We start from the raw sequence: 144179 nt of genomic DNA, 5'->3' as shown, positions 1-144179 counted from the left end.
TCTTATGTCAGGAATTCTCTGATTGGTGGAGATTTCTTTGCAGACTCATGGGTAATGTAGTTTTTCACCTGGAATTGATAATGCAGGCTGATGGCTTCAACAAAAGCAAATACCATGTAGACATCATCTATCATAATCATGTAGTGCATTATACAAACTTACAAACTATACAAACATTATACAAACATTACACAAACATACACAAGTGTTTATTCTACCTCTATGAAGAAAGGATAATTTATGAAGAAAGGAAAATATATGGATAATATATTTGTTGTCACTGAATATCATACAGTGTGGTCGGTTTACAATGTATTTGTTTGACTCACTGCAGACATGCTGTGATGTTTTTCAGATGGGGCACAAGAGTGGAAAATGCCATAATTTGTGGTCATGATGAGTTTTTAAAACATCACCCTTGGCTGGAGTGGCCATGTGGTTCTTATATACAGTTAGGAGAGAACATCACAACCCGTCCCATATGGAAGTCTCTGCTGAAGTTTTGTTGACTAATCAAATGGCTCTCATTTAAACTGATATCAATTTCTATATGTAGAAATGAACTTTTACATGTGAGAACAGTGACTTATTGAATTACAACAATACAGATATATTTTAGTTCACACACTTGATTGTATTACTGGGCATTTTCAATTGTGTAGGCTAAAAGCGCCTGGAAATGGTTCTTGTGTTTGTTAGTGCTAAAGCATTTTCATATGTCATATGGAGCTGGCTGTGTATGTTTGCATGTAACGTGCTGTCACTTACATTGCTGCTGCAACCTTTCATGCCTGTGCGCTTTGACCACAAGAACATCTGCATCCTTTCTGAAACTCGCGTCAGAGACAGAGTGGGAGAAACCCGCAGCGTTAAACAGACACACATGACAGGTCTATGTCAAATGCATGTTAGAAAACTTATCTACATATGGGCAGCTTGCTTATGCCACATATGCTTAATCCACACTAATTTAATTGAAAAAAAGTAGCTTTATGTGCATATATGTAATTGTGTTGAGCATGTAAGCTCTTTAAAATCACACTCACACAGACAAGGTCATGTGTTGACTAAAGCAGTTTATTGATGAGGGTGTCATTACACTGATGAGTCCATCAAAACGACTAACATGCACTGCTCAGATCTATTATGTACACAAAAGTGCTTTCGTCTCTATTTGTGCTCAGTACCTATGAGGTATAGAGATACTACAGCACACTATGGAAACAGACATGCACATGAATTTCGCAATGCTAATTATCCAAATCTCTGCTAACATGTAGAAGACTCCCGTCTTTTGAAAGGTTTTGTGCACAGTTGAAGTTATTTTTCCTTTTTTATTGCAGTGCAGTGAAGAGAATGACTGAGGAAAACAATCGCAATCTATTATGCTTAAACCTATAGAGAGTTGTGCAGAAGTATCATTCTCTAAGCGTAGGTTAAAGCAACAGTTCAGAAATGAATCCTGTCATTGTACCCTCATGTCATTCCAAACCCATACTTTGTTCTTTTTTTCCATGAAACACATAAGGAGAAGTTCTGAAGAATGTTCACACAGCTCTAGTCCACACAATGAAAGTAAATGGGGACTAGAAAAAACAACAGAGTAGCGTATATAGCTTGTGCTCTAAATTCAGAGTCTTCTAAAGTCATGTGATAGCTTTGATTTAGAAACAGAAATTTTAACACTATCTCACGACCAATTCGTATGTATTTTATGAGGTGGCTAATTCGTACGACCTCACTTGTACAAATTCAAATGATTTGTCTAAACCCAAGTGACGGGTAGGTTTAGGGGCGGGGTTAGGGGTAGGCCATTTCTATGAATTCATACGAATTCGGCAACTCGTAAAATACGTGCGATTTAGCAAAAAACATACGAAATTAGCTACCTCGTAAAATATGTACGAATTGGCATGAGATCGGGTTGGAAATTTTTGTGAAATTCAAACCATTATTTACTGAAAATCTTGCTTGACAGCCATGGTCACCCTTCGCTTCCACTGTATGGAAAAGAGCAGCTTGGACAAAAACTTATTTTGTGTTCCACAGAGGGAAAGACATACATGTTTAAGTCTGAGGGTTTTTGGCGGTGAACTATCCCTTTAAGAGCATGATAATAGCACATATACAAACATGACAACATCACTTCTGCATGTGTTAAATTAACTCTTTTCGTGTAAACTTGAACACCACACATTGTCATACTTTATGTTTCTGTGTGACAGCGAACGCAATGTTTGCTAATCAGATGCTGTGGTCATTCATGTAAAGGCAACAAAATCTTTTGATTCAGTGTAATCATGTACAGCATTAGACCTGGATAATGTAATACCAGATAACAGTTGAAAGATCCAAACCACAAGCATTCAAAAAACATATACTATGGATTAAATATCACTTAAGTTGTAGGTTTTATGACCATTCAGTCATCTTCTGATTGCATAAGGAATAAATCATTTAAAAAATAGAGGAAAATTACAACCTAGTATTATTTCCGTTGGAAACAATCAGACAAGTGGACCTCTAACTATGAAAATTGTAAAACAATGTCCTTGAGGCAATATGGTCATAGTTTGGCAACCTTTTGATTCTGAAGAGTGCTTTAGCTGATGACTCTTGATGTTTTCATATCATTGTCACATTCCAAGATGATCATAGGGGATCCGACATAAGATTTCTCACCTACAGTCTGTAATAGCTGAAACGGCACCATGCTGAGATTATAAATTAGCTCTGTGCCTAAAAACAGTGTTGCATTGGGAATTATCTGGTTTTGTTGCGTTTGTTGCAGTACAAACCACTCTGCAGGTCTGTGGAGTCTTCTGTGATAGATCAGCTTAGTGCCATGAAAATTCTTCAGTCCTGAAAGGGAAGACTGGCTCATGTTTTGTAATAAGACTCCATTGGTGGCAATCACTGATTTTGGCAGCAAGTTTCCGCCAAACATGGAAATGAGGAAGCGCATGCTCCGCATATGACAGGTTTAGCAAAGCTGAGTCTGGCCTGTGTGAAATTAGCATTGCCCTTGGTTTTCTATCGCACAGAATGCTGTTCATTAATCCCCAGCCCAGAAGTAGGAGGTGCCGACCAGATGGGTATTTTTACACTGCTTCAGTTATATACAGCTTTCTGCATTTATCACTTTGACACTAATTTGCCTGAGCCCATCTGTGATGTGTCGTTCCCATTTTCTGGTGCTCGTAGTAAAATATCAAATAAATAAATGACACTGTCTATAAAATAAAAATAAAACAATTACAAAATGATAAAATATACTGGCAAATATAAACGTAAAGCGCCCATTTTTAAGACACATTTAAATAATGTTTTATTTACAGCTGAAAAATGCACCCAGAAGGATTGTGACATTTTAAAATATTTAATATTTAAAAAGGTACAACTTTGCAGATTGACCTTTGATGCTACATACAGTTCTTTTGCAAATCATCAAAAATGACATACAATGGCCAGACGGAGTGCATCTTAGTAATGGCTGAATCAAAGCAGATCCACAGTGGGTTGATGTTTTTTTTAGTCCTGAGTCCGTTTAATTGACTGCTGGTGTTTGGTACGGTATTGGTTCAGTGTGTCACCTGATATTATTCAAAAATGTATGGAGACAGATTTGATTTACATACGTCTTAATGCAAAGACTCGTTCCTGTGTGTTAACTTCTGGTGTGGCAAGTAATTTCACAATTTCAGTAGTGCAGAATCTGCTAAAATAGTGAACATATCACTTTCCTGAAATCATTTCCCTGATGATTGTTGAAGGCCTAAGCCTTGTTTTTGTTTTTTTACCTATTCACAAATCCTTATTTATGACGCATGCAAACTTGATTTTGGTTTTTCGTAATACAAATGACCTTTTTGTATTACAAAAGTAATGCCATCCATTGCTTCACTTATAAAGAAACGGAAGTTTCCAGTAGCTTGCGTTATTTCTACAGTTTCTACAATTTTGAGCATTTAAAATGCCAACGCTTCAGTTTTAAAGCACTAAGTCTTTCTGCGCTATACATATATGTTGACGCAATGATTTTATACATTGAAAATCCTCATATGTTTGTGTTTTATGAATGAAGGCCTCGTATCACAAACCATGTCCATCCTTCCTATCGGTCCTCTTGTGTTTAACGCCATTTCCCTTTTCAGTTGAAATACATACACCTGAATTACATGTTTGACCACCGAATGTGGCATCATTCTAAAAACCACTTGATAAAACTAAGATTTTTGCAAACTATCATGGTCTAGAAAAAATACTGGTTGTACCGAACTAGTTCAGTCAACTCTTTCCTACAATAAGGAAACACAGCAAGATGGAGACCGTTTATGCCTCTGTGGTCACAAAAGTAGTCATTATGCAGTCCAAACAGTGAGGTTAAACCAAGAGCAAACAGACATCAGGTCCTTTTCCTTTTGTGTTCCTTCGCTTTGCACAGCATGCTGCTGCATCTTCACAGGACGTCGGGAATCGACGAGGATTAACAGTTTATGTAAGATACAAACTGCAGGGTTTGTTGTCCCTTCTCTGACAACTGTTGGTGGGAGGTAAATAATGCTGGTCTCCCGGGCACCAACTGAGCTGAAATTAATAAGAGCATGTGGGTGGAAAAAACAAAAAGAGGACGGATCCTGTTTTGAGAAATCGGGGCATTCTGTCACTTCGGTTGGCTTCAGATGGTTTCTCCGGGAGAGAAAGAGACGCTCACACGCACACACAGATCATCACAGATGAATTACCTACGGGAGGCACTAGGACCTAGACAAACGATCCCTGAGAGAGTCAATGGGGGCCAGCTGGCAGACACAGATTTCTAGCCCTGATCGGGGCAGCTGCAGCCAGACTGCAGACATGACATGCATTTCAGTGAACCGGTGCAAGAGCCCCCCCTCGTACGCCTCCCCACTCCGGCAGACGCTCGGTAAGCACAGAGTCCGACCCCTGCATAAAAGCTGCTGCCTGCATGGACAGATGCACAGTTCCCTGAAAGAATCAGTCCCAACCCCCAAACCCTAACCTTAACCCCCTTTTGTCCACAGTCCAAACAGTTCAGGCACACATTGACACACACACACACACCTGCACGCAGGGCCGATGCAGAGCTGCCTTTAAATCACATGTGTGTCTTAACGTCTGCGGCAATGGCAAGGTGATGAAAGTGCTATTACCTAATTAACGAATAGGATATGAATTATGTGTCTGCAGTGATTTCCTCCGCAAGGTTACTGATGCTTTACTGTAAGTGCTGAAGGTTTTAATAAATGGTTTCAGTCATATTTTCCTTTTCATCATTTCTTCCCCAGTCTTTCAGAATATTAATGTACCAATACTATCAGCGGACCTCTATATTTGTACATAATGAAACTTCTGGTGAAAATCGGATTTGGATGAATAATGTGTAAGAGTTTACATTATAATGACAGTGCTGGATATAAAAGGGCTTGTTCAGTCAAAAATGAAATTTGTCACCATTTATTTACCATTTTGTCTTCTGTGGACCACAATAGAAGATATCTTGAAGAATGTCACAGTGTTTTTTCTTCACACAGTGAAATCCAATGGTGTCCAATGTTGTTTTGGTCCCCATTGACTATGGATGTATGGACAAAAACAACTGACACATTGTTCAAAATATCTTCTTTTGTGTTTCATGAACAAAGGAAGTCGTATAGGTGAGTAAATGATGACAAAATGTCACTTTAAATCAATACAAGTTTTTGTATTGACTGCTGCTCATCATGTACTTAGAGAGAGTAGCTTTCAGTTTAAAACATTTATTGAAACAGCTGGTAAAACTTAGTCCTCTATCTCTAAGAATTACACCCAGCTTCCTCTGAAGTGTTGAAAAAAGATCTGAATGTCTAACAGCTCTGCAAAGCCCCGTGTGTCTGTTAGCTAAACCAACAAGATGTGACATGCTTGGAAAGTAAAGCAATAGCACTTACGGGATTCATTGAGAAAAATAAACACATGGAAAAAGGAATTGTCCAAGTACAACATGGACAAAATATTTTTAAATTGGCAGCTATGCAGGCCGGTCCACATTACAAAGGACTCAACTTCAGTAGGTGAACACTAGGTCTGAGATACTGGGCACGAGCAAGTCCCCAGAAATCATTTCGTTCACCTCTGGAGTGCAGTAATCTGGGAAGTCAAAATGGGATCCTGAGTTAGCATGAAATGCTTCAAAGTCCTTGTCCAGAGCAGAGCAGTCCATAGGCATACTGTTGGAAATGATATGCAAGAGTTCCTCGTCCAGTTCCTCATCTGAACACACCGACGACACCAAAGAGGAGGAGCTGGTAGAGGTCGGCGTGGACGATCTTCCAGACGTCGACCCTTGTGGCTCGCTCATCGTGGACTCTGGGGGAGCCTGGCATTCGCTGTCCGAGGAGAGACTCTGGATGCTGCTGGTTTGAGAGATGGGCACTTTCACTCTGAGCTCAGGAACTGGTTGCTGGTCCTCAGATTGAATGGTGGCCTGCTGGTGTAGGACAAAGTGACTTGACGGGTTGTGATCGTCTTGCAGAGTCACTGGACTTTCTAAGTTTACATCCATTGTGTCGTCATCGCTCATGCTCTCGCTGTAGCTCTTGTATTTATTGCCACTGAAGTTCATTTTATGCTTGGTAGAAGCAGGTTTGATCTTTAGCCCTTTGCAGGAGAGCCCACTAGATCTTCCTGAATGGGGCTTGCTGGATTTCATTGGCAACTTCTCGCCAAGTTTCACAGGGGTAGAACACTTGCTCTTCTTCCTGGGCCGGTACTTGTAGTCAGGATAGTCAGCCATGTGCTTTAGACGCAATCTTTCAGCCTCTTTGATGAAGGGTATCTTCTCATAATCGGGCAGTAGTTTCCATCGTTTTCCGAGGCGCTTTGAAATCTCTGCATTGTGCATGTCAGGCCACTGCTCCATAATCTTCCGTCTCTCAATCTGGGACCAGACCATAAAAGCGTTCATTGGTCTTTTGATGTGCCCAGTTGGAGTTTTACACCAGTTGGGATCTTTGTTTGGAGGTCCATGTCCAAACACCTCAACATCGTCTTCCGCCGCCAGTCCCACAAACACCTCTCTGGTAGAATTGCTGTCCATGACTGACAAGTATTTGTGGGTTCTTTGCTGAACCATGATGCAGCGCTGAGATCTATTCAGTAGGTTCCCTAGAGTCATCCATGACAAGACACTCTAAGATGCAGCAACTTATCAAATCCTGCTCTTATCCTGAAATGAATACAGACATGTCTTCAGTGACCTCTTATAAACTTCATTTCTTAAACACAAACTTTCATTTTTCATTTTTCCAAGACAACTGTTTTAAAAATGTAATGTTTTTATAGTATGTGTTGATAATGACATAAATCTTTAAATGTCATTTGAATCAGTTAGATATGAGACTCTATATATAGCAAATGTGTATTTATTTATATATATATATACACACACACATACATATTTCATTTACTTTAATTTGTTATATATTTTAATATGAAATATGAAATTTTTATATATAAACAAACAAACAAACAATAATTTTAAAAATATGATTAAGTATGTTATGAAATGTAGTACTTACTATAAAAAATGAAGACAGCTTCTGCTTACTATGCACAATCACTTGCTCTCCTCACATAAGCATCTCCTCTGCTGTAGCAGTTGTGGTGGAAGTAAAAAAAAAAAAGCTCTCCAGCGTCTGCCTGCTGTTTTATCACTCTGTCCTGCATGCGGACCCTCTCTCTCAGACGCTCTCTATCCTCTCAGTCACTCTCCCTACCCTCGTCTGCCGTTTCTCCTCCTTGCTCCCTCTTTGTAGGAACGCCCCCCCTCGTCTGCTGTTTTATAAACCCACACTGTAAACAGCTCAACCTTACCAGACACAGTCTCCTCCCCTTCCACCCACCGCTCTCTGTCGTGGTGTGTGTGTTTGTGTGCATGTGGGTGTGTGAGTGTCAAGGATGGGGGGGTGAAAGTTTCCATGCAGTGAGGCACAGCTACAGTGCAGCGGATGGAAAGAGAGAGATGCTAACTGAAGAGGTGTTACATGCTACAAGCAAAAACTTAAATTAGGACAAGACCTTCAAGGCAGTCTGGCACATGTAGAGTCATGTATTCATGATGTATTTCTCGATTTTCATAAATGGAAGTAGCACACTTGCAGGCATGCCTTCAGTGTTTGCATTTTTGTGTGTAATTTTAGGTAGCTGACACAATCCATGCACTTTTGAAAAAATCAACACCAAGATTTTAGGTAAAAATGTATGTGAATATGTAAGTGAAAGTGTGTATTTTAAATTCTGTACGCAAAATAGAAATATATCTAAAAATAAAATATGTAAAAACAAATAAAATTGTTATTCTTCTATTACACAAAAGCAACAAGTACAACAAAAATATAAAAATAAAAACTATTTTAGCATCGGCTTAGCCTTCCCCTGCCTGCTACTGCTTCTGTTTGCTTTTAGAAGGAAAATCTGCCCATAATTGATGGTCTAGGATCAGTTTTCTCCATAATTATAGCATTAGGCAAACGATCAAGTGTGTATCTGTGTTTGCACTCTGGAAAGGTTTCTATTTACAACACATTTTTGCAGCGTTGAGCAGTGTAACCAATCCCAAACATAACTGTTGATTTCTTGGCTAATCAGAGGTGTTTAAGTTAGAATCCGCTCACCTCTCAAAACGCCTTTCAGTGCCCCCTCACAAATCCTCTGATTATAACAAAGTGTAGGCATAATGAAAGATTCATTGTGCAGTCAGCTTCATTGATTATAACGGAACTTTGTGAGATAGCAGTTAACTGAAATGAGTGACAGTTTTTTTGTGATTATAAAGGGAGCGCTCTTTGCACGGTTTGTGCCATGCCAAATCAGGCATGTAGTAGCCTGTTCTTGCTTTTCTGTTAATTTTAACAGTGGTTTGTGATTATCAGGAGCATTTATGCTGGGATATGTAGGTGTATGTGTTCTAAGCGGCCTAACTTGAAACTATTTTGTGGAAATTTCATGGACATGAAAAAAATTATACATTTACATACGGATGGGAATGTGACAAAACACGGGAGAAGGTAACAAATATTTTTTAGACCTGTACCTCACATCTTCACCTTCATACCCATCATGCGCGGCTCTGAATAAGATTTATTTGATATACTCTAGCAGCCGATATTTTATATTTAGTGTTATGCTTATCGTTAAATATAGTCTTTAGAAAAATAAATGTCAATTTTTCATAGTGTACATTATACTTTAGTACTGGCTTAATTCACTTGTAGCATTGAAAACAATAAATTTGTATTTTTTTAATGTTTTAATTTTAATTTTTTAAAATTAAGTAGTACCAAATTTTAATATTAAAGGTGCCATCGAACGTTTTTTTACAAGATGTAATATAAGTCTAAGGTGTCCCCTGAATGTGTCTGTGAAGTTTCAGCTCAAAATACCCCATAGATTTTTTTAAATAAATTTTTTTAACTGCCTATTTTGGGGCATAATTAGAAATGCGCCAATTTCAGGGCTGCTGCCCCTTTAAACCGCGCGCTACCCACCCCTTCCCGAGCTCTCGACTCTTATCACTTCATAAACAAAGTTTACACAGCTAATATAACCCTCAAAATGGATCTTTACAAAGTGTTCGTCATACTGCATACATGCGTCGGATTATTTGAGTATTGTATTTATTTGGATATTTACATTTGATTCTGAATGAGTTTAAGGCTGTGCTCCATAGCTAACGGCTAATGCTACACTGTTGGAGAGATTTATAAAGAATGAAGTTGTGTTTATGAATTATACAGACTGCAAGTGTTTAAAAATGAAAATAGCAACAGCTCTCTTGTCTCCGTGAATACAGTAAGAAATGATGGTAACTTTAACCACATTTAACAGTACATTAGCAACATGCTAACGAAACATTTAGAAAGACAATTTACAAATATCACTAAAAATATCATGTAATCATGGATCATGTCAGTTATTATTGCTCCATCTGCCATTTTTCGCTGTTGTTCTTGCTTGCTTACCTAGTCTGATGATTCAGCTGTGCACATCCAGACGTTCTGCCCTTGTCTAATGCTTGAACATGGGCTGGCATATGCAAATATTGGGGGCGTACACCCCGACTGTTGAGAATCGCCTGTTCTTCAGAGGTCTTTTAAAAAAATGAGATTTATATAAGAAGGAGGAAACAATGGAGTTTGAGACTCACTGTATGTCATTTCCATGTACTGAATGCTTATTATTCAACTATGCCAAGGTAAATTAAATTTTTGATTCTAGGGCACCTTTAACTATTTATTAGTTATCGACCATAACATAAAAAATGATTATCAGCTGAACAATATCACCCAGAATTGTAATGTTTGCGCATATCTAGTCGAAACTATTCATTTTACAATAGAATATAGCATGCCACACCGCAGAACGTCAACTTATACAACTAATAAAGTATTGTATATTATATGAAGATAAACATGTATCATTCCTAAAATGTCATGGATTAGATGCTCGTGATGGATTGATGGCTGAATGGATATGGACAAAGAGATAAATTAGCTGCAATCTATATTTTTCTTAATCTTGAACACTGACGCAGTGGGCACTGTCTTTCTAGTGGCTTCACACATCAATTTCTTCTGTAAAGTAATATGTTAATGAAGGAGTGTGGGGAATACAGAACAACTAATAAGCCTGCCTTGAGAATCTGAACATTAAATGAGAAGATCTGAAAGCATATGTGACTGTCCTGGTATGACATCATTACATCTTTCCACAAAATTGACGATTAGAATGAGCTATCATCATCTGAATAGATAGAGCCACTAATGCTTCAGTGAAATATGTCAGCCGATCCATATGGTCAGCGTCACTGCATCAATAAGCTGTTGCATCGATACACGCTGAAATGGCCCAAAACAGTTAATTAAAGCAGACTGTCACTAAAGTGCCAATAATGGTAATATACATTTAGTAATCAATGAAGGGCGGTCGTCAGAACCCGAGGGCTGAAGTGCAAGCTTGCATTTCTCTGGGTATTTCCATATAATGGGCAACTGTCCAAAATCTTGTCTGCCAAATTATATATTCCCATATAGTCATGCATCAGTCGACTCATGTAATTCTGATATAGGTGTGCAGGCCAGGTTTTTTTTTTGTTCTCATCCTATTCTCTGAATCAGCAAAAAAAATAAAATAAAAATGCAATCACAGATATGTTTGCACGGTCTATTGTGTCAAGTTCATAGTGAACATCAGTCCATTGAGACCTCTTAACAGTGTCAATATGTCCTCCAGCACTTTACGTAATGATCTGGGCCACGTCACTATGTGTCAGACATATTCGTTTGACAAATAAAACTGATATTAGCCCGACACTAGAGAGCGATGGGGGGAGGGGGGTGTTAAAAGAAAAAAGACAACAACACTATCACCCACCGACCTAGTTCAGGCCCTGGCCAAATCCCTGGCCAGACCTAGACACATCATCTAATTACGGAACGGGCAGAAAAGGGAGGATTGGACCCCCTGAGCAGGATGGGTGTCTGTCTGGCTGATAAGGACAGGGCCGCCTCCTCTTCCGTACCCGTCCCGAGCGAGCGAGCGAGTGTTAGAGCGGGACACAGATAGATCATCTTTCAGGGATTAGTGGGCAGAGGGAGGAGGGCACCGCCTGATCTCACTGCTGCTCCAGTTTCTGAATAAGAGGGGAGCAGTGATGCCACTGCAGTGCTGAATGAACATGGAGGACGCAAGTTGGACCACCTCATTACAATCTTTTGCATTCTTTGTTTTTAAAGCAGGTAATTTTGCCTAATGTGTGGTAGGTGGCATGTAAAATGGTTGGGCAGAAACAATAACATGCTTTTCACACGTATGAATGTTTACTGAAGAACTTTACAGTTTTGTACTACTCTACACCTCTGGATGTTGCATCATGGTATCATTAGTTTGATTAGGATATTCTTTATTTTTCTAGAATCGTCAAACAATATGTAATGTAAAAAGTAATATTCGAATATATGGGGTCAGAGTATCAAACCTGCATTTGATTGAGTATAAATGGTAATATTGTGAAATATTATTATAATTTTTAATAACTGCTTTCTGTTTTTATGTATTTGTGACATCTTCAGAAATCAAGAATTTTGTTGCGCTGCTTAATATTTTTATATATAAAGATTTTTTTTTTCAGAATTCTTCTAAAAGAACAGCATTTATTTATCTATCTATTTTGTAACAATATAAGTCATTTAATCAGTCATTTCTCACTTTTGATCAATATGATGAATCCAAGCTGAATAAAAGTAATCATTTTGGTTACATTTTAAAGTTTCCTTGTTACATTGTAATTATACAATTAAGTACTGAGTAATATTAATTAACAGCATGTACTTACTATAGGGTTAAGGTGTGGTTTAAGTTAGTTGCATGTAATAATGCATAAAATTTACTGTTATTACTATAGTAAGTACATGTAACAAGCACACTATAAAGTGTTACCATAATTTCTTTTAAATGTATAATTATTTTTATATATTAATGTAATTATATATACATTTAGCTAAAATATGCACTATATTCATCACCTATTTATTATTTTTCACTAAACCTGTTTTTATTATTTAATGTTTTAATAAATCTATCATGAAAACTAATTGTTATTTGATTGTTTATATTTCACCAATAAATTGAAGTAGAAACATAATTATATCATTAAAAAGTTGATGTAAAAACTGCCTTGTGCAATTAATGTGCAATTTAAGTGTTTATATTGTATATATGTATTCCTTGTTTTGGGACTGGTTAAAAGCTGTCTCCAGCTGTGCTTTTCTTGTGTATTTCTTGCTCTTGTTGTATGTGGACATCTGCAGTGGACATGCTGTGGTGCGCATATGAAATGCAACGGCTTGACATGAATTGATATGAAAGGCTTTTTTAGAATGTTGAATCTATAGTTGAACACTACTGACACACAAGCATCCTCCTTCACGGTCAGTGGTGGTCCTGCAGAGGAGTGTGAGTGTGTGTTTGTTTTTGTCTGTGTTTGTTTTGGGACTTGAGAGATTACGAATTACATCCTTGCTTGCACTGGCAGAAAGAAGTCTGAGATTTTAGCCTGTCTAACCCCCCTCCTCCTTTTCCTGTGCTGGTAACCTTTGGCCTTTTTCAGACAGAAGCAAGAGAAATGAACGTGAACTCCTAATCTCCCAGACTACAACCCCTGACCTGTTTGAGACTGCTCCCCTGCCCCCCTCGGCCATTCGTTTCTGAGAATAGAAAGTCAGTCTGAACTCGAACAGAGATGACAGATTAGTGAGGAGTGTATAAATCTAATCTCCCCAGAGGAGAAAAGATGAATATTCCTGATTGCCCCAAAACCCAAATCAAATCAAACTGTTATATCATGCAACCAAACTCATACATCAGTTCCTCATCTAGTTTTGGCTGGTTTACTGTATAGAGTCTCTTTAAACGGTTATAATCTGTGATGCATTCAGACAAGTCTTCTTTCTAAGCTGCTTTGATAACTCTATTTACAAAATGGCTGTTGTTGATGCGGTTCCATTATGGTGCAGTTATGTAGTGTTAACATCACCAGATGGTGAATATAAACAGTAATCGACAGCTTGTAGCTTTGGAAACTCAGTAAGACATGTTCCATCTACACAACAGACATATGTTGTCGTTAAGTTATCAGTGATGGACATGTTCAGTGCAATTTTGCTTTGTATATTATAAAATTCAGTCCACCCTCTGAAAGTGGAGGGTCAACAGTGAGATCCTCGCTCTATTACTGCTCCCCCTGTTCTGTCCAATCACAGGCCAGGATTCTGAGGGTCAAGCATCTCCTGAGGGGTCAGTGACTAAGTGGGGCGATAGAATGAGATAAATAAAGGGGACCCGGACTGTGTGCATTGGCAGTGACAGGCCAGGGCCTTAAAAGGTTGCATCTGAGCACTTTAGAGAATCACATCTCCCCCATGAACTCTCAACCATCGTAGCCCACCCTCGCTGTTTCCTTATTCATGAGAGAGAGAGTGTCTCTTAGTATTGTACTACTGTTTTTAAGAACTAAGAAACACGCAAACATCCACATTAGTGCACTTTTTGGTTGTCTGATAAGCATGAATATCATTATTAGGTCCATATTTACTTGTTGTTGTTGTTTAAATTTATTATGCTCCAGCTTTTGTTTGAGACGTTGATCTGATGTTAATAGATCTAAGAGTTTAATTTATTATTTATTTAATTTATTATTAATTTATTATAAGTTATTGTAGTCAATTAACCAGCAATAGTCAATTAAAGAGATTTTAATGAATGCAGACATAAAATATGCATGCTTTGCAAACGAATCAAATGTTACTTTTATTAATAATAATTGCCAAATGTACTGTGCATCTACCACTGTATACCAGTATATGTTGCAGCTTGCTTCAAAACACCACCAAGTATGCAAATCTTGCCTTTAGTACTGAATAGAGTACTTAACATTTTCCAAAACACTTCGTTGTTGTGTTTTTAACACTGAAACTGATTAGTGTTAGTTTCGGTTTTTGTTTTTTGTTTGTTTTTTCTTTTTTTGTTTGTTTTGTTTTTATGTACTGCTCTGTTTTGTTTTTCTCTTCTGTTTTGTTTTGTTTTGTTTTGCTTTTCTGTGCTGTTCTTTGGTTTTTTGTTTTGTTTTGTTTTGTTGCTTCACTTTGAAATAATGATGAAAGGCAAAAGTCAGACAAAGCAAGACAATGGTAAGATATTATTTTTTAACATAGTGGAGAAAAAGTAATGGTTTATGCTTTGCTAGGGGGGGAGGGGGGGGGGTGTCCTGTGGGTAATAACTGAACATTTAAGCCCCCAATCCCCCCACTGCTACATGCATATCTCCACCTATTAAACCTTGGTCAGTTTTGACAGTTCGTAAATATGAGAAACCAAGAAGAAATGGAGGTCGATGGCGGGTGAAAGGAATATGAATATGTAGAGTTTACATAGTGTCCCTTAACAAATCACAAGCCTGGCTTTGACATTGTCAGATGAGGGCAAACCATAGAAACAGGGCTTTGGAGTGAAGGGCAGGACAGGGTACATGCTGTTCTGCTATGATCCAAACTCCCCAACTCTATCATTATGAGCATAACACTCCTGACATTTATGTTATCCTCCTCTGTCTGGGTCTCCACATGTTCTGGAACCTCTCTGCTTCAGAGACAATCTTTTGTGTATACGTTTTTATCCCCATTTTCTTCTTTTTTTATATTTTCAAGACAAATACAATTTTCTCAGGGAGTAAACATAATGGAAACAAGTTAATCAAAACAGCTGACAGGATTTGAAGATTATTATAGACTGATGTAACTCACCGGTTCACTTGACTAGCACAGAGAAAAATGTTTCTCATGGCCAATAAGATTTTCTTTTGAGCACAACTCCATGACATCTGTCTGTTCATAGCCAATGAAAATAATCTGTGTAATATCAGCAGGAAATTTGTTTTTCCTTAGGAACAATCTGTTCCAGATGAACAACATGCTGCAGGATACTTTATATTGAATTAGATTGTGTCAAAGACTAAAATCTTTCATTGTTTCTGGGGCAGCATCCTAAAGCGTCTCCCCTCTCTTAATGGGGTCTTCATCATTATTTCAATCACCGTTGTATTAAACTGCACTTCCCAAGGATATAAGCAGAGAGCAAATGAGGCTACGTCTGTCTCCAAGCCTTATTAATAAATCTGCCTGGTCCCTGGCAGACACTCATGACGAAGGATAAAAGAGTCTCTTACGACTCAAAAGACACTTATGTTCTAGAAGATGTTGGAGTATCACTGTAATAAGTCTGAAGAGGATTACATATGTAGTTTTGTGAATTCTTTATGCTTTAGTTATTCATTGTTACACAAAGAGCATATCCACTACATCCTAGGTCTTCAACTCTGCTTCTGGGGACCCACTGTCCTGCACTGTTTAGTTCAAACCCTACAATCTAAAAAAGGCTGGGTTAAAAACAACCCAAGTTGGGTTGAAAATGGACAAACCCAGCAATTGGGTTGTTTTAACCCAGTGGTTGGGTTAAATGTTTGCCCAACGTGCTGGGTAGTTTTATTTAACTCAACTGTTGTATAAAAATGACTGTATTGCTTGCTTAAAATGAACCCAAAATATGCTGGAAATTAACATTTATTAATATGTTTAATAAATTAGCATTTATTGATAAGATAATGAATAATAAACAATAAACATTTATTCAATTGCTTATTAATAAATGTACACCTTTTGATTATTATTGTTGCCTCTAGTAATTATGTGTCTGATTTTTAATTTCTCACCTATTTTGGATTCATTTTAAGCCAGCCATATAGTCATTTTTAATCAGTAGTTGGGTTAAATAAAACTACCCAGCTGGTTGGGCAAACATTTAACCCAACCACTGGGTTAAAACAACCCAATTGCTGGGTTTGTCCATTTTCAACCCAACTTGGGTTGTTTTTAACCAAACATTTTTTAGAGTGTAATCACTAATACTAGGCTCCACTGTGATGTTTTGTTTTAACAGTTGAGTTTTATAAGGCTAAAAAAAGCTGGCCAAATGTGTTTGTCATTTGTGGTGCTAGCACTACTTTATCTTACGGTCAGTTTAGTTAAACGCAACATTTTATCTCTGTTATTCTGAATAGTAAAGCCCTAATGTTGGTCTAATTTTTTTTTTTTTTTTTACAATTTCTACAAGCTGTAACAGAAAGTTTGCCGTTGTAGCCAGGAGTGGATACAAACATTGTGTGTACGGGCAGGAGTGGTCAGAAATTCAGTGGGAGCGGGATCAAGACTACTTCGCAGGACAGTGGGTCCCCAGGTGCAGGGTTGAAGACGTAGGCACTACATGACCTGCACAGTTTTACTAGTACTTTATATTACCATTATTTTTCGTGCATATAAACAACATACGTATGCAGCTCAAGCATGCCTGAAATTATTAAACTTTATGCTTTGCTCTCAGGTGCAAAAACAACACAGACAGCATGTGCCATTATATAGGGTTATCAGTGGACAGAGATTTTTCCCCTCTCTTTAGCTATAGGTTTGTTTCAGTGTCAAACTTTCTGTCGGTTTCAGTCAACACTGGAGGTGACAGTCTTGTACCAATTACTCCCTTCTTGCAAGGCAGCCTAAACCAATAGCATTATGATATTTTGATCATGGAAGTGGGGTGAAGTCTCTGCCCTGTGGGACCCTCTGCACCTGTACTTCTTCATGCTCTTGATCTTTCTCCAAACTGAGCTACGCCACGGTTCCCAGCCTGCCCACAGCAGAGCCTCAGCCTGCACCCTTTCTGCTGATGTGTGACATCTGGTTCTTTACGGGAATATTACGGGAAAACTTCCGTGCCACAGCCTCCGGCACTGTGTGTTAATGCTGAGCATTGAATTATGGGATAGCATTTGGAAAGCTGATGGTAGAAAGCTGTTTTTTCTCTTGTCCTTCAGTTTGCATTCTGCAGAACATTTTCTGTTTTCTGAAAAATTTTAAATATATCGTAGACTTAGCTTTAAGGCTCCCATAGTAAATACATTGCACATTTTGTTTTGTTTTTGGTCATCAACAGCATGCCTCAAATGCTGTCAGTAGAGCGTGAATTGCATTTAACCCTCAACATTTCTTTAAAATTCAAAGGATGAGATTAGTTTATTTATGGGGTTATACAGTACATTAAATCCATAAAAAGAAAATGCACTATATATTTAGAAAATTGTAATCTAAATGAAACATGCATAGTTCCAGTAACCTCTACCAAAACTCATGTGTCTCATTTATTCTGGATAGGTGCCTTTCATTTTACAGTTCCTCTGGGTTGATCTGTATCTCAGCACATTAAAATCCAGCACCAGCCTCTAGCCTTGACAGCCCTGACAGCAAAATCACAGTCTCCCCCATCAGACACCATTACATGGGAAATGGCAGTCGCAGGGGGAAAAGAGAGGCAATTTACAGCCGTTTAAATGCAAGACACAGTCCTGGCTCTGGGATTTTCTTACTCTGACTTCTCAAAGAGGAGCTATAGATCTGGAGCAGACAGACAGCACGCTCAGACTGGGCTATAAGTAAGTAGAAAGGGGTAATGATGATAACCTCTGACTGAGAGTGATGAGGAGCACGAGCAATCACCTTATTTGAACCTGTAGGGACAGGCAGAGAGTACCGGGACTGGCGAGATAGTAGGCTGTGAATCACATGGATAACTTTGATGAAAGTGGTTCAATATGTGTTGTCTAACTATATGTCACAATACAAGTTACTGTGTTTAAGTGAGTTTTTGAATCATTCATCCGTTCATTTAGCTTTTGAATGTTAATCATTGAGTTGTTTACTTAACTGATTTACTCATTAGGTTTGATTAGGGAGTCAGTGAATCAACTAGTTAGTTCAAAAACACAGATTCATTGATTTAGTGTGAGCCATTGAATCATTCATTCAACCGATTCACTCATTCAGTTTTATATGTGAGCTACTGAATAATTTACTCCACTCATTCAACTTTGATTGAGTCACTGAATCATCTGATTTGTTCAAAAACAACAGATTCATTCAGGAACAGCACTTTTGCTTGTGTGCAGATCTGTTTGGTTACTGACATTCTTCCAAATATCTTCCTTTGTGTTCAGCAGAACAAAGAAATGTGTACAGGTTTGGAACTACTTGAGGGTGAGTAAATGACAGAATTTTCATTTTTGGGTGAACTATCCCTTTAAGAGGACCTCATGTGTGTTCAGAATCTGCAGAAATGTAGGGAGCTTTCTGTAAATGCTGATTCTCTGTGGCCAAGTGTATCACAACCTTGATCTCACTAGAACTAAGAGTAATTGTTTGACACGAGGAATCTCACATGTGCCATCAAGGTAATGTACTGGTTAATTTTAGAATTCCATAAAACTGCCTGTAAAGGTTTCATAAACCTGGACTCCCACATTGAAAGCACCGGGCCAGCTTTGTATTTCACTATATTAACATCGCCATTAAGATCCACAGCCCAAAACAGCTGATGTAAGATAAGGAGAAACATCTTCTCATTTGATATCTGCCAGCCTTCTCTTATTTAATCTGCTCAATTTAATGCTAGGTGCACAGAAATTATTAGATGGGTTGTCTGTTGAACAGTGATTTATTAGGCCCTCAGACATGGAAAACCCAATTAATGTACATACAATATAAGTGCCAGACAGAATGGTATGAAATCCTTTCAAATCTTCCGCAATCATGAAATTAATTTGACTTGCCTTGACATGTGTATCTCTAAATACCTGCAGTATACACCCTAATCTCAATGGCTATCTCCAGGGAACTGCATTTTAATTTCATGGATATAATGCTAATTTACAGGGGAGTGGAAGGGGGGCAAGCGACTGTGAGAGGAGGCGAAGATAGATACAAAAATGGCCATGTCTAATCCTTCATCCTTTTTTCTGATAGCCAAGTTATTTAGGCGCTGTTCCTCTGTATGCATATTTTTACAACCATTACAACAAGACAAAAATAGCGTATTATCATTGCTTCCAAGCTGTGCAGGCTTAGGATTTACACACTGTAGATTCACGCTTGGCACTTTATTATGATCATCAATTTCTGTGAATATGATGCGCTCTCATGTTGGGCCAAGAGACAAAATGATGAAAGCGAGGACCACTGTCTAGAGCACATATTTACTCACAGTTATCTTGAAATGCACACATACAAAAAGAATTGTAAGAGATTATCCACCAGTGTTTGCCCCGTTAGGAAACAGACTGCTTTTCTGCATCTCCTGGAGTCAGCTTGTTTGAGCTCATTAATGAATTCAGAACCGTCAAGCAACAAACCAAAGTGGACGGTTCTGACAACTGGCAGCCGTGGCGTCTTCAGAGCTGGCTGGCATGTGCTGGGATGGCTCTTTGATGCCACTATTGTAAACATCTGTTTGGTCTCATGGGATACTGATGTTCAGCATGGGTACTCCTCCAGAGGAATTAGCTGTTCCCGCCTATTGTTTTCTCAGAAACAGAGCATCAATTATTTATCGGTGCTTCTATTGAATGTATTTGATGTGCCACCCAATTTTAATAATGGAAAAGTACAAAATGTGGCTTGGTGTGGACTGAAACTTCAAGGGATAGTTCACCCAAAAATGAAAATTGTCATAATTCACTCACCCTCACGTCATTCCAAACCAGACTTTCTTTATTTTGTGAAAAGAAGATATTTTGAAGAAGTTGGAACCAAACAATAGTGGACCCCAGTGACTTCCATTGTAAAAGTGAAAACATTGAGACATTTATCAAAGTTTCTTATTTTATATTCCACAGAAGAAAGAAAGCAATACAGGTTTGGAACGACATGATTAGAATGTTCTTTCTTTTAAAAAAAAAGCAGAGAAATGGGAGTTTCTGTGACTCTTATTTTGCTAAAGTAGCTTCATTTTTAGCCTTGTTACATTTTTACAACATCAATAAAAGTTGAAAGCATCATTAATGCAATGCATTTTTCTTGGTAGAGATCCAATAGGTTTCCGTGCCAAGACACAGCATGCATCATGGGAGAACATGTAGAGGAGGCTGATCAATGTTATATAAGTTGAATATTGTCCTTGATTGTAGAGGTTGGCCATTGAATCTGCTTTGTGTTCTGTTACTCTGCAGTTTGAACTCTCAGTTTAGGAAGATTATCCAAGAGCAAAGAAAGTTTTTAAAATTCTATTTTTTATGTTCTCGCTCCACCACTTTTCTTCTGCTGAACTCCAGTTGTTCAGTGATACAGTGTTCAAATCAGTACAGAAACACATGCCTGCTGCAAGCTCTAAACCAACACAGAAAACTTTTTCTCAAAGAAACATCACTTTGGTTTATAAGCTGTTTTCCTCATGGGGGACATTTGGTTCTCAAAATGTAGGGCAGGGATGAGCAGTATTTATTATACATGTATTTCAAATACAAAATAGTATTTTGTAATTTGTATTTGATAGGGTTGATGAAAATGGCTTTGTATTTTGTATCAAAATACTTTAGTGTTTTGTATTTTTGTAGTTTTAAAATACTGTAAAATACTTTGTAAGAAGTCTAACCCTACATGATGACATCATAAAAATATGGCCTCTGATTAGTGCTTAGTAGTTTGGTGCTTACTAGTGTTGCTGATACAAAGTAGGCCTTTCGTTACCAAACACCAAATAACTAAATTAGGATACAATTGGGAGTCTTTCGCAAACTGTTAAACATTAAACTGTTGGTTACTTTAAAACTATAAACTTCATCTGCGAGATCACAGGGATATGTGAATATTTGATCTGTTAAAGCCACACTATTTAAATTTTTGCCACTAGATGTCGCTTATTCAGTCGCTTATCCTTGATTTTGTGGAATCATGGGAGGTGTTGTCTTCACATCTACAGCCAGGGGAAAAGAATCTGACGGGACTTGGCAGAAATCATGTTCATGGATGAGATTATTAACGTTACTGTAGTATGAAGCAGAGCAGGGCAGAGTGATGTTGGAGCTGAACGAGGCCGCTGGAGAGATTGCTAATGAGAGACGAGCGCGACACACGCCTCAAGAGCAGCGGTACTTTTATTATGCCACAGTCTCTGCTTCCGCTTTTTCCGGTCTTGTGTATATGGGGTAACACAGCGCTGTTTATCATATTAGATATGTTTTGGTGTTTCCATGGTTTCTACCAAATAAAACGGAAATCGAGGGTAACGCAGTTTTGATGTCATTGATAGGTGACGTGTCCTGGTTAAAACTGCTAATTTCTCTTGATTTAAACATTCTTGGAAACATTTGGGATAATGTAAGTACACAAGTCAACAAAATACATAACATTGTTCTAGTGGTTTTTGGATTTAAATTTTAATCCAAAAATCCTACTGTACATATTGTGCCTTTAACTGGTTGCATGTTAGATTTATTGATTGATTAAGGCAGAGAAAAGCTGTTGCTATCAAAAAGTTGATTGTTTACTTAATCAACTGAGTCAGTGTAATGGTGAAGAAATAGATCAAATAGGCCAATTGATGGAAAGTTTGTGAAGAAATGCCATGCTCCCAAAGTATTTTTAAAATACAAAAATACAGTAGTTTATTTTGATACATGGTGTGGCTGCTGAATTTTGTAGTTTATTTTGGTACACTTAAAATTAAGGTATTTAGTATTTTATTTTAAAGTACATTTTGATGTATTTTTGCCCAACCCTGATGTAGGGTTTACCAAGACACACACATACACACATTCCTACAGTATAAACGTCAAGTGCACTGCAATGACTTAAAAAAGGCTATTCAAATGCTGTCATCAATTATACACGCACTCATGTTTTTCTAAAATTGTATGACTTATTTTATTCTGTGGAACAAAAAGATATTGTGAAATGTCTTTATGTTTTGAAAAATGTCTCTGTATTTATTTATTTATTTTCCAAATAATAAAAGTATAATTTGGTTTTGGATCCCACTGACTTTCTTTTAATGGGCAAAAACCATCAAAATATGTTAGAAGAATGAAAGGTCATACAGATTTGGAACATTGTGAGGCTGATTAAATGATGACAGAATGTTCATTATTGGGTGAACTATTCCTCTAAGTGTCTTTTCTTTATGAAAAAATACTCTTGATGAAAGACAGAGTTTAAAAGTATATGTTTTCATGGCATATTGACAACTCAAATAGATAAACTAGCCTTTTCATCCAAAAGACATATTTGTTTAAAGCATCTCAAAACGTTCAAATATTCAAATTATGCATAGAACTACATGAAGACATTTTACAATAACAAAAAATGTTAAGCTTTGTTTAATTGACCATACTGAATCAGTTTTGGTTCACTCTGACCTTTAACCTCAACCTTCCTTTTACTGGCAATTCAAACTGTTAATTGATTGCTTGATTGATTCTTTTTGATGTTCCTTATGCATTGTGAGAGGAATTAATTGATTTCATCAGGTCAAAACTAACACCAGGACATTTCTCCCTGTGTGAGCTCTTCCTGTTCTTCTTATGAGTTGGTTATGTGGTCCCTCAGCTGGAGGTGCGTGGCGTTACGTCAGAGACTCTTTATAAGCGGCAGGGTCCTGCTGTGTGTGTGGTGACCTGTGAAATGCCAGCGTCAGGGTGCGCAGATGAAGCACAACTGGAGCTCATGCTGAGGAGAGCTCTGATGTGAAGTTCAAGCTTGAGATATGGCCAGCTCGGCCTGCACCTTGTCTTGCCAAGAAGATATCATATATAGAGCAAATGCTCATGTCACCCTGTCTGAGTGTCATTGCAATAGATACACATTATCATACCAAGTGACATTTGCAACCAAATAATGGTTGTTTTTATCAAAACGAACTCCTTTTTAGCTATTTTTGCAGTTACTTTTGACCAGCTGGTTCTAAGATGAGTAACTAGGTTTGTTCATCTTATTTAACAGGACACAACAGTGCTGAGACAGTTAAGCTATAGCTATTTCATTAACACAACACAGTGCTACCCACCATTATTTTTCTGGCAGTCCATGTTTTTACTTGCCTGGCAAGGCCAGACTGATATATCTTCTACAAGATATATCAGTCTGGTCAGTCCGCCCTCCGTCGCGATTCGAATCAACCGTACCGTGCAATCAGATTTGTTTATTTCAGTGATGCAAACAGCGTCACTCTTGTGCGGCGAAAGTCCCTTCAATATCAACAAAGATGGCCGACCAGACTCATCTGCTGGTACAGTGGTGAGGCTGGATTTTCCAGGCAATGTTTTTACTGTTATCTTCTGAAATAGTACAGAATCTCTGGATCCAAAAACAAGCGAAAAAGAAGCAGAAACAAGTGATAATAGATTGCTTACGCACATGTAAGCTAACACTATCATCAAACATTCAACAGCATATAAATCAAAACTGCTGTTACCAAATGAAATGTCAAAATCACAGAGGTATAGGATTTTGAAAGACTTGAGGGGGTTTATAGACATGGTTCACTCAATCTACGTTTTGATCATCTTTCTGGATCTGATCTGGACAACAAAAATGTGATTTTTTTTCAGCTTCTTGTTCAGAATGTTGCTTTTTTATGAAACTTACCCACATTCAAGTGTTGAAATCTGGGAAAAGTGTTGAAAAAATGCATGAATATAGAATACATTTTTGTTTGTTTAAAAGTAAAGGCTCTGTTCTTGCTTTTGATATATTGTATGTTCAAAAATTCATAAAACAAAATTTTCAGGGGGCCATGAAAATTTTGTGAAAATGATCAGAAATGCAGACAATGTCTGGCAACTTCATTAAAAAAAAAAAAAAAAGCTGATGGGGAAAGAGTTAAAATAAAGATGTTTTTTTTTCTTCGTTTTTTTATTTAACCAATATTGTTTGATGAAAAACTTTCATTTAAACTTATTTAAAAATGAGAAATGTTGACCTTGGCAACTTACTGCAATTTAAAAAAAATATTAAAATATTTAAACACTAATAAGAATGACAAAAGAACAACAAAATGACTAAATCTTGATCACTAAAAATAATAATAATAAAAGGTCATTTAAAATATGAATAAATATTTATAAGCAGTACTAAAATAACACTGGGACATACCAGAAAGTGTCCAAATACTTGTTTAGATTGTTTAGAAATGAACAACCTGAAATGTGTCTTTCTTTAAAATAAACAATGCTTGTTTTAATATTTTATTGTCTAATGCAATGACATTACGTTTCTACATATGGTTTCTACATACAATTTGAGGCCATTGTATATTTAGAACAAACAAAGAGTATTGCATCATTGGTAATTGCAGCATTCCCATTGTAAGGACTATAAACCTATCATAAAGTGACACAAAAACTGCAGTGCAATTCCCATGCATACTCATGCTGACAGAGCACACCTGCAGTCAGCTTACTACACACTTGCACTTTGGAGAGGGACCTTTATTCTTTGCAGTGTTGTGGCCCTTTTGTAGTCTCATCTTAAACATCAATAATCATTATGTTTTTAATTCTGGCAACTCATTGAGGAAGACCAGATATAAAAGTCTTATTGATTGACTGCTAATTTTTATATTTACATGTGGCCTGAGGGTGCAGAGCACACATGTGGCCACAATGTGTGTGCATGGTGTTTTTGGTGGCTTAATATATAAATATTGTCTTAACATTAAAAGAATTGATTTATTTGCATGTGAGTGTGGATTAGCCACAGTGGAAGATTGCCTCTAGAATTAATGAGCTGGAAAATAGGGGCTTGCCCAAAGAACCTTCCTTCATCTATAGTGGAAAATATGTCTCTGCTGCCTTTGATGTTTCCGGTAAAGTAAGGCCAGAGCTGCAGGTGGTATAATGAGATGGAATAGGGCAGTAGCACTGGGCAAAAAGCCTGTGCACCCGTGGGGAGGAAAATAAATGCATACAGGCCGATATTTATGTCTCTTGATGTGTTTATGTGTGTCGATTGCGGCTATATATGGCATGTTTGTGTGTCAGTCCAGACTGTCAGAATGAAATCATTGGGACTGCGGTGCATCAAAGCCTCACATTGAGAAGCAATCGGTTTCATTGATCCAGTGCAATACCTACCTTCCTGGCTGGTTCCTGAATAAACTTTTACTTTCTATAATAGGTAGTTTACAAGCAGGTGAGCCAAAGTAGGTCAGCTTTACTGCATCAAACATACATAGTAATTGTTCGTTCTGACTCTCATCAGTGTCGCATTGCTTCTGAGACACCCATTGGGAGCAGTGATGCAGGAGGCGTGGGTCTGCTGAAAGCGCTGATCAGCAGGGTGCAGGAAACCCTCTGATTGTGAGCTGTTTTGATATGAGCTGGATTTTATTTTGAGGTCTTTTTATGTAGCTAAGCATTAAAAAAACTCATAATCAATTTTGAGTTTTTGCACTTAATCTAACCTCGTTTCAGAACATACATTTTTCAGTTTAAAAATACTTGACACTTTGCATAGAAAACTACTTTTATAATAAACTTAATGTGCCTTACTAAGTCTTGCAAGTAAAAAAGTATCTGTCTTAGTGGTTTTTCTACTTTACCACAGTAAAGGATGCAAATATAGTAATTAAAAGTGAATGAAAGGAATAAACATTTATAATCCCATGCAAAAATTAAGTGAGACTTGAGTGAAGATTTGGGAAAAGAAAAGATTCAATGTCCAGTGGAATATTGATCAATTTGTAGAAAAATCAGGTGACTAGATCGCAAAATTATATTTATTATATGTTATGTACATAAGTTTGGGAGAAACACGTTCAGTTGATCTATCAAATCAGCATGATAGGAGGCATATATATACATATATATATATATATACATATCCGCCTCACCTATGTTCCTTGACAGTTTTCTGCATCCCTCTGCCACCCTGACTCCTAACTGGTTCCTATCTCAGCCAGGGATACGGGGGGAATACTCTGGGTTTGGGCCAAATTCCGAGCTTGGATCCGTCCCCTCGGACAGCGCGCCAAATACTATGCATACTCTTTTACTCTATCTGATTATTTGTAAGTGTGAACTCGTGAAACAGAATACAAAGCCGACAAATAGTTTAAATTTATGGGCTCATGTACCTCTCACATTTGGCTCAAATCCAAATGTTTCCATGGTTGCAATAATGCAATGTAACATTTAATTGCTAACCTATTATTTATTTTGTTAACAAAGCTTTGGGTAACACTTTAGAATACTGATTCATTATCTTCATTAATGAATAACTACACAGGAACAAATGAGTAATGCATTATTAACACTCTAGAAACTACTATTAACTAACAAGTAACTCTGATGAATGAATTAGTAAGTGCTCAGTTAAACGTGGTAGTTCACTATTAACTAATCAGGGAGGTTTTTCTCATACCTCCCAGAGAACTACTAAGAACTACTATATACACGTTCGTAATTAATGTGAATAATGAATAATGTAAAATTAATTCTAAAGGCCTTGGTAACCCACTAGTAATGACTGAAGTGTTACCAAATACTTAAGAAGGAATTACTAATTATTTGGATCAGTATTCTAAAGTGAAAAGCATGATAACGCTCTAGTAACTACTGAAGTCTTTTTAAACTTTTGTAAAGTATTGGATAGTAATAACCCAAGAGTTACTATATAACTCTAAAGTAACTACTTCTTATTTGGATCAGTATTCTAAAGTGAAAATCATGGTAACCCACTAGTAATTACTTAAGTGTTACTATATAACTCTAAAGTAACTACTACTTATTTGGATCAGTATTCTAAAGTGAAGATCAATGTAACCCACTAGTAATTACTTGTTACCGAATATATCATAAGGCATTACTGTACAAAAACATACAAAAACCTCAAAAGTTTACAAAGACTTCAGTAGTTACCAGAGAGTTATCATGTTTTTCACTTTAAAATACTGATCCAAATAATTAGTAATTCCTTAAGTATTTAGTAATACTTCAGTCATTACTAGTGGGTTACCAAGGCCTTAACTTTAGAATTAATTATACATTATGCATCATTCGTGTTAATTATGAACCTGTACATAGTAGTTCTTAGTAGTTCTCTGGGAGGACTGAAAAAACAGTAGTTACTGATTAGTTAATAGTGAACTACCACCTACAACTGAGCACTATTACTTACTAATTCATTAATCAGAGTTTATTGTTAGTTAATAGTAGTTACTAGAGTGTTAATAATGCATTATTCATTTGTTCCTGTGTAGTTATTCATTAATGAAGGATCAGTATTCTAAGCTTTGTGCTTCACTTGTGTAGTAATATTCACGTAAAACAGAATACAAAAATGTTTTGGCATATCACCACCAGTGCTACTCGGCCACCGCGGTGGAGCCGTTGTCAAGTTGACCGACACATCCCTAGATTCAGCTATATTTAAATTAACTAAAACTATTTTTAATACTTTTGGTTTCACCAATAACAACATTGGTGAAATGTATACCTTGGGCTTTACATGCCCAAATGGAGCCAGACCTAATGCAAGTTTAAATAAATTTATTTTGATTAAAGAATACAAAGGTACGCAGTTTTTTTTTTTTCCTTTGGTAAAACATTCACAATGTATCATTTGCAATTAAACCTAGAACATGCATTAGGAAAGTGCATAGGGTCAATTTTATTTCATGTTGACTTTTAAAGTTACAATCTGCTGTTCGGCAAATTCAGTTTGTTATAATCCTTGATTTCTCAATGTTGTGTCTGGCCTTAGCAGACGATTATGACATCGCCGCAGAAACAATATGCTAATCCATAAAACCCTTAATCTCATCCGCAAGATCGTGAATGTCATATAAAAATTGAATTGTACACAAAAGTAAACCGGTGCCTCTGTCTGGCCTTCATTGTTTTTCCTTCATTGTTTGAGTGGTCTGTGCATAGAATCCCTTCTAACCCAAATGGACTACATTCGTAGGAGCATTAAAAGGCTAAACCTCATCCATCTTAAGGATTAGGACAATATGTAGTTAGGCTCAGATCGAATAATCAGTCATGTTAAGGCGAAATCCAGGCACAGTGCCACTAGCTGGACCTGACAGATTGCCCCAATGATTTGGATTGATGGAGTTGGCCGGTGATCTCTGGACCAAATGGCCAGGACTGGGGGGAGAGGTTCTCTTAATGGGATTTTCGCTGGGGTTCACCTGGGGCCTGTACCAAGGACAAAGCAGTTTTGGGGGACCAAACTATAGTCCTTTTGGCAGCATTGAACTGTCACCTCACATTCAGCAGAAATGCAATGAAACTTTCTGCAGAGTTCAATAAGACTTAGCAGCTTGAATACAAATCAAAACTCATTCACAACAAACAGGTTTGTTAGTGCTGGGTTATAAGCACACATATGACATCTGTTTGTAAGGGTTAAATGTGAAGCGTCACTACACATCTCATAATCTCTTGTGGTACACACTTGCTGTGCCTGCTGTGTGATTGATGATTGTAGTTCAGATACCACAAAGCACGGCTATACAGTTAAGTGTCAATTTACATATATTCATAAGATTAATGTGTTAATTAGCAAAAAGAAACACAAGGAGCTCGTTAACCCCACCACAAACACTTTTAGTTCTCGGGAGACTGCACACTTCTTACTGCCAGTCCCAGGTGTCCTACTGCCAGACATGCTAGCATGTATGCTAGCGTGATAATTGACATTAAACACAGTAAATTGTCATTGTAGAGCAGTTTCCATGAGTTGGATGTTTAATAAGCTTTGATTGTTCATCCAAATGGCAGAAATAACCAGCTTCAGCCAATTAAGGATCGCAAATGCAATCTAGGCTTGTAAATCATGTAAACAGACTTACATATCTTACATGTGCATGAGTTGTTATGGCCTCTTTGCTTGCGGCTCATTGGATCGCTTTGACATTAGTATGTCTGTTCAATATATTGATTTACTGTTTGTCAAGTCAACCGCTTTGTGTTTTGCATTTGTACTTACTCTCTCAGTGTTTTTTTACTGTTGGGGGTGGGGGATATTACACATGCAGTTAAAAGCAGAAGCAAGCTCCATAGTTATTGAAAGATATTTCATACACAAACATCTTTTTCTTTTCATTGTTTTTGATGTTTGGTGTCCCAAAATTATATTTGAACATATGATTTTGGCAAATTGCTTTGTCCTATTTAACAAATAAATCCTTAACAATGCATTTGAAAGAGTTCAATGTTTTTTAAAATAAGTTATAGATTTATGGATTTAAATAAAGCTATTTAAATATGTGTGTCTTGTTGTGAGACACGGTCCACAGAGACGGCCCACTTGTACATCCACTACTGCTCAATGGTTTGGCATCAATAAGATTTTTTTAATTAATACTTATATTCAGAAAGAATGCATGAAAATTGATCAGAAGTAACAGTAAAGACTTGTACATTGTTACAAATATATATATGTGTGTATATATATATATATATATATATATATATATATATATATATATATATATATATATATATATATATATAAAGTTAGTAGCTGTACATGGCTGGAAATAGCTGCCCAGGGGCGTTACAAATATGGCTGCCATGTGAATTGTTTTTCCTTGGGTAAATCAGTTTAAAAGACTTGGGTAATACCAAAACAGCTGAGTTTGCACTTTGCCCATTACAGTTAGTTCTGTGTCTCTAGCACTGTTGTCTGTTTGTTCAGTCACAACAGATGTTCAGTCACTCCAACTACCCATCACAGCAGTGCATCCAGTGCCAGCACCTACTCATCTTTTTCCAAACAGATTCTTTCCCTTCTTTCCTCTCACCCCTCATGCCACCCCCTCTTTCTCTCACTTCATCTCGACTTGCCATAGCGCCTTTGAATAGAGGCCTGCACCAAATCCCATGTTATTCACTTATCCCTGAATAAATCACTGCCATGCAGCATAGTAATTTCAATGCATTTCCATGTAAAAAGCCCAGTGTGCCATAGCTGGGACATTGTGGCTCACATCTGTAAGCTGTGATAGAATAGCTAATCAAAATAAATAAATAAATAAATGTCAGTGGCATACTTAGACAGAGGCTACGAACTGAGCTGGTTTATCCATACAGTGAGAGAGAGAGAGATATGGAGGACCAGAGATTGCATCTCCAAACCTGAGGGTGCAGAGCAAGCTGCCCAGCAAATACAATTTGTTAATTAGCAACAAATTCCCTTGATAGTGTCACAGCCGGTTGAAAATGCAGGATCTAAAGGCAAGCAGTTTAAGTTTTTATTTACAGAACCAAACCTAATGCAACAAAACAAACAATGAACTGAAAGAAACACAGAGCTTAAATATACTGAACAAACTAATTAATGAAATGAACAGCAGATGTGCAAATTAATCAAACAATGAGGACCCACTTTATATTAAGTGGCCTTAACTACTATAAACACCTGCATGTAATTACATCTGTAATTAATTTCTGTAATTACATTTATAATTACACTGTTGACCCATCCCTTAACCCTTACCCCTACCTTTAAACCTACCCATACCACCAAAGCTTTCCCTAACCTTACCCGTATCCACCTCAATAGCTGCAAATGTGTTTTGCAGTTCAATATGAACCCAATAAGTACATTGTACTTGTTTTTTGATGTAAGTACATAGTAGTTAAGGCCACTTAATATAAAGTGGGACCAACAATGAAAAACCATAGCAATGAACTGTAAACTACATAGAACTAAACACATGACAAAACCCCACCGAAAACAGATGAAAATCTGTTTGAAAAATGAAAATATATTTTTATCCCATGAGAGGATGCTTGTGGACGTCCTGGTGTAGTTTTATGGTCACCGTGATTTTGCCAAGTAAGACATGTTCCTGGATCAACATTCCAATCAACCAGTCAGATTTGAGGGACAAGTTTACAGTTTATGTCAAGTTTAGGCTTGCTTCTACATCAGTGTTATTCACCTATCATTCCCCTCTGATTTTAGGGATAAGTAATGGGTAGGATTAGGTTTAGGGGTAGGAATAGGGTTAAGACAAAATTTTCAGACTGGAATGTTGTTCCAGGATCAACAAAATATGTTGATCCAGGAACATGTCTTACTTGGCAAAATCACGGTGACCGTAGTTTTATATGAACATTTGGTTCTACAGAATGTGAAAAATGTACACATTAAAGGGATAGTTCTCCCTATTTTCTATCGTAATGACCTTACAGCACCAGATTTATTTAAGTCTTGAGATTTCAAATATTATTAACCATGAGAAATGTCTTTCTTTAATACCATATAAAGTACAATGGGGTGCTAATCTTTGTAGCCTTTCTTCCAAAGGTTTTTAGCTGCACTGAATACTTTTTAAATTATGAATGAAAATCGTTAAATTGTGCTAATGTATAATACAACAAAGGAATTGAAGTAGCTGCCTCTTCCTGTCACATGAAGATGGAAACACAGCACTAAAGTCACTTTGAATTCACACCGTTTCGGGGAAACAGGAACACATCCTGCTGCCAAGATGATGTCAGCCATCTGCAGTCTATAGCATCTGAATCTGAATGCAAAATAACCAAGTTGAGGAGAGATGCAGGGGTAAGCGCTTATTCAGGCTTATCCAAAAAGCATTCATGAAGTTCTCCTTACATCTTCTGTCGATCTCTGAGTCTTTGATTATGACTCTAGAGATCAAACTCAGCCAGCTCAGACTGACTTTCAAACACTTCCGTATTATTCAGAAGTCACATGAATAATCTCCATCCCTGCTGTTGTATGTTTGGCCTTGTTCAATTCAGCCTTGAACAAGTGAAAGAAAAGCCGAAATATATTCTTTAAGTTCTCTTTAATTGCTTAATGGTAGTTCTTTACTTAATCTAATTCAAACTATTTTATTTTTTTCATTTTCTCCCTATAGATAAAATAATACCTGCACTAATATCTTAGGAAAACACTTGTGTAGCCTTTACTTTAATGAGTGAGAACGGGTTGATGATTCTTTCCCTATTGTCCCCTTATCCACTAAAATCGGCCTAAATTTTACACCCCACAGCATTCATTCTCTGCACATTACAGTCGCCTGGTTCGCCTGAATAATTCATGAGATATCAGAAAGGAGACAAACCTCATAGCTTGATGGTACCCATCACAGTATGACATGAAAATAGTCAAAAAGAAGTCAAAAAGTCTCCTGCACATATTGTCAGTGATGGCAGATTCAAAAATATTTTGGAAAGTTTCCTTCTCACCACTGTTTTTGCTGAAACTGAATTGATTTCGTATCATGATTGCTTGTCTAAGCAAGTATCAATATTTTAATACATTTCTTGTGTATAACTGGCTAACACTTTATTATAACAATTCATTAACAAGTCATTAAAACATGATATATTATAATGGTATTTTATATAACAGGCATGCACACAAATGTGACTGTTATTGCAACATTGTTTCTGTTTGAGGTCAGCCTGACCCAAGCGCAACATGATACATTGTAGACAAATACGATAAGGAATAATACAAACACAACTGGCAGGAGTGTAACTAGCTTTTGTGCAACAGTGAAAAGCTAGACGTTTTCTGATCGCTTTTGACTGTAATTGTATATGTGCACCAGGAAACATTCTTTCATTATCTCTGTCTCAAGTAGGTGAAGACGTGTTTGTTGTGGTTTGCCCTTTTTAATTCCAAAAATCTAAGAGAGTGAGGCTGTGTGGGAGGATGTATGTGTGTGCGAAAAGAAATGTTTGCATATGTGTGAAATTCAAGGGTGTACTTAGTATTTAAAACCTCTTTTTTTGTGAATTCTCCCACTTATCGCTTCTATTTACTCTCTCTCTCTTTCACGGTTGCTATGGAGTCCTGGTCAAGTCCCAGTCTGAGAAGATTCTGAGAAGCATCAGTTGCTCAGACTCATGGACTAGAGATCAGTCAGCCAGAAACAGAAACAGGAGTGTACAGACAGAATCAAGATGGCAGGAGTCCAAGACTCAGCCTCCTCCTCCTCCTCCTTAAAAACGGGCATTGCCCCTTCCCCTTCTCCGTCTGCTCCCCGCTCCTTCCCCCTCTGTTTCCCTGCAGCCAAAATGGGGAGACGAGGGGGGATTTGGAAAGGAATTGGGGCAGATAGATTGTGAAAACCATGACAGCTGGAGCAGACCCTGGGAGGTTCCATCTTGTTAATCTATGCAGTGTTTCACTCACCTAATTGTTCCCATTTCACTCTGATCAGCAAAATAGCTGTTGAAATATTGAATGCAGTGTGAGGCTTCTGCTGCCTTTATTGAGCAAGTGCTGTCTTTAAAGGTGAGCTGCTAACCGCAAATGTACTCCCCAGAGTTGGGTGTGCACGTGCGGTGTGCCATCACGGTGTGTTGAACTCCCCTCAGCCCACACGGCACTTTTCTAAAAAAATATACACCAGGGTCCTGTGCCATTCAGAAGTAAATTGAGAATACCAATCCTGAATTTGAGTTGCAGTATAGACCTATTTTGCGTATGCAAACAGCATACCTGGTGGCAGAAAATGACAGTTCTGCAGTATATCAGTCTGTTGAAGCCACAGAATAAAAGAATAAAAAAGTAAATTTTGAGTTTATATCTCACAATTCAGACTTTTTTTGTGCAAATCAGAGTTTATATTTCATAATTCTTAGAAGGAAAAACAGAATTGTGAGATATACCCGTTATTCTGTCTATTTTCCTCAGAATTGCACGTTTATAGCCTGCAATTCTGACTTTTTTCCCCTCAGAATTGTGATATAATCTCACAATTGCGAGTTATAAAGTTCAAACTGGGAGATATAAACACGCACATTCAAGAAACAAGTCAGAATTATGAAAAAAATAAAAAAATGTTATAGGCTGTTTATAAGTCTAATATAATCTAAAATGTTCTAGGTTTACATATTATTTCATGCTGTAACTGCTATGTATGAATGTCCCCTATGAACTGCATATGTGAATTTTATGTAGACTTCACATCAAAATCATGACACAAAATAGACTAATCATTGCAGGTTTCATCAGTCCAGTCTGTGATTTGCAACATAAACATCTCAGTTTAGCTTCAAAGGGTGTCTTCAATGACGGTATACTATAAAATTTCAGATTCTGACAGATTCAGGTACAACAAAAACTTTTTTTCCATATTCTCTTGATTTTGCACATTTTCCTCTACTTGTTACCGCTATTTTCCTGCCACCACTATGCACGCACAGCTGCAAGTGACATAACTTTGACGTCTGCTCCAAATTGTCTATTGGATGCGAAATATAAAAATACACACACATGTTATTGCTGTCAGTCGATTAAAGGTGCTCTAAGTGATCCTGGGTGGATGTAACTTCCTGTTGACATTCGAAATGTTGTCAAACAAAACAGAGGCTAGCTAGACCCTCCCTCCTCCTCCTCCTCCTCCCCCTCCCCTCTGTGATTCCTGAAACAGTCATGAACGCGCATTTAAAATCATTCTTGTCGGTTATTGGCTGGAGCATGTTTATTATGATAGGTGGTCCAGGCTGCACCAGTTTGTTTTTGTTGCCGTTTTCGGAGCTTGTGGCAACTACAGAGACCCAGTGTGTTCAGGGGACGAGATGTTTGGAGATGATTGCTGTATGTGACAAAAAATGTTTTGGCCTAAAAACGTGTGACATCACTTAGAGCACCTTTAAAAAAAATTGCTTTTGCATTTTTCTGTAATAAATCGGAACATTACAACATTAAGGTGTTAACGTGTTCTCCAAATTAATGTAGAAACAACATAAAGACAAAATATTTATTTAATGCCATAGTTTTTATGAATAGTGGCCTGTATCACCAATACCAATACTGCTACTGATGTCTCTATATGATTCCCCCCCCCTCAATTTTAGCCATTAATTGTAGCCCTTCAACATTACAGTGTAATTGAAAGCTATTGTCACATTCCTGTTTAGTTAGTTTCATTTTCATCAATTTTCAGTTGTGTTTTCACTAGTCATGTGTTTCTGCACCACTCATTAGTTTCTATTCTATAGTGTGACAGTTATAAATTTTAACATTTATTAGGCTTTAAAAAAATAAAACAACTTTTAATTTAAGTCAACTTAAAACAATCTTCACATAAAAAGGCTTATTAGGCTGCTGTCACTTTAAGAACTGCCGGCACATGACGCGGATCTCCACGCATCCCATTTTCTCAAAACTCTTTATATTCATTTAAGACTTTATAAACTTATTTCAGACTGTGCTTATGATCATACTCAACAAAACTGGAATTTTGGCATAACTTTGTGTGTTTTTGTCTTTTGTCTTCAGCGGCGTCATGTGTGAAATAGATAGGAGATTCACATACAGCATGCCAGAGTTCTCTTTTGTGTCTTGTTGTGCTTAAATGGTTTAAAAGAATTTGCATGAATAAGAGCGTGATCAGATAATGTAACGCTATTGCCAAAGGATGACGAAAAAACTTTAATTGCGTCAAATACATCCATAATGTATGTACATTACTGTATATGTGTGTGTATATATATATATATATATATATATATATGTGTGTGTGTGTGTGTATGTGTATATATATATACACACAAACCTCAAGAACACACACACACAGACACTCATACACAGACACTCATTACATATTTGAAATGATATTTCAAATATAGTGATATATAATAGGCAAATAATAATATTAAAAAAAATACTTTTAATATAATTACTCTAATTCAATTTTAAGTTATATTTTTAATTAAAAACTTGGGTGTCTGACAACAATCTTACAAATAATTCCTATTCTTTGGGATTACATTGTTTATTTCAGTACAGACCTCGTTCTTCTCTATGGACAGTATTCTATTACTGCAACTCAAACTGTTTTCCTTTATCTCTGTTATGGAGCCTCAGCATCCCTCAGGAGGTTTATTGTACTAACCTCACTGTGAAGCTGCCTGAGACCCACAATTCCAAAGATTCACGACCTTAACCAAGTGCTTATGTAGTAAACCTCAACCCGGATAAGTATGTGAGGTCAAAGATCAAAGCAGATATAGCGAGAGAGAACAGACCTGAACAATATTAGTTTAGTTAACCTACAAAGCAATTAAAGGTCAGTTTTAAAGGTCAGTTCAAAGTCTCAATGTGCTGGTCATCACTTCTTTTTTACTCTTAAATTAAGTTGGAGGTCTAGGTGAGTGAAACTGGTGTAGTAGGGTGAAACTGAGATTAAAGAAAGGTGAAGGACATGTCCAATCTCTGCAGGCTCTGGTCTTTGTCCATATAAATGCTGCTGTGCAGGAGCGAGGGTCAGGGAATCAGTGCCCAGGTTGGGGGTAAGAGGGGAATCGAGTCCAGCGTTTCATTATGGAGGCCTTGACCACAACCACACATACCCTCTCCACTGTAGACTTCTCAGTCTACCACACATTTCATTAACCTTGCTTTCCCAAGTCCTTTTGGCAGATATATGATGGACAATGGATACAGTATCAACTCTCAAAGTTCAAGTTCACACTGGTTTTAGTTCATCACATTAATTTCCACCAGCGTCTGACAACCAGAAAGTTGGACATTGTATTAATTTCAAACACAATAAATGTCTTGCTAAATGTCTTTAAAATAGACGCTTTGATATTTTATTTTGTAAAAACATGCAAAGACATTCCTGCATTATTAAGAGTGCAAATTATTTTTATATCCTTGTTAGTGAAGTTATGTCAATGTTTTTTTTGCAAAGAAATTATTACTCCGTAAGGATGCATTAAACTGATAAAAAAAAAAAAAATTACAGTAAAGACATTTATATTGTTACAAAAGATTCAATTTCTTTCTAAATAAATTCTGTTCTTTTAAATGTTCTATTCATCAAAGAATACTGAAAAAATGTATCATGGTTTTCACAAAAATATTAACTGTTTTCAACATTTATAATAATAAAAAATGTTTTTTGAGCACCAACTCAGCATATCACAATGATTTCTGAAGGATCATGTGACACTGAAGACTGAAAATTCAGCTTTGTCATTACAGGAATAAATTACACATACATTGAAATAGAATACAGTTATTTTAAATTTGAATAATATTTCAGTGTCACAGTTTTTACCGTATTTTTGATCTAACAAATGCAACCTTGTGAGCATAAGGAATTTCAAAAACATGTTTACTGGAGGTATAATAGATCTGAAATGGGTCTTCACAATGCACTTCATCATCTCTTTTGCTGTTTGCAAAGAGCACTAAATCAACGGATATGGTTTAACATTCTAAAAATATGCTGCTGTCTAAAGACATTGTCATAGAAACCCACCTGTTTCCCAGAGAGTGTGAGCTAGAGAGAGATAACTCACGGTATCACAGGTGCCAGACACTGTCTGCAGTTGATTTCCTGTGTGTCACTGGCACAATTTCAAGAATTTCACAGATAAAACAAAGTTACTTTACGGCAGACATCTATAATGTAATGAGAAGTGGATTTGGGGACGCATGCAGTCATAACTAAGTTTGCTAGATCTAAATCTTAAAAGCACTTCCAGTCCACTATTGATTCAGATGTATTTTGTTTTCTTTTAATCATCCTACTTATGTGTAGCTTATGTGATGCTGGCCTTCTTCGGAGTAATGAATTATTTAAAAACAGCATCAAGCACCCATTTGATGATAAATTATTCATGGGGGCATGAAGAATTCGCATTTGATCAATTGTGATTCATATTGTCAGCTGAAAGCATTTTAAAGAGAGTAAATATGATGAAACTCAGTTTTATGTCTCCAGATACAGTAGATAGTGTCAGTCTTAAATCGTAATGTTATTTTTCTAAAGGTTTTGTTAAAGAATGTTTTAAGTGTGAGCGTGTCATGAGCTGTATTTTATATATACAGTATAAGAAAAAGACCTGAGCTGAAAGTCATTTGCAAATCTAAGGTAGTCACAGTCCTGTCATGAAATATTAATGACAGAGCACAGTGTGAAACTGGTGAGTGCAAATAACTGTAGATATGAGTAAGTCAGGTATGATGATGATAAAAAAAAAAAAAGTGTTAATAGCGCTAAAATACTTGCAGGGAAAACAGACAAACCGAATACAATATGCATCAGTATGAATGTCAGGTGTTTTCTTTTAGATTTTGACAAACATTTTCATGTTGACATTGGATAAATCTGCTATGGTTTAAGTCTCAGTTAGACATAATATGAATACTGTGTGTGTACTTCATGTAAGATGTGTTTCTACCAGGAAATATTTGATTAAATCTGACAGGATAATCATGAGTTTATAAACTTAAACATGCAATTTCATGTAGCATAAACAACAGCACTGATGAAAATATGCTGTTTTGCACATTTACAAGATCCCTTCAGTGTATAACAGGATCCGGTAGCAGGTGCGACCAGCTAATCCTGGAGAACTAGTTTAGATTTAGTGACATCTACTGTCCAGTGCTGGAAATTATTCAAAGGTTTAGCTCACAGGTTTTTGCTGCAAGGCCATAGAAGAACAATTTTTGGTTCCCCAAAGAACATTTCAATGAACAGTTCTTAAAAGAACCATGTTTCCTAAGTGTAAAGAACATTTTACTAATCTAAAGAACTTCTTTCCACTATAAAGAACATTTTGTGCAATGGAAAAGTTGGATGTTAAAGGTGTAGTTCACCCAACAATGAAAATTCAGTCATTGATCCTTCGCCCTCATGTCGTTACACACCCGTAAGATCTTCATTCATCTTCAGAACACAAATTAAAAGATATTTTTTTATAAAATCCGATGGCTCAGATGGATCATTTCCTTTTTCATTGCCCAGAAAGCTACTAAAGACCTATTTAAAACAGTTCATGTGACTACAGTAGTTCAACCTTAATATTATAAAGCGACGAGAATACTTATTGTGCACCAAAAAAACGAAATAACCACTTTATTCAACAATATCTAGTGAAAGGCGATTTCAAAACACTGCTTCATGAAGCTTCAAAGCTTTACGAATCTTTTGTTTCGAATCAGTGGTTTGGAGTGCCAAAATCATGTGATTTCAGTAAACAAGGCTTCATTATCATAAGTGTTTTGAAATTCAATAGTTCAAAGCTTCATGAAGCAGTGTTTTGAAATTGCCCATCACTAGATATTATTGAATAATGTCACTATTTTGTTTTTTTGTTTTTTGGCGCACAAAATGTATTCTTATCGCTTTATAATATTAAGGCTGAACCACTGTAGTCACATGAACTGTTTTAAATATGTCTTTAGTAGCTTTCTGGGCATTGAAAAAGGAAATGATCTTGCTGGCAATGCAGGCTTCACTGAGCCACCGGATTTTATCAAAAATACCTTAATTTGTGTTCCAAAGATGAACGAAGGTCTTACGGGTGTGGAACAACATGAGGGTGAGTAATAAATGACAGAAATTTCATTTTTGGGTGAACTAACCCTTTAAATGTTCTGAATGGAACCATTGATGCCAATAAGAACATTTACTACAAGAGTGAAGCTAGAATGTAAGCTAAACTAAAGAAGAAGAATAAAACAGGTGTAACAGAGGGATATAGGCTGAGAGAACATGGGGGATGGGCTAAAAAGAAGCAATCTCTCCCTGATATGACGGTTCTGGTGATTTGTGGAGTGCCACAAGGAACTACGCCATGCATGAATGGGCACAGTTGGCGCAGTGGAATCAAACAGGAGTAAGGAGCAAACCAGGGTCCCTTCACAGTCGCTTTCTGCTCCCCAGAGTGCTCTGTATGCCTCTCTCTCACTCTCTCTCTTTCTCTCTCTAACGTTGGCATGGCTACTAAAATACAGTATTGCCAGGAAATTAGGAATTTATCTGCTAAAATAATAATGTGGATGTGGGTGGAAAAGACAAACAAAACAAATTTCATTACAGCCACTTAGTTAATGTGCATATTTAGCTATTAGTTTTTGTATGTAGCATTATTATCTGAATTACAAAATGTAGCAATTTGACTGTGCTGAGTGACACAAAAATGTATTTAATTCTCTCTCTCTCTCTTCTTCCCCCCTCTCCTCCTCCCCTCCCTCTCTTTCAAGCAGGATTAAAGCAAGAGCTTCCTACGTTAAAGTTCCTATAATCCCAGATGTGAGTAACATCACACAAACACAGACCTCGACTGTGATGGGTTTACACTAATGCAATTTGAATACTGTATACCTGTTTGCTGATATATGCTGAATGACGGTATCATTTCTGCCAGCTTAAAGTAACCCTGTGTTCACCAATCTTTAAAAAGACTTCAGCAGTGAAATTCCTGTGAATATTTCAAGGGCAAGCATATTTTATTGTAACATAATTTCAGAGAGATTAGTTCAAGCATGCAAAAAATATACTATTATGTTTTATATACAATTCTCTTATGTGAACATACAGTAAAAACAGCAATTTTTACTATTGAAAAAACAGTTTTCGATTTTCATGTATTTCATTTCTCCATTTCTCCACTTTTAATTTTCACATGATCCTTCAGAAATCAAGCTAATATGCTAATTTGGTGCGCAAGAAACATTTCCTATTATTATCAGTGTAGAAAATAGTTATGCTGTTTAATATTTTTGTCAAACCTGTAATTTTTTTTTTTCCAGTATTCTTTGATAACTAGAAAGTTCAAAAGAACAAAGGAAGAACATAATACAAATGTCTTATTTTGTAACATAAATGTCTTTACTGCCACTTTTGATGAATTTAATGCATCATTGCTGAATAAATGTATTAATTTCTTGACAGATGGATAGATAGATAGATAGATAGATAGATAGATAGATAGATAGATAGATAGATAGATAGATAGATAGATAGATAGATAGATAGATAGATAGATAGATAGATAGATAGATAGATAGATAGATAGATAGATAGATAGATAGATAGATAGATAGATCTACATACACATTTTCTTAAAATATAAATTTGTGCTTGAGGATAACTTTAAAAAATATGACTTTTAAAATATGTAATGTGAGTTATGGGGCTGACAGGCTCCTGGTGTACTCAGCTGCTGTATGAGCACTTACTAAAAATTACCCATCTCAAAACCTGACCTGTCATAACACTGCATGCAACCCTTACAGACTTCACGGAGGTCTGGAGAAATATCTCCATATCTCTGAGTGACAGTGCCACGTCCCCTTACTCTGAGTGTAGCCAAGCGTGACCCCCATGCAGGGCCCCCCTCTGCCTGTGTTGGCCTTCCCCACAGCAGGGGTCCCATTATTGGTCTCAGCCAGTCGAGTGTCAGCAGTCCCCTCTTAATTCACACCGACGGTGCATTCACTCACACATCACATGGATACATAGATCCAGCTGAGGTGGGGCCGCAGAGACCAAAACAATCAAACAAATCTGCAGATATGTGCAATGTGGAGTGAAACTGTAATATGTACTTACTGTATGCATACTGTGTGTGAAAATGTTTAGGAGTTTAGGATGTCTGCAAGCATATAACTACAGTGGAGGATGTATGACATAATACTCATCATAATAAGACAACATAAATAATATTGTGTAATTATCTGGAAATTGAGTTTTTTTTTTTTTTCTTATGATTTCATTTCAGAAGGTTACTGCTGTACTCACCAAAATCAAAGAAAATATCTTCCCACTCCAGACACAAAGTATCAGGACCACCATAGGGGATCATGCCCTCCCAATATATTTTAGTGGTGGGGAATTTTCAGTGACTTTTTGAGTGACAAGTGAGTAAGTGAGTCATAGAATTATTCTTCCAATTCGTTCAAAAACAATGATTCATTTAGAAACAAAACTAGTTGTTTTTTAAACTTTATAACAAATTATCATTGCTAAACACAATAAATCCAAGCACCATGCACTATATCAAAGTCCCTTTAAGACAAGTCATTTCACTCGGCGGCCATCTTTGAAACGCCTCTCAGGTATCCTGGGCATCATGCAGCTCCTATCTCTTTGAATGGGGAAACATCAAATTCTCCAAAGCTGTTTGCCAAGCTTTCGATTAAATTTCATATTTGAAATCACCAATGAATTCTGACAACAACTGTCTCATAATTTTTTTTCCAAATGCTCGAATCATGACAAAAAACCTGTATTTTTATGCTGGATCAAGCTAATGCGCATGCACAGACCTAAATGCGTGTCTCTTGTGCCTCATTTCGGAGAAACCGGTGCTTCTAGCAGTGACGCAATGACTTTACCAGTCGCCGATTGCCTCTTATTTTGAAGGTGGGACTTATTCCGCCATATTGCACGTTACGCTTTCTCCCATTCAAAACAATACGAGTGACATGTCTTGGGTTATTGTATAGTCTTTGACTATATACAGTCAAACCAAACATGTTTGATATTTTTGATATTTGTTTACTAGTGGGTGCAGGACACTATAGTTCATTTATGTAAGTGAGGATAGCAAAATAAAGTAAACTGTGACATATTACACCCAAAAATTCCTCATACAGTGGAAATTGAACAGAGACTTTGATCTGACCATGTTTTGCTTAAGTGTTATCTAACACTATCTTTTTCTGACACAGTTTAACTCTGAGATCTTGTCATATTTTATTAACATTTTTTTAAACTATAGTGAATAAACTGTATTAATGAATGTTCAAGGTCTCTGGATAAATTTTGGTTTGACTGTCACTTAGAGAAACAAAATAAGTGATTATCTTTATGCGTGAGTCACTAAATCATTCGCTCAACCCATTTGTTTAAAAAACTGATTCATTCGGGAATGCAACAAACATCTGTCTTTTATGAACGAGTCATTGAATAATTTACTCAACCAATTCAGTCATATCCCTGTGAATCCCTAGGAGATGCGCTACAGTTGATTCTGCTTTTAAATTAGTTTGAAACTATTTTAGTTGGTGGAACAAAAATAAACTGCAATTACTCATGAAAATAATCATAAGTTACTCAGTATCAACTTCCTTATTGACCCCTTTTATAAATGATATATAAACATTTTGTACATTGTGGATAAAAGATGGAAATCAAGAGAAGGGTACATTTTTATGATACCCTTTTTTAGATTAGCAGTTTGCAACCCACAACAGCAGATTCCCACAGGAGCAAGACTGGCCTGACATGCCTGTTTGTGTTTATGTATGTGCTAGCCAAGATTGAGCTATGCCCTTGTTAGCCCTGCCCTTCTGTCTGCCACCTCCACACTGACATACAGACTGCTCCAGAGATTATGCCCAGTGCGGTTAATCTAGAATAATCCACAGCCCAGGCAGCGATTCTCTCAGCGCAGAGGAGTATTCTGGCAATGAGAGTAGCTTACTGTGTGATACCAAAACATAGCATCATTAAGTCCCATAGAGTCAAACGCCAATGCAAATCCCCCCGTTGGGTGGAATAATAACGAAGGTAATCATTTTCTGGCAACCCGATTCACAAACACTTTTTCTCAATGCGAGTGCTTGTTGTATTTGTGGGCCCAACGCGGACAGACTGTCAACCTTGAAACCCTCCCAAATAAAGGGGGTCACATATGGTTTGGGACTGCAATCACTGAACAGTGTGTGTGCATGTATCACAGATGTGTGGCTCTGATTGTTTGTGTGTGCATTGTGCAGTCACGCTTACGACTGTGAATATTTGCCATCATTTTGCCCCATTTTTGAGACCCCCAACAGAGGGACTGACATCCATGGCAACAATTAGTGGCAATTACAGCCAGGACAGTTTGATGGGAGCTTTATCATGGCATAGTGTAGATTTACTGTAACTATGAGAGCTGAAGTGTGTCCTATCCTTCATGGACATCTGCAATCGTACTCAGGAGAAGAGAGTCTCCTCTTGTGTACTATATTTCTCTGCAATTGGTCAATTAAGTGGCTCTTAACTTCTCTTTCACTCTCCGCCCACTCTAAAATGCAATTATGTCCTTTCTTTTCACATGGTCGATTATCAATGCAGGTCCATTAAAATCAGATTTGCATAATATAGCATGCTCTGTAGCATCAGGCTATAACAACACATTAATCAAGCAGAAGGATGTGTGACTGTAGGACAGAGTCATCTTTTAAGATGGTAATAGAGGTCGTCACAGCTCCCGTATCCCGGGTGGCATTGGGTGGGACATCGTTTCCAAGAGTGCGCCCTTGATTGTAGCCCTACATGTTTTCTGGCTGTCCTTGGCTCTTGGCACCCAGCAGTGGAGCCAGATGTACACGGATGACCCTGCTCCATATGTGTTCGGAGGATTAGGGTCAGCTGCTTAAGATTCAAACCCACACTGGCTCCCTGACTCACCTTCATGTGGCCTGTGAAAGGGCAAAAAGGGTCCCCTTTCTGATTTAGGTCAAGTCAGGATGAAATGTGAAATATTTTGTCCTGTCCATCACTGTGTTTCCAAATTAGTTGTATATAATTGTGGTATATATACACCGATCAGGCATAACATTATGACCACCTTCCTAATATTGTGTTGGTTCCCCATTTGCTGCCAAAACAGCCCTGACCCGTCGAGGCATGGACTCCATAAGTTGCGAGGTGGAGCCTCCATGGATCGGACTTGTTTGTTCTGCACATCCCACAGATGCTTGATTGGATTGAGATTGGGGGAATTTGGAGGCCAAGTCAACACCTCAAACTTGTTGTTGTGCTCCTCAAACCGTTCCTGAACGTTTTTTTGCTTTGTGTGCATTATCCTGCTGAAAAAGGCCACAGCCACCAGGGAAAACCGTTTCCATGAAAGGGTGAATATGGTCTGCAACAATGCTTAGGTAGGTGGTATGTGTCAAAGTAACATCCACGTGGATAGCAGGACCCAAGGCTTCCCAGCAGAACTTTGCCCAAAGCATCACACTGCCTCCGCTGGCTTGCCTTCCTCCCATAGTGCATTCTGGTGCCATGTGTTCCACAGGTAAGCAACGCACATGTACTTGGCCATCCACTTGATGTAAAAGAAAATGTGATTCATCAGACCAGGCCACCTTCTTCCATTGCTCTGTGGTCCAGTTCTGATGCTCACGTGCCTACTGTTGGTGCTTTCGGCGGTGGACAGGGGTCAAAACGGGCACCCTGACTGGTCTGCAGCTATGCAGCCCCATACGCAACAAACTGTGATGCACTGCGTATTCTGACACCTTTCTATCAGAACCAGCATTGACTTCTTGAACAATTTGAGCTACAGTAGCTCGTCTGTTGGATTGGACCACATGGGTCAGCCTTCGCTCCCCACGTGCATCAGTGAGCTTTTGCCGCTCATGACCCTGTCACTAGTTCACCACTGTTCCTTCCGTGCACCACGTTTGATAGATATTGACCACTGCAGACCAGGAACACCACACAAGAGCTGCAATTTTGGAGATGCTCTGATCCAGAGAATTTGAATTTGGCCCTTGTCAAACTCGCTCAAATCCTTACACATTTTTCCTGCTTCTAAAACATCAACTTTGAGGACAAAATGTTCACTTGCTGCCTAATATAACCCACCCACTAACAGGTGCCGTGATGAAGAGATAATCAGTGCTATTCACTTTACCTGTCAGTGGTCATAATGTTATGCCTGATTGATGTGTGTGTATGTATATATATATATATATATATATATATATATATATATATATATATATATATATATATATATATATATATATATATATATATATATAAAATATACATATGTGTGTGTGTGTGTGTACATGTAGTAGCTTAACTGTAGTTGAATTGTCGTATATGAAATTTATTAAATTTGTTATATTTTTGTTTTCCATTTTAATGGTTTAATTAAAATAACCAAATAAGTATCTAATCAATTAAATCTATAAAGCTTCAATATACTATTAAAATTGTAAAAAAAATAAATAAATAAATAAAAATAAAAAAAAATTATAAATAAATATATTGAGCATTATATTAAGCATTTTCTGCCATGTTTGTTCATAAAAACAACCAAGAAACAACAAATTATAAGAATGGTAGTTAAGCCAGGGTTAAGATGAGGACTCAGATGTATATATGACCCTTCTACAAGTCACAAGTTTCCCAGCAGATTCACTAAAAACGAATTACTGCACACCTCCACATGACCAGCCCGACGTCAGAGCATAGAGTGAGTATTGTGGAGCACGTGAAATGGCTCGCGCATGAGAAATGCCTTGCACGTTCCAAGCACTGTGCTTTTATTTAAGAAATTACACAGGCTATGGGGCTCATTTTCAGCCTTTTTCAGGCCAAGGATACCTTGATAAATATAGAAGGTTAAAGAGAGACCCCCTGTTGCATATTAAAATAAAATTATTAGAGTGTTATATTTTAAGCCGGGCTAATAAAATTATGACTATAGTACCACATGTATGTATTTACATGCTTGATAATTATTGCATCACAAATCCACAATAATATTCTTGTACATTTTCATTTTAAAGGTACACTATGTAACTTTTGGCCCTTTAGCAGTTAAACAAAACTGCATTCATTTTGCGGAAGATCATTGTTTTGGTTGTGCTTTGGCTCTGTGTGACTGTGTGGATGAATATGACCCTTTACAATATATAATGCTTTACAGTGAAATCTGTTAGAGAGCAACATATGGCAGTTTGTCTGTTCAATAAAATACCTTACCTGTTGAGTAATAAAAACGCCTAAAATGTCACTTTTACAACATATCCCTCAGTTCTTGTTATCTCTAAAAAGCCAAGCCAATGTTGATTCTTGTTTTATTACAAGCTCGGTCACGTTCTTTTTGCCAGCAGACTTTCCTCTGTTCGTGCTTCATGTCAACCTATATTGCTCGTTGTGAGAACTAACCTGTGCCACTCAAACACCATATACACGTCAAAGTAGCCAAAGGAACTTTTCTCTGTTTACGGATGAGACACACACAGGCGATTTCCCCAGTCTAAAATATAAACACTTATAACAGCCTCATCATATGAATCAGGGTAAGACAAAAACACATTTTTGGATTGATGATGAGTCATTATTTAAATTTTGTTAATATTGAGGGGAAAAAAGTACACATAGTGTACCTTTAATTAATATGTTAATGCTTATTTATTACATTTTAAGGATAATAAAGACTTGAATTTTAGCAGCTTTGGTTGTTAAGTTAATATATTATATTTAACACATTTAACACTTTTTTTTGCAAAGCTAAATTGGAGCCCAAACAATAAGTTTAAGTACATTAATTCACTTTTTACATTAAAAAAATAAAAAATCAAACTCCACTTTTTATTGAGGTTTTTCATTCTGATTTTATTTAGAATCCATTAATAATGAGCGAATTGGGCAATGAGATTCCAGTGGGTGAAATCACATGTGCCTCATATGCCACAGATTACGTCTGAGCAGATGGAAAGAGAGAGATGCATGGGGTATGCTTGGCACTCGACATTGTTAATGTAATTACAGAGAAAGAGGGATACACTTTCTTTCTCTCTTTCTTTCTCTCTCTCTCTCTCTCTCTCTCTCTGTCTATCGTTCTCTGTCATTCTCTTTATCTGCTTGGTTACATTGTGTCACTCACATGAGCCTAGTTAGATGTGACCCGCTATGCAAGTTTTACCATGTCCTCTGGGAACAAAAGGTTTTCATGTGTCTGAAAGCTATCATGACACTGGTGCACATTGTCAGACTGATGGTATGTGAGAAAGCAATGCTGAAAATGTAAATATTATTGTCTAGAGCTGAATGTTCCTCATAGGAATGATCACATTTACAGGATCGAGTCTGTTCTTGAATTCTGTTTCACTTGGGTGAGCAGTTTTGTTTGGGGATGCAACTTAAAATTTTGGTTGATACAATAAGATGATAATTATTTTCTTGTTAAGGCCAACAACTGGACAATATTAATACTCCATACTATTTTATCTAAATAAATGAAAAATAAAACCCCACAAATGCTGTAAGTGAATTTAGGTATCACAATTTTATAATCAGTGTTGGGGTAAGTTACTTTTAAAAGTAATGCAGTACAGTATTGTGTTACTCCCTAAAAAAGTAACTAATTGCGTTATTTAGTTACTTTTTATGGAAACCAATGCGTTACATTACTTTCGCATTACTTTTTCTCTTTTGGGCTTCGCTATTTGTTTGTTTGTTTTTAAAATGACAAAAAAGTTCTGGCCCGTTAACACCAAGGGCCCTTTTTTAACGATCTAAACGCAAAGTGTAAAGCACACGGCGCAGGTGCACTCAGGGCGTGTCCAAATCCACTTTTGTTATTTTAACGACGGAAAAACGGTCCGTGCGCCGGGGCGCATTTTTGAAATGGGTTGTCCCTATTCTCTTAATGAGTAATGGGCGTAACGTTCAATAAACCAATCAGAGTGTCATCTCCCATTCCCTTTAAGAGCGAGATGCGCTCGCGCCATGGCGGATTGCTATTTACATGGCGGAATTTGTTGGCGGAAAAGCTGAACGCTTTTCAAGCGAAGAAACCGATCTGCTCGTGCGCAAAGTTAAAGCGGGCTTGCAAATGCAGGCTTTCAAATAACTCCACGCGATGAGTCAGTTAATATATATGTGTGTGTAATGGCACGATTTTGTTCATTACTATAAGTAGTAATAGGCTGAATTGAAAATAGGTAGCCTAATTCTAATACACGCAATGACTATTCATCATTACATTTTTATATTTATTTAGCCTACACAATAATATTCTTCTACACTGTAATCCTTTTGTTTTTAATATTTGGCATGTTTGTGTGATGCGCATTGTGTGTAATAAGCAAAGTCAACACGCACTGTGGACGCACCCAGAGGTGCAGTTTCTACCAACGCGCTCTAACAAAAAAATATTGCGCCATTGACTTTAGACTTTAGACCAGGTTTGAGTTGGTCTATGGCGCAGTCTATTTTCAGCTCCTTAAAATAGCAATACGCCGCCAATGCGCCTGAACACACCTCTTTTTTAGACCAGCACGCCCATGGGCGCACTAACTGGTGCAAATGCATTTACTACTCTAAGGACGTGACGCTGAACGGGAAAACACGAACGGCGCCGGACTCAAACTAGCAAACACACTTGCGCTGCGCCTTGCGTCGCATTGCGCCAGGTGTATTATAGGGCCCAAAATGTGAAATGAATAAGCCTCATGCTCGAGGAAATGCAAATTCATACCTGTACAGTAGAGGGCGCAGTTCAAACAAACAAGCCTTTCAGCTGTGCTGCCATTCTGGAATAGAGAAGAATAGGACGCAGGAGAAGGAAATTATTAAATTAATGCTGGTTAACTAATTGTGGTTAACTAAATGTAAATTTAGAGGAAGCATTACATATCCAATAGCAATAAATTAAAAATGATCTAATATTTCTTATAACGAATATGATACTGATCATGCATTCCTACTTTTTGTTTTCACATTTAAATGTCCATAAAAAGAGTCGAATATTAGTTTTTTTCACTGCTTGATGAATGAGCTCCCTTATTACACACTCTCAGAAAACTTGGTTCTTATTGGTCAGTCACTGCATTCTACAGACAAATATTTTTGCGTAATGACCGTTAAGTTGTATAAGTGACCATTGTCCCAGGCAATTGATTTCCTATTCAGCTGTGCTAGTTTCATATCTTGCATCACTTTGGTCTCTTTAGAATAATTTCTTAGACTGAAAACAATATTCCAAGTGCATTTATTTATTTATTAGGTTTCTTTTCTTTTTTCTTTTTTTTTTTTTAATAATTGAACTTACAGATCCTGTTACTAAAAGTGCAGAAGGTGTGGCAAACAGTGGTGTATCAGTCTTTGATTTTAATCAAGGACAATTCCTACACAAGCCAGTGAGTAGTTAATTTACCTTTGAAATGTTTTTACAAGACTTTGGATCTGCATCTAAAAGTGGAAAATTGCTTGCAATCAGACAAATCTTGTGAGGTCCCCAAATTAAATTTTTCTAGTCTCATGCTTTGGATTTGGGTAGGAGTATGTACCCCTGATAATGGGCCTCACATGTTTACAGATCCTGTGGAAGAACTCAAGCTCGACCCATTGACAGATCTGGATCTACTACACACTTTGAGACCTGCATTATGAAACAGGCCTGATTGTACATGTACAAACTTCATCAAATCAAAAAGAAATTGCTGAAAAAATAAGAATACAGAAAACAATTATCTCAGCATACATTAGAACAAACTACAGCTATAGGAAACAAATGCAGTATAGTTTAAAATCAATGTTTTCCATAGGCTATAGTGACATTAATTTATGCTTTTTGTCCCCAATTGATGATTTCTGATCCTATGATTAGCTCTGTCGAAAAAATCCCCTTGGGATGCAATTACATTTTGAATTGACTATGCATTCACAAGTAAGAGCACCAGATATTCTTATGTGTTCAGTTTTAAAAGCTTACTAAACTTTCAAATCTGATTGAAAGTTTAGTTTGCCTCTGATATTATACTTAAGACACACCTACAAATTACAAGGCAATTCATTTGGCATGACTAACTATTACACTGAGTTGTAACCAATCAGAGCATTTGTGTGTGTTAGTGAGGTCAGACACTAGGTTTACTTAAATGGAGAGGGCTGTTCTCTCATTCACACACTGCTCAAATCCAGGAACACTCAGTTTAAAACCTTCTTTAAGACGAACACACAACACCAACATGCATAGTAAAGACCAAATCTGGTAAGTTACATTTTCTTTCCATCTTAAGATTAAGGTAAAGTACATTTTAGGATTGTGTGGATGAAGAAATGGCATACATAAATACTTTTTTCTTGAAAAGTTTAGCTCTATTTAATACAGTTTAATTCTGTAAATTTATTTTATTTTACCATATGATTCAGGTCAAGCTAATTATTTGTCTTTAAATCAATATAATACTTTTTAGAAGTTCACAGTCTATACAGTCAGCAATGTGCAAAACATGAATTCCATTCATATCTAATGGGAAAATAGTCAGTAATTGATGCTTTAAATTCCACAGTTGCCTCTAATGAATATAGTCAGGCTTTCAGTTTAATAAAGATGTTTCATTCTCACCACCAGCCATGAGGACTACCAGAGAACGGCAGACTGGCTGCTGTCCCAGACACAACACAGACCTAAAGTGGCCATCATCTGCGGCTCTGGACTGGGCATGCTGGCGGATGCTCTCAAGTGCCAAGAATCTTTCAAATACTCTGACATCCCTGGCTTTCCTCAGAGCACAGGTAAGAATGGTCAGAGCACGCGACAATGTATTTGCTGCAGTGTTTTTCTCCATTTGCTAAAATAAAGACAAAGTATTATCAAACAGTAGAGCATGGCACTAGCAACATCAAGGTCATAGGTTTGATTCCCATGGGAACTCATCAAAATGAAAAATGTGTCTCTTGAATGCAATATAAGTCGCTTTGTATAAAAGCATCTGCCAAATGAATAAATGTAAATATTATGCTAGCATGTTACATTGTTAAACTTTTAACCTGCAATTTTAAATGGATGCATGAAACAAAATGTTTTGTGTGTGTGGTGTATTTTGTTACAAGTAATAATGCTTGTATGTGTCTGTGCTTGTGTGTATTCAAACAGTGAAAGGTCATGCTGGAAGGCTTGTTTTTGGGGAACTCAAAGGGAAGACCTGCGTGTGCATGCAGGGTCGATTCCATATGTATGAGGGACACTCACTAAGCAAGGTTTGTCCTTTTGTAACATTATAGTTGTCCCTACTGCCACTTTACTGTAATTTAATGCATCCTCGCTGAATACTCGCTGACATTTCATCACGTGTCGTAAAGAATAATATTGCATAACAAAATTATATTGCATTCCAAAAGTAACTCCTAAACACGGTTCTATTCATGCTGTGTCATGCTGCAGTCTATAATGATGATAGAATAAGGAGATTCCTTTTTCTTTTTGGATGCCCGCACAGTATATTCACTCCTTACTGGTCACGCTAATTTGAGTCACATGCTTTATGCCACAATTCAATGAAACTTTTGTGTGGTTTACATAATACAGGGTTAGATTACAATGGCTTATTGCTAAAATGCCTTGTAGAGTACAGCAGCAAGCTTATGAAGGTTTATGACAAAGGTGGTGGATGTTGAAAATGGATTACCAGAATTTGTGCTTGTGTTCCTCAGGTCACTTTTCCAGTGAGAGTGTTCAAGCTTCTGGGTGTCGACACCTTGATTGTCACTAACGCTGCGGGGTCGCTAGCGGACAGTTATAGCTGTGGTGATATTATGATCATACGTGACCACATTAACTTCCCTGGACTTGCTGGACTGAACCCTCTCAATGGCCCTAATGATGATAAGTGAGTATCAGCGTACATGCTGAAGTGAGTTAAGAAAGCGTTCATTCATTGTAATCACCAGTATAAGGAATGTAATCGTTTATCGGTCACTATCAAGGTTTGGCCCTCGGTTTCCACCCATGTCTGGGGTCTATGACAAAAGCCTACGGAAGATTGCATTCGACATCTGTAAGAGCATGGGTGTCTCCCAGTATGTCCAAGAAGGTGTGTATTGCATGGTGGGAGGACCCAACTTTGAGAGCATCGCTGAAGCCCGACTTTTGCACAAACTGGGAGTTGATGCAGTTGGTAAGATGGTGTCTCATTTAGTAAAATCAATACAATTCATATCTAATCAGAATCTTTAAAGTGCCCTTATTGTGATTTTTCAGATTACCTTTTATGTAGTGGGCTACATAGCTGTTTGTGAATGTAAAAGGTCAAAGTGCACAATAAATGGAGTTATTTTTTCTCAAAAAAAAAGAATGAATCGGTTCTGAACTGCCTGAAACGAGTCATCAGTAATTAATTGCAGATAATGCCAGCCTATGGTCTTCATTTGCTTCCCGCAAACATCTACTTTGACCCGCCCTCAAACACTGTGGTTGTAGTGGAAGCCTGGATGAGTTTGGGTCGTGTTGTTTCATGTTGAAAAGACGCTGTTTTCTGCACTGAGAGAGCGAATCTACTTTGAGGACTCCGGCTCGAAATTCAGATTTATATACAGGGTTGCCAGGTTTTCACAAAACTCGCCCAATTGCTCCTCAAAACTAGCCCAATCGCATTTCAGGTGGGGTCCTACAGTAAAAATCGCGTTCCGGGAGGTAAAATCCGCATTTTTGGCATTTTTTCGCATTCCAGGGGCTAAATATCACGTTATTTGGGGTTGATTCAACCCGCGGACATGAAAAACAACCCGCGGCAACAGTGTAAAAGTAGCCCAATTCTACGGGAAAACCGCAGACTTGGCAACACTGTTTATAAAGGCTGTTTCATTTACCACGTGTTGTAAGCGGTAGGCCAGTCATAACAAACTGGGCCATCTGACCAATCAAAGCTGAGTATGCTTTTGGAAAGGATGGGTTTTAGAGAGTCTGAATCCTTTAACAAACCATTTCAGACTCTGTGAAAAAAGAGGTGATGCTGATGAATATTGACCTTGGATGCATGAAAACCTATTGTAGGAGACTTCCAAAACTAAATTAGGAACCTTTGAAATAGCATAATAGTGACACTTTAAATTAAAGGGTTCACCCAAAAATGAAAATTCTGTCATTAATTACTCACCTTCATGTCATTCCACACCCGTAAGACCTTCGTTCATCTTTGGAACACAAATTTTTGATAAAATCCAATGGCTCAGTGAGGCCTCCATTGACAACAAGATAATTAATACTTTCAGATGCCCAGAAAGATACTAAAGACATATTTAAAGCAGTTCATGTGACTACAGTGGTTCAATCTTAATGTTATGAAGTGACGAGAATATTTTTTGTGCGCCAAAAAAAACAATAACGACTTAATTCAACAATATCTAGTGATGAGCTATTTGAAACACTGCTTCATGAAGTTTCGAATAAGTAGTTTGGAGTGTGTATCACACTGCCAAAGTCACGTGATTTCAGTAAACAAGGCTTCGTTGCATCATAAGTTTTTCAAAACACTTCGAAATTTCAATGGTTCACGTGACTTTGGCAGCTTGATACACGCTCCGAACCACTGATTCGAAACAAAAGATTTGTAAAGCTTCGAAAGCTTCATGAAGCAGTGTTTTCAAATCGCCTATCACTAGATATTGTTGAATAATGTCCTTATTTTGTTTTTTTGGTGCACAATAAGTATTCTCATCGCTTCATAACATTAAGGTTGAACCACGGTAGTCACATGAGCTGTTTTAAATATGTCTTTAGCAGCTTTCTGGCCATTTGAAAGTTTTAATTTTCTTGCTGGCAATGGAGGCCTCACTGAGCCATTGGATTTAATCAAAAATATCTTAATTTGTGTTCCTAAAATTTCCATTTTTAGGTGAACTAACCCTTTAAAATTAGGCAGGATTTTGGAAAAACTTGTTCTTTTCCATTTGTGATAATAGTGGCACAGATATAACACACTTCATGTATATTAACATTTCATTTTATAGTAATAGTTATATCGTCTTAATTATTATTAATTTATACATAATTTTCCTTTAAAGGAATGAGTACTGCACCAGAAGTGTTGGTCGCCAGTCATTGTGGCATGAGAGTCTTTGGTCTCTCCCTCATCACTAACAAAGTGGTGAAAAGCTATGAGGACAATGAGACTGTCAATCATGAAGCTGTGCTGGAAGTGAGCAAAATGCGTTCAGAGACGCTGCAGGCGCTGGTCACAGAGCTCATCAGCCGCATGGACATCAACAACAACACGACATGATATCATCAGCACTGTAACTGCCATTTAAAACCTCATCCAGAAGAATCTGCAGCAATGCGGTGGTCACTTTTTTCATTACTTTATTCTTTTGAGTGTAACTACAGAACATGTTTCAATAACACATTTGTTTAAATATTTAAATGTTAAGATTTTATTATTTGCAGTGATCATAAATATGATCAATTTTGATGGTGCCGTAACAACAAACTTAAAACACTGGGCTATTCAATATGTTATTCATTAAATGTTTATCTTTTTTTGTATGTGCGCAATGAAATGTGCTTGAAAATGTGCTCAGATGCATGTGTTTGCATCTGTATATTCATGATTGCATAATATTAGGGCCTTTTATGTGGGAAATTATGCAGTAAAATGTTTTATGCACTGCTATTCGTTATACAAATGAATATAATTCCTAATGTTAATATTTTGATGGTAAAGCTGGATATTTAAATCCTTCCTATATGCTATTTATAATACATTTTATATTATCTGTGTTGTAAATTTGCCATTGAATAGACCTGTTTTGTATAACCTTATCTTATATAAAACAGACACATAATCGTATCTATAATGCAAGAATGTCAGAAATAAAAGTGTATTTTGAAAATATTTTACAATTGTTTAATCATGTACTGTTCTGCAATACAACAATAACAAGTGTATTTTGACACGAATAAGCAGGCCTATATTTTACTGTTGAATTCTTTATTCACTCACTTTTCTACAATTTATAGGGATTTATAGAAGTTTATATTAAGGATTACATTCACTTTTCTGTTAAATAATGAAAAATAGAATTACAGAAAACAATTTTCGCGCATGCTCAGTATTTCCACTAGATGGCAGCAGAAGTACACAGGCGTGTATCTCCGGTTGCTATGGCAAACTTCTAGACTACGGGAATTGTTAAAGAACTCTCGACGACTTTTTGATATCGACAAAACTGTGAAGAAAACCGCATCATGACACTTCAAGAGATGCTGAAATTTCATCCGGTGGTATGACTGACTGACTGACTAAACTGTGTTTATGATTGTTACGTGAATATTAATGTAATGTTCGGGAATTTTATCACAGATAATGAAAAGGTTTGCAGTACACTCCACTTATTCTTCCATGTAACGTATGAGTATTGCTTTCTGTAAAGTTAGACTAAACATTTTTTATTAAAACATTTTTCAAGGATTATAGCAAATGGGAGCGAAGTGCAAGACCTAAGCCTCTGCTCTGGGCAACACTTCATCATAAAGCAGTCATATCATCTAACAAAGGAGAAAATAGACCATCTCCAACTGGAAAATCAGGTATAAACATGGATAAGGATGAAAGTAGTACCGTAGTGAGACATGTCTGTCTTTATGCATTGTTTTGTAATCTCTGCTTTATGAACAGGAACATTTCAAAACACTGTCCAAAATGATTTCACAACACTCCCCAAACTCTCTACAAGAAGGACAACTGAAAAAGTGGAGCAGGACCAGATCACCTCAAAGAGAGAAGACAATATCACAACACTGATGGTGTGTACTGTCAAGCAGGAAAGGTGACTTTGATAGTTCACTTGTGTTTAGTTTACACAATGTTGACAGCTGCAATCTGTTGTAGTTACTCATCACATCCAGAAAAGAAGCAATAAAAGACCTGGAGGAGCACTGTGAACAGCTTCAAGAGAGGAATCTGCAGATGGCCAGAATCATTATGGATACAGACAGAAGCTCAGTCTCCAGAGCCAAAGAACTGCTCATACAGAGTGGACAAATGAGGGTGAGCTAAATTGTATTACGTTTTAGATCCCACTGTACACAGAGCACTGAACTCATACTTTTCAACGGTGCACAATTATTGAGTTTCCTTAACCAGTAACATATGATCTCTTATGTACTTTCTAGAGATCAGTGGTAGGCTTGAAAAAATTGGATGACAATCTTATTAAAAGTGCCAAAGCAGAGCTGAAAGATACAGAGGAAGCATCACAGACTCATCTCAACGGTTAGTTTGAAGTTCTACACTTTACAATCAGTTATGTTTTAGCTATTTTCTAGGGTTGTAACGATACCCTCATGTCACGATTCAATATATATCACAATACTGAACTCACAATATGATAATATTGTGACATATGGTAAAAGGATAACAAAAAGTGTACTTGATTAAAGTGCTAAATTTGGTATTACATTGGGGGTGGAAATGAATAGGCTTGGACTTGGTGCTGACACCTGGTGTCACCAATGCACAGGACAATGGTGACACCAGAATAAAAAATATTTATGATTCTAATGCTGAAACACATATTTATTTAAGTTGAATATGTTTGCACTCTGTCACTGACTAGATATATTTAAAATAATGTAGGCCACTTTTTACTGTTAACACAAGACATTTGGCATTATCAGGACACACAGATATTCCCCCATTGCATTATTATACATTATATTCAACATTACAGTTCAGACAGGACCACTTTGCAAGTTACTTGAGTTTCTTGAAACACAATTTATCTTTGGCAGTATGGTTCCTTATGGGGGTTCTTGCTCCAGAATTAATTGAACATACAAGAGCTTTAACATTAACCACGCGGAACCATCAGCTTGGAAGTACATAGACAATTAAGACACTTAGTAATGTCTTTAAAAGTGAACAGTGCTAATCGTGTAGATGTGGCAGTGGGACGTCTAAACTGTAGCTTGGTTATGAGGATGAGCGTCTCTCAGCAGTGAGGTCCATGCCAACCGGGACTTGAGAGCCTTAGTGATCTGAAACAGAAGGCGACAACCAGAAGGTGCACAGTAATATACTCATGCTTATAATAGGGAGGGAGGGAGGGTTGCGAGCAGTTTGAGCATACTTACCAAGCAGTAATGCCACATATATATGTCCCCTGTCTAATAGGAGAATGGTAGTGATTGGAGCGATTTGACAGCTGACCGCATCAGCTGGTCACAGCACTATGCCTACGTGGCCTGACTGACTAACGCTGCGCTCGATTAGTTCAATGTAGTATTGACACTAAAACTCTGCAAACTTGGGGGTTTTTTTCACAGAAATTTTCATTTTGGGTGAACTATACACAATACATATTGTCACAATCCACGATACGATATTGTTGCATTTTTGTATTGCAATATATTGAGACATGATATAGACATGAGCCCTACTATTTTCATTATTACATTTAAATGCAGTTTATACACTGTATGGCCAAAAGTATGTGGAAACCTTTTTCTAATTAATTAGGGGCCAAGCACTGAAGGTGTATTGTATCTGTTGGCGTTCTTTTCTTCTTCTTCCGCTCTTGAGTCTATGGCAGCCCATAGAACCGTATGGTAAAAAGTTGTGAGATTTGGCACACAGTTAGACGACAGTCTGATCTATGTCCATAGCAAATTTGGAGTCTATATCTCAATCCCTCTAGCGCCACCGGCTGTCCAAAGTTGCGCTCATGTTTGTGTTAATAACTTTTGAACCGTAAGGGCTAGAAACAAAATCGAGTGCACCCTATGACGTCATTTTCCATCATGAAACTTTTTCCGCCATTTTGAATTTTCTGAAAAACATACTTTTTCGAACTCCTCCTAGGCCATTACTCTGATTTTCACGAAAATTTAACTAGATCATCTTCGGATGATGCCAAAAAAAGTTATGGAATTAAAGTCGATTCCTCAAACCATTTTCGAAAAACACATGAACGAATTATACATAGTGCTTGTGAAAATAGACGTAAGGCTGTATCTCCGCAACGCTTTATCGTATTCAGACCAAACTTGGTACATGTCATCACAAGCATGACCTTGTGATGAAATAAATTTGGTCTCGTTGGATTCAGGGCATCATGCCGAGTCGAACGATATCCAATTTTCCCATATCGGACATTTTGGCCAGCGGCCATTTTGAATTTTGTGCTAAAATGCTGTATTTTACTAACGCATTAGCGTATCGTTACGAAACTGGGTATGGGTCATCAGCACAATGCCCTGAAGGAGCCTGAGAAGTTTCGGACAAAATTTACAAAAATGCTAATAACTTTTGACTATTTTAACTGATTGTAATGAAACTGGTCTCAGTTGATTCCTTGGGTCATGCCGAGAACACAGATATAAAATTTGCCATAGTCAGCTGAACTTCCTGTCCGCCATATTGTTTTTCTTTAAAAACATACTTTTTCGAACTCCTCCTAGACCGTTGCTCCAATTTTCACCAAAATTGAACTATATCATCTTCTGACCATGCCGACAAAAAGTTACGGATTTCAAGTCGATAAGTCAAACCATTTTTGTATACCGGAGCAAAGAATTTGAGGCATGATGCAAAAACGACTCTTGAAGCTGTATCTCTGCAATGCTTTGACATATTGACACCAAACTTTGCAAGTGTCATTGTCACCTCAGTCTGACCATACCACAACAATTTGGACACAGCACCACCTATTGGTCGAAAGTGATTAACCATTAAATCCTAATTTTTAATCTTTTTTCAGCTCTTTTGCCTTAAATGATCTTAATAGGACTTTAATTGCTCACTGTTGCAGTTAATCTGATGCTCCCAGCCATGTTGGCTGGCTTCTTGTGCCATTTTTGTGCTTGGCCCCGTAATTGCTGCTTGCACCTATATTTGGTTTTGCTATTTCAGCTACACTACCATTCAAAAGTTTGCAGTCTGTACATTTTTTTTAAATGTTTTTGAAAGATGTCTCTTATGCTCACCAAGGATGGGTTTATTTGATCAAAAATACAATAAAAACATTGAAAAATTAGGATTCTAAAATATTTTTAATTTAAAATAACTGTTAGAAATGTAATTTACTCTTATGATAGTGAAGCTGAATTTTCAGCATTCATTATCAGTGTCACATGATTCTTCAGAAATCTTTCTAATATGCTGATTTCAAACATTTCTTATTAAAAACTTTAACTGTTTAATATTTTTGTAGAAACCATGTTTTAGTTTTCTTTGATGAAAAACAGAATTTATTTGAAATATATTGTTGTGTAAGTGTTGAACAGTACTGTACGTCCATTACAAGCAGGCTCATAAAATCGAGCACACATAAACATTTAATGTAGAATGAGGCCCTCTTCTGTTCCTGCGATGATAATGCCCCTGTGCACACAGAGTAGTCTACATGTTTGGGTATCTTGGTACTTTTGTCCATGTAGTGTAGCTGCTGCTATAGCTGTTATTGGTAAAGCAAAAACAAACAACCCCAAACTTCAACAACACATTTCGGCTGACTATCTTATAAGTGCAGGTTTGCAGAAGCAGTTGGACATGGTAAAAGCGAAGGTGGTAAAGGCTCGGAAAGAGCTCCGCTTCCTGAAGACATACAAAGATATGGAGTTCCCAGTCAAGGCCTTGCAGATTGCAGACATGAAAAGTAAACTGGACAGACTGAAAGAGATGCAGAAGGTAAAAAATGAGCAGGACATACTGCCTGGATGAACGTTCTGGCCATCTGATGGGAAAAGAGTAAAAAGTACTCAAAGTTAGATCAAGGAAAATGCTTAGTTTCTTAAAATACACATGGTTCCAGCTCCCATAACAACTCTTCAATGTTCAATAATGTTTTAATATGTTTCTCCTCTGTAATTGTCAGGAAGAGCAAGAGGATGTGATTCTGTTGTTTGAGAAAGAAATGGTCAGTTTGGAGAGATGCCAACGCAAAAGAGAACAGGAAGTGCTGTCTGCCATTGTTGAGGTAAAGAAGCTCTTTTATGTCAAATTTTATATTTTTAATTTTTTTAATGGAGTTCATTCTCAACTTTAGGTGCATTATATTATGTTTGTTTTTTGGTTTTCAGAAACAAGAATCCCATGTCCCTCCTGTTGTCAAACTTGTGGCCTTACAGAATTGCACAATGACGGAAGAGATTAATATGCACAGAAAAGTAATTATTTTTTAAGTTATTAATGTAGACTCAATAAATTATTTTAATAAATAAAGTATGTTAATTTGGAAATTAAATGATTTATTTACATTGTATATTTACTGTATATATATATTAAGCTGATAATGGAGCTAGAGAAGAAGAACAAAGAGCTAATGAAGAGTATTCAGGAACTGCAACTATCAAGACGAAACATCAGGAAAGAGATCTTCCCAGATGTTTTCCTGAAATCAGATAAGTGAGTGGATGAGGACATTGAGACTGAGTTATTGAGGCAAACAGCTTCTTTATCACAAACAGTTCTTATGTCCTCAATTAGCACAAGAACACTGCCAAGCTCTTCAGTTGAAGCATTCCCAAGTTATACAGTAATTGCAGTTGCAGAGAAAAGTTCTCACAAAATTGGCCACTTGAAAGGAAGTTCAACAAACCCCTCGAAATGTCTAACAGTGTTAGTATGACCCGACCCCTCCCATAAACAGATATAGAACAGCAACACTTCATTTTCAAGAGCCTACTCAAACATACTGACAGCACACAGCCCATGATAGTTTAACATCTAATATAGGTTAAGATGCTCATTTCATGCACTGAGAAACAATTTAAAGGCTTAGTTTACCCAAAAATTACTAAACCTCATGTCGTTACAAACCCACAAGACTTTTGTAAATCTTCGGAACACAAATTAAGATCTTTCTGATGAAATCTGATCACTTTCTGTCCTCCGTTGACAGTCTACGCAACTACCACTCTCAAGCCCCAGAAAGGTAGTAAAGACATCATTAAAGTAATCCATGGGACTCCAGTGGTTTAACCTCAAATTTAAAAAGTGATGCGAGTGCTTTGTTTGCGCAAAAAAAAATACTTGAACGCCCGTCGGAGATGGATTACTTTTCACATGGATTACTTTTATGATGTCATTACTACCTTTCTGGGGCTTGAAAGTAGTGGTTGCGTAGGCTGTCAATGGAGAGACAGAAATCTCTCAGATTTCATTAAAACGATCTTCTTTTGTGTCCCGAAGATGAACGAATGCCTTGTGGGTTAGTAATTAATGACAGAACTCTCCCTTTACAGGATTAGTTCACCCTCTGTCATCATTTACTCACCATCATGTTGTTCCAAACCTGTATGACTTTCTTTCTTGTGCAGAATGCGAAAGAAGAAATTCTGAAGGATGTTTCAACTGTTTTTGTCCATACAATGAAAGACTATGGGGTCCAAAACCAAATTAGACCCACTTGACTTTCATTGTATAAACAAGAAATGTGAGATATCTTCTTTTGTGTTCTGATGAAGAAAGTTATACAGGTTTGGAATGGCAAGAGGGTGAGTAAAAGATGACAGAATTTTTTATGTTTGGGTGAATGATCCCATTTTAGGTGAAAGATTGTGCAGATAAGTATGATGAGTAGCACTTTCCCTGACCCAAGGAGCTTTATTGGAGATCCAGCATTGTAAATCTGATAAACTAGCGGAAAACGTGCCCTATCTACTTTCAAACAAAGGCTTGGTTTGGAAAAAGTATTGGGCTGTTGGAGATGGTGTAATATTACACAGTTTTGGAAAAGACTCCAAAGGCCATCTTAAAGATAAATGAAGAACAAGAGAATGCTGGGCATTCATGGAATCCCTGGCGCCCATTAAAGGTTAATGAAGGTTTCACATTTCCCAACAGTCTGTTCCAAAACAGCATGTCAGTTTCCTCTCCGTGACAATCGGTCATATCTCCAAAACAATCGGACACTTTATTCCAAGGTCCTGTGAGTGCATGCACAACCTCTTGCCACCCTTGGGAGTGGTTATACCACAGTTAAGATTTATTCATATGGACTTTCGGTCCTTAAGTGTTGTGGCCTAGGGGACAAAGAACGTGGAAAACAAGCCAAAAACATTTAGTGTGTTCACATATCATGTCACACTGAGCATCATATTACAAAAAGATTTCCATTAAATGGAGATAATGATAAACAGATCTGGGATTTCCTTCTCTGCTCGTGACAGAGGCATGGCTTTAGTATCTGCAGATGTCCTGAGACCCAGCAGAGAAAGTTCTTGTGTTTCCGGTCTTAAACAAACTGTCTCAGGCTGTGGTGACCATGTTTAAAGGCAGATGTTCCATAAGGAGTCCTCCGCGTTTACAGATATCTTTGTGCTCCAAAATGAAATTGTCATCATTTGTTGTTCTGAACTTGTATGGCTTTCTTGTGTGGACCACAAAAGAAGATATTTTGAAAAATATATCAGTGTTTTTGTCTATACGATGAAACTCATTGTGATCTGAAGTAGTTTTGGACCCCATTGACTTTCATTATATGGGCAAAGACAGCATTCTTCTGAATATCTTCCTTTGGGTTTGCAATGACATGAGGGTGAGAAAATGATGACAGAAGTTTCATTTCTTTGGTGAAGTGGGTTGTATAATGGCTGATACACACTGTGTTGTCTGTATTTTAGGTGTACTCCAGATATGGACGTCCATCTCGATATACCACAAGAGGATTTACTTCCCATGTAGCTCTGTGCTGAATGCATTACCTTTTTGAGTCTTCCCTTGAGCTGCTATATATTACAGATGAAAATCAATGGAGCCACTTCATTAAATCACTTTACTCCGTCAAACCGTTTTACAGATCTTCTTTGCTTTATTTGTCTTTGCTTTCAGTTTGTTTTATTGGCTTGGTCCTCTTTATTTTTTCTATATATTGCAAGTACCATAATTTATTGTGCCTTTAGACATGCAACTGCATACTACATGTATTTTAGTGTAGCACAAACTAAGCTGCAGATGTTAAGTGACCACTTTCATTTGGTAAGTAGTAACAGAATACCTCTTTAAAAAATCAGACTTTTTATATTTGCATGAATACAGTAGTCTTATTATAGGTACACTAACATTAAAAAATACCATTGCTCACCAAGACTGTTCACCAAGGCCATTAATTTAATAAAAATCACTGTAAAAAACATTAATATTCTGAAATATTATTACAATTTTAAATAACTTTTTTCTATTTTAATATATTTTAAAATGTAATTTATTCCTGTGATGTCAAAGTTGAATTTTCAGCAGCATTACTCCAGTCTTCAGTGTCACATGATCCTTCAGAGGTCATTTTAATATGTTGATTTGGTACTCAAGAAATATTTCTTCCTATTATCAATGTTGAAAACTTTTGTGCTGCTTAACATTTTTGTAAAAAGAACAGCATTTATTTGAAATAAAAATCGTTGTAACATTATAAATGTCTTTACTGTCACTCTTGAGCAATTTAATGCATCCTTGCTGGATAAAAGTATTAATATCTTTCAAAAACTTTTCCGAACAGTAGTGTATGACAGTATTAAAGTCCCCCTGTAGTCAATAATTTTATCCATTAAAACTCATCTTTGATCACCAAAATGACATATTTAAAAAAAAATAATTAAAAATAGTTTCAATGTAACTTGACACCCTTGGCTCATTTAATATATGCAGATCAATTAATATGCAAATTAGCCCCACCTACACTTGTTCATGCCAGCTCAGAGTTCCACTCGGTCAACTTACTGAGCTAAACGCTGCGCAAGGGTATCGCTCTTTACAACATCGGACACATAACAGTAATTAATATGATTATCCTTTTGCTTGACTCTGTTATCAAACAGCTAATAATGTGCTGCTAATGTTACACAAACCATGTTCCAGTTCACCATATCAGTCAGACAGCCTTCTAACAATCAGTATCCATACAAATGCTTTGAACAACTCAAAACGTCAGTGGAGAAGAGCATATAGTTCATCATAACATCGTAATATACATCATACACCCGTTATATTGCTAAATCTTCACGATATTTCATATCAACACAAAAATATATAGCGATAAGCTGGCTTCGCTCGAGACTCCCCTGCTAGTTCACTGTTAATGATATGCTAAAGCCTATTGACGTGATTGGTTACAAGGTAGTTTGTGACATCACGGTCACCAGAGATTTCAAACTGTGGGTTTGAGACTTTCTTTCACTGCAGTTTTAAGGAGAAAATACTCAGCAATTTAGTTGACATGAATTCGCACATGGTTTGTCTTAAAGCATATTAAAAACACCACATAGAAAAAAAATACAATACAAAAGTAAAATGCTTTCAGAATAACAGGCCACCATTTTTTAGAGAACACTTTTTTTAAAGGTGCTAAAGAGGATGTTTTGTTTTATACATTTTTGCAATACTACTTGAAACTGTCTTTACTAACTGATAAAAGACTATTTATTAGGTGCACTGAAAGGAATAATATTAATATACATCATCTGTGCACGAGGTAGGGCCTTAAAAACATCAGCCAATCGTTTACGCGATGATTGGCCCTCTGGCTTGTCAATCACTGCCATGACATTCCTTGTGAGAGACGAGCGTGGCTGTGCACTCCAGAAACTTTCCACACTCCACAGGCGCTTCATGCAATGTTTTTGTCTGGAGACAGATTATGAGTTACCTGCGGTGAGTCCGACATAATGAATCCACTAGCACGACACAGCGAATGCCGGTGGTAAACACTCGTGTTCCAATACTCGTGCACAAGTTTTGGGAGGCGTTCCCTTGAAATGAAGCTGTGAAGGAGGGGGGTTGTTCTTACGCATGCGCTCATTTCAAAAACTCAGTAACGGTCTTTGGTTTCTCAGTCAACGAAAAGATCCTCTTTAGCACCTTTAATACATTTTATTTCGATAGTCCAATTTAGACATTCATGTCTACTTGTTCTACTAACCTTAAACCTAACATTATAATCTAAAAAAATACTCTGAGAGTTAGTTGACATGCAGCTGCAAATTAGTGAGAGTTAGTTAACATGTAGTTGCAAATTTAGAATGTCAAAGTGGACTATCGAAATTATCCTCAAATTATTTCTAATACTTTGTATTGTTTGCCAAGCACATAAATCATCCATGCTGCTTCCCATGTCGGGGAATGCGATGTTGGAGTTTTGTACCAGTCAGCAAGCAAATGTTATCGCAGTTAATTACACTTTAAAGTGTCAATCTTCAAAGCATGTGAGTGCCTTATTTTATGACATATAAGACTATTTATCTAGCAAATGGAGCATTTCAAAGCCATTTTGCAAATCTTGAAACAGTAGTGTGACATTGATGTAATTGAGCAAAGTGTGGGAACAAGGCTTGCTCTGTAAACAGTTATGGATTTCAGCACCCCAGTGTACGGGCGACTAGTTTGATTACTTTTGTTGTTTCAGTTGGAAAAGTTTCAGCTGAGCCTCAGAGAATTAAAAATTCCTGGTAAAAAAACAACAACTGTGTGATCTGAGCAGGGGATAAACCTTCTTCTATTTCACTGCTCCATGTGTATCCAGTGCTGGAATGCTTTTTCCAATAAATAAAACTTATTTTAGAAACAAAAACAAAATACTAAATGGATGCAATAAAATTGCAACATTCATTATCCAATTGCATAAGCACCAAGAAAAGAAACAGCTGTGGATGTTTGTCTCTCAAAGAAAAATAAATGCAATGTGTGTGGTTTCACATTGCATGACTTCCCAGTGATGACATCATTAAATCAAGATGCGTTTTACATCAAAGCAGTTGGACTAATGAGAACCTTCTGATAACTTTTGATATCTCAGCTCAGCTGTAAGCAGGAAATGACAGAACATCGACGTCATGGAGATGGAGTGGGACGGTGCTAAAAAGGCACATTATAACATTTCGTGGCCCTGGGTGATGTTGAAAGACGCTCAGCGAGGACCCACGAGACTTACAGTCGAGGGCCCATTTGTTGAGCTATGTTTATGGATCATGTGAGTAATATAAACAGAAAGCACGTTTCTCCGCTCCGCGCGCTCTGAGCTCGAGCTGAGTTGGCAACAGGAGCCCACCTGTGTTTAATCACAAAGACACGATACATGCAACTTCACACCGACCCAGCGCTGAGGGCTGACGCTCAAACGCTATAAGTGGAAGGATGAACTGAGAAGTCGCGCTTTGGACTCCTAAAACTTGCGTGTGGTGAGATAAAGGTGAGTAAAAGGTCATAGACGTGAACTCACCGATGTTTTTCCGAGCGCGCGAGCGTTCCGTTCCGCGCGCTGCGGGTAATGAGGCTGTGACAGACAGCGCGAGAGAATGAGAGAAATGCTTAATTCCGCTCTTAAATTTTTAAAAGCGTTGTGGAACTCGGCGGGCTGTTGCCATGACTGCAGCGGTGTAGCGTTTCGCTGCAACCGGTACCTCAAACTCCACTGCGAGCAAACTGATTGATTCACTTTGAACTTCATTCTGTGGATTGACGTGAAGTTGAGAACCTGTGTGCTTAATAAACATTAATTTACGGACATGATTGTGAGTATACTTCACTTTCTAAACATGTTCTTGTTGGAATATGTGTGCTTTGTTAAGTTGTTGTGTTTAATAATGCATGAAATATAATAAAATGCATGCATATACATAGGACGCCGGGGCTAGTTGTCACAGTGGCAGGATTTCGGTAACTATAGTAGACTAATGTTTAGAGTCAAAAGTCAGATTAGACAATTGTTTGTTTTCACTGTCAGTGGTTTTGTATGTTGCTTTCAAACACTAAGTTCACTTAATTAGAATAATTAAACTAAACTTAAACTTAAAGTGAGATTATATTTTTGTGAAAAATGTTGTTCTCGGGATGGGGCAAGTTGACCTGTTTTAAACGTCATTCATGCATACAATTTATTAAGCTCTCTCTCTCTCTCTCTCTCTCTCTCTCTCTCTCTCTCTATATATATATATATATATATTAAGGGTAACTGTAACCAAATATACTCAGACTGTTTGTTTTGCTATCATAATTAATGTCACTGTTTTTTGTTCAGGCATACCTATGTTTATAAGATGACACTCAACACACAGAAAGAGGGAAAGGAACCACTGAGGAGAAGAGCGAGCACTCCCATCCCCTCTTCCCGTCAAGCAGGCCGGGGAAATAGAGACCCCTCGGCTGACCCGTATCACCCTCCTCTCGCCCAGTCAGCCTCTTACCACCCTGGAGACAAGAGCATCCACTCTCGGGCCAACTGGTCTTCAGACTCAGAGTCGGACAGCTCAGGAAGCGAGTGTCTTTATCGTGTGGTTTTGTTGGGGGATCACGGCGTGGGGAAGTCGAGCCTTGCCAACATTTTTGCTGGAATACAAGAGAAGGATGCCCACAAACACATTGGAGGTATACAATCCAAAATACTATGGTTTTTGTTCATGAAAACATATCAAATTAGTTTAGTTGATTAGGTTCAGTTCAATTCCTTCGATTTATAAACTGAATGTTATTGTTTAACCATAAATATAGCATTGACACACTACTGTAAATGGCATTTCAGTGCCTAATATAACCTTGACTAAACTGTTAGGTCTGTCTGATTGATTGCACTCTCAGATTGTCACACGTCATGATTGATCCTGAAACATTAATTGTATGCCGATATTGATTAATACATCAGTCAGAGCAAACAACAGTACATACAGTACATTGATTTGTGTAGCAGCTGTTATCTAGAGCATTGCTGCCTGTTTTATGCCTTTAAGCACAGACTTTAAGCTTTGCAGTGGTGTAAACCTTAAACGTTATGTTAAAATTTTACTTTAATTTGCTGGAATATATGCATTGCTTATAACACATGACTGATTTAAAGTCAGCACCGTTGTGTTGTCTGTCCCATTTTTCCAGTCCTGTCCATCTCTTGGTGTCCCAAGGGTGTAAGACAATCCATTTCGACTGACACAAAACCGGTCCATCAGAGACTTTTGTATAAAGCAGTTTAAATGACTTTAATATTCATCACACACTTTTATGTCTCTCTAATTCATTGAGATATGCAAAATGCCTTTATGAAAGCATTATATGTGCGTCTGCAAGAGGCGATCTGTTGACCTACATGTTGCTGTTTTTGTCTAATGGCATATGACCCCATGTCTCGTGGCTGTTTTGGCTTTGACCTAAGCAGAACATCATCCTGTAAATAATCATCTCATTGACAGGCAGATGTGTGTATATTGATTCTTGTATCACTGGAGATGCATTAATAGGCTATTCTAATGCATGACCCTATAAATGCATATATTTATAACTGAACCTATATGTAAATACAAGTTTTTGATATTTTTCCATGTTATTAATACATGAAAATGAATGATTTTACTCCTTTTGAGAGAGGTCTCTTACTCTCAGTCTCTTAAGCTCACCAAGGATCAATTTATTCGAACAAAATGTGGTAAAAACAGTAATATTGTTAAATATTATTACAATTTAAGCTGTTTTTTATTCACTCAAAGTCTCTTGTTCAGTTTAATTGATTAAAATGAGTTGAAGTAACACTTTTTTTTTTAAATTGTCACAACTTAATTTAATTGTGCTCAATCTACCTTATATATTTAAAACTGAAGTTAGTTCATTTGTGTTAAAACTACATGAATCGTTTTTGTTGACAACTAACTGGGCAATGGATCTGTACTTCCCAGCATTCTTTGCAAGGGACTGCATTAGGAGAATAAATTTAGCAATTGAGTGTTATTTTATTTTATGTGTCTTAAGTAAAGAGAAAGATGTTGGTAGTTTATGTTAGTGTTTAATGTTCAAATGCTTGTTTGAACAAGAAACTTAAGTCTCTTAAATTAAATTGGACCAACATAAAACAATTTAGTTTTTACTAATAAAGTAATCAAGCTAAGGTAAACATTGTAGAGTAAATTAATTTGAGCTAAACCAACTAAATTGTGTTGGTCGAACTAAATTGATTTATTTTGAATGAACTAAATGAAGTTGTTAACTTTCTTTAATTAAATTAAGGGTAATGAATTAATTTGAGTGTTGTAATACTTTCTAAACTGTCATGGTTGCACTATTTTACAGTGTACTTACCTAAGGGTAATATAAGGTAACTGCATGGGCTAAGGTTAGGTTTAGGGGTAGATTCAGGGTTAGTACCTAGTTATTACCCAATTATTAATTATTATAACAAGTACATAGTATGTAAATGGGGAACAGGACTGTAAAATAAAGTGCTACCAATGTAATTTATTCTGTGATGGCAAAGCTGAATTTTCAGCAGCTATCACTCCAGTCGTCAGTGTCACATGATCCTCCAGAAATCATTCTAATGTGCTGAAGAAACATTTATTATTATTATAAATTTTTGTTTTCAGGATTCATTAAGGAATAGAAAGTTCAAAAGAACAGCATTTATATGTAACATTATAAATCTTTACTTTCACTTGTGATCAATTGAATGTGTCCTTGCTGAATAGTATCATTTTTTTATAAATAAATAAATAAAGCAAAAACATTTGAATATATTATGTTCTGTTAATCTATTATTGTTACCAAAAGAAGGCATTACAATTTACAAATTCATTTTAGATACAAGATGTTACTGTCAGTTTTGGCTTCTAAAGCTTCTATAAATTCTCCTTGATTCTATCTTAACTGGATTTCTTTGAGTGGCATGTTTGTTTTGAATGCATTGCACTAGCATACACCTTAGTTAGCACCTTGTTATCATATCTGTGAAGATGAAATGTGCATTGGCCCTCATTGGTTGAGGACACTGTTTTCTGTAGGGCATGTCTGGATTATATTTTAGATCTGGCCTTAACATTTAGATGTTAACTGACATGAAGTTTTAAGACGATGAAGTTGATTAAGGACAATGTTATTCTTTACTATGCATTCAAATGTTTCAAGCCTGGCTGAGTGCAATACATCTTGTAGAGGTCTTGAAATGTGGCAGAGTAGATTTAAAGTGGAAAAATGAGACAAGGTCAGTATCAACCTAGACTGGAGCAAAGTGTGTTTTATCTTCTTGTCAAACTAGCTATGCGATCAGTTTATCAGATACGTCTCAGTGATTTTTCCACTATTCCACTTCACATGCATTTTTCACGCTTGTGATTATAACAAAGCACCATTCAAATGTATTGCGCGCAAACACATTCATGGCGGCAATTTTTTTTAGTGTCCATGAGAAAGGAATGGAAAATATTTTTAAATAAATAACATTTTCCTTTTACCTTGTGTACAATATTATTATTATTATTTATTTTTTATTTTTTTCAAGGTAAAGTTTTTACAAAATGAAATGAAATATTAAAGTTTTTGGAAAGTCGCACCACATAACATTTTACAACCTGAACTGATCATACCTTGTCATTAAAAGGTCAAATTATCTGATATGTGAGTGACTGACGTTGATTTGTGGCTAAAGTTTTTCAAATATTAATATGCATTGAAGCACTTTTAAGAAATAGTAGATTATGCCAAACTGGTTTCTTTTTTAATAATGTCACCCTTTTACTAAGCTAATTTCTTTATTATTAAATCAGGATTGTTGTATCACCCATTTTTGACTTGTGTCCACACACACAAATTAAAAATAGAAATTAAAAACATGCTCATGAAGTATGAAGTATTTGTGATTAAAATAAAACTCTGGTAAAAGTTTTGTAACAATTGTTAACGCTGTACAATAAAGTTTCATTTGTTAACTGTATTAGTTAACATGAACTAAGAATGAACAATACTTTTTCAGCATTTATTAATCTTAATGTTCATTTCAACATTTATAATACATTAATTAAATCAAAAGTTTGAACTTAGGCTACATGAAGAATGAACTTCTTCTTTTTTCTAACTCACATTAAAGGGTTAGTTCACCCAAAAATGAAAATGATGTTATTTATTACTCACCCTCATGCCGTTCCACACCCGTAAGACCTTCATTAAACTTCGGAACACAAATTAATAATTTGAGTAATGTCACTTCCTCTGTCAAGATCCATAAAGGTACTAAAAACGCATCTAAATCGGTTCATGTGCGTACAGTGGTTTAATATTAATATTATAAAGCGACGAGAATATTTTTGGTGCGCCAAAAAAAACAAATAACGACTTATTTAGTGATGGCCGATTTCAAAACAATGCTTCAGGAAGCATCGGAGCACAGTGAATCTGTTCGGAGCGCCAAAGTCACGTGATTTCAGCCGTTTGGAGGGTTTGAACCGCGATCCGATTCATGATTCGATACACTGATTCATAATGCTCCGATGCTGCCTGAAGCAGTATTTTGACATCGGTCATCACTAAATAAGTCGTTATTTAGTTTTTTTCCCTCACCAAAAATATTCTCGTCGGTTTATAACATTAATATTGAGCCACTGTACTCACATGAACTGATTTAGATGCGTTTTTAGTAACTTACCTTTATGGATCTTGACAGAGGAAGTGACATTACTCCCTATGAAGGCCTCACGGATTTGAACTAAAATATCTTAATTTGTGTTCCGAAGATTAATGAAGGTCTTACAGGTGTGGAACGGCATGAGGGTGAGTAATAAATGACAGGATTTTCATTTTTTGGTGAACTAACCCTTTAACAGATTAATATGTGCTTTGAAATGCATTGTTCATTGTTATTTTGTGTTAGCTAATGCATTAAATAATGTTAACAAATGAGACCTTGACCTAGTTGTAGCATCTATTCTTAGTTGCCAATACTGTGTTGGATGTCAGATTGATGTCATTGATATTTTGGAAGTTACTTTATGTGCCGAATAGACTGAAAATGCAGTTTTGCATGTTTCTTTAGAGGATACATATGAGAGAACCCTTACGGTGGATGGGGAGGAGACAACCCTAGTCGTGATGGATACGTGGGAAACAGAAAAACAGGTATGCAAACGTAATGCATCAATATGTCTCAACACAATCGACCTCAGTAACCTACTTGATGAATTACCAGATGTAAATAAAGAAAAATCTGGAGGCATTTCATCTTCAGGGGGTTACATGTGTCTGTCAGCCGTGAGTCTTTGCTTTGTAGACATAAGTCTCACCTACAGGGCCATAATGGCCTTTGTGCAATGGTGTGGAAAAAGCATGGCCACTCACTGCCAGTGGCTAAACTCCATTGAGCGATGCCCTGCAGTGAGCAAGCATCATACAGCTGGCCCCTGCTGCTGACCACACAAGTACAATGATCGCTCTAGGGCCTAATTACATCGCTATCGATGACTCTCCTCTGTGAGGTCTGTCTGGCAACTAGACTTTGCTGGACTCAAGAATTGTTTACAGTGATAAATTCTGTAAATGTTACAATGCACAGCTTTAAATTGTTTGTTGTTCATCCCTTAGTATATGCACAAGTGTTTAAAGGGATAGTTCATCCTGAAATGAAAGCTGTCATTGTTTAATTACCCTCATGTCATTCCAAACCTTTTTGTGAGGCTCCAAAACAACAACAAAAAAGCAACATAAAAATGTCAGTAAATAGAATTCTCCAAAATAGAGCACTCCAGGTGTAATTTTAAGTCTATTTAAGAGGTTTACACTACCGTTCAATTTTTTTTTATGCTCACTAAGGCTGAATTTATTGGATTAAAAATACAGTAAAAAGCAGTTTTATTGTGAACTATTATTAGAATTTAAAATAACTGTTTTCTATTTGAATTTATTTTAAAATGTAATTATTCCTGTGATGGCAAAGCTGAATTTTCAGCATCATTACTCCAGTCTTCAGTGTCACATGATCCTTCAGAAATCATTCTAATATGCTGATTTGGTGCTCAAGAAATCAATATTAAAATCAGTTGTGCTGCTTGCTATTTTTTTGTAAAGACTATTACAATTTTTTTTTCAGGATTCTTAATTGAAAGTTCTAAAGAACAGCATTTATTTGAATTTGTATTATTATTATTATTATTATTATTATATTATATTATATGCTATTATAAGCTTGAAAGCCTCAACTGACTGTCATCGTATTGGAAAAAAAATACTAGTAAAAATGTCTTCAGTAAAAAAAAATATTCCATTATAGAAAATGAGAGGTTTTGATTCATATGAGGGTGAGTAAATAATTTCAATTTGTTACTACTATCCTTTTAAAGTGTTTAACTTTTTTGATCCCCTAGGAGGAAGATGAGAAGTGGGTTCAGGATTACTGCATGCAGGTGGGGAATGCGTACGTTATTGTTTACTCCATCACTGACCGCAGCAGCTTTGAGAGCGCATCGGAGTTACGAATCCAGCTGCGGCGCATCCGACAGGCTGAAAACATTCCCATTATCCTTGTGGGCAACAAAAGTGACTTAGTGCGCTCTCGAGAGGTGGCAGTGGAAGGTGAGAATAGTTTTGCTGTGTATCATGCACACAGACACATCATAGTGGGATGTTATGCACTACAGTTCAAAAGTTTGGGGGGGTTTTTTTGAAGAAATTAATAATTTTTTTAAGCAAGGATGCAATAAATCCATCAAAAGTGACAGTAGCATCCGTTTCAAATAAATGCTGTTCATTTGAACTTTCTATTCATCAAAAAAAGTAGCACAATTGATTTCAACATGGATAATGTGTTTATAGAGCACCAAATCAGCATATTAGAATGATTTCTGAAGGATCATGTGACACTGAAGACTGGAGTAATGATGCTGAAAATTCAGCTCTGCCATCACAGGAATAATTACATTTTAAAATGTATTCAAATAGAAAACAGTTATTTTAAATTGTTTGTTTAATTTAGTGTATTTTGAGATATGCAGCCTTGGTGATCATAAGAGACTTAAAAAACACCAAAAATCTTACCAACCTCAAACTTTTGAACCGTAGTGTGTGTCACAGTAGCTATGTTTACATGGACACTTTTTGTTTCAATCGGAATGAAATTATTCACATTGATGAATCCGAGCAAAGTGTCTACATGAACACTAAAGTGATCGGTTTAATGCGTGTGTTTATGTCACAAGCTTCAAATCGGAATAATCTTTTGACTGGCACACTGCATGAATATACAGTTTCCAGCTGTCGGCACATACTAACCATCATCCTTGCTATCGCTTATTTTCTTTGTTTTAAAATGCAGATTTAAAGGTGTCCTCGAATTAAAAATTGAATTTACCTTGGCATAGTTAAATACCAAGAGTTCAGTACATGGAAAAGACATACAGTGAGTTTCAAACACCATTGTTTCCTCCTCCTTATATAAATCTCATTTGTTTAAAAGATCTCTAGAACACTGACAACATAACACTGACTTTTACGTAACAGTCGGGGTGTACGCCCCCAATATTTGCATATGCCAGCTCATGTTCCCAACTTTATGAAAGGCATTAGACAAGGGCAGGCATTAACGTCTGGAGCAGCACAGCTGAATCATCAGACTAGGTAAGCAAGCCAAAACAACAGCGAAAAATGGCAGATGGAGCAATAATAACTGACATGATCCATGATAACATGATATTTTTAGTGATATTTGTGAATTGTCTTTCTAAATGTTTTGTTAGCATGTTGCTAATGTACTGTTAAATGTGGTTAAAGTTACCATAGTTTCTTACTGTATTCACGGAGACAAGAGCCGTCGCTATTTTCATTTTTAAACACTTGCAGTCTGTATAATGCATAAACACAACTTCATTCTTTATAAATCTCTCCAACAGTGTAGCATTAGCCGTTAGCCACGGAGCACAGCCTCAAATTCATTCAGAATCAAATGTAAACAATATAACAGTATACAATACTCACATAATCCGACGGATGCATGCCGCATGCATGACGAACACTTTGCAAAGATCCATTTGAGGGTTATAGCTGTGTAAACTTTGTTTATGCACTGTTTAAGGCAATCACGAGCTCCGTGGGCATGGAGCACGAGAATTAAAGGGGCAGCAGCATAAATTGGCTCATATTTAATGATGCCCCAAAATGGGCAGTTAAAAAAATTAATTAAAAAAAATCTATGGGGTATTTTGAGCTGAAACTTCAGACACATTCAGGGGACACCTTAGACTTATATTACATCTTGTAAAAAACGTTCGATGGCACCTTTACTATTTATCAATTACGGGTCTTGATTAAGAGACGATAAGCACATGAAGATTTGCCGTGCTGCTTTATGTTTATTAAGCATTAAAAACGCCCCTTCCGTGGTGTCGGCCAAAACAAAGGCACCTTTGGATGAGAGTCTGAAGCAAAGACTGCTGGTACGGCATTCTCCTGCAGCATTTCACAGACAATAGGTGGAATGAGAATTTTAGAATGACACGACAGACGTTTATGACACTATATTAACAACAACAGCTCGTTCTGTTCATCTTATGCCGTTATGCCATTTCTACTTTATTGCATATGCTCAGAGCTTTCCAGTGTAAGTTTTCAATCTGATATAAATCCAAGTGTTTTCATGGATTAGAAAAGGCTTAAACCTTCCCTTAAGACCCGTTCACACCAAGTACGTAACTATAAAGATAACGATAAAGATATAGTTCTAAAAATTGTTCTAAATATAAAAGAATAGCAATGTCCACATCATAGATTATAGAGAAACAATATCAAGTCAAAAAGGATACTTTAAAGATATATGGAGATATGGAAACAATCGGTCATACCCTCGGAATAAATGGTGAAAAGTATTAACGATGAGATCATTATGCCAGGCAAACAGTGTAACATAAAATTACCTCAGGTATCCAGTGCTAGTTTTCGACAACATTGTCTTCCTTTGAAGTTGCAGTGAAAAAGACTAGGCGTTTTATTCCACTATGCTGACTTTGTCAGCTAAATTCACTGTTAGATTAGATCGCTTACACTAGCTATTCACTCGAAACATAGCATGCTTGCTGAGGACATCTGCTGGTTAAAGCCATGTAAATGCAACAAGAAAACATGTTGTACATGCACAGCGCGTGAGTTTAGAATAAACTGAGTGGACGCAAATATAGTTCTCGTTGTTGGTGTGAACGGGTCTTTACAATCCGAATAAAATTTCAGTCAGTTTTAGCCAATTCACTCCAAATTGCGTGATTACATGTGACTTTTTTTTTTAAATTCCGACTGTGCAACTACTCTGATTACAAACTGATTATTAGGGTCCATGTAAATGCAGCTAGTGTAACCCCTGAAGCACAATTGTTTGACATGGTGCAGATGCATAAGCCTGAAGGGCTGCCATGATGTGATGGCCAATGGTTTCACAAAACCCTGGTCTTCTGTGGCAGAGGGACGGGCTTGCGCCGTGGTGTTCGACTGCAAGTTCATAGAAACCTCCGCCTCCCTCCACCACAATGTTCATGAGCTCTTTGAGGGCATTGTGAGGCAGATCCGACTGCGGAAAGACAGCAAAGAGATCAATGAGCGCCGCCGCTCTGTCTACAAGCGAAAAGAGAGCATCACCAAGAAGGCCAGACGCTTCCTGGATAGACTGGTGGCCAAGAACAACAAGAAGATGGCCATGAAAGTGCGCTCCAAGTCCTGCCATGACCTCGCAGTGCTGTGAACCCACAGATCGCTCTCATTCCTTGAACTCTGGGTTTCTTTGTTTTCTGTTCAAAAAGAGGATTTGACTTTCTGACAAATCCACTTTTGAAGGTTCAAATGTTTTGTTTTTGTTTGTTTGTTCATTCATTCAAATCTAATTATGGTATTGAAAACCTTTTTACTGATTGCCCTGAAGACCTTGAGGTTTTGCTCATTGTTCTGTCCTATAGATCAAATTTTTGATAGTCATTTGAATTAAACCAAAGGTTTATTACTGTATATCACCAATTAAGTGGTCTTTGTTTTTTTTTTATGAACATTTTATCAATGTTTGCCTTATCAGACTGAATAGATATTAATTAGAAATAACTAACAAGCAATATTTATTATTAATTGTTGTTTGATTGGGTTTTTTTTCTAATAAAATTGATAATTCACCTTTTTTCTAAAAAAAAAAAAAAGAAAAAAAGAAAAGAAAAGTATTTTGTATACACAAAGTCATATGCTATGAGATAGGCACAACCCATTGGAAAAGTTAAAGGAGAGACAGCTGAGACCAATGTTTTTTTTTTACTATAAGTTTATTCTAATAAAGCAAAAACATTTTAGACATGTCAATCATCATTTAAAAAGGGCATGTGAATATCCTCCATAAGCCTTTTGCAGTTTATTTGAATGAGGTAGTTGGTCAGTAAACTCAGCTGGTCAGTAAACATTATAAAGGTGTCAGATGTTTTTTTCCAGAACTTATTATAACAACGAAAATAATGGTTTACAGGCTATTTCTCTCTAAATGTTTTTTTTTTTTTTTTTTTTAGGCACTGGGAAAATGTTTTTGTACAACTTGATGATGTTGGTTTGTAAATATTTATTTTCCAGAATTTGTATAATAATAAATGGCTATGAAATATGTAAATACAGTTATGCTTTGCATGAATGCAGACATAATAACTTTAAATGTTTTTTTTCAATAAATCCCAATCTGTGTTTTGATTTTCTGCTTTTTTCAATTATCATCCAGTCTGTCTTTCAGAATGAGTTGTCATATTTTGTTGTCATAAGTCTTCCATTTTTGATCCTCTTCAAACTTTAAAAATTGGCTAAAAAGAGGTTTGTTTCATCCATAAGGTGCACTAATGTTCATAAGTATCTGTTCTTGTTCCATAGCCTCACCTTGGATCTGCTACTGTTACGTGTGAAAAAATATCCAGATTGCAGTGGATGTAATCCAGAACACCTCCATATTATCATTGTTCTCATACAGTCGAGGGGCTCAGAGGGCTTTTCTACAACAATATGGAAACAAACAGTGAAATCCAATCACTGGAACAAAGTTCACAAAGGACCACAATGAAATGCCATGGTCAGTCCCTCTTTGTATGATGACAGTTTAGTGCTCCACTTGAAGCTCTTAAGCAGATTACTTCACTCAAATGCAAATTTTTAGAGTATGTTCAGTGGATGGGTCAGATATGAGGTCAAATATATTCCAAACATAAAAGCAACGTAACCGAAAACCATCACGCCTTATTGATTATACCTACTCAAAGTTAATGTATGAGAAAAGCAATGCAACTTTAAGAAATGTTGATCTGATCTCCAAAATAATGCTTGTATCCATTGTGGAGTTGCAATGCCTGAATGGTATTATTTTGATGTTATTTTTACCGAGACAAAAAAGATGTCAAAAAAGAAGATATAGATAGAAGTGTCTCCAAACCCAAAGTCATTATTTGCAAATTCAGCCCCCAAAATGAGCAAGAATGCCATTTTACGCAAAGATATCAAGGTCAAGTTTATTGATGGTAGATTTCCCAGATGCCCATTAAGCCTCATGGATGAAGTTACACTGTCAATTGAGGGACGCCAATGTAAAAAAAAAAAAAAAGTTTACTCTTGGACTAGATTTGATTTGTGTCCATCTTTCCATAAAGATATTCCTCCAACTGTTGATACTTTTACAGTTACTGTTGTTTTATATTTTGACACATACTTAAAAACCCAAGAATGAAAATTTTTCATCATTTACTCATCATCATGTCGTTCCAAACCTGTATTCATTTCTTTCCTCTGTTGAAGTCAATGGTAACTGAAACTGTTTGTTTGTCAACATTCTTCAAAATGTATTATTTTATGTTCAGCAGAAGAACGATATGCAGGTTTGGAATGGCATGAGGGTAAGTAAATGATGACAGAATTTTCATTTTTGGGTAGAATATCCCTTTAAAGAGCCCAAAAATGAAAATTCTCCCATCATTTTCTCACCCTCATGTAAATCTATATGACTGTTTTTCCTCTGCAGACTCTACAGTTTTCTTTTTTTTTGTTTGTTTAATTAGTTGAGTCCAGTGTTGTTTTGTGTTTTGTACCCCATTGACTTTCATTGTATAGTCATTTTTTTCAAAATATCTTCTTTTGTGTATCACAGAAAAATAAAAGTTATACATGTTTGGAACTACATGAAGGTGAGTAAATGATTTTCATTTTTGGGTGAACTATCCCTTTAACATCCAATAGGCTTGTGTTGCTCCCTTGTCCATGTGGTTGAGTATTTTATCCGCATGGGGAGGACATGCGCTGGGGCAACCACTGTTCAGCACCAGGAAAAGAAGCAGGAGGCCAGAACTGCAATTAGGCCAGTGTGCTGCGCCTGGGTCAGCTCTTTCCACTGGCCCCCTTGTCACCACTGGAGTGGGGGAGGGGATGTGGCGTTCTGGCTGGGAGCTCAGTGCATTGATTTGGTCTGGGTAATGGAAAGAATGCTCCACTCCACACTCAACCTTTCCCCCAGCTAATACAGCCTACACATGCAGATCACACGCAAATAAACATCTTTTGTTGTCTTTCTGTGAATGTAATAGGATTTTTCTGCTAGTATAGTCATGCACTTAGCTAACATTTGAAAAATGTTGAAACTGACCAACATTTGGTGCCGTCTTCAGTTCAGATGTACCATTTTCTAAACTGCTTTGAACTATGATTCATCTCCCAAACTTTTTTACAAAGTAACAATTAACTTCTGCACATACCCAGCAGTTATGTTTGTGGTTGAAACACATGCAAGGCTGTTTCTTTCTTTCATAACAAGTGGAAGTTTTCTCCAAATACCAAAAATAACTGTGCATTAAGCGTCTGACATGAGATTAAAGGGGCCTCATTCACCAGAGCCATGCAGTAAAAAACGAACAGCAAAACAGGGAAAGAGAGAGGGAGAGCAGAATGGAAAAAGTGAATAAGGCCAAGGAGGTGGCAGTGCGTACAGGAAGACGAATGGTCTTGCACCGGTCGCACTGGCTGGTTCTTGTAACGTGTCAAGTATCCGGCGTCCTCCAGATGTGTGTCATGTTCATACTGTGGAAAGCCTCTGGAGAGATTTACATTTGGCTGCACTCTGCCTCACTGTGAGCGCGGGGAGAGAGAGCTAATTACGGAAAGTTGGCAGTCAGCAGAACATCAAGCAAGCTGTGGTGAGAGTCAATGGAAAGAATGAGATTAAACCAAGAAAAATGTGGGGTCATATTTTTTTTGCTCATCAAAAAGATGAGTAATGAATTTGTTACTTTATATTTTTGATTGTATAGGCCTGCTTCTCATGGTATATTTGTTTGTTGTTCTGGTTCACTGTCTGACTAAGCGGTCTCAGAGGTATGGTGTAAAACAGTCAACTGAGCGACACTGACTTGAAGGCCTGAGAGAGGAAAAGAGCAGCAGTTTTTTTCCCCTTGTTAATTTTTAATGTACTAAAGGGATTACACAGTTTTTTTGTTTTGTTTTGTCTTTTAAAAATAAGTCTAAGTCATTGTTTGTTTTTCTTCTTTGTACCCCCACACTTCCTTTGTGGTTTGGTGCCTTAAAGATCACATTAGGCCTATTCCAGACTCTTGGTGGTCTAGATAGATAAAAAATTAATTTATTTTTATTAAAGTTGCCATATGGCAAATTTAGCTTGAAGGGGTGGGGCTGCGGCTAAGGTGTAGTCATTAAAACGAAAGTTTCAGGGTGTGTTAATGGGTGTGTCTGTATGTGTGTAATTTATTGTCACTTTACTCCAGTTCACGCTTCCGTTGTCAGTGTGTAACACGAGTTCCCTCTGGTGGGCAGTTTGGCGCATCTCTTCTTATGCAACAAGAACGACACGTGCACGCGCAGTGGCTGTTTGCCGCCAGTCAGCTTGTCGTTTATAACCGCTGCACGCGCCTTGTGACTGACTACTATTAGTTGAATCGATCACGTTTTGGATTAATACAGTTGTGTTTTTTAGGTTTGCGTGGATTCGTTCTAAACGCCTGGGGGTTGAAAGTGAAGCCGGAGCAGACGGTAGATCCGGGTTTTAGCGCTCGTTCGTGGAGTCAGGATTGTAAAGCTCTGTAGGCCGCAGTGTCTAAGGTAAGACGGAAAGGCTAATGTCTACTTATTGTTTGGATCAATTTATAAGAACAATCAGAACAATTTCAACTTGTTATGTGTCATATGATGACCCCGTTGATATTAAAGGTATTTAATTCGTGTATTTACGACATGTAGGGTGGGTAGTTTCCGCATGTTTTCAAAAACAAAACGACTTTAGCTAGCTAGCTAACAAGCTAACAAAGCATTCTTCAAAATTCTCTACCGACAATACGAAGGATGTGGACAAATAACATCCAAACGCACATGTAAGGCCGTTATATGTGCTTATGTTGTATAAATGTGTCCAAAATATGATAAATAACGAGACAGTTAGCGATTGTATTTGAGAGAAACGTTTCATGAACCCGTCCACGTCTAGTCACGCATGTCCGTAAATCAGAAATATACGGTGTGAGTTTAAAGTGCTTTTTCAAACATAGTTTAGAGTCATAGATGTGTTGTAATTTAGAATATAAGTTTTATGTTTAAGTTTAACATTAAAACATCACTTATAATACGGTTTTTCTTGCCTGCAGATCAACAACAACAACATGGCCGATGATTTGGACATCGAAGCAATGCTAGAGGCTCCATATAAAAAGGTGGGTGTTAATGCAAGTAAATAAACTCGGTGAGGAATCTGTTTAACTTTCATTTGAAACTGCTAACCAGTCGTGTTTTCTTTAAGTCTTTATTGTCAGATCAATAACTTTAATGTTTCTGTCATAGTGGTTTCAATGAATAAATTGCCCATCTATCTCTTTTTGTAGACTTGCCTATATCTCACCTCTACTCCCATGAATTCCAGTGTGAACTGTCAAAAAAATGAAGGTAGTAATTGCCCAATATATTGATGTACTGTGGTACCCTTGGTTGAAATATATAGGCAAAATGATAAATAGGTACCGCCAGAATAAATGCAGTGGATGCACATAAGAGCTGGTATGAACTCTGTGGAGACTGTATATATGTTATTGTATGCATGGTATTCTTAGCTCCATATTTTTGTCATAAGGAAGTTTACTTCCAAAATGACCAGAACTAGTTTGCATGTCTTACAATATAAATATATGGCAGGTAATCACTGAAAATATATTGGCTTAAAATGTCATAATCCTCAGTGCAGAAATCCTGGAGTTGACATACTCAAGCAAATCCACAGAGTCTCCTTATTCTCTATTCATCGCTTTGAAAATAAACAGATTAATATACTGTAAATGTCATCTGTTTTGGTTTAAAAAAAAAAAAGTTTATGCATGCTGCTGACATTTTAATAATACTTAGAAATTGTAATTCTGCGGGTTTACAAACAGGAATTGATGGGGCTCAGCATTTAATGTCATAACGTTCACCGTAAAATACATTTATCTTGTAAACTATCTAGCCTCTTAACAACAACAAAAGATCAACTCAACTTTAGATGGTCTGTGGGAGTCGCTATTACTAAGCCGTGTGAATCCCTGTTTGCTTCAGGGCGAGATGTGTGACTGAGGTGGCATCGAGCTCTTTCAATCCACGAAGGCAATTGGGGTGAAGATCACTGGAATGGCATCCACCACTGGAGCTCGTTTAGTGGCTGGCTGCTAGCGTTGCCACTTTGGGTCTTAGGCTCAGATAGCCTTGGTACTGAACCTATTGGGCTGCTTGATGAATGAAGTGTATTAAAAAAAAATGCTTTTTTGTTTTACATACCCAGCATAGCACTAGCACTTGATTTTTATTTTTTGGCCGTCTTACACAAGTAATGCAAGCACTAGTAAGGAAGAACGACATTGGCAGCCATGTGGTTGGTTTCTTTCTAAAAGGTCCCCTTTGTATTTGTCGTCCTCCCACACAAACCCTTTAATGAACTCCCTATTTAATGATCATATCATATTCTCTTTTGTTCCCATCCCTTCTTTATCCTTACGACTTGAAATGTTTCGCCGTCCTCCTCATGCTGTCTTCTATCGACCCTGCTTAGGATGACAACAAGTCCATAAGTACCAATGGGCACGAGGAGCGGAGCAAGAAGTAAGTTTTTTTTTTTTTTTTTTTTTTTTAAGTTACTTGCAAAATGTGCTCTCAATATTTTACTAACCTAACTTTTGAATTGAAAGGAAAAAGAAGAGCAAGAGTCGCAGCAGGAGTCGGGAGAGGAAAAGAAGCAGGAGTCGCGATCGCAAGAAGAGTCATGACCACAGGAGGAGCCGCAGCAGAGAGCGGAAGCGCAGCCGCAGCAGGGAGAGACGCCGCAGCCGTTCCAGGAGCAGGGAGCGTGGCGGTCGCTACAGAGCTCCATTGTACGTAGCCATCTTTTAATCTTCGTGTCAAGTGTCCACCAGCTCAGATGTAGTGCTCTTTGAATGTGTATTTTTACCATAGTGAGCATGTTAACCTGAAGTAAAACATTCCCACAGTGCTCCTGATGAGTGTGAAAATGTCTTCCAGAGAACATTTACTAAGTACGCAGAGGAGTTTAGCTGCCATCCCGATTTATATCTGTTGTGAATCAGCAGAGAAGATGAGTAGAGTCCCCCAAAACAAGGCATTTGTTGTAATGTGTACAACATTTCCCCTTGTATTCCCCATTGAAGCTTGCGTTATATATTTAGAACTAGCAGTAGAGCGACTAGTCGTAGCTACTGAGATTAAAAACCTTGAAAACCTTGTTTTTAAATCACAGTTCTGGCCTGAAATTTAACGGTGGTCCCAGGGGGAAGACTGGCCCACCACCTGTCATCAAACTAAGGTTTCTATGATACTATTTTTGTTGTGTGTGTGGGTAGTTGTGTATGAGTCAGACATGGAAAGTCTTTCCAAAAGCACTCATTGTAATTCTCTCTCAGCCGTAGAAGGTCTAGAAGCCGCAGTCCTTTCAAGAAAGACAAAAGCCCTATAAGGTAAGTTTATTTCACCCTTGACAGTGTATTCCCCAACGGAATTCTTTGCTGATTATAGTCATTCGTTGCTTGTTTGTTTTGTGTTTTGCCAACAGACAGCCTATTGATAATCTCACCCCAGAGGAAAGGGATGCGCGCACAGTGTTCTGCATGCAGCTGGCAGCTAGAATCCGACCACGAGACCTGGAGGAATTCTTTTCTGCAGTGGGAAAAGTCTGTTTGTCTATACTTTGAACATTTCTACCTCTGTTGCCTGTTATACGTTGGATTTGGATAGACGCCTCTAATTTTATTTGTTCTTTTCGACAGGTGCGAGATGTGCGAATCATCTCTGACAGAAACTCCAGAAGATCCAAAGGAATTGCTTACATTGAGTTTGTAGACGCCACCTCTGTACCTTTGGCAATAGGCCTATCCGGTCAAAGACTTCTCGGAGTACCAATCATTGTCCAGGCTTCACAGGTAACACAGTCACCGAATGTGAAAGAATTTGCAGTATTTGGTTGTAGATGTGATCATTTTCTAATTGGAAATTATGTTTGATTACCAGGCTGAGAAAAACAGAGCAGCTGCATTGGCCAACAACTTACAGAAGGGCAGTTCAGGACCTATGAGACTGTATGTTGGCTCATTACACTTCAACATCACAGAAGACATGCTCAGAGGCATCTTTGAACCATTTGGAAGGGTAAATGTTGCCGTCTATTATTTGATCATTTTATATTATCAGTTTTTTTATTTTTTATTTATATCGATCTTTTCTTGTTCAAACAGATTGATAGTATTCAACTGATGATGGACAGTGAAACCGGACGATCTAAAGGATATGGCTTTATCACGGTAAGTTGTCTTGTGAAAGGTGTAGAATTTCTGACATTACAAGACAAATAGTTGGTGCAAAGCTCCAGAAGGGGTTATGCATCTTCTCAAGAGCTTATTAGCTTTCCTCTTTCTTCACAGTTTGCTGATGCCGAATGCGCTAAGAAGGCTCTGGAACAGCTTAATGGCTTTGAGTTGGCTGGCAGACCGATGAAAGTGGGACATGTGACGGAACGCACTGATGCCTCCACCGCCAGCTCCTTCCTGGACAATGATGAGCTGGAGAGGACCGGTATTGATCTGGGAACTACTGGAAGGCTTCAACTCATGGCCAGACTGGCTGAAGGTAAGGATGTACTCCATGATCTGCTGTATTAACATGAATGTTTTTCTACTGTTATGAAGGGAGTAATGCATTGTGGCATTTTAAAATTTGTTTTCTGTTAGGTACTGGTCTGCAGATCCCACCTGCTGCACAACAGGCCCTTCAGATGAGTGGCTCCATGGTAGCCATGGCTGCAGCTACTGGTCAGTTCCTTGTCTTTTGGGTTAAATACATGTCTTTATTTATTTTTTGTAATTTAATAAGGTCTGTCATTAACATTCTATTTTTTTTTTTTCTTTCAGCTGCTATGAACCCTGGATTGAGTTTTAACATCAACGTGCCCACAAACCAAGCTTTGAATCTACCATCGCAACCAATTGCAACACACTGTTTCCAGCTGTCTAACATGTTCAATCCAAATTCGTAAGTAGCAAAAGAAAACTACAGCTACATCTGTGTAGATAAAGTAATGTTAAAGGCTTCTTTTGCATGAGTTTTAATTGCAGTGCTTTCCTGCAGAGAAAATGATCCTGGTTGGGAAATCGAAATTCAGGATGATGTCATTGAAGAGTGCAACAAACACGGTGGAGTCATACATATATACGTGGACAAGAAATCCGCTGAAGTATGTGTCTTTCTTTAAACTACTGTCACTAATTACTGTACTAAATGTGGAGCTTTTGTATTTTAATTTGTTATTCTAAACTTTATTATTATTTTTGTCAGGGTAATGTCTATGTAAAGTGTCCCACCATTCCTGCTGCCATGGCTGCGGTCAGTGCGTTACATGGACGCTGGTTTGGAGGTAATTCTAAATTCTGTCTAAATAGTTATCAGTCCATAGTTACAATCTGTATTATTGTCTGAATTGTCATCTCATGTTTTAATTTTATATTTTAGGTAAAATGATCACAGCAGCTTATGTCCCTCTTCCTACATACCACAACCTTTTCCCAGAGTCAGTGCAGGCTACACAGCTTCTTATGCCCAGTCGCCGGTGATCAATCATCCCTGGAAGACTCAACTTTTTCAGCCTTGCTCTTTTTAACTTTTGGACAACAATAACAGTTCTGCAAGCTGTGTCACAATTGTTTTGTTTCCTTTTAAGTTGGTTATAAAACCAGTAAGGTTAAAATTTCACTCGCATAGTGTCCTTACAGGTCTTGGACATTGAGAGAAGTTCTGTGGTTTAAAAAAAAAAAAAAAGTTTATGTACAGCCTACTTATTGAATTTTGTTTCTTGATCTTTTATTGTTCGTACATATTTTTTTCCCTTCCACATATATTGTCTTTGTGATCGATCTGATTGGCTTGTTTCTCACTTGAGGAAGTGTACAATATTGCCAGATACACAATATAAAAGAAGTCATGACTTAATCTGCAATTTTGATCAAACATCAACATATTCAGCTTTTTGGCTCTATGAGCTGTGGGAACTAAATGGCTGACAAATATCTTTTGTGTTCATTTAGAGGCCATAAGGTTTAGAAACATCTTGTTTTTTCTAATCAAGATTTGATTTTTGTAAAGTCCTTGATGAAAGTTCATTTCAAATAAAGCCAAGATAACTGAAAATGTTTGGTTCTTTATTAATTTAAACAGTTAATTGTGAATTGTTTGAAAAACAAGAGGTTTCCATTAGCTATGTTTCCATCCAAAGGTATGAATTTAACTGAATTTATGAATTTATAATATTGCATAATACATCTGCGAATAAAGCACTGTTTACACCCAGTGAACTGAAGAGAACAAAATCGTAACTTCCTGATGAACTGAAGTGCTAAATATCACTGAGAAAAATGGAAGTTGCTGTCCCATCACAAGGTCACGTCTTTTTTGATGTGCATCAAGAAATGTATTGACCAGTTTATGTGCATGTGTTTGTATCACATAAATTTCATTTGAGTGTACAAGTTTTTTATGGACTTTTTTTTTTTTTTTTTTTTAGAATTTATGTGCATCTTGCTGTCTCCATCCAGCTTTTTTTTTTTTATGCAATATACAAAAATGCACATGGAAACATGGCTACTAACTTCCATAGTATTTTTTTTCATACTATTCAAATCAAAGTTGCCTCACAACTGCTTGGTTACAAACATTCTTCAAGCCAACTGCTTGAGTAGAAATTGGATTAAACTGCAAAAGTGTCATTCAAATAATCTGTAATATGTACAAAAATTATTTTCAAAATACAAAATATTTCATATTAGCTTCAAGTAGGTTAACTATTAAAGTGGATGACTATAATTGTTATATCATCTCTGTACATTCTTGCCAAATCCTGGGGCAGACTAAGCATTTTGGCTATACGCTTAGGTTCAATGGAGCCACAGCCATCGCTGCCCAGAGCGTGACGTATCAGATGAGTTGCACTGTTCTCATCCTCCAGAGCAGAGAGAGCTCTATTCTTCCTCTCCTGCAGCAGTCTATGCATCTGTCCCACTGTAAAACATAGTCCAGAAACTGGCTTCTTCCACTGGATGTCAGACAGGTGTTCCCCTAAGACTTGCACAACAGTCTGCCTATGCATCAATTCCCAGAGACCATCAGTAGCTAGAATCAAGAATTTGTCCTGGGGTCGCAATTTATGATATGTTATTTCTGGCTCTGCTGTGAGGTAAGGTGGTGTGTGGTAGTTCGGAGGCAGCATTTTTGCATTTTCGTTCCCGACCAGCAGTTCTGGCCGTGCCTCGTGGATGCGATTCAAGAGCTCACTGCTCCACTTGAACTTCATGTCTCCAAAAGCCCTGAAAGGTATTAACAAGCCCAATAACCTGTCATGTTTCACCACTGTCTTGTGCTCTGAAGCAGGATGCTCAGAGAGAACTCGTTGCATCTCGTCTGAGTTGTGGGCGTTATGGTCATTGGTAATAGTGAGAGCCGACCACCTCCCATCATCCCCTTGGACCCCAAGAACTGCTCTGCTGTCACCCAGATTGGCTACATGAACATCTTCTCGGTCCACGTGAGCCACACAAGCTGTGCATCCAGACATAGCCACTCTGAGAGGTGTGAAATGAGCAAAGGGAACCCCAAAGTCCACCTGGGCCTCCAAGGATATATCGTTGTCCAATCTCTTGAAAGCATTTCTCAAAGCTGTTCGTATGTCATTGTCATCATCCTCGTGAAGGTCGATCCTCTCCTGCCAGTATGTCCTCAGACTATTGAAGTATAGCTTGCCAGAATCTGTGCTAACATAGTCATTGGGATGCTTGTGCCATTGCAGCACCGGAAGCACAGGCCGTTCACTCTCAACAGCCTCCTCTATATCATTTAAAGTCTTCAGTGGAAGTAGAGACACGGCTATGTAGTAGAAGAGACGTTCACTAACTGCTTGTGCGCAAGCAGACCCTGCATGACCATCAAACACTCCGAACAGCATGCCATGGTTCTGTAGACATGTTGCAGCACTCCGACGGTCTTCACTTGGGGAGTTTGATGGTAAGATATTACTATCAAACCCTTTTATTGACCCATTATACCGTCCATCATAACCATTTGCTTTTAAACTATACTCATTAGCCTTTAAAACATGGTTTATCTGAGGGAGTGACATCTGTTTTGCCTGGCCATTGTATTTTCTTCTGAGGTTTAGAATCATTGGTGGATGTGTGCAGGCTGGTGTGCAAACTGTGGATTTTGAGGAATGGAAATGCCATGTGTGCAATAAAGTGGTTCTATTTACAGTCACATATCCCTGCATTGCTGCTGTCCATCTAGGTAATGACCACTGATGTCTGAGGTGATGCAGTGAAGTTGAAGACATTTGTACCAAGAGATGTTGTGGATGAATTCTGAACCTGTAGATGTTTTATATTAATAGTGTATTTCATGAGTGAAATCTAATCAAACCAATGTAAACAATCAAGATTTACTGTGCCAAGGAAGTATACATATAAGGCCTACATATCAGTGACTGAATTAGCATCCAGTTCAGCCACAATGGCAACAACAGAATGATTGCATGCAAGAAAAACTGTTTCTAAAAGCTCTGAAGACACCAAATGATTCATTTTTAATAAATACATAGAGATATAGATGGAATCGTATAGCCTACCTTTCTTTTAGAACCGATCTGAATATTCTAATCGCGTTTTTTCAGACTTTACATTTCCCAAAGCTACTTCCTCATCTTTACACGTTGTTTTATGGTTATTTTCAAGGAAAGGACAAAGTCCATTCTATTTATATTCATTCTTAATCTTAACTGAACCGGAGCGCGCCCACCTTGAGCAGTCTTTTTGCTGCTCGTGACAAAGCGAAAATTAATTTCAGTCGCAGAAATGCTATCTAATAAAAAAATAATGGAAGCCCATTTCTGCCACATAAATAAAAATCTTGGGTAAATCAATTATGACACAAATAACATAATCTAAATTTTGAGATGTTACATCATGTTTTTGGGATAAAAAGTCGAGGTTATGACATAAAACGCATCATTATGACATTAGATTAGATATTAGATATATCAAGTGATAATTATAAGATAAAAGTAGAAATTATGAAATGAGAATGTCATGATGCTTTTTGTCATAATTTCGATTTATGCAATAATTGCTTTATTGTCATAATTTTAACTTTTTATGTCATAATTATTGCTTACTGTGTGAATAAAATTAATGAAAAATCATCGAAAATTCGTAACATATGCCTGCTACATATGATTATATGATTTTATCAGAACGTTGAGAACGTAATGACGCACGGTAGCGCAGAATCTTGAATTTGGTGTTCAAAAGAACCGATTCGCAGAAATGAGTTGGAGTTCCCATCACTACTTTGGAGAAAATATATAAAAATCTTTTAACTATAATGTTGTGTGACAGGAGAAACTAAAGCTATCTTTTATTCAACGGTGCTGATTCTTCCCAAATAAACTAAACATATATAAGCATTTCCAAGGACAGAAGAACCTGTTACATAGCATTGCTTCATATTTACAATTTCCGGTAAAAGAAACAAGACAGGCTTAGTTTTTAACCAATGGATTCCGTAAACGACACAAAAAACCCGCCCACAAGAGATACAGATAACCAATGAGAGTTATAATAACAGACGTCCCGCCCCCGATGTTTGTGCGTCTTGTGTAAGTATCCACGAGTGTTTTGAGAGCTTATGACACACTGGTTTATGGCGACAGTGGGCATGTCCTCGCTTCTGAAGTTGTGCGAATAATACTATAATTTTTCGGACGGGCTTATTGGTTTACGTAGGCTTTAAAATAAGTTTATTTTTAATATATCTATCATTGAACACTGTAATTGCATAAACATGATGAACAGGACTTTATCGACAAAACTTCTGGGCTCCATGTGTGGGATCTCCAGCCCTCGACTGAGATTCGCTCAAAGCGCTGCAAACGCTGTACAGAAGCAGAAAGGTAACGTTACAGTTTTAGTAAATTTCATTCTCTAGTCTAGACTAACTGTGACGCAGTTGAATTTAGCTTGTGTACTCTAGGAGGCTTTGCTAATATACATTAGCACACTTGCATGTAAATACATTTCTTGTATGGCTTTGTTTATTCTAAGTCACTGTAACTCTTCGTGCTGATAACCATATATATGTTTTATTCCACAGAATTGATCAAAAGTAGGGAACTTGAAAAGGATGAGCTGAGACCTCTGTATATGGACTTTCAGGCCACCACACCCATGGTACCCATCTGCTGTTGTCATCCTAATTATACTGGCATTTATTTAAGTTAACTAATCAAATTCGTGAATCTAGTGCATGAGAACATTTCTGGGATGTTTACATCCCATTGTTTTCATTGAAAATTTTTGTTTACATCACATCCAACAGGACCCAAGGGTTTTGGATGCCATGCTCCCCTATCAAGTGAATTACTATGGCAACCCACATTCCAGGACTCATGCTTATGGATGGGAGAGTGAGAGCGCAATGGAAAAAGCAAGAAAAGTATGTTTTTATCCTTCAAAAAAACCCTTTTTACTCAAATCAAGAAGCAAGAATGTATTGTATTGATTTAGATAGCTGAGAGCTTTATTATTATCAAAGCATAATATTTAGGTTTAGACAAAAATGCACTGTTTACTGTAACACCAATGTTTATTTCCTCTCCAGCAAGTTGCAGCTCTTATTGGTGCTGACCCAAGGGAGATTGTGTTCACCAGTGGTGCGACTGAGTCCAACAATATGTCAATCAAAGTAAGTATGTCATTACTGTGAGGCAAGATTAGGATTAGGAGGAAGTGGGACGCTGGGACACGAATGACTTGGCATATTCTAAAATAAACAAATAGGTGTTTATATATGATCAACTGCATTAGTAATTAGGAATAACTAAAAGAAACTCTTGGTTATGTCATGTCTTTTCTTGTCTTTAGGGTGTGGCTCGGTTTTATAAGGCTAAGAAAAAGCACATTATTACCACCCAAACCGAACACAAGTGTGTGCTGGACTCGTGTCGGGTTCTGGAGGCAGAGGGTTTTGATATAACTTATTTACCTGTGAAAGATAATGGGCTGATTGACCTGAAGGTAAGCATTCTTAAGGGGGAAGCAGCATTATTTATATAATGACATTATTTTCAAATAAGCTTTAAACACTCACCTGATCTTCTATTGTTTGACAAATAAGGAGTCCTGCCCCAAACAAACTCCAAATTGGTTGAAATAATGTTTTTATGGCTGCCTCAATATTGTTAAGGGCTGATGTCGGCGCATACATTTGTCTTTAAAATATATATGTATACAAACCCAATTCCAAAAAAGTTAGGACACTGTACAAATTGTGAAATAAAAAAGGAATGCAATAATTTTATAAATCTCATAAACTTATATTTTATTCACAATAGAATATAGATAACATATCAAATGTTGAAAGGGAGATATTTTGAAATGTCATGCCAAATATTGGGTCATTTTGGATTTCATGAGAGCTACACATTCCAAAAAAGTTGGGACAGGTAGCAATAAGAGGCCGGAAAAGTTAAATGTACATATAAGGGACCAATTTGCAACTTATTGGGTCAACTGGCAACATGATTGGGTATAAAAAGAGCCTCTCAGAGTGGCAGTGTCTCTCAGAAGTCAAGATGGGCAGAGGATCACCAATTCCTCCAATGCTGCGGCAAAAAATTGTGGAACAATATCAGAAAGGAGTTTCTCAGAGAAAAATTGCAAAGAGTTTGAAGTTCTCATCATCTACAGCGCATAATATCATCCAAAGATTCAGAGAATCTGGAACAATCTCTGTGCGTAAGGGTCAAGGCCGGAAAACCATACTGGATGCCCGTGATCTTCGGGCCCTTAGACGGCACTGCATCACATACAGGAATGATACTGTAATCGAAATCACAACATGGGCTCAGAAATACTTCCAGAAAACATTGTCGGTGAACACAATCCGATGTGCCATTCGCCGTTGCGTGCTAAAACTCTATAGGTCAAAAAAGAAGCTATATCTAAACATGATCCAGAAGCGCAGGCGTTTTCTCTGGGCCAAGGCTCATTTAAAATGGACTGTGGCAAAGTGGAAAACTGTTCTGTGGTCAGACGAATCAAGTTCTTTTTGGAAAACTGGGACGCCATGTCATCCGGACTAAAGAGGACAAAGACAACCCAAGTTGTTATCAGCGCTCAGTTCAGAAGCCTGCATCTCTGATGGTATGGGGTTGCATGAGTGCATGTGGCATGGGCAGCTTACACATCTGGAAAGGCACCATCAATGCTGAAAGGTATATCTAAGTTCTAGAACAACATATGCTCCCATCCAGACTATGTCTCTTTCAGGACAGAGCTTGCATTTTCCAGCATGACAATGCCAGACCACATACTGCATCAATTACAACATCATGGCTGCGTAGAAGAAGGATCCGGGTACTGAAATGGCCAGCCTGCAGTCCAGATCTTTCACCCATAGAAAACATTTGGCGCATCATAAAGAGGAAAATGCGAGAAAGAAGACCTAAGACAGTTTAGCAACTAGAAGCCTGTATTAGACAAGAATGGGACAACATTCCTATTCCTGAACTTGAGCAACTTGTCTCCTCAGTCCCCAGACGTTTGCAGACTGTTATAAACAGAAGATGTGATGCCACACAGTGGTAAACATGGCCTTGTCCCAACGTTTTTGAGATGTTGATGCCATGAAATTTAAAATCAACAAATTTTTCCCTTAAAATGATACATTTTCTCAGTTTAAACATTTGATATGTCATCTATGTTGTATTCTGAATAAAATATTGAAATTTGAAACTTCCACATCATTGCATTCTGTTTTTATTCACAATTTGTACAGTGTCCCAACTTTTTTGGAATCGTGTTTGTGTATATATATATATACACACACACATTTATGTAAACTCAAACTTTTATGATCTGACAGCACTAATATATATTTATACTTTGCTTTCTCAGCAATTAGAGGAAGCAATCCGTCCTGATACAAGCTTGGTGTCCATAATGACTATCAACAATGAGATTGGTGTCAAACAGCCAATCAAAGAAATAGGTAACCTTTTATTATCAACATCATTCTCTAAATTTATACCAGTCAGTCTTCATATCGCCTTTATTAATGATGTTTTTGATTTCAGGTCATCTGTGTAGGTCCAAAAATGTGTTCTTCCACACTGATGCTGCTCAGGCTGTTGGAAAGATCCCTGTTAATGTCACTGACTGGAAAGTGGACCTGATGTCCATCAGCGGACATAAGATCTACGGACCCAAAGGTAGCGCATTGTACATTTCAACGCACACCAATTGCATTGTCCAAAATATATTAATAAGTGTTAGTGTTTATTAGGAGTTGGGGCTTTGTACGTGAGGAGAAGACCCAGAATTCGTATTGAGCCTTTGCAGAACGGAGGAGGTCAGGAAAGGGGGCTTCGTTCAGGGACCGTCCCCACACCTCTAGTCGTAGGCCTCGGAGCCGCCTGTGAGGTTGCCCAGCAAGAGTTAGAGGTAGAGTTATAAAAAGTGCTAATTTCAAATGCTTTGCTACTGCTAGTCTAAATTTACTAACATGCAGGTTTCATTTTCTGTTTATTTTCAGTACGATCACAAGCGTGTGACATTGCTTGCTAATCGCCTCGTGCAGAAGATCATGTCTGAGATTCCTGATGTTGTGATGAATGGAGACCCAGATCAGAGGTACTCAGGTGAGACTCGACTTTCCAATTGTCAATTTTTCTTAGTAACGATCAAAGTTGACTTGGGTTTGTAATCTCAAACACTTTCCTCCTACAGGATGCATTAATTTATCATTTGCCTACGTTGAGGGGGAGAGTCTGTTGATGGCGTTGAAAGATGTTGCACTTTCCTCTGGAAGGTTAGTTTAAAATGTCTAACCAGGGTTTATAAATATGCAGGTTACATGGAAATATACTACCCACATTCAAAGCTGGTTAAAAAGTGACGTTATGAAAATTAGAAATATTTTTGTTTATTGAAATATGGTTGAATTTATAAAATGTAAATATTAGATGAAAAACCTAAGTTTTATTTTTAATTCATACTATGGGGCTGTTGCTCGAATCTGATTGGTTGACCAACGTTCTAAGGTGTGCATTTATTTTCAGGGAAACATTAAAATTTTCATTTAAAGTTGAAGTGCTAAAATTACTAACTAGAAATAAATAAACAACTAAAAGTGAAAGTAAAACTGAAATACAAATAAATGAAATGGTAGTGTTTAAAATAAAATACAAAAGCAAAATAGCTAAACAATTAAAATGAAAACTGCGAATATAAAACTAAAAGCTAATTCAAAATAAAAATTAAAAAAACTAAAAATAACAGTGTCTGACATTAAACTCTTCCTAAAAATATTTTTATTCAGAGAGTACATTTAATAGAGATTTTTGTAAGAAGTTTCTCCTGGGAAAATAAATGATCAAATGTCAGATTTAAAGATTTTCTATAACTGTTATTGGTATTTTTATTGATTGATTTTGGTTTTGTTTGTTTGTAGAGATAATATTGTTAAATTATTAATATTATTATGAATATTTTAAATGTTGATACTTTAGCCTTTGGTGGTGATATGATGATAAAATTATAAATAAATGAATAAAACTCTTTATGAATGCAGTTGAGTGTGTTCTTGTTGCAGCGCCTGCACATCTGCTTCTCTGGAGCCCTCGTATGTTCTCAGAGCGATAGGGACAGATGAGGACTTGGCGCACTCTTCTATACGGTTTGTAGTTTTTACATAATATCAGTCAAGATGTGAATTGTGCTTTTGTGTTGCTTAGTGCTCAGAACTCAGTGCAACATGGTTCCTGCTTGAACCATAAGCACACACATACTGTAATAAGTGGATCTGATGAAGCATGTGATCAATGTTTTTCTCAGATTTGGTATTGGCAGATTCACCACAGAGGAAGAAGTGGACTACACAGCGGAGAAGTGCATTCAGCATGTCAAGCGGTTGAGGGAGATGAGGTGAGCTATTAATGTTGGTTTTGAGTCTGACCTGGCATCTCACATCATGGAAACATGGGAATGTTTAATATTAATATTTTTAGAAATCCTTATCATGTAATCATAAACAACTGGAAAAGTAATGAAATGTTATTAGTTAAAACTCCTGTGAACTGGATCTTTGGAATGTTATAACCTGTTTTGTCTTTTTTTTTTTTGTCAATTAGTCCATTATGGGAAATGGTCCAGGAGGGCATTGACCTTAAGAGCATCAAATGGACCCAGCACTGAATCATTCTAAGCTGATGGAGTACAGCTTAATTAGGCTGCCATACCCACATCTTATTCCTTCTTTAAACACGCACAATTTTATTTCTCAATTTTGGGGATTTAAACTGTCTGTGGAGATTTTAAGTGCATTTGGATGAATTGCAGTTGTTACAGAGGTGAGGATTTTTGATATGAGTTTCACATTGTTTTATAGTGTTCACAGTTGTACAACACGCAAAATATAATCTCAAAAGACATCTTATTAGGAACATGCTTTGAATTTTGTCCTGTCATTTTTGTGTTTGAGCAAATCGTAATATATACCACAAAACACTTTAGGGGGTTACCATATTGTCCCAGTCCTGAGACCAGCAGAATTCATTTCAGTAATAAGTTTTCATTACAGTAAACCTTGTGTTAGGCAAGTCAGATGCTAATTCAAAGTTAGTTTGAGTAGTTTTTCTTTACATGAAGTACAATACCAGCTCAACCTTATTTTGCACAAGGAAAAAAAGGATAATAGGTGTCATTAAATTTATCTGCCCATTAAAAATGTATTATGTACGTCTTCATGCTTATTGCCTAGTATAAGCTTACACGTTGTCTTCCATGATTGCAGTTCACCAATTCTGTAGCGTCTGTTGTAAAATCATTGTTTTGTTCAAGGATGGTATATTAATAAACATGCAAACCAATTGTTTGGTCTTTTTCTTTTTTACTACAATACTTTTTTTTTTTTTTTTTGACTTTTAATCAGCAAGGAAGCATTAATCAAAAGTCAAAGCAAACAAATTTAAGTTGCAAATTATCGGTTTCCACAAAAAGCAGCACAGCAGTTTTCAACATTGATAAGAAATTCAAAGGAATAAATTAAATTTTTAAATGGTGAGACAGACAATTTTAAATTGTAATATTTCACAATATTTCAGTTTTTGCTCTAGTTTTGCAGCCTAGGTGAGCATAAGAGACATTTCAAAAATCAGAATTTGATTAAGAAAATCTGAAATTGTAAAGTTAATAGTCTACTTCACTGCCTGGCAAATGAAAATGAGCCAGAAGTTTAGATGAATTATTTATTTCAGACAGTTTCACTTACAGATGGTCAGACAAATACAACAAACAAAATGAGATTTAGAAAACTGCTTTAAAATCACAAACACACAATTTATATCTTACATAACTACAAAAAGGCATGACCAGAAGCTCTGTACATATACTTTATACAATCATCTATTTTCATATATACAATAAAAATGAACTATATACAGCAGTTTTTGCCCAGTCTTCCTAAGGGAGAAAAATAGACAACACATCTAAAGATGTAGATTAACAAAAGGGGCAGATCAGATCTTGTAAAAGTGCCAATTTTATCTTGAGCAACAATCCTCAAATGGTTAAATACTACACATATAGTAGTACACAGTCCATGTGCTAACTAGTCACCTTCATTTAGTTACTTTAAACAAGCTTTTTTAGCAAACATTTTCTCTTTGAGACACTTCGATGAACAGGTTACCAGCACCAGATATCACATCATACAACTGACAACATTATTCCAGGGGCAAAAAAAAAAAACTTCTGTAGGTCTCACAGACTATATTTAAGAACAACTTATATAAGAAAATACAACTAATTTCAGACATTCAGCAAGCGCTAATTTGTTCTGTGCAACCACACTATAAGTGCTGCTTCTTGAATTTACCCTGATGTCTTTTTATTTCCTGAAAATACATTTTTTCTAGCTAGTGTTTCATAGCCAAGAGAATCATAACAGTGACATGCTACCATGTTTCCAACCTGGTAATAATTGGAAACGTGTCAAAATGATTAATTCCTCCCATATCTGCCACCCTCCCAGACAGCGTGTAGCGCTTTAGAGCACTGAGTTTTAAGCATTAATCATGTGCACCAAAAAAATGAAACTACAATATAAAGATCGTTTTAAATAGCATTTTAAAATGAACAAACACAACATGAAAACATTTTTGACTGTTGCCGGATCTTAAAAGCGATCAGTAGCCTAGTCTCTTCATGGATAGCTTTGGAAAGGACTAACAGCTTCTGACCAGCAGAGGGCATTGTCTGATTGTCTAACTTTTGCTAATGTAGGATTAAAAATGTAGCTGCTGGTGTTTTTTTTATTGCTAAAATGGTTAATACTGCTCTGAGAAGCTGTGCTGAGCCTAATGTGTAACATAAACCTTGTTTGACATTGTTTTATTTCGTTATTGGTGACAGAAAAATTGGGTGCTTTGTTTTGTTGCCATTTTTTAAAGAAATAGTTTTTTATATTTTATTGTGAAATTAATACTATTATTCAACGAGGATGCATTGAATTGATCAAAAAGGACAGTTTATAATGTTACAAAAGATTTCAAATTAATGCTAACTTTCAAAAGAAGCAACACAACTGTTTTCAGCAATGATATTAATAAGAAATGTTTCTTGAGCAGCAAATCAGCATATTAGAATGATTTCTGAAGGATCATGTGACACTGAAGACTGGAGCAATGATGCTGAAAATACAGCTTTGCCACCAAATTTGCAATAGAAAACATTTTAAATTAAAATAATATTTCACAATATTACTGTATTTTTGATCACATAAATGCAGCCTTGTTGAGCACAAGAGACATAGTAGTGTATGCAGGTATTTGCCCTCTGCTTAACACATGATTATCTTAACAAATGATCCTCAATCTTCCACACAAACCTGTGACTACAGAAAGTTGAGCACATATTTATGGCACCCATCTTGTGAGATTACAGAATGAATTTCAGTGTTGCTGCTATTTATAATCCGTTCGTCCGATTACATTATATCCACAAAAAACTCACAAGGGTTTCCCATGGCATGCTGGAAGGACTGGCGACTAGCGGTGAGTTCTGGTGGTATGGCCCCTAGTTCCCTCACTGGTGGGGCCCCAGGGGGCCCGCTGCTGATAGCCCCCTTAGGGGTCAATCTAGCAAGGCTGTAGGGAGGAGGCAGGCCTGGGGGTCCGTAAGAGGAGGCGTGGCTCCGTTCGCTGAGTGCACAAGAGGTGTGGGCGTACTTGGAAAAGGGAGCGTGGCTGTAGGTGAAGGACGTGCGGCTGTGGTGGGAGGGGACGCGGGAATGAGCGTGGCTGCGGGATGAGAGCGTATGGCTACGGTGGCTCAACTGACTGGCTGACCGCTCAACCCGCCTCCCACCTGCTCTGTTGCCTGAATCCGATTCGCTGCTGCCACTGCCTGCTGCTTTGCGGTCCTTGTTGTCCCTTGGTTTGGGCCGCTGGCTCCTCCCAACGCTAGGATTGGAACTACTGCTTCGACTTCCTGGAAAATAAACAGAAGTTGATATGGGTGTATTTTATTTTTTTATTCTTTACATGCTTTTCACAGAAGGAAAAACAATAGTTTTCAAAGCAAACTTCTATGCAATGACCAAAAATAAAATAGCTTTAGGTATGTCTGGCTGTGGACAGCAGGGAAAACAAATACTGAATGCAAATCATAATATACAAGTTACTAAATTAACTTTCAAAAATTTGGGGTCAGTAAAAAAATGTAAATGTTTTTGAAAGAAGTCTCTTATGTTCATTCAAGGGGTGCATTTATTCAATGCAAATTATAATAAAAAAGCAATGTTGTAAAATATAATTACAATTTAAACTGTTTTCTATTTTAAAATGTAATTTATTCCTGTGATGACTAAACTGAATTGCTGTCACATGACCATTCAGATATCATTCTAATATTCTGATTTGGTGCTCAAACATTATTATTATTATCATCAATGTTGAAAACAGCTTTGCTGCTTATTTTTGTGGAAACGGTGATATATTTTTCAGTATTCTTTGTAAGCATTTATTTGAAATAGAAATTTTAAATGTCTTTACTGTCACTTTTGAACAATTTCATGAATCTTTGCTGAATAAAGGTATTAATTTCTTTAAAAATAAAAAACAATCTACTGACCCCAAACCTGTAAACAATATTGTAAATAATTTTTAAAAAGAATGACCAAAAGGCTACCACATATTTTGTTGTGCCCAATAAAGGTTGTGTCCAATGAAACTCTACTTCGGTTTAAAGGCTAACCAAATTATGCAGATAACAACAAGGACATTTTGTGATGTGCCTTCATCCCCGAAAACCATAAACAACACTGCAAAATGAAATAAAAATGCAAACTAGACAAGTTCACTTGCTATAATATTTAAAAATGTACATATATCTTCTGCGGAAGTCTCAGGACCAAAAAATGTTCGTCCAAATCAGAATCCGTCGAATGCAATAATAGGATGTCCTACCTGCCTGCATTCCGTAGGGCTATTTAGAGTTGTAGACGGACACAGAGCGTCGTAAACAAACAGCAGCCACCTTTTACAGTTCCTCCTGAACCGAAACAACGAGCTTATGCTGCTTTCACACCTTAACTACCGTAATTAAGAAATGGCCACCCTTGACATTCTACTTGAAGCTGTTCACTTCCTCAGACTCGGATTTATGTGTTTCAATGGCATCGCTACCGAAATGAATATGCTGCTGAATGCAGCATTTAAGTGGTACAAGTCAATGTTCTGTAAGTTGTTTATGTTGATTATTATTGTAGTGTTATGTGATGAGCTAATTTAAAGGATTAGTTCACTTTTAAATAAACTTTTCCTGATAACTTACTCACCCCCATGTCATCCAAGATGTCATCCATGTCTTTCTTTCTTCAGTCGAAAAGAAATTTAAATTTTTGATGAAAACATTCCAGGATTTTTCTCCATATAGTACACTTCAATGGGCACCAAACAGTTGAAGGTCAAAGTTAGTTTCACTGCAGCTTCAAATTGTTCTACACAATCCCAGATGAAAAATAAGGGTCTTATCTAGTGAAACCATCGCTCATTTTCTAAAAAAAAAATCGAAAATTATATAAGTTTTAACCTTAAATGCTCATCTTGAACTAGCTCTCTTCTTCTTCTCCTCTATTTGAATTCCGGCAGTGTAGACACTGCTAAGTGTATTACTGCCCTCCACAGGTCAAAGTTTGAAATAATTGTTATATACTATTGAACTAGCATATTGCATATAAAAAATTAGTTAAAACTTTAATTTCTTTTTGACTGAAGAAAGAAAGACATGGACATCTTGGATGTCATGGGGGTGAGTAAATTATCAGGAAGTTTATTTAAAAGTGAACTAATCCTTTAAAGCCGTCTCTCATGACGGTTTATGCGCGTTCATGTGTTTTGGAGGATCCTACCCTAGCTTTATTGTTGATATTAATAAATGGTAATGTTTGACTTGAACAATTTTGGTACTGTGAAGATAAACATAATATCTAGATCTTTCAGGAAAACCAGTTTAGAAGCACTGATCTACAACTAATCTGTGCTTCATTCTTCAGCAACTATAGTTACAGCTCATAAGTTTGCAGTTAATGAAACTGCTTTTTAGAGAAACACTCCATCCCTCACTAATATATAATGACAAATGTTCTGCATTTCTTGCTCTTTGTTCCTTCATACTACATTCTATGTTTCAAAGAGAATGATTAAAATATGATGAAAAATGATGCTAATTAAAGAGCTGATGAAATGCATCTATCAGATGTGCAATTAAAACTGGATGACATGACATTGGAGTCAAATGACAATGTAATTGAGTTCATGAGGTGCTGCAACCTGAATTTAAAACACTGTCAAACTTCAAACAAAAGCCACATCATTTCACTCTTACATAACAGGCATGGCAAAGCTTTGTACATACACATATGGGATCTACATCGATTTTGTCACGTTTATTCCCAAACTATTGTGTATGCGGTTCGTTTGTGTGGCCACTTTATCCACAACACATGACATGCTGAGAAATACAGAGACGAGAGGCGAGGCAGCAGGACAAATCCAACAACAGAAATACCCCCATCATGGAGGGAGACATGACCGTAAGAGAGAGAGAGAGAAAGAGAGGGAAGGAGGCTGCCTTACCGGACACCCCAGGGTTGGGACTACCTCCTCCATCAGTCTGCCATTGCCCAGCAGAAACGAACAGGAAACAACACAGTTAAGCCGTCTGTCTGTCTTATTACCAGAAGCTCTATCAAGTACAATTCATCCTCACAGCCTGAGTGCACTACAGGAATTTCACCTGGTATCTGCTCAGTGAAAATAAAATCTTATATGCGCTCATATAAGATATTTATTTACATGTTGTGATGATATGTTAAAACTTATAGAAATATTGTGATATCTAGGGTTGTCAGGATACCAAAATTCAATAGTCTATACCAGCTGCACGGACATTTTACGATACTAGGTACCAATTTTGAAACCACAGTAAATGGTATGCTATTGAACATGCTGCTTAATTTTTAAAGTTGCATATTCATAAAAATATTTAAGAAATTAGCCTTCATTTATTGCTCAAATATGTCAATTCAATTAAAGCAAATAATTATTAGAGTAATCAGTCGGTAATAAATGTAAAAACTGAATTTAGAGCAGCCAGTGATTTTCTTTATTTCATGTCAACATCATTGTTTGAATAATATTATCAGTGTAACTGTTTAATACATAGATATTTTATACTGAACTGAGTCAGTGCATCAAATACACTTTTGACATCGCATGTCCTATCTGTTGAAAATAGACACTACCGTTTAAAGGTTTGGGGTTATTGTTATTGAGCAAGGATGCATTAAATTGATCACAAGTAACAGTAAAGAGATTTATAAAATTACAAAAGATTTATATTTCAAATAAATGCTGTTCTTTTGAACTTTCTAATTCATAAATGAATTAGACCACCAATTTCAAGGTCCAGAAAGCTACTAAAGACAGTTAAACAATCGCCATGACTGCAGTGGTTCAACCTTCATGTTAAGAAGCGACGAGAATACTTTTTGTGCGCAAAAACGAAACAAAAATAACAACTTTACTCAACAATATCTTCTCTTCTGTGTCATTCTCTTATGCTGTTTAAGTTCAGCGCTTCTAAGTTCTATGTCAGAACACCTCCTGCGTCAGCATCACATGCATGCGTCGTGCTGCTCACGTGAACAGCGTCTGCCAATAGTGAGCAGGCATTCTGACGTAGAACCTGGAAGCACTGGACGTAAACAGCGTAAGAGAATGACACAGAAGAGAGGACATTGTTGAATAAAGTTGTTGTTTTTGCACACAAAAAGGATTCTCATCACTTCATAAAATTAAGGTTGAACCACTGCAGTCACATCGTACCTTGACAGTGATTGTTAAATTGCTGTCTATTGAGGAGTCATAGAGCTCTCGGATTTCATCAAAAATATCTTAATTTGTGTTCCAAAGATGAACGAAGTTCTTACAGGTGTGGAACGACATGAGGGTGAGTAATTAATGACATAATTTTAATTTCTGTGTGAACGAACCCTTTAATGCAGAAGTGTGTCTTGTGCATGTGTGACTGTGGCTGTAAGCTTCCTTATTACAGTCATGTGACACAGGCCAGCTAAATATGTCAGGGGTGTTTTAGCACAAACATTAAACAAAGTACTGAAAACATTTAAAAGTGATTCAGAAACCTACATTTAGTATCAATAAAAATTTAATATTGATATTTTTCCAAGGAATCGATACCAAATAAATAGCAATATCAATATATTGATACTAGGGCTGGGTATCGATTCAGATGTTCCAGATCGATTCGATTTAGATTCACAAGCTCTCAAATCGATTCGATTTCCGATTCTCAATTCAATTTTATGTGAAAGTGGCATCAATGTCGACAAAGCACCTGAAACCGCCATTTAAGCACTGAATGAATGAATGACAGGTTCGCCTCTCGCTCCTTGGTGACATCGCGCAAGGCAAATAAGAGGGTGACATCTAGTGGAGAAGACTCGTAATTAGATTAACGTTTATCTTACGTTCAATGTTTGCGGAAATAAATATGGAAAAAAAATCGATTCGTGCCCTTTGAGAATCGATTTTGAATCGACCACATTTTAAAAAACGATTAATCGAAAAATCTATTTTTTTTACCCAGCCCTAATTGATACTGCAGTATCAATGTGCCCATCCCTATTTTCTGTGACTGGAGTAATGGCTGTTGAAAATTCAGCTTAGACTCCAAAGGAATAAATTACATTTTAAAATAGAAAACAGTTATTTTAAATTGTAAGAATATTTCACATTATTACAGTTTTTAATTTTGATCAAATAAATGCAGCCTTGGTGAGCATAAGAGTTAAACAGTAAAGAATTTTATTGACCCCAAACTTTTGAAGGGTAGTGTATATATAGTACAGAAAATCCATGTACTTAAAATACTTGAAATGTCTTTCCATATCTGCCCTAGTTTTACTTTCTTTGACTGCTTTCATGGGCCTATCCATATGCTTCAAACCACACAACACATCTGAAAACTTCACTCAAGAGATCACTCTAACTGCTCTCTACAGGCAACTCAAACACAACAGGCTGCTGAGTTTCCTTCCTGACATCTTCACTGCACTAGAGCATGGCATGTGTGAAATGAGCAACAGGTGAAGGTTAATGTGAAGCAGTGGATTGAGAAAGACATGTTTGTGCACTGCATCAGCATTGAAGGCAAAAAGCACTAGAGAATGAGGTGAATGCAAGGTGAAATCATGATGAGCTGATGTCGGATGATGGAAATCAATTATTAAAATGTGACCAGAAATGAAGAAGAAAATAATCTGAGAGATGCTTGAAAGGTTTTAAAACTAGTAGGGACCCCACAAAACACTTCAGCTAGAACGGGCCGACCATATTTGAGGACAGTATTTTCATAAAATAACCTTCCTGCAGGGATAGCAGTATATAAATAATATAATTCATGCATGATATTCATATTGAAGCTTATATTCTTGCATTCAAAAACAGATAGATCGAGTGCAAGCAAATGCATAATGCAGGATTATATATTTTATACATTTACAACCTGAAAATAATATTTATTTATGATCTGAATTACAAGATCTTATCATTTCAGTATTGTACTAGGCTGAGATTTATTTTGGATACTCTAAATGTGATCCAATAACCTGAAGTCAAGGATGACCTTTCCCTACTTACCCTCACTGTGATGACTTCCTGCGCTGCCACTGTGGAAACTGTGGCAGGGGTCGGAATATCCTGGGGGGAAACCAGAGGGCGCTGTGGAGAAGGGTGGGTAGGGGAAGGGCTGGCCGCCCATGGGCCACGGGTTAGTAGACGGAGGGGGGAGAGGGGCCAATGTGTCCTGTTCTGAACCAGCACCACTTGATCCCTCATTCAAGTTTAGTGTAGCCATATCTAATAAGAAAGACGCAAATTATAAAGAGGTGGAAACATTTTGTTTGCAAGGATAAATAAAAAGCAGAAAGCAAATGTAGAGATGTGTTGTACTTTGGCAGAGATCTCCAAATGTGTAGTAACACTGTTCAGAGAAGGTGATCTTGTTGACCGTGTGTCTCAGATAGCCGTGTTTCAGCAGGCTGCTGGCGTATTTCCTGGCATCCCGCCGGTCTTTGAATCCTTCGACCCGTGAGTATAGCCAGTCTACTACATCACCTCCTGTAACATGCGAGATCCAGACAGATAAGCACCTATACACCACGATTATTATAGTTAACTAAAACTAAAACCATAAAAAGTAATTTTTTGTTACTTTAAATAATTTTGTTACAAAAAAAAAAAAAAAAAAAAAAAATTATTTAGTTTAACAGTTCCCCCTTTATATTAATTGTCTTTAACTTCTATGTACTAACATTTCAATTAATCATTTGATACAATGCACTTATTGTGCGCATACATGTTTTTACATTGTACTTCAGGGCTTGACATTAACACCCGCCAAATGCGGGTGGATTTTAGCAGTGGCGTATAACGCACTCATACTAGCCACTTTGGCTTTTATATATAATATATACATTTTTCAATTGTAGTCTTTTAAAAAGGCATCTGTAATAATAAATTAAGTGCAATGTAGTGTTGATTTTTGATACAGATTAGTGGTTCAACGGATCACAAAACTCTCGGTTCAGATCACATCACGGTTATGAAGTCACAGATCGGATCATTTTTCGGGTCAACAAAAAAAATATAATAATAATATTAATTAGGGGTTGGTGGTAACTTAACTTTGCATTTATTACTTAGCCCACTTTAACTACTCTGATACCACAGGCAAATGAACAGACTGTAAAAAGAAAAAATACTGTACACCAATTACAAGCATAGATAAATACAACATAAAGTTACAAATAAAATATAAGTTCTAACTGTAGTATTAATTTTTGTGTACAGAAATGTAATAATTAAATATAAAATGAAACTGTTCACTGTGTAAATGTAATATAGGTTAATCTTTGTTAAAGCTGTGTTTTGTTGTTAGATTTACATTATAGACAACAGCAGGTATTTATAGGTTGCTGTCACTCTAAAAATAAGACCTCATGCACGCGCACATCCGATAGATACACATCCGATTCCGAATTCTTTCTCACCTCGTTCAATTAAGACATAACCTATTTTTTTTACAGTCTATGGACATAACCGAATGTGTTTTCGAGAATACATGCCGAGAGGGGTATTTTGACTGAAATAATGCGTGTATGTGACCATCCAAATGCATTGAGGACGCAAAAGAGAAATTAATTTAGAGTTTAAGAGCTATCTGGAACGCGCCTCTCTCTCGCTCTTTGTGCGCGCGAGCCTTGTATGCGCTTCTGTGCATACCGATAACAGCTCTGCGTGCGATACCGAGTTAAATCCTCTTTTGCCTCTTCTAGCGCTGGAATGGTTTTATATCTATTTAATGTGTGAAACAGCAAGAAAAAACATGTTAAAATTATAAGCTGTTCACTCTATTGTGGTGAAACTTGCAAATGATCCGTGAATCACATGCGTCCCGAACCGTGGGGCTTGATCCGTTTAACCACTAATACACAGATACTGAAATATCTGAAACGCTTTCAATACTCATTTTGCGCAGAACAGATATATAATACCAGTTGCGCTTTCTCACTCTCTCATCTCTCTGACAGTGAGTTAACACACAAACCCGCCTTTCCTTCACTCACTTGTTTAATTTGCTCCAGATGAATATTGTTGGAGTTACAAGGCTTGAATTTTGGCATGGGATTGGGCATATTGCACATAATTCTGCTCATTTCCACGGATTTTGTTCTCACACCCAATGTGCCCCACATAAAGCCGCATTAATCAGCTCATTTAGCACATTAATCAGTCAGCTATGTTTTTAGAGAAAGAAAACACACGTGTAACAGAATAATGGATCTGTGTGTCAGGTCTTAAAGTGACAGTAGCCTAATATACCTGCTGCTAAACTATGATGTTTCATTTCATCTTTCATTCATTTCATACTGCTGTTGTTTCATTCCCCCTTTAACCCACCCATACCACCAAACCTGTAACTAACCTTACCCGTATCCCACCTCAATATCAGCATGTTTTGCAATACAACATGAACAGAATAAGTACACATTATACCAAACAATAATTTATTGATGTTAGTATATATTAGTTATACATCTAATATAAAGTGTGATGTGACTCGATGTGCCACAATAAATAAAACTGAAATAAAAATGAATACAAAAATATTAGACATTAAAAAGTAATAAAAAACAAAAACTAAAACTTTAACTAAATTTAAAATTAAAAACCGAGAATATATATGAAAAATCCAATTCAAATATAAAAGTACCTCAATACTAATATAACACTACTTTACATATTTTTTAAACATCATCAACAGTAATAACTTGAGTGAGATCTTTTCACAGGCGATGAACGCCAAAAGACATCTTACCTATTACAGCATTAGCTATAGTAATCTTCAGCCACATTCTGTCCCTTATTTCTAGTCCTGAGTCTGGGAGCTGCATCACCTTTACGATGGTGGCCATGTCTGTTTTTCCCACTGTAAGAGGGAGATCGTCAAACTCTGTGAAGGACAACAGGATGATTAGGATCATGCTTTGCAGCAAAAAGAGATTCTGTGATCTTTCAGACAGAAAAGACTGTACCGTTTTGTGGGTAAGATCCTGTAAGTGCAGTAGTGTGAGAAATCCATGCAGCTGGGTCGATGGGTCTGACTGGCTCAGCTTTGGGGGGGGGAAAACAGGTCAGATGGACAAGTTTTTCCATATCTAGCTTATGTTTATCTGAAAGAAAAGTAGACAGAGTTTGTGTCTATTGACCTCTGGGTATTGTGAAGTAACTGCGAGGGGAAGGGTCCCAGCATTTGGCAACAGTGAGACTGATAGGCCTAGAGAAGACAATTACAATGGTTAGTTAAAATACATTTACATCTAAGCCTAACGCCTCTTTCTCATGTTTATTCTTACCCATTCTTTGAGACAATCTCTCTGAGGATTCTGACAGCATCATCATTGCTCATGTTTTCAAAGTTCACATCATTTACCTACAAGACAAAATGTGGCATACACATATGTTAGCATTAGGGCTGGGCAACAGTGTGTTTTCAAAATTCAGCAGCATAAGTGCCATTAAACTAGTGATTCTCAATCAGGGAGGCAGGGCCCAATAGGGGCACCAGCAAACTTTCCAGGGAGCCTCGAGAGGACTTAAAATAATTAAAATCATCAATTTTAATTATAAATTATTTTAAAGTCATTTTAAAAGTGTGATTTCTATACCTAGAAAAGTCAATTTTATATATAAAATAATAATAAAAAAAATGATAAAATAAATCTTAAAAGGCCATGGGTATTTATATATATATTTTTTCAAATTATTCCAAGCTCTAAAATATTTTGAGTAAAACATTTTTAAAAATATAAAATTACAGGGCCCTTTGAATATTGTGTTGAACTATGGGGGTTCTTGGAGAACAAAAGGTTGAGAACCACTGGATTAAAGTAAATTTCATCTCTGTGAATTAGCCCAAATTGTACATTTCAATCAATTTCATCACTCTAAAATGTTCATGGAAGTCCTGTGTTATCAATCTTCCCTATGTTCATTTAGAGAAATGAAATCTATTATTTGGCAACAATGGCAGTTTGGTTGAAAAAAGAAAATTTCATATCATTTTGAAGCTATATAACATAACCCTTGCTAGCATCCGAGCAAAATTAGACCCTTTGGCATTTTTACACAAGCCCCTGCAAGAAACTCATACCAAGGTCAACTGAGACCTTCTAAGTTCCTGTAAATAGAAGCAGCAAAAGAAAATTACATTTAACTGATCTAATACTCATATACCTTTAGGTAATATTCCTAATATCAGTGTGCCATTCTGTGTCATACCAATATAAAGATGCAGTCTAATCCATAACTATAACTGTAATCTGCCACTCAACAGGGATCAGCAGCTGCTGGAGGCATTGAAAGGATGTATCTGGATTGAGAGACAATCCCTAAACCCACAGAGCACCGAGCCAAAGGCCAAATTTCATCCTTAAAAATGAATGTAAATACAAGCCGTATGTCCCTGCAGTGTTTAATCGCTTTAATACACCACTGGTGGAGCCAATCCAATGCATTACACTAATCTGCTTTATGAACTGAAAAACCGATCTATTAGGTGTTTTTCAAGGTATAATCCACCCAAAAATGAACATTTTCATTTGCCTGTTTTGAGGAATGTTGGTAACCAAACAATTTTGGTTCCCACTGACTTCCATTGTATGGCCAAAATACAATAGAAGTCAATGGGAACTAAAACTGATTGGTTACCAACATTCTTCTTTAGTGCTCCAGACTGAATTGAGTACAGTAGTGAATATTCACAGGAAGTGCTAGTCCCGACTACAATCTACCTGCAGCAGCATGTCGCCTGGCTCTATCCTCCCATCTGCTGCCACCGCTCCTCCCTTCATAATAGAGCCGATGTAGATGCCACCATCTCCTCTATCGTTACTTTGGCCCACTATACTGATGCCGAGAAAGTTATACTTCTCTGTGCAAATGAGAAAGAACACGGAAGTGATGAATTTGTGACATACTGTATGTGTACATGTACAAGGCAAGCTGATCTTACCCATATTGAGGGTAACTGTGATGATGTTGAGGCTCATGGTTGAATCTGTGATACTGCTGAAGGAAGATGACTGTGGATACAAAAGCAAAGGAGATACATGAGACTCTAAAAAGCCAAGCCACATACAAAAAAACACAATGATAACGATATACTGGGGACAAATTTGTACCCAGAAAAAATCTATAAGTAGGTGCACACACACAAACACGTCTAACCCTGTCAATTTTAGCCACTTTGTGTCGCCGGCGCCTTCGCTTATGTCTCTTCATTAACTGAAAAGATGAGCTCTGCTCTGTGGAACTGCTCAGCCTGAGAGAGACAAACATAGGAGAGAAGAATATATTGATTATTGTATATAAAATTAGAGCCAAGACTTAATAATAAGTCAGTTAGAAGGCTAGCACACAGCAAAAACAAAATGTCAAAGTTTATGCTTTTAATCAATCCAAACCAAACCTGCTAGCATCTTCATCCTCCTCGCTGTCAATGAAGGAGCTTGACTCCAGCTCACTGCTCATCATAGAGCCACTGTCACAGCCCATGGCTGTGTCCCTCACCACCCGCTCGGCTTTTCCGTGACCGTTCACACGTGGGACTGAGAACAACAACCATGCACACAGTGAGCTTGTGAAACAACAAAACACTTACATAGAGAACCATATTTGGATAGATTCATGGCTTGATCGCACCCTGACAAACTTAAAAAAGGAGGAAAACATACACTCCCGTGGGCGTGGTTCTGCCTCAGGGTGGCATCTGATTGGCTGGAAGGCTCTGGTGAGGCGGTGGCATCTCAGTGAGCCTGGCTTTGTGTATTGTCTCTGGTGGAACCCGAAACACTCCAGGAGAGTTGGGCTGCCAGTGCTTCTTTCACTATGCTGATATCGCTCTCTCATACTGTCCGATATGCTCAATCACATGCCAATCTTTTGAATTTCAAGGCAGACCTTTATCTTGTAGTCTTTACTAAATTAGTTTGATGAAAGTTCGATTAACAAAAGATGAACATAAGAACAGAAGAGATGTGGAGGGAAAGTAAAATTGAGAGTGAGAAAGGAAATGCACAAGACAAAATATGTTTATGAAATGTAATTTATATGTTGTTTTTTTATTCAGGCTACAGATGTAGAGCAAACAAGCTACAAAAGATGGTGATATAGCTCAATGCACATCTACATCTAACAAACTAGGCAATCCATTACAGAGCCATGTTTGACTTCCAGCAACGAAATGGAAACAAAGTACTCAATACATCACTACTATTTGTATAAGCAGCCTATTTAAACCCAGTGTAAAGACATATGGCATGTTTAGAGGGATAATACAACAATATATCACATGAGTGATGTATAAAGATACATCATATTACAATCTACTGAGAATTAATTCTTCACATGCTAGTTAAAATTGCAGTTCATTCCCAAATAATTTCATTCTTACAAAATTGTGTTTATTCTTAAAATATTTTATTTATATATATATATATATATATATATATATATATATATATATATATATATATATATATATATATATATATATATATATATATAAAATATATAATAATATAGTTGACCTATACGAAAACAAGCCAATAATTAACATTTTTTGAACTCATGTTTTAAGGATGTTTCGATATTTTTTTGAATATTAAGAAAATTGTTTTATTTTATTATTATATTTTTGTCAGTTTAACAACTCTAGCATTCTCCAGATAGTCATCCGTTTTTTCTCGTTTTTTCACTTACTCTTCCCAAAATACACGCCAATTACGCATGTTTTCCTGATAAATTAATAGTATTACAGCACAACAAAACATATAAAGATGAAAACCCGAATTTTGTTTATTTTAAATAAAATACTTCGATAAAGTGAAGTCGCCTTACCTCAGAAAGCGCTAACGACAGAAGAGCTTCTCTCCGCCGGTGCCCACTAATAAACTACTACACAGACACCAGAACTCCCGCGGGAGCGCGCGATATGAATTTATTATCCGCCCCTTCTGCTCGCGCCTCTGGCCAGACGAGCAGTGTCATTCATCAACAGCAGCAGCAGCGCGTGGACAATGAGCGCGCGACAATTTCGATTTTTGTATCTGCTGCTCGACCATAAGAATGATCATCATGTGCAATTCTAATTTACAAGCAACATTTGCCCGCGTCGACACAATGGAGCGTTTTCAAAAACACTCCCGAGAGGTGTGAAAAGCCTCTAAACACAAATTTAAGGATATTGTCCGACTCCGAAGTGTGACGTTAGCTTGTATGCGTGGAAATAAATAAATACATAAATAAATAAATGTTACGCCTGATTAACTGTTCTTCGTGTTCTCCAAATATATATCTAAAACATTTAGGACAGCTTAATTTTTTTTTAATAGCCTATGTTCATTGTTTGGATGTCTTGTTATATGTGTAAATTCTTTTGTTGTGCGTTTAGCATTTAAAAAAGAAATAAAAAATGGAAAATAAATAAATCTGCATCCCCGCTTTGCATTTTGTTGGAAAATCTGAAAAGGGCCAAAGCACAAAATTCAGTCAGGGGCCCAAAATCCCTAGCTACTGTCTGGCTATTCCCAGAGGAAGAATGCATCTTGTAAACCTAATATGTGTTTTTCCTTTTTGTCCTATTAATTGTGAACTCAGAGTGTTGCACTGTCACCACTGACACTGTCTCCAGACTGGCCACCTAATTAAGCCACACTGATTAATGATCAGCAGGAACTAATGGGCCAACAGAGAGACTTGCACTACCATCACACACACACAGATAAATTATTGTGAGAGGTCTGGGTGTGTTTGTGCATTTGTTTTGTTATGGTGAGGACTATGTTGAATAGACAGGAAGGGTGTGTGATTCTGATCTGGTGTACGTGTGTTGTTGTAAATAAGTATTTTACAAACATTTTTGCCATTGTACATTGTTTGTTATTTGTGCAGTTTTGTATTGTGCAAACAATCAATGGAAGATTAAATACAGAACAAAGAAAAAAGAAAAAGTGTACAATGAGTGTCTGTTAAATGTCATTTAAATGACAGATTGCTTTATTTGTATTCTTGCATAATATTAATGTGAGAACACATTTAAAGAAGTCGTTTCAGTCTGTCATGGTAGGTAATTATGGATAAATTAAGACTTTATAAATGAGCTAAAAACAAACAAATGCATACATAAAAAGACTAGGATGGAAACTCCACTATACATACGAAAAAAAAATGCACACAAAAAGAGGTGACTTTTTGACCTCAGTTTGAAAAGACAAATATATTTAGCACACCAATGAGGCAAATAACCTACATAAGAGGATGTAAAACATCTGTCACGCTCAGGGTAGGATCAAGCCATGATTATATCAATTTTGTGTAAGAATGCATGTTTGTGGCAAAAAATAAAGTGGCATGTACAGCAGGAATTTGGTCAGGGTTCCTATGGAAAAGTATAGTAATATCCAGGTTTGGATAAGTATGGAAAAAACAAAACAAAGTATGGAAAAAATATTTGTGTTTCCAGACTATTGCTCCTATTCAGTTTTCTAAAATATAAAAAGACATTTATCATACAAGCAGAGTGTTTTCATGGCAAAAGTTTAGTGATTGTTGAACACGACTGAAGGGTGCGTTCACACTTGTCATGTTTGGTTCGATTAACGAACCCTGGTGCGATTGCTCGGTTAGTGCGGTTCATTTGAACATATGTGAACGCTGCCATCCGAACCCTGGTGCGCACCAAACAAGCGGGCCGAGACCGCTGAAAAGATGGGTCTCGGTCCACTTCAAAACGAACTCTGGTGCGGTTCGAATGATATATGAACGCAACACGGACCAAAGACATGTAAACGAACCAAAAACAGGAAGACGAGACCCTAAAAAGGACAGAATCCTCACGCATGTCGGTTTTTCTCGTCATAGACGCGAGTTTGCCCATCACAGGCATCAGGCGCGTGTCTCCATGCAGCAGATCATTTGTGTGTGTGACGGATGGATTCCCGCCGCTGTTTTGACTACTTTGCACATTTTATAAGCTCTTCACGAGTTTCCAGCTGGCCAAAATACCATCACATGCAGGCTACGCACCGCTACAAACACAACGAGCGCATTTACCTCAGCAAACAGCACTGTTTTGGATGTTCGGTAAGTTCCGTCTTAAAATAGGCAATACGTCATAAAATCCGACCAATCACGTTGTGAATGTATCCCTATGCCTTAAGGTTCGGCATCTTTTGGTTCGGTGATAAAATTGCCAATATGAACGCTAATCGGACCAGGACTAAATTAAATTAAGGACTACATTATTTTTTCTTCTTTGGTCCTGACCAAATGAACCAAACGAACCGAACTAGTGTGAACGCACCCTAAATCATTTCAAGGCGCACATTTTCATTATGAGAAACTTTGTTTTTACCATAAGAGAATCTCTTTTGAACTTCACTACATGAAAGTGCATGTGCCAGTGCCACTCAAACTAGCTACAGATAAAAAAGCATCATTTAAATCAGACCGTACTTTGCTCTTTGGTGATCGTGCAACATTAAACCACCGTATCAAACTGATGTCAGAGGTGAATATACACAAGTTTTAAAAAAACGCATGTTATCACTTCAAGAAAACCAATGGGGGAAAAAAAGAGAAAATAAAACATTTGCAGACGACTGTACTATATACAAGCTATAATTCTGAAAGTAATGGACCGTTTATGTTAAATATGGTCTGAAAAATCAGCAGAGAGGTTTGAAAATTTCAGTCTGGAAAAGTATGGAATTTTGAAATGGAAAATGTTTAGGAACCCTGCCTATGATAAAAGTTATAGTATTTAGGCATAATCTTGTAGCTACACTCACAGTCATCTCTCCTCCGTCTGGTCCTTTCTCGTTCCCGCTCTCGGCGGTGGCGGAGAACGGACTCACTTCCAGTTTCTGTGTCCAGACCGTCTCTGCTGTTCACTGCATTAGCACTGTAGTAAACGCACAAACAGAAACATATGCAGCATGAGCTCTGAAAAACTCTGAAACAACTGTATTATCTGATACTCATAGGACGTTGTACTGTATGTTCATGTCACCTATGTGCATATAGATGTACATGTAAGCGATGGAATGCAGACTATTTTAGCTTTTGTGAGAAGGGCAGAAATGGGAAGAGAGTGAACAAGAGAGAGAATAATGGTAATGACACATAGGGGGTGTTTCATCATGAAAAATCGGTTTCTGAATTACACCCCTGGGGCAGGCAAGTGTGTCTTTGTGCAAGAACGTACATCTATATGTGTTTTCAGTAGAAACCTGAGTGAGGTGAGAAATGTATTCCACCTTCACTATACATTACAAACCCTTCAACCAACCAAATGCCTCACACACCAGTCTTAATAGTAAAGGTGTCCTATAAAGGTTATATATATATATATATATATATATATATATATATATATATATATATATATATATCTCATGACCCCTGAATGTCAGTCTGTTTTTCCAAGGTGGAACATATAATACTTTTAAATACACTGTATTAAGAGTCACTTCAGTTCTTGCTATCTTAATACACACGTGTTGATGTAATAAAAATACATTCCATTCAATCATAATTTAAATGATTCATTTATTTATTTTTTCGTTTTGGTCAGTACGATTTTCTTTTTGAAAGAAATTAATACGGTTTAGCAAAAAAGCATTAAACTGATCAAAATTGACAGTAAATACATTTTAATGTTACAAAAGATTTCTATTTCAAATAAATGCTGTTCTTTTGAACTTTCTAGTCATCAAAGAATCCTGAAAAGATGTACCAGTTTCCACAAAAATATTAAGCAGAATAACTGTTTTTAACATTGATAATAATTAAAATAATATTTATTGAGCATAAATTCAGCATATTAGAATGATTTCTGAAGGATCATGTGACACTGAGATTCAGCTTTGCCATCACAGGAATAAATTACATTTTTAAAAAAATATATTAAAAGAGTTATTTTAAATTATTTTACTGTATTTTTGATCAAATAAATGCTGAATTTAAGACTCTTATTACAGCATATTATTGTTATTATTCTAAAAATGTGAGGTACACTGCATGAACGCAATATGAGATTCAAATGTGTAAGCAGTGAATCAGTCCAACAATGTTAAAAATTAAGGACATGGCTGCAAAAATTATATAATCCAATGAGCTTGTGCTTTGCTGTGCAGGTTAAAATTCAGCCACAAGAGGGCAAAAAATATCACAGCAACAGCACTAGTGATCTACATCAGTGTTTCCTCACATGTACATTCCAAATGTATGGCTCAATTACCCCTCCATCAACACCAAACGAGCAATGGATTCATTTTAACTTTTAACTTTAGCATTATTCTGTATATCATGTGTCATTTGAGAGTTGCAAAAACATTAACATCTGTATGCTGCCTTCATATATGCTGCTATACAATATTCTTGCCTTATAAAAGGAACTGGATTTGTAAGTGACTGCAGTAATTATGTTATAACCATTACTATAAAAAAAAAAAAAAATGGTATAGAGCAATTACTTTAAAAACCTTACCACATACAGTGAAAAAAATGGAAATTGTAGAACATTGCATTATATGTAATTTTACTGTAAAATGCTGTTTTTTTTCAGGTAAAAACTATGAATTACAGTATATTTTACAGGAAAAAAAACATTAACAGGCATTTTGTACAGTGCATGTATCATACATTATATTATACATCATTATTATTACTATATCAATCCTGTCCTTGAACATTTTTACTATTTTAATTTTGCTATTTTAATGAACTCAGATCACCTTCTCTATTTATACACATTCACTATCGTCACTGTTTAAAGCACCTTTTCTATTTATATCTCTTTTCATCTGCACAGTACTGTTCTCTTGCCTTCTGTACCCTTTTTGCATTTGCACAGTGTATTACTATTTCCACTTCTGGTTAGATGCTAACTGTACTCTACAGAACAATTAAGTTAAGTCTAATCTAGTCATTTTCTATGAAGATGCATAAGATGTCTCTCCCTGTCCTCTCCTATCCTTGAACACTAAAATCTTAAACATTAACAGTTTTATATTTGGTCATACGGTTGCATAACAGTGAAGCAGATTTACAAAGGTCCCTTCTGGGATGTTCTGCTATGGGCAGATACACCACTCATTGTTTACCACAACTCCCTTCAACATTTGTGTCTCATGCTTTCTGGATGACTGAGCCCAGTGGGGGTGCAAGAGCCAAAGGGATTTGCTCTCTTTTTGCTGTTGATATTCCTACATCCACAACATAAACATGCGTGCGTGTGTGTGTGTGTGTGTGTGTGTGTGTGTGTGTGTGTGTGTGTGTGTGTGTGTGTGTGTGTGTGTGTGTGTGTGTGTGTGTGTGTGTGTGTGTGTGTGTGTGTGTGTGTGTGTGTGAGTGAGTGAGTGAGAGTGAGAGAGAGAGAGAAAGAGATTACCATGTAGATCAGGGATTCCCCACCGGGGGTAAACATTCCCCAGGGGTTACTTCAGCAGGTTTAAGGGGATTCTTGGAAAAATTTTGATTTTTCGCAAATAATTTTTAGTTGTCAATACATTAAAATAATTAATTGTAATTATCGTCATGATTTTTTTTTTTAAGGCACTATAGACACTATAGCCAAAAACGTTTTTTTTCATACACTGTTACATTTTGGGCTATTTGGCTTTTCATAACATGTTTTACAGACTAGTGGACTACCAAAAATCTCTACTTTGGTAGTAATTACACCAGCCTTTTAGAGTTTTATACCTACCCATATTCTGAAGGTTTTTACACAAGGGTTTATTCATACATACCAGATTCCAAAAAAGTTGGGACACTGTACAAATTGTGAATGAAAAAGGAATGCAATAATTTACAAATCTCATAAACTTATATTTTATTCACAATAGAATATAGATAACATATCAAATGTTGAAAGTGAGACATTTTGAAATGTCATGCCAAATATTGGCTCATTTTGGATTTCATGAGAGCTACACATTCCAAAAAAGTTGGGACAGGTAGCAATAAGAAGCCGGAAAAGTATCATCCAAAGATTCAGAGAATCTGGAACAATCTCTGTGCGTAAGGGTCAAGGCTGGAAAACCATACTGGATGCCCGTGATCTTCGGGCCCTTAGACGGCACTGCATCACATACAGGAATTCTGCTGTAATGGAAATCACAACATGGGCTCAGGAATACTTCCAGAAAACATTGTCGGTGAACACAATCCACCGTGCCATTCGCCGTTGCCGTCTAAAACTCTATAGGTCAAAAAAGAAGCTATATCTAAACATGATCCAGAAGCGCAGGCGTTTTCTCTGAGCCAAGGCTCATTTAAAATGGACTGTGGCAAAGTGGAAAACTGTTCTGTGGTCAGACGAATCAAAATTTGAAGTTCTTTTTGGAAAACTGGGATGCCATGTCATCCGGACTAAAGAGGACAAGGACAACCCAAATTGTTATCAGCGTTCAGTTCAGAAGCCTGCATCTCTGATGGTATGAGGTTGCATGAATGCATGTGGCATGGGCAGCTTACACATCTGGAAAGGCACCATCAATGCTGAAAGGTATATCCAAGTTCTAGAACAACATATGCTGCCATCCAGACGTCGTCTCTTTCCAGATCTTTAACCCATAGAAAACATTTGGTGCATCATAAAGAGGAAGATGTGACAAAGAAAACCTAAGACAGTTGAGCAACTAGAAGCCTGTATTAGACAAGAATGGGACAACATTCCTATTCCTAAACTTGAACAACTTGTCTCCTCAGTCTCCAGACGTTATAAAAAGAAGAGGGGATGCCACACAGTGGTAAACATGGCCTTGTCCCAACTTTTTTGAGATGTGTTGATGCCATGAAATTTAAAATCAACTTATTTTTCCCTTAAAATTATACATTTTCTCAGTTTAAACATTTGATATAAAATATTGAAAATTGAAACTTCCACATCATTGCATTCTGTTTTTATTCACAATTTGTACAGTGTCCCAACTTTTTTGGAATCGGGTTTGTACATTATTTGCCTGATTTTATATATTTTATTCCTAAAAACAAGGTGATTTTTATTTTTCTGACTGTTTTTTCAGTATTTTCTGATTTATGGAGTGATAAAAAGAGACGTCCCTTCTGTAAAAACCTGTTTCTCCAATAAGTCAACAAAATTAAACAAGATTTTTAACTTGCTGACTTCATCCAGTTTATAGATTTCTGCTCTGGAAATTAGTGAATATTTAATTTGATAATGCCTATTTTACATATTAAAACAAAATATTTTAAAAAACTTAATACAATTTATTTTCAATTCTTATGCTGCCTTCACAAACTCTCTGTATTATCATAAATACAAGAAATTTTGCACATGAACACCCTCTAATGTCGAAACTTGCAATAAGCTCATAATTACGACTTCATAAGTGGGTATTATCAAATTTCCTATAGCACGTGAAGACAGCATTAATGTAACCAGTCAACTGGAGAAGTATGGTGATATCTATTGGGTAATTATTTTACACTATATATACCTGGGGTGTCTTTGTAAGAAAAATATCCATATTTAAATATTTATAAACTAAAATAACTAGCTTTTGGCATATGGCCTACGCAAATCAACTTATCAACCTCTGAACTGACGCATGACATACAGATGAACTCAGAAGAGCAGAGGATAGAGCAAAACAAAAGAGTAGCCACAAATTAGAAGTCTAAAACAAGATTTTTTTTAAAGAGAAATGTTGGAGGAATTTTGATATAAAAGAAGAGGAGCTTGCGTTTGTTGCAGGTTACTCTTTTGCCGCAAGATGACTTGCATAGGCCGTCGGCCGGAAGCTAGTTATTAACTATAGTTAGTTTGTAAAGTTTTAAATATGGATAATTTTCTTACAAAACCCATCGTTTTGCTTCATAAGGCCTTTATTAACCCCCTGGAGTCATATGGATTACTTGTATGATGGATGGATGCACTTTTTTGGACTTCAAAATCAGGAGTGTCATTCACTACCATTAATAAGCTGGGAAGAGAAGAGACAGGATATTTTTAATATAACTGATTATGTTTGTCTGAAACAAGTCATATACACCTAGGATGGCTTGAGGGTGATTAAATTCATTTTTGGGTGAACTATCCCTTTAAGCAAGAAAGCAAAAAAGACCAAAAAACACCAAACATGCTTTAAAAATGAATCCATTTCTGGTATGATGTCGATGAAGGGGTACTTGAACTTTTCAGATGAGGCTGTAGAGGTTCACAAGACAAATAAGGTACATGAGTGATCAGAGACTCCGATTTCACCTCAGAAGCATGGAGGTGTATAAAGTGTGTGGGCAGGTGAAGGTGACATGGCATGTGCAGAATGCAGACTGCGTGAGAGGGAAAGAGTGGATAGCTAATGTGAGTGTGTGTTCGATCATGTGAGATAATCAGCACATCTGGTGCACGCTATAAATGGATGTTTTCAGTGGTTGAGCATAAAACACAATGACAGCATAAAATTAACTATTAAATAACTATTGTGCAGAGAACACTAAACATTACACTTGACCAGGCCCACATGATTCAATTATATAATATAATTATATCATAGCAATATCAAGCCTGGAATCGATCCAAATGGAACAAACAAACTATATATCAGAAGTTCAGGATAATGAGTTTGACTGAGTATGTCTATTAAAAGAGGGGAATTCAAGTTTATTAGCTCTTGATTCACTAAAAGATTTACACAAATGCCATAAAATATATTAAAATATAAACATGATTCTTCAGAAATCATTCTAATATGCTGATTTGGTGCTCAAGAAACATTTCTTGTTATTATCAATGTTGAGATCAGTTGTGCTGCTTAAAATGTTTGTGGAAGCCATGATACTTTTTTTTTAGGATTTATTGATGAATAGAAAGTTTAAAAGAACAGCATTTATTTGAAATATAAAAAAAAAAGTACTGACCTCAAACTTTCAATCAGTATATATTATAGATACAAAATGTATATTCTTATATGTTATTCTGTCTAAATTAAAAATAAAACACTAAATGTATCATTTTAAATGCTACAAGTGAATTTAGGCATAAAACAATAACTGATTTTCAGAGGACGTAAAATGCTGCTTTTATAATCTGGTATAGGGTATATAGGCATCTGTTTAGTGAATTCTGGAGGATGTTGCACAGGATACATGTGTGTTACTCACTGGAATGAGGGGGGTCTGGAGTCTCCAATGCCTCCCGTCCTCTCCAGCGGTGGGGGAAGCTCAGTATGACTGTCCGTGCACACCGACATCCCATCTGTGTGGGAGCTCTCAGCCAATACAAGCTATAAACATACAAATAAATGCATATTAACACAAAGTTGAACTTAAAAAGTTAGTTCACCCAAAAATTAAAATTCTGTTATCAGTTACTCACCCTCTGCTGGTGAAGATTCAAAATGTTCATAAAGAGATCTAAAAATAAATCCATTGAATTCTTCTAAGGAGACATGGTAGCTTTATATGATGAACAAATTTAATTTAGTCTGCAACACTTTGGTATGGGCAACACATATTTACTATTAACAACGACTTTTGCTTTAAAGCTGCCCTAGAACTTTTTTTTTTAAAAGATGTAATATAAGTCTAAGGTGTCCCCTGAATGTGTCTGTGAAGTTTCAGCTCAAAATACCCCATAGATTTTTTTTTATTAATTTTTTTAACTGCCTATTTTGGGGCATCATTATAAATGAGCCGATTCAGGGTAAGCGGCCCCTTTAAATCTGGTGCTCCACGCCCCAAGAGCTTGCACTTGCCTTAAACAACATAAAAAAAATTCACACAGCTAATATAACCCTCAAAATGGATCTTTACAAAGTGTTCGTCATGCAGCATGTCTAATCGTGTAAGTACAGTGTTTATTTTGATGTTTACATTGATTCGGAATGAGTTTGAGACTATGCTCCGTGGCTGACGGCTAATGCTACACTGTTGGAGAGATTTATAAAGAATGAAGTCGTGTTTATGAATTATACAGACGATGAATTGTGTTTATGAATTATACAGAAGTGTTTAAAAATGAAAATAGCGACGGCTCTTGTCTCCGTGAATACAGTAAGAAACGATGGTAACTTTAACCACATTTAACAGTATATTAGCAACATGCTAACGAAACATTTAGAAAGACAATTTACAAATATGACTAAAAATATCATGTTATCATGGATCATGTCAGTTATTATTGCTCCATCTGCCATTTTTCGCTATTGTCCTTGCTTGCTTACCTAGTCTGATGTTTCAGCTGTGCAGATCCAGACGTGTAATCCCTTTCATAATGTTGGAAACATGGGCTGGCATATGCAAATATTGGGGGCGTACACCCCGACTGTTACGTAACAGTCTGTGTTATGTTGAGATTCGCCTGTTCTTCGGAGGTCTTTTAAAAAAATGAGATTTATATAAGGAGGAGGAAACAATGGAGTTTGAGACTCACTGTATGTATTTTCCATGTACTGAACTCTTGTTATTCAACTATGCCGAGGTAAATTCAATTTTTGAATCTAGGGCACCTTTAATAAACTCTTATTTTAACTGCTTATTAATAGTTAGTAAGTTAGTTGCTGTAGCATTTAAGTTTAGGTATCGGGTAGGATTTAGGGATGTAGAATATGGTCTTACGGGTGTGGAACAACATGAGGGAAATTAAATCACAGATTTTTCATTTTTGGGCAAACTAACCCTTTAACATGTGCTTTACAAGTACCAATAAACAGCCAATTTGCAAGCTAATAAGCAACTTTTTAAACGTGAGAATTATTCCCCATATACTAAAAGTGTTACCATTTAGTCTTTTATTTCCATATAAACATTGATCAGTGAATGTAAATAGAGTACTGAAATTTGGTAAATGGAAGCTCCAGCATTCTTGCTTGACATGCAAGAACCAATGAGGTTCATTCTTGCATGTCACTGCAGCACGTTTGAACCAATAGGGCTTGTTCTCGTATGCAAAGCAAGTACAGTTGAGCTTTTGTTTCCCCTATTTGAGTGCTGCTCTATGTATGTTTGCTGGTCAATGTTTATATGTGAATAAAAGTCTTAAATTAAATCTGTTTATCATATAAAGTGATCGTATTTCTTCAGAAGACTTGGATTACACAGCTTTATTTTACGATTTCTTTATGAACGTTTTGAACCTTCAGAGTTTTGGGTGAATCAACTTTCAATTTCTTGGTTTATGTATTGGAGATAAATGAATGTCTTATTGATATGGGTTAAAAAGAACATGAGAGTAATTGATGACTGATAAATTTTCATTTAAAGGAACACTCCACTTTTTTTGAAAATAGGCTAATTTTCCAACTCCCCTAGAGTTAAACAGTTGAGTTTTACCGTTTTCGAATCCATTCAGCCGATCTCCGGTTCTGGCGGTACCACTTTTAGCATAGCTTAGCATAGTTCATTGAATCTGATTAGACCGTTAGCATCGCGCTTAAAAATGACCAAAGAGTTTTGATATTTTTCCTATTTAAAACTTGACTCTTCTGTAGTTAAATCGTGTACTAAGACCGGCGGAAAATAAAAAGTTGTGATTTTCTAGGCTGATATGGCTAGGAACTATACTCTCATTCAGGCGTAATAATCAAGGAACTTTGCTGCCGTTCCATGGCTGCAGCAGTGCAATGATATTACGCAGCTCCTGTGAGCCCCTGCTTGCACAGGGAACGTGCCTTGCAACCATGGAGACGTTTGTGAGAGACGCTGCGTAATATCATAGATCGGCTGAATGGATTCGAAAACGGTAAAACTCAACTGTTTAACTCTAGGGGAGTTGGAAAATGAGCCTATTTTCAAAAAAAGTGGAGTGTTCCTTTAAGGGTGAACCCTTTAAGTAAATTCAAGTGTCAAATTCAGATGCTTTTTGTTTAAGTTTTAATGCCGCTTCTTCATCCCTCACACAGTTTGGATGAACCGAATGTTTGAGCTCATGACAAAAGACTACAACAAGCAAAGGCCTCAAAGGCACTAAATAAAAATGGCATCCAGCAGAACACAATTTCCTGAATTATGCATTACACTTTAGAGCTGATCCGACTTCAAAGTGCCTTTCAGACTTAATTAGTATAATGAAATGGTGAACTTAAACTGTTGATGTCCAGTATATAATTTAGCACATGTGCTGCATCTTTCTTATGACATGCAGTATGAATGCATGACTGCCTGCCTTTTCCACTCTGATTCAGATGTTATATAAGGCGGAGGTTATCACAGCTCACCCATGACACCACTCTCCCATTGAAACAAGGCAGTTTGGCATTATCGTCCGAGACTTCCTCTTTAACAACCCTGCAGGGACACAAAGAAAAAGAGAGGCATGTATAATTAATTAGAGGTATGTTTGTATGAAACTGTTGCAACTACCATCGCTGTATTCAACATCTACCGCCATGTGCTGACAAATGAGCTCACAGGACTAGATAACATATTCAGTTGTGTGAAGTGTAACTGTGATCCTGTTTAAATGTGTTGTTTAGACTGACTTTGCTAATCGTCACAATCGTAAACTGTCACAGCGGATTGGAATAGAGGGCATATGTTGAGGATCTCACAAGACAGCTTGCTATGAATGTGTCAACTCAATCAAGTTGTTCCAAAACCATAAGACTTTTGTTCATCTTTGGAACAAATTAAGATTTTTTTAATGAAATCTGAAAGATTTCTGTCCCGCCATTGAAGAAGAAACCTCAGTGGTACTTACGGAAATTCAAACTTGTTGGTCTGACATATAGAAATGAACATCATTGGTTCTCGCGCATCAAGCAAACATGCTTAGGCTTCCATTTACCAAATCTGAGTGCTCTATGTACATTTCTGGATCAATGTTTATATAAATAAAAGCCTAAATTAAATCTATTCATCATATAAAGTAATAGTGTATCTTCAGAAGACTTGGATTAAATTGCTCAATACATACATGGGGTACGTAAGTATTCAGACCCCCTTAAATTTTTCACTCTTATTGCAGCCATTTGCTAAAATCATTCAAGTTCATTTTTTTCCTCATTAATATACACACAGCACCCCATATTGACAGAAAAACACAGAATTGTTGACATTTTTGCAGATTTATTAAAAAAGAAAAACTGAAATATCACATGGTCCTAAGTATTCAGACCCTTTGCTTAGTATTTAGTAGAAGCACCCTGTTGATCTAATACGGCCACAAGTCTTTTTCACACCTGGATTTGGGGATTCTCTGCCATTCCTCCTTGCAGATCCTCTCCAGTTCTGTCAGGTTGGATGGTAAACGTTGGTGGACAGCCATTTTTAGGTCTCTCCAGAGATGCTCAATTGGGTTTAAGTCAGGGTTCTGGCTGGGCCATTCAAGAACAGTCACGGAGTTGTTGTGAAGCCACTCCTTTGTTATTTTAGCTGTGTGCTTAGGGTCATTGTCTTGTTGGAAGGTAAACCTTTGGCCCAGTCTGAGGTCCTGAGCACTCTGGAGAAGGTTTTCATCCAGGATATCCCTGTACTTGGCCGCATTCATCTTTCCCTCGATTGCAACCAGTCATCCTGTCCCTGCAGCTGAAAAACACCCCCACAGCATGATGCTGCCACCACCATGCTTCACTGTTGGGACTGTATTGGACGGGTGATGAGCAGTGCCTGGTTTTCTCCAGACATACCGCTTAGAATTAAGGCCAAAAAGTTCTATCTTGTTCTCATCAAACCAGAGAATCTTATTTCTCACCATCTTGGCAAACTCCATGCGGGCTTTCATGTGTCTTGCACTGAGGAGAGGCTTCCGTCGGGCCACTGTGCCATAAAGCCCCGACTGGTGGACTGCAGTGATGGTTGAATTTCTACAACTTTCTCCCATCTCCCGACTGCATCTCTGGAGCTCAGCCACATTGATCTTTGGGTTCTTCTTTACCTCTCTCACCAAGGCTCTTCTCCCCCGATAGCTCAGTTTGGCCGGACAGCCAGCTCTAGGAAGGGTTCTGGTCATCCCAAACATCTTCCATTTAAGGATTATGGAGGCCACTGTGCTCTTAGAAACCTTAAGTGCAGCAGAAATTTTTTTGTAACCTTGGCCAGATCTGTGCCTTGCCACAATTCTGTCTCTGAGCTCTTTAGGCAGTTCATTTGACCACATGATTCTCATTTGCTCTGACATGCACTGTGAGCTGTAAGGTCTTATATAGACAGGTGTGTGGCTTTCCTAATCAAGTCCGAATCAGTATAATCAGTATAACTGAATACTTAGGAACATGTGATATTTCATTTTTTCTTTTTTAATAAATCTGCAAAAATGTCAACAATTCTGTGTTTTTTCTGTCAATATGGGGTGCTGTGTGTACATTAATGAGGGATAAAAAAAATGAACTTAAATGATTTTAGCAAATGGCTGCAATATAACAAAAGAGTGAAAAATTTAAGGGGTCTGAATACTTTCCGTACCCACTGTATATATTTATTTTACAATCTCTTTACAAATGTGAACAGAATTTTTAATGAATTTTGGGTGAATTGACTTTCAGTGGAGGGACAGAAATCGCTTAGATTTTATTAAAAATAGCTTTATTTGTCTTTTAAATATGAATGAAAGTCTTATGGGTTTGGATCAACATGAGGGTGAGTACTGACGACAATTTTAATTTTTGGGTGAACTATCCATTTAAATGAATTTATGTGCAGTCCACAAAGCCATCTTATGGCTCAAAAAGACTTGCCCTGCGTCCCAATGTCCATACTATCCATCCTAAATAGTATGTAAAATTAAAATAAGTGTGTCCCAAAGCATAGTATGTTGAAAAGAGTTTGCCAAAAATCCCCAGATGGTCTACTATTTCCAGTAGATTTTCAAAATGTGGATCCGTGCACACTATAAAGTCTAATTTGCCCACAACCCATTGCGCTTTGGATGAGGATTCAGTTCAGAACAACAAATACAAGTAAAAAGTGTGAAAAAAACCTACAGAACATGTCAGATATGCATGGCCGACGGTGAGAGGTTTGAATGACAAATAATCAGCTTAACCTTATAAAAAAAATATTTATTTAATGTTAATTATGTTATATTTCATCTGCAATAACAATGTGGACTTATTAAAGGTGCCCTAGATTCAAAAATTGAATTTACCTCGGCATAGTTAAATAACAAGAGTTCAGTACATGGAAAAGACATACAGTGAGTCTCAAACTCCATTGTTTCCTCCTTCTTATATAAATCTCATTTGTTTAAAAGACCTCAGAAGAACAGGCGAATCTCAACATAACACCGACTGTTACTTAACAGTCAGGGTGTACGCCCCCAATATTTGCATATGCCAGCCCATGATTGAGGCATTACACAAGGGCAGCCAGTAACGTCTGGATGTGCACAGCAGAATCATTAGACTAGGTAAGCAAGCAAGGACAATAGCGAAAAATGGCAGATGGAGCAATAATAACTGACATGATCCATGATATCATGATATTTTTAGTGATATTTGTAAACTGGTTAAAGTTACCATTGTTTCTTATTGTATTCACGGAGACAAGAGCCATTGTTATTTTCATTTTTAAACACTTGCAGTCTGTAAAATTCATAAACACAACTTCATTCTTTATAAATCTCTCCAACAGTGTAGCATTAGCCGTTAGCCACGGATCACAGCCTCAAATTCATTCAGAATCAAATGTAAGCATACAAATAAATACAATACTCACATAATCCGACGCATGCATACAGTATGCATGACGAACACTTTGTAAAGATCCATTTGAGGGTTATATCTTTTAAAAAAAAAGTTCTAGGGCAGCTTTAAAGATCCGATTAGTCATTAACTTTTAAATGCATCATTGTGCAGTAATATGAGGAGAGCTCTCTGCATGAAAGACCCGCGACTGCAGATCAACGTGCTACTGCATTTCTCTCTGATATGGTAAATTAGCTAAATGAAATGTGGAGGATTTAAGATGACTGACAGGCCAGTTTACGGTGACAGAATGCGACAGAGAGCAAAGACGCAATTGTATGATGTGACAGTATGTCCCAAAGCTTGTCTACTCTTTTGCTACACACTCAAAAGTACGTACTTTTTGTTCACAAAAAGAGTACATACTTTTATGGCGTAGTATAAGTAGGCAAATTGGAACGCAGCATAGGAATACACCTTTGAGTCTGAAAAAAGCCTGTTTGTCAAGGAAAAATATTAAAATATGTAAATGAAAATGATCAATGTGAGTGTCTGTTCAGCTAATCTGTACTTTGCAAATGAAATTCTCCTCATCTCACGAAAAAGCAAATATATCAGAATCTACAGATACAGAAGGGGCATTTTAACATCGATGAGAAATGTATGCAAACTGAATGAACTAGTGTTTGAATTGGTCTAGTCCTTTGATTTAGACATGGTAGTCACAAGTTACTGAACACTGAATGTCTTAATGAAAGGTCAATAATTCACAGTATAACAATTTGTGAGGATGATGTTCCAAAGAAAATGCTTAAAAAGAAAACAGCAAGTTCAGAATGTAATAATCATTGTCAGAGTGCTTATAACCTTCTTACACACAAAGAATAGTTTATTGTCACATGTCGCGGTATACCAATATCCAGGCTTGTTTATGAAGGCACATTCCCCATCCAAGTTGAAATATCTGGTTTGGGTCTCATCCACCCACTTCCATGATGAAAATATGCTCATAAGTCCTACCCAAGAGAGCTGGTTGGCAGAACCACTGAGATTCTTTAGATCATTCATATCTGAGGCTACAAAGAGTTGTCCAGAATTACTTAGACAATATCTTCTTGCATTAAACAATGTAATTTTCTCTTTCACATGGATGATTTCCTTTAATAGTCCTGGAATGGGCCTATCGGTAGACCTATGGAGCGCCAGTAGTAAGGAAGGATTTATCAAGAGTTGTATTTGTTAACATTAGTTAATGTACTGTGAAGTAACATGAACAAACTAAGAACAGCTGTGTTTTTATTAACTTTTGTTTTAGGTTAACAAAAATTAACAAATAAGATGCTTGAACACACATGCAAGATCCAGACAGGCGAAACAGAATATTTTTGTAAGTTGGATTCATAAAGACTTCACTTGTTTCTGAAAGAATGATTCAGTGATAGATACATTAAGAGTAATTTGTTGCCACCTAGTGGCGTAACAATGCAATCGATACAGTCGTTATTTGAAGTCCAGTTACTCACAGAAGGTGATTTATTCTATTTTGATCAGTAACATCAGATTTTGAGCATCTGTAATAAACTAATCTATACTTCTGTGATAATTGAATATTTGAAACAGAAATAATGATACTATGTGTTTGAAAAGATTGCTTACATCTAAACATGACAACTGCTGTCTCTAGATTAGCAACAGCGCAAACTCAGATTTGAATGTCGCAATTTTATTTTTGTCAAAGGTTTAATATACGGGCAAATTGTTGTAATTTAGGAGTTTGATTATGATGTGGGTGATGAAATCAAGAATGCAATCTTTTAAAGATTTATTGTGCAGCTTTGTGCATCTGTCTCTATTGATACCTGACATATATGAGTATCGCAAGGGCTTTTCAGTTAATTCATTGCTCTAATATTCATGAGGTAAGACATTACTATTAAAGGATACGCCCCCCGCACTTCACCCATCCATCACAACAGAACTGTTTTCGGAACTGAAACGTAGAAATCTTGCACGGTTCCGGTTCTTTTAAAAAAAAACACAATAATTGGTTCTCGGTTCTTAACCCTAGTGAGGAGAGCAGTCAGGAAGAAAGTGATGAAGACAACTTGTAGGTTAAGAGTGTTGCGTAAAGTGTGAGTACCAAGCAGCATCTCCAGGTGCTCCTTTGAGAACCAGACCAAAAAATGTATGTGCACCCCTGTATATAGTGCTTTATACAATCCAGATTGCTTCAAAGCAGTTTTACAGTGATAACAGGAAAATGATTCAATGATGCAAACAGAGTTCATTTCGGCTGTACAGCAGCTCTAAAAGAAAATAGTGTCATTGTTCATCTCAAGTCAGTTCAGTGTAGATTCAGCTCCGCTGTGAAGATCATCAATTAATAAATTAGTTCATTTCCTCTATAAAGGAATGCTGCAGAAAACAGTGATGTCATCAGCCAGCTCAGTTCAGTTCTCATTCAATAGTGTCAGTGCAGTCAAATCAATAATATTGTTGAATATTCAGTGTCCCCAACTAAGCAAGCTAGAGGCAACAGTGGAAAGAAACCCAAACTCCATCAGGTGACAGAATGGAGAAAAAAACTTAAACTAATTGAATTAATTAAATCTTTAGTACATTTTCACTTTTACAAAACATTAATATTTTTCAACTATGAAATTCTAGTGCCACTATCTATTAGCAGATACAGAACAGTTTACTACCCATATTCATTAGGAAACATTAAGAACTGATCCCAACCACTAAAACTCAAGAGTAACAAGTAGCACACATTTCAGCCAAGCATTTAGCTAACTTTACAGAGTCTGGCAAACTTGTTATCCAAAAACAATCCATCATGCAAAAAAAAAAAAAAAAAGAAAAGGAGAAACTACATTTGATAAATCTCTCATGTTACAGCATTTCAGCAGGTTTTCGGGTCCTTCTTTACCTCAAGTCACTTCTGGAAACAGAGAAATTCCAGTCTCTCCTCACACGGTCTGGCCTCCCACTTCCCATTTGCTACACTGAGGGCACCACAGCGTCGAGCGACTGGGCACTGTACGTTTTCGCCATTTACCCAGTTCTCATACTGTACATTATCCCCATACACCCAGATCCAACTACCCACCAGAAAGTTCAGCCCAATCCATACATAATCACTCTGAACATCGTTAACCTTATTCTCCGCCGTATGCTGTTCCATAACTGATGCCACACTGGCCAAGTCCACATATCTGTCTCTACAGTGTTTCAAGGCTTCGATCCACGATTTGGGTTCTGACACCAGGATCATAGAGCGCACTTTGGCCATACAAAAGAAAGGGAGTAGATTTAGACACGTCTCATCAAACATCTCACCATTCTTTAAAGCTCCACAAGCTTGTTTGTCTGGTGAAATCATTCTGCTCTTGGAATCTAGATTATTAGGTTGCATTCTGTTCCAAAATTGGATCTTTGATTGGCTACCAACCCAAATCCAAGGGTTATTATACAATCCAATCCAATAATAAAGACCATCCACGAAAAAGCTTTGTATGTCATGCATATACACCACTAGTGCAATCAATTCTGCTTGGGTTTTCACCATGACTAGGCTCATGCTCAACAGCTTGCAGTGCGTCTGAGCTTCTTTCCAGATTTTATATTCATTGACCAGCATGAATTCAGGGATACTGTTAACTTGTCTAAAGCAGACAAAAGGGTGTTCCTCAAAGCAAACACGGTCATGCCAGAATCCTTTCCAATCGATCACTGCACAAAACAAACTGTTTAACCACTGGGAGTATGCGACAGGCTCGTTGTCTCCAACCCACCTCCAGGTTTCTGTCAAAGGAGTATCTTCTTTAACTGTAGCTAGACCAATCCAGGCCAAACTATTATCTAGCACTCTGCAAATAAATTTGTTGTCCACATCATTACGTATAATCGCAAGACCAGCGTGATCTGTTTCGCACTGTTGTTTTGCCTCGAGCCAAGTTTTTTTTTCTTTGACTAAGACCCAATCTCCGGAAACATTCTTACACACAAAGAATAGTTTAGTGTCACATTTTTTGGTATAAAACCAGTGTCCAGCCATGTTCATTGAGGCACACTCTCCATACCAGTTGAAATAATTTGATTTGGTCTCATCCACCCAGTACCAAGCTGAGGAAATCTTATAAAGTCCCATCCAAGAGAGCTGGCTGGCAGAACCACTCAGATTCTTCAACTCGTTCTTATCTGAGGCTACAAACAGTTGTCCAGAATTATTTAGGCAATACATACATGCATCACTCCAATTCATCATCATCTTCACATGGATGATTTCTTTCACCAATCCTGGAACGGGTCTATCGGCAGACGTATAGAGTGCCAGTAGCAGGAAGTTAAGAAGCCCAAACATCTCCATGGTAATTTTTTTAACTACAGAATGAAAAAGGTACTACACAACAGGTGATACAGCTATGAGCCTTTGCCAATTCAAGCATGTGTATCTGACAGAAGAAAGTGCTAGTCTGAGAAAAGTGTGCATGTATTTGAATGAAAAGGTTGGTGTGGCATATGTTGAGCTAATCTGCACTTTGCAATGGAAATTCTCCCCATCTCACGAGAAAGCCTTCCTTTTCTCTAATTTAATTTGGCTGAGCTTTGCTCAGATTCTCATAATATAATCTATGGATAGCTAACCACATTAAAGGGATAGTTCACCCAAAAATGAAAATTTGATATTTATCTGCTTACCCCCAGGGCATCCAAGATGTAGGTGACTTTGTTTCTTCAGTAGAACAGAAATTATGATTTTTAACTCCAACCGCTGCCATCTGTCAGCCAAATAATAAGAGTGAATGGTCACACAATCTATAAGAGTCAATAAACATGCACAGACGAATCCAAATTAAACCCTGCAGCTCGTGACGGCACATTGATGTCCTAAGACATGAAACGGTCGGTTTGTGTGAGAAAACGAACAGTATTTATATAATTTTTTACCTCTAATACACCACTATGTCCAACTGCGTTCAGCATTCGCTTAGTGAGGTCTGATCGTGCTCTGACAACGGAAGTGATGTCTGGCACTCATTGAAGTATTCGTCTGTGCATGTTTATTGACTCTTATAAACTGTGTGACCATTCACTCGCATTATAAGACTGACAGACATCAACGGTTGGAGTTAAAAATCATAATTTCTGTTCTACTGAAGAAACAAAGTCACCTACATCTTGGATGCCCTAGGGGTAAGCAGATAAACATCAAATTTTCATTTTTGGGTGAACTATCCCTTTAATAAAATCCACAAAATTTAAAGAATGTTGGATACTTCTCGAATGCGCAGATGTCACTGGCCCCGTAAAACACTTCACTTTTTTTTTTATTCAGCGTCTCAAACCAGAAGCAATATTTGATGTGTTACTGCTCATACTTTGAAACACTTCTCACATTTTAAATAGTTAACCCTGGGTCAATCTAAACCCCAGGTAAATGGAACCCTGGGTTAATCATATTTCATGTTTCACACTGCTGCTCATACTTTACCTGGGGTTATCAATTACAACTGTAGGTACATAACATTTCACATTGTACATTCCTAAACCCGGTATTAATGTTCTTATTTGCATATTTGCAGTGTCGACATTCACGATTGGATAAATTCAAAATTACAAGTGTGAAACAAGGGTTTGGAATGATGATAACCCAGGATTAAGTGCCATATAAAAAGCCTTATAATTTAATTTCTGCTGACACCACTGGTACATTTTTCCAACATTTTACATCTGCCCAAAAAGTAGTAGTATATGCTTGGACAGTGCAGTGTACCAACAGAAGTGGTACAGTATATTTGCAGCACTGAGGAGTGGAATACTAAGAGGCGGGATGTCATTCTTGTGTCATTCATGACAAAAGTAAGTACTTCTAAATCATTCCAGGAGCCAGGAAGTGCTGGTGTGTGCCATGTATCAGTCAGCCACAATACAGGCATCTTTATGTGTACTCAACCAACGCTGGTAGACAGCATCACTTTAAGGAAGAAGACATTAAAAGGATAAATAATGACTTACAAAGCTTTGTAGATGTATATTTTTAAAATACAAAAGTAAAATAAAGGTATTGCAAATAGCCAAACAAGTATTATCTAAATAGCCATGTTTTCCTTATTCTTCATAATGTTATATTTTGACTCTCAGAAATCAAGTTTGACATTATTATTTTTATGTGAATAAATAAAAGGTACATTTCTAGTTTACTATTTTTTCTTCAGACAGTCCAATACATCAGATGTATGCAAATACAATACGTCAGATGTATGCAAACTGGCCCACATTTCATTTTCAACCACTGAAATTCGGTAAAATTCAACAATTGGCACAAGGAGCCACATTGGCATCCCCATATCACTGGGACGGAACCATATGGCCTCAAAAAGAAGATTCAAAAAGAAAAGTTTAAGAACCAGAATCTAAAAGGATACTGAGATATCTACTTCTTGAGTTACATGTACTAACACTTTGGAAAAAGAACATGAAAAGTTATTTTTCTTATTTGTGAACTGTCCTCATTGGTATATAATGCAACAAGAATTGCTTAAAGTCAACAGATATGACTAATTTTTACCTACCTATTGTTACATGTTTGGTCGGTGTCTCCGTGACCTAGTTTCTCCCCTGTCAGTCTAATTAGTAATGTCATTCACCTGTGCTTTGTTAATCACTCCTCATTTGCTCCAGTATATATTCTCTGTGTCTTTCAGTTCTTTTTCAGATCTCGTCAATGTGTACGTGTGTGACTGTGTTTGTTAAGAGTTTCCTGAGATTCATCATTAAAGATCCTGTTTTTCTGTTACTCCTCATCTTCGTGAGCTTCATCTTATACATTATGTGACACCTATCTCTGTATAAAAATAAAATAATGGTGCTGCCATATTTAAAAGTCATTTTTCCTGCTAAAATCTAAATCTCAGGAGAAAATCTTCATTTTGACATTTAATATTTTGGCTTTCTTCTTCATTAGTATTTCTTTCAAATATTTAGCTTTAAGAATTTTGGCTAAATGGACATGGAATGACCCATTCAGAAGTTTATCTAGAATGCATAAAGTTCTTTATATTTCAGAAGTCTATGTGGCAACATGTTTGTGATCAATTACTAGTTGACATCCTCATAACACACAAAACAAGCTTTTTTTTTGTTTTAAATTACAAAGTTAAAAAGGTACTGCGTAATAGGAATAAGCCACCTGTGAGTCTTTACCAACTCACGCATCTGTGTATTTGTCAGAAAAAAAGTATTTACCTAAGAAAATAGAGCATGTACTGTATTTAAATGAAAAGCTTGAGGGGATGTTGGTACCAGCTCAGCTAATCTTTATTTTGCTATGGAAATTCTCATTTCATGAAAAAGGAAAGTTTTGTGATAAATAGAGTACATGAAATTTATCTGAAAAAAATAAAGAGATATGGAGGAATTTAACGTCAATGTAGTAGCAAGATGCCCAAACTAAGACAAGAACTGATGCCACATTAACTAGTCTTAAAATTCATTTGCATGATGTCATAGTGTTTCAATAGGAAAGTTTAAATTTTCTGTTGAAACAAATGGTATTCAAATATTTGAGCCATTAAATGCAAAGAAAATATTAAAGGCATAGTTCACCCCAAACAAAATGAAATATGATGATGATTAAGAAATTTGATTTACACTACTTCAAGTGATTTGTTATATTTTTCAAAATATCAAGTCAGATGTATAACATAGGTGTAAGAGGCCTGAGTTCAGTTATAAAATAAAATGCAATAGATTTATGGAATTTCACTTTTTCATACACACACACACAAAAAAAACACTCCACAATTTCAGTTCTGAGATATCTGTAAAATGCACCATTACCATGTGCATACAAGTGTAAACAGTTGCCTCTTGTGCATGTAGGAAGCAGCAGTATTTAAAAATAAAAAAATAATGCAGAGTTTAACTGCACAATGCTGCTAAAAATTACAACAGAGCCAGCAAAGATTGTAGTTCAGTCTCCATGTAATTGTTTACACGGCCGTCAGCAGAGCGAAAACGTGGGCGGCCACACCATTGTTTTGGTTCGTTTATACTGAAACGCAACCCCGGCGTTTTTAAACTAAAATAGGCTCTGCAGTGTTTTTGAAAGTCTCCGTTTTCGAGAGAAAAAACAAGAGTAGTGTAAACGACAGGCGTAACCATAGAAAAGGTTATGCATTTTAAAATGAAAATGCACTAGTGAAATGCACTTAGTGGTGCAACAGATCACAAAACTCACGGTTTGGATCACATTACGGTTTTTGAGTCACGGGTCACTTTTCTATTAAACCCAAAAAAACTTGGCTTTCCATTTATTACGTTTTATTAAGTGTTAACAATGGGATTATGTTTTTTTGATAATCAATTAACATTGCTTTTGTCATTTTTTACAAGATGGACAGAATTTGTCAAAATTTCCGTTTTACTGAATGTCACTTTTGGTTATACTGAATGACGATAATTTCGAACAGTGCTAACAGGCTGATATCTAGCTGGCTAGCTAGTTAGCTTGCTAGCTAGCAAGCAAAAGGACAAACATTTTATATTTAGTACAGGTCTTTAAAATGTTACAACATTTTCCATGTTTTATAGCGGTTGTACCAAATGACTTGATGTTTCAGGACATGAGCAACTGAAAACATGAATTTTTCAAATTGTTAAAAGAGAGTTTGTTACTTTGCTTCACGACCATGTGGTCCTTTGCAGGTGTCTGAATGATTTCACATCCTGTCACATAATACTGACCGCATGACTTGATCCAAAATGGTCCCTTTATATTGGTTACTCCAAATGACATCAATGAAATTCATTTTTCTGGACATTCGTTCTCACAACAAAGCAACGACTTCCATACATAATTTTTATACCATTTTGCACTGTTGATATTTGATGTTATAAAATCATGCCAGAATAAAAAATATATACATTTATTACATTTTAAGATATTTTAATCACAAATGAAATAGCTGTGTTTGACTTTGGACAGTTAAACCGAATTTTGATGCTTCAAAATCTTTAAAATACCTTTATATGTAGCAAAATATAATTAAAACCTTTTGGATTCAGTAAAAAGAGATCTAGTTGTACTACTTTACATACTTTGGATGTCATATGTGTTTTTTTATTTTTTTTATTAAGGCCTTTGGACAAAAAAAATGGACCCGTCATGTCACTGACCCAAATACAATATAACAAAGTTACAAATAAAGTAAGGTCTAATAGGAATTATTAGTGAAAGCTTAAAAATCGTTTGAATGTGTAAATTGGCAAGACAAAACATGCAAATGATAAACTTTCTACGATGGTAAAACTTTGCAGTTAATCTGCAAATCACATGTGTGCCAAATCGTGGGGCCTGGTCCATACAGATCACGGTTATACCCCCCTACTCCTGTCTGCTGCTATTGTTGTCTACTGCTGCTGCTGCTACTCAGGGATGGGCAAAAATACATCAAAATGTATTTTAAAATAAAATACCAAATACCTTAATTGTAAATGTATCAAAATAAACTACAAAATACAGCAGCCACACCATGTATCAAAATAAACTACTGTATTTTTGTATTTTGAAAATACTACAAAATACTTTTACAAGGGAGCATGAAATTTATTCTCAAACCTTCCATCAGTTGGACTATTTGATCTATCCCTTCACCATTACACTGACTTAAAGGGATAGTTCACCCAAAAATGAAAATGTGATGTTTATCTGCTTACCCCCAGTACATCCAAGATGTAGGTGAATTTGTTTCTTCAGTTGAACGCAAATTATGATTTTTAACTCCAACCGCTGCCGTCTGTCAGTCAAATAATAGCAGTAGATGGGAACTTCAACTCTAACAGTAAATAAAACTTGCTTAGACAAATCAAAATTAAAACCTGCGGCTCATGATGACACATTAATGTCCTAAGACACGAAACGATCGGTTTGTGCGAGAAACGGAACATTATTTATATAATTTTTACCTCTAATACACCACTATGTCCAACTTCGTTCAGCTTCCTGTTAGTGAGGTCAAAAAACGCGTTGTGATGACGGAAGTGATGTCTCGCCCATATACTTCAATGAGCGCGAGACATCACTTCACGAAAGGCCAGATTTACTAAACGGGGCAAATTAGCGTGAGAGCGCAATTCCACAAATGTGTTGAAGGGAGTAGCATTTGCGCATGATCTGCTGACATGCAAATTAAAGAACACAGACATGGTCAGATCATTTACATAATGACTAATGCAATATATACCAACAACAATGCAAATTAGCAAATAAACAGAGCTGAAGCCTGATGCTAATGTTCTCATCAGGTGCGGGTCAACACAGGTGCAACTTAACATGTAATCTGACAAACACACATATACTGTATAATATAGTTTGCCAAGCTATGTTGGCCTATAGATATAGACAGGGATGGGCAGTATTTATGATACATGTATTTCAAATACGTATTTCAATACAAAATAGTATTTTGTAATTTGTATTTGATAGGGTTGATGAAAATGGTTTTGTATTTGGTATCAGAATACTTTAGTGTTTTGTATTTTTGCATTTTTAAAATACTGTAAAATACTTTGTAAGAAGTCTACATGATGACATCATAAAATTGCGGCCTCTGATTGGTGCCTACTCTATAGTTTGCAGAGACTTGTTGTGATCAGAACAGAAAATTGATCCATATGGAAGAAGGTGGTCAAGAAATGTGCAGGCTGCCAGCTTTCCATCAATTTTTAGCATAAATTGCTATAATTTTTAACAGTTCATGTAAAGTTTTGGTGTTCATTTTGGTAGCCTAGGCTTTATGTACCAATTTACATAATGTTCTTGAAAACTATTATACTGAGCAGCAGCCCCCTATATTTATGATTAGCAATCAAATGATTAATTGGTTAAAAACTAGTTGCTAAGAATACAGGTGCCGTCACTTGTCTTCTTATAAATGACTTGTTGTCATTGAGTCAGTGTTGCTGATGTAAAGTAGGCCCTTCGTTACCAAACATCAAGTAACTAAATTAGGATACAAGTCATTCACAAACATTAAACTGTTGGTTACTTTAAAACTAAACTTCATCTGGGAGATCACAGGGATATGTTCGGATAAGGTCTTACTCTGTGCAACATGACTGAAAGAAGCGGGAGCAGCGACTGTGGCATAATAAAATATCCACTGCTGTCAAGCTGTGTGTCGCACTCGCACTTGTCTCTCATTAGTAATGAGAGTCCTGTCCCGATTCTTTTCCACCAGCTGTAGACGTGAAGACAACACCTCCTATGATTCTGTGAAATCAAGGCGTCATCAGGCTACACCTTTGTTTTGAATTAGCGATCTTTACAGGCGAAAATGTACATATTGTGGCTTTAACAGATCAAATATTTCCATATCCCTGTGATCTCCCAGATGAAGTTTAGTATTAAAGTAACCAACAGTTTAATGTTTGTGAATGACTCATAATTGTATCCTAATTTAGTTACTTGGTGTTTGGTAACGAAGGGCCTACTTTGCATCAGCAACACTGACTCAATGACAACAAGTCATTCATAAGAAGACAAGTGACGGCACCTGTATTCATAGCAACTAGTTTTTAACCAATTAATCATTTGATTGCTAATCATAAATATCGAGGGCTGCTGCTCAGTATAATAGTTTTCAAGAACATTATGTAAATTGGTACTATTTACATAATGTTCTTGAAAACTATTTAGCCTAGGCTACCAAAACAAACACCAAAACTTTACATGAACTTTAAAAATTATAGCAATTCATGCTAAAAATTGATGGAAAGCTGGCAGCTTGCACGTTTCTTGACCACCTTCTTCCATATGGATCAATTTTCTGTTCTGATCACAACAAGTCTCTGCAAACTATAGAGTAGGCACCAATCAGAGGCCGCAATTTTATGATGTCATCATGTAGACTTCTTACAAAGTATTTTACAGTATTTTAAAAATACAAAAATACAAAACACTAAAGTATTCTGATACCAAATACAAAGCCATTTTCATCAACCCTATCAAATACAAATTACAAAATACTATTTTGTATTTGAAATAAATATTTTAAATACATGTATCATAAATACTGCCCATCCCTGCTGCTACTGCAGAGCAATATGGAGACTTGCTACTGCCAATTCATACAGTACACAGACACAGTGCTGCGATCATGTAAGCAAACTGCTGCTGCACAATTAAGGTACATTCACGTAATTCCTCGTAATTCCTGTAGTTACGAGATTCTAGGTTGTAAAAAGCGTTCATATCCTCATAGAACTCGTAATTACAGCTTGTACGCTGTACAGATGTACCACATGGCCACCTGACCGCTGTAGATTAATTTAGGCATTGATAGTGGTGCCTTATTCCATAATTCCCAGTCGAAGCACGTGAACAGCTCCGAATATAACGCCACGTGTTGTCATCTCAAGATTCCGCTAAATACGAGGTGGCGTGAATGCAGAATTAGCATGCATGATATTACCCATATCAATTTTTTACAGGTGGAGCTGGGGAAGGTGGAGGGTAGGGCTGGGTGATATATTGCATGTGATTGTCACGCGCATTTCGTCAGTAAAGCCGGTTCCCTGATTGCCGCTAAATCGCCATCACCTGCTTTCAAATGGAGCAGCATTTAATATACAGAGCCGTAGATCACTGATAAGCCACGCAATATCGCGTTCATTATCGAAGTCGATACATCTGCGATATGAACGCGATATTGCGTGGCTTATCAGTGATCTACGGCTCTGTCTATTAAATGCTGCTCAATTTGAAAGCAGGTGATGGCGATTTAGCGGCAATCAGGGAACCGGCTTTACTGACAAAATGCGCGTGACAATCGCATGCGATATATCGCCCAGCCCTAGTGGAGGGTTTCTGAAAGAGTGCTGAAAAGTATTTGAATGTTGAGCAGCAAGCTCAGTGAGAATGAGTTAGGGACATATCAGCCTGCACCCTCATAGAGTTTCCATGTCCCCTGAATGTGTCTGTGAAGTTTCAGCTCAAAATACCCCATAGATTTTTTTAAATTCATTTTTTTAACTGCCTATTTTGGGGCATCATTAAATATGCGCCGATTCAGCGTGCTTCCCCTTTAAATGCTCGCGCTCGACTCTATAATACATTGCATAAACAAAGTTAACACAGCTAATATAACACTCGAAATGGATCTTTACAAAGTGTTTGTCATGCAGCATAACGGATTTCGTAAGTATGGTATTTATATGGATGTTTACATTTGATTCTGAATGAGTTTGAGACTATGCTCCGTGGCTAAAGCTAACATTACACACTGTTGGAGAGATTTATAAAGAATGAAGTTGTGTTTATGAATTATACAGACTGCAAGTGTTTAATAATGAAAATAATGACAGCTCTTGTCTCCGTGAATACAGTAAGAAATGATGGTAACTTTAACCACATTTAACAGTACATTAGCAACATGCTAACGAAACATTTAGAAAGACAATTTACAAATATCACTAAAAATTAGGGCTGGGCGATGTATCGAATGCTTTTGTCACGCGCATTTCTTCAGTATCGATACATATCGATATTGAACGCGATATTGCGTGTCTTATTAGTGAACTACGGCTCTGTCTATTAAATGGCGCTCCATTTGAAAGCAGGTGATGCCGATTTAGCGGTAATCAGGGAACCGGCTTTACTGAAGAAATGTGCGTGACAAAAGCATTCGATACATCGCCCAGCCCTACTAAAAATATCATGATATCATGGATCATGTCAGTTATTATTGCTCCATCTGCCATTTTTCGCTGTTGTCCTTGCTTGCTTACCTAGTCTGATGATTGTCTAATGCCTTGAACATGGGCTAACAAAAGCAATCAGTATTACTTCATCATGCCTGATTAATGGTTTCAAAAAGAAAACAATGATTAACCCAAGTCTAATGTAAGCTCTGCAAGTGAAGACATAATGAGTAATAATCAACCACTTATAAAACAGTTTGTAAGCTAATGACCTTCTGTAAGCTAATGAGGATGGTGCATTCTGCTATAAACAGCCTGAGGCAACAGTCCTTGCAATGAATCTTTATCAGGATCTCAGTATACTGGTTTGAAGCAGCCCCAGAAATTTGACTGGAACTACAGAATAATATTTAAAATCACTAAGTCTTGTTAAGACCTCTGCAAAATATAGTATTTCACCTCTTAAAATAACCAACAAGCACAAATGTGCTGTAAAAAAAAAAAAAAAAAAAAAAAAAAGCATAAAATTCACTCTGAAAACCTGACCAGAAGCAGATCACATCTGCTGCTTCCAGTTACATTAAAACCAAAGCCAGTTCTATGAGTGAGTGCACATAAATGAAGCCAGATAGCTACTGTAAAAAACTGAGACTGATAGGCATCAAACTATATAATACAATAGTCCAAGGGGATGCACAATCTGTACTTCGGGGGATTTCGGTCTTTGACCTTCTCGACTTTATCCAACAATAAAAATAATGTTACTCATATAATGTTGACAATGTCATAATTTTGAATTGATATTTGATTAATCACAGTGAAAATATAACTATTATTAACAAATTTTAATTGATCTTCATATTCATATTTTAATTAAATCTTAATATTCAGTTGTTTATACAGAATTTGTTCATGCATTACAAAAAATAAGGTCATGAGGTCAAACATTTCATTTTCAGAATCATCTCTTTTCACTGACCATTTGTTGAAAAAAATAAATAAATAAAAAAAACACTTAAGCACTATTTTGTATCCTATTTGTGGACAGTGCCAGCTGTTCAATGAGGATGACAATCACATCAGACAGCTCTGGCAAGACTAGAGTGGATATGTTACTCATGGTCTGATGGTCTTAGCTGGTTTAAGATGGTCTCCAAGTCTGACCAGCTGAAAAATCACTCTAAGCCAGCCCTGACCAAGCTGAGAGACCAGCAGCTTATGATATTTTTTAGGTCGTAAAGCAGGATTTTATAAGCTGACAGAAAACCATGACACTGTTTGCCTGCTATTGGCAAGTGCCCGTTATTGCTGTCCTCTTGCTAAAGGTCAAACTTCGGTTACCATGCAAACAAACCAGTTCAAAATGCAAATCAAACAAGCAAAGATATGCATGTTGCACTATGGCATATTGGACAGCTGAGAGCATGACTGTATTCTGATGCTGGTCCCACAAAGGAGGAGATGATGCAGCCATCACAAATGACAGGCAGGTGCCAATGATGACAAATCATCTCTGCCACGATGACAGCTTCATTCGCATCAGGGACTGAATACAATGATTGAATAAATACATGACAATTCCCATCATCAGACTTACCCAAAATCTTGATCCATAGATTTAAAGAAGAATTTGTAGCTGTTAACCGGTCGGTTGCTGAGGACATTTTTGAAATCTGCCAAAGTTACCTTCTCTGGAGCCACTGACAGTTTCACCAAATAAGGAGTTTCCTCCTCATCTATATGGTAAATGATTTTAGTCTCCGCCATGAGAATATGGTGGGAACAATTGCCGGAGAACGGCGCGTGTTCCTGATGCTGCCTATACAGACGTGCGGCGACAATAAATAAAATGTCTAAAATAATGGATGCTAAATGAATACAATCACGCATTTAGCGTGACTGAAGCTGTGAATTAAGCGACTTTGTAACGATAATGATAAGAACACTGCCATTATGGAGGCCTGATAGATATCTATTGCAGCTCACTATGCGGAGGTTTTGCTGCCTGTGTTACTGAAACAGGAAGGAAAGGTTCACATCCTTGAGAGAATCAGCCTGGAATATCCGAGCCGTTCTCCTGCGCAGTGCTGCCATCGTGTGGCAGACAGAAGCAATGTGTATTTAATGAACGAACAGGAAAATAGGTCTCATCTCATCGCGTCTGCTTTTTGGAGAAAGTGTTAAAGGATTAATTCACTTTGAAATTAAAATTACCACAAGATTTACTCACCCTCAAGCCATTCTAGGTGTTTATGACTTAGGCTACTTCTTCCTGAAGAACACAGTCGGAATTATTTAAATTAAATATCCTGTCGCGTCGAAGCTGTAATGGCAGTGAACGGAGGAAACAAGTTTGAAACTCAAGAAAGCTTCCGCCAGACCGCCTTCCGCATTCAAGTTACAAAGAAAGTGTAAAGGCCCCGGTATACTTCAAACGAAGTTCTTTTTTGTGCTACGTTAGGGGTAAAACAAAGTTCGAATTGTGACCAGCGATATACTGTAACGTAATCGAACATCTGACGCCGCCCACACTGCTGAGAGCGACGGTTAGATGAATATGTAAATATGTGCCATGCACTTTCTTCTCAGTAACAAAATAAACACAACAAAAATGAGAAAACAGCAAACATTTTTATAGAAATC

At 37.0% G+C, this 144179-nt stretch overlaps 8 protein-coding genes across 10 annotated transcripts; 5 read left to right on the top strand and 3 right to left on the bottom strand.

Moving 5' to 3' along the window:
- Positions 1 to 2881: 2881 nt before the first annotated feature.
- On the bottom strand, positions 2882 to 7788 carry sox12 (SRY-box transcription factor 12). The gene is made up of 2 exons (XM_067387305.1): positions 7581 to 7788; positions 2882 to 7228 (listed from the first exon to the last, which is right to left on the bottom strand). Exon 2 carries the CDS (start codon positions 7175 to 7177, stop codon positions 6068 to 6070), a length of 1110 nt encoding a protein of 369 aa, XP_067243406.1. The 5' UTR covers positions 7178 to 7228; positions 7581 to 7788; the 3' UTR covers positions 2882 to 6067.
- A 43113-nt stretch (positions 7789 to 50901) lies between these two features.
- pnp4a (purine nucleoside phosphorylase 4a) lies at positions 50902 to 55273 on the top strand. Its single transcript, XM_067387304.1, has 6 exons — positions 50902 to 50968; positions 51332 to 51495; positions 51857 to 51960; positions 52414 to 52589; positions 52687 to 52877; positions 54763 to 55273. Exons 1-6 carry the CDS (start codon positions 50946 to 50948, stop codon positions 54978 to 54980), a joined length of 876 nt encoding a protein of 291 aa, XP_067243405.1. The 5' UTR covers positions 50902 to 50945; the 3' UTR covers positions 54981 to 55273.
- Positions 55274 to 55935: 662 nt separating this feature from the next.
- On the top strand, positions 55936 to 64066 carry c6h20orf96 (chromosome 6 C20orf96 homolog). Its single transcript, XM_067387303.1, has 10 exons — positions 55936 to 56071; positions 56167 to 56287; positions 56376 to 56503; positions 56589 to 56747; positions 56873 to 56972; positions 60229 to 60386; positions 60574 to 60675; positions 60779 to 60865; positions 60985 to 61103; positions 63323 to 64066. The coding sequence occupies exons 1-10, from the start codon at positions 56039 to 56041 to the stop codon at positions 63381 to 63383; spliced, it is 1068 nt and encodes a 355-aa protein (XP_067243404.1). The 5' UTR covers positions 55936 to 56038; the 3' UTR covers positions 63384 to 64066.
- A 2464-nt stretch (positions 64067 to 66530) lies between these two features.
- rem1 (RAS (RAD and GEM)-like GTP-binding 1) lies at positions 66531 to 78260 on the top strand. 2 transcript variants are annotated; one of them, XM_067388158.1, is made up of 5 exons: positions 66531 to 66879; positions 67708 to 68054; positions 72469 to 72551; positions 73793 to 74000; positions 76871 to 78260. In XM_067388158.1, exons 2-5 carry the CDS (start codon positions 67727 to 67729, stop codon positions 77146 to 77148), a joined length of 897 nt encoding a protein of 298 aa, XP_067244259.1. In that variant the 5' UTR covers positions 66531 to 66879; positions 67708 to 67726; the 3' UTR covers positions 77149 to 78260. The 2 variants fall into 2 exon arrangements, with proteins under 2 accessions (XP_067244259.1, XP_067244261.1); XM_067388160.1 differs by lacking the exon at positions 66531 to 66879 and adding an exon at positions 66897 to 67201.
- Positions 78261 to 81241: 2981 nt separating this feature from the next.
- rbm39a (RNA binding motif protein 39a) lies at positions 81242 to 87106 on the top strand. Of its 2 annotated transcripts, none has more exons than XM_067388155.1 (16): positions 81242 to 81515; positions 82055 to 82120; positions 83482 to 83531; positions 83618 to 83800; positions 84184 to 84249; positions 84347 to 84400; positions 84496 to 84613; positions 84710 to 84862; positions 84951 to 85088; positions 85175 to 85240; positions 85361 to 85565; positions 85667 to 85747; positions 85847 to 85967; positions 86064 to 86169; positions 86271 to 86349; positions 86445 to 87106. In XM_067388155.1, the coding sequence occupies exons 2-16, from the start codon at positions 82070 to 82072 to the stop codon at positions 86543 to 86545; spliced, it is 1572 nt and encodes a 523-aa protein (XP_067244256.1). In that variant the 5' UTR covers positions 81242 to 81515; positions 82055 to 82069; the 3' UTR covers positions 86546 to 87106. The 2 variants fall into 2 exon arrangements, with proteins under 2 accessions (XP_067244256.1, XP_067244257.1); XM_067388156.1 differs by lacking the exon at positions 81242 to 81515 and adding an exon at positions 82289 to 82349.
- Positions 86733 to 89694, bottom strand: si:ch211-15p9.2 (uncharacterized protein LOC562650 homolog). Its single transcript, XM_067388157.1, has 2 exons — positions 89602 to 89694; positions 86733 to 89344 (listed from the first exon to the last, which is right to left on the bottom strand). The coding sequence occupies exon 2, from the start codon at positions 89308 to 89310 to the stop codon at positions 87766 to 87768; it is 1545 nt and encodes a 514-aa protein (XP_067244258.1). The 5' UTR covers positions 89311 to 89344; positions 89602 to 89694; the 3' UTR covers positions 86733 to 87765.
- Positions 89695 to 90629: 935 nt separating this feature from the next.
- Positions 90630 to 96895, top strand: nfs1 (NFS1 cysteine desulfurase). Its single transcript, XM_067387302.1, has 13 exons — positions 90630 to 90924; positions 91125 to 91201; positions 91350 to 91466; positions 91632 to 91715; positions 91895 to 92047; positions 93929 to 94022; positions 94108 to 94242; positions 94317 to 94474; positions 94566 to 94671; positions 94760 to 94841; positions 95625 to 95708; positions 95867 to 95956; positions 96163 to 96895. The coding sequence occupies exons 1-13, from the start codon at positions 90816 to 90818 to the stop codon at positions 96224 to 96226; spliced, it is 1353 nt and encodes a 450-aa protein (XP_067243403.1). The 5' UTR covers positions 90630 to 90815; the 3' UTR covers positions 96227 to 96895.
- A 401-nt stretch (positions 96896 to 97296) lies between these two features.
- dvl1b (dishevelled segment polarity protein 1b) lies at positions 97297 to 143536 on the bottom strand. Its single transcript, XM_067388153.1, has 15 exons — positions 143134 to 143536; positions 124425 to 124494; positions 121372 to 121493; positions 115029 to 115141; positions 110648 to 110786; positions 110407 to 110500; positions 110192 to 110261; positions 109971 to 110110; positions 108534 to 108610; positions 108387 to 108454; positions 108213 to 108290; positions 107996 to 108130; positions 105568 to 105735; positions 105256 to 105474; positions 97297 to 99520 (listed from the first exon to the last, which is right to left on the bottom strand). Exons 1-15 carry the CDS (start codon positions 143424 to 143426, stop codon positions 99018 to 99020), a joined length of 2289 nt encoding a protein of 762 aa, XP_067244254.1. The 5' UTR covers positions 143427 to 143536; the 3' UTR covers positions 97297 to 99017.
- Positions 143537 to 144179: the final 643 nt, after the last annotated feature.

The sequence above is a fragment of the Chanodichthys erythropterus genome, chromosome 6, assembly GCF_024489055.1.
Source record: "Chanodichthys erythropterus isolate Z2021 chromosome 6, ASM2448905v1, whole genome shotgun sequence".
Lineage (NCBI taxonomy): Eukaryota > Metazoa > Chordata > Actinopteri > Cypriniformes > Xenocyprididae > Chanodichthys > Chanodichthys erythropterus.
The sequence above is the reverse complement of the archived record's forward strand: the minus strand, read 5'-3'. Positions and strand labels throughout refer to the sequence as shown.

Bases quoted from the DNA above. Each gene is read 5' to 3' on its own strand.
- sox12 (XM_067387305.1), bottom strand. From the start codon at position 7,177: ATGACTCTAGGGAACCTACTGAATAGATCTCAGCGCTGCATCATGGTT.
- nfs1 (XM_067387302.1), top strand. From the start codon at position 90,816: ATGATGAACAGGACTTTATCGACAAAACTTCTGGGCTCCATGTGTGGG. The intron at 94,475-94,565 runs GTAGAGTTATAA...GTTTATTTTCAG, and splicing joins TTGCCCAGCAAGAGTTAGAG to TACGATCACAAGCGTGTGAC. The intron at 94,672-94,759 runs GTGAGACTCGAC...TTCCTCCTACAG, and splicing joins CCCAGATCAGAGGTACTCAG to GATGCATTAATTTATCATTT.
- rem1 (XM_067388158.1), top strand. From the start codon at position 67,727: ATGACACTCAACACACAGAAAGAGGGAAAGGAACCACTGAGGAGAAGA. The intron at 68,055-72,468 runs GTATACAATCCA...ATGTTTCTTTAG, and splicing joins TGCCCACAAACACATTGGAG to AGGATACATATGAGAGAACC. The intron at 72,552-73,792 runs GTATGCAAACGT...TTGATCCCCTAG, and splicing joins CGTGGGAAACAGAAAAACAG to GAGGAAGATGAGAAGTGGGT.
- rbm39a (XM_067388155.1), top strand. From the start codon at position 82,070: ATGGCCGATGATTTGGACATCGAAGCAATGCTAGAGGCTCCATATAAA. The intron at 84,614-84,709 runs GTCTGTTTGTCT...TCTTTTCGACAG, and splicing joins TCTTTTCTGCAGTGGGAAAA to GTGCGAGATGTGCGAATCAT. The intron at 86,170-86,270 runs GTATGTGTCTTT...TATTTTTGTCAG, and splicing joins TGGACAAGAAATCCGCTGAA to GGTAATGTCTATGTAAAGTG.
- c6h20orf96 (XM_067387303.1), top strand. From the start codon at position 56,039: ATGTTCGGGAATTTTATCACAGATAATGAAAAG. The intron at 56,072-56,166 runs GTTTGCAGTACA...ACATTTTTCAAG, and splicing joins TTATCACAGATAATGAAAAG to GATTATAGCAAATGGGAGCG. The intron at 60,866-60,984 runs GTAATTATTTTT...ATATATATTAAG, and splicing joins AGATTAATATGCACAGAAAA to CTGATAATGGAGCTAGAGAA.
- si:ch211-15p9.2 (XM_067388157.1), bottom strand. From the start codon at position 89,310: ATGTCTTCAACTTCACTGCATCACCTCAGACATCAGTGGTCATTACCT.
- pnp4a (XM_067387304.1), top strand. From the start codon at position 50,946: ATGCATAGTAAAGACCAAATCTG. The intron at 50,969-51,331 runs GTAAGTTACATT...TCTCACCACCAG, and splicing joins CATAGTAAAGACCAAATCTG to CCATGAGGACTACCAGAGAA. The intron at 51,496-51,856 runs GTAAGAATGGTC...GTATTCAAACAG, and splicing joins TGGCTTTCCTCAGAGCACAG to TGAAAGGTCATGCTGGAAGG.
- dvl1b (XM_067388153.1), bottom strand. From the start codon at position 143,426: ATGCGTGATTGTATTCATTTAGCATCCATTATTTTAGACATTTTATTT. The intron at 124,495-143,133 runs GTAAGTCTGATG...GTGTCCCTGCAG, and splicing joins TCTATGGATCAAGATTTTGG to GGTTGTTAAAGAGGAAGTCT. The intron at 108,131-108,212 runs GTACAGTCTTTT...TGTCCTTCACAG, and splicing joins AGGATCTTACCCACAAAACG to AGTTTGACGATCTCCCTCTT.